Source organism: Chelonoidis abingdonii, chromosome 3 (assembly GCF_003597395.2).
Source record: "Chelonoidis abingdonii isolate Lonesome George chromosome 3, CheloAbing_2.0, whole genome shotgun sequence".
In the NCBI taxonomy this organism is placed as follows: Eukaryota; Metazoa; Chordata; order Testudines; family Testudinidae; genus Chelonoidis; species Chelonoidis abingdonii.
This window is the reverse complement of record NC_133771.1, coordinates 148,581,812-148,725,990: the sequence shown is the minus strand read 5'-3', so window position 1 is coordinate 148,725,990 and position 144,179 is coordinate 148,581,812. Positions and strand designations below refer to the sequence as shown.

Here is a 144,179-nt window from a genome sequence, read left to right as displayed (position 1 = left end):
AGTTATGTCTGCCCTACCTGCACTTATGAGCACATCCAGTTACTGTGACTAACTTATTTAGTGATTTGGAGTCTCTCTTCTGCTCCAGGCTTATATTTATTAACTTTTGGGACATACAGATCAATTATCCTCAGATGGCTAAATGTGAAGCACCTCAACAATGGAGTTAAGGGAACACTTATCCCAAATTGATCTCAAGGAAGTGAATTGACTGTGGAAAAGATTTATTTAAATAATGTATTAGCAATATAAAGTGCCTTTGCTCCTGCACTTGTGCTGGGGAATTAAGGAAACATCCCTAAATGAACAGATCAACATGAACTATTTGTTTGTTATTATACAAGGCCTATCATAAAGATCACCAGGGTGCAGTGCAGCTCCCTGTTTCTCTGTAGCAATTTGAGGGCTGGAATTGATGACAGTGGGACCCCCTGCTGTGTCATCACGCTTTACTGCCAGGGTCCTTATAGTCTGGCACCTTGGCATCTCTTGTGCTGGAAGTGTGAGAGGCAGCTCCCCTCCCTGAAGTCATCATGGAAAACTGCACAGAAGCTAAGCTAGTTGTACCCCGTGTGGACTAAGGGAACAGAAAACATCAACATGGGTTGCTGACCTACATGGACAGTGATTTCTGCTCTCCCTATCACCTCCTTCTTCCTCCCTCTTCCCCCGTTCATGCTCCCTGCTTTCCACATTTCCCCAGCCTTTCTCTCCCCTCATGCCTTCCCTCCTTTCCCCCTACTTCCCCAATCTTTTCCTTCTTATTGCCCCCCTGAATCCCTCCCTGAACTTATTCAGACCCTTCCCCCACCCTAACACCTTCTACAAACTCAAACCCCGAGTACATGAAGATGAAGTTAATATAAAATGGTCACTTGTTCAACTGAATTGTTGTGTACTTTGATGCAGTCATTTACAATGTGTGGGAGCAGTTAGATTTCTTCTGTGTTAGCTATATGTTTATTTAATATGGGAAAGGACAATTGAATATTTGGTTGCAAACAAAAAGGGCAATGGGGTATGTGACCCTGAGAAAGTAATCCCCAAAATATACATCTCACTCAGTACACCAAGCTGTATTACCAATACTCTGTTTTTTCCATTTGGAAAACTGAAAAGATTACAAATTATGGGATAATTCATAGATGTATCCCTGACATACCAGTTCAAGAAATATTCCATTTGTGGAATGTGTGTTTCCTTTCATCTCCTTATAATGTAGTTAGTATGTTGTGGTATGGGAAAAATAGGAGGGCTGTTAAAAATAATAAGAATAATTTAAATAATGTATATTGGCAGAGCTCCTGGGCTGTATGGTGTGTCTTCCCGGCCTGCAACCTCTGGAACTTATGATTGGATTTAGTGTTGTTCATAGTGTTATGTGTTTGATAATTGTTGCCTTTTCATTACGGTCTCCTACGCTTCATAATAAGTTAAGTTGTTAGATGTATGTTATGTGTTTTTGCTTTAATGTGTCTTGGTCTCTCTCCTTCTCCTTTTTGAAGCCCTCGCCTCCCTATTCCCTGGAAGTCTGGCAAGTGGCAAGCATCTGGCAAGGTAATCCAAAAGCTGTGAAATAAACGTCTGAGACATTTCAGCCATAGAAAGAACAGAAGTATTTGTGGCATCTTAGTCTCTAAGTACAGGTACTTCTCTTCTTTTTGCGGATACAGACTAACACAGCTGCTATTCTGAATTCAGCCATAGGCCTGCTCTACACTACGCATTTAAACCGATTTTAGCAGCGTTAAACCGAGTTAACGCTGTACCGTCCACACTACGAGGCCCTTTATATCGATATAAAGGGCTCTTTAAATCGGTTTCTGTACTCCTCCCCACCAAGAGGAGTAGCGCTAAAATCGGTATTACCATATCGGATTAGGGTTAGTGTGTCCACAAATTGACGGTATTGGCCTCCAGGCGGTATCCCACAGTGCACCACTGTGACCGCTGTGGACAGCAGTCTGAACTCGGATGCTGTGGCCAGGTAAACAGGAAAAGCCCCACGAAATTTAATTTTCATTTCCTGTTTGCCCAGCGTGGAACTCTGATCAGCACGGGTGGCAATGCAGTCCCAAATCCAAAAAGAGCTCCAGCATGGACCGTACGGGAAGGGAGATACTGGAACTGATCGCTGTATGAGGAGACAAATCTGTTCTATCAAAGCTCTGTTACAGAAGATGAAATGCCAAAGCGTTTGAAAAAAAACTCTCCAGGCTACACAGTGCTGCGTGACAAGCGTAATGGGAAGCCAGAGACTCAAATGGACGCTCATGGAGGGAGGGAGGGGAGCGGGGGACTGAGGACTCCAGCTATCCACAGTCCACAGCAGTCTCCGAAAAGTATTGCATTCTTGGCTGACGCTCACCAATGCCTATAGGTCAAACACATTGTCCGGCGTGGTTCAGGAATAGCTCGTCAATTTACTCCCTGCCGCCGCACGTGAAAGAAAAGGGAAAGAAGTTTCTTGACTTCTTTCAGTGTCACCCATGTCTACTGATGCTGCTGGTAGACGCGATGCTGCAGCAGTGAAGAGCAGTATCCGGCTCCTCCCCTCCCCGGTGACAGACGGTGCAATATGACTGATATCTGTAGTCACCATCAGCCCGTGAGTGCTCCTGGCTGCCTCAGGTGAGGCTGGCGGGGCGCCTGGGTAAAAATAGAATGACTCCCGGTCATTCCCAGTAGATGGTACAGAACGGCCGGTAACCGTCTTCATCATAGCAACTGGGGGCTGAGCTCCATCAGCCCCCTCCCTTTCCTGTGTAAGAAAAGATTCTGTATTGCGTGGACTATCGTAGCAGCAGCATGCTGGGCTCCTCTCCCCTGCACCGCTTAATGTTCTGCCTGGACTTCATAGCCCCGGAAGCGCCTCCCCCTCATTTTATCTCACAACAAGTCTCTGTTTCTTATTCCGCATTCTTTATAACTTCATGACACAAATGGGGGGACACTGCCACGGTAGCCAGGAGGTTGGGGGAGAGGAAGCAACGGGTGGGGTTGTTGCAGGGCCCCTGTTAATGGCATGTAGCTCTCAAATTTCTGCAGGATCTGACAGGAACAGCTATGCTCTCTGATACACTGGTCTCTAGTACACTTGCCCATATTCTAGGCAGGACTGACTCTATTTTTAGAAACCATAAAGGAGGAATGACTCGAGGAGTCATTCCCAGTTTTGCTTTTGCGCCCCGGCCGATCTGCAGCCAGGGGCACCCATGATAGCAGCAGACAGTACAGAGGGACAGATAACTGTCATCTCATTGACTTTACCCCGGCAGCAGTGGTACAAAATGACTGGTAATCTCTCTGCTATCATGCAAAAGCAAATGAATGCAGCTGTGTAGTGCTGGAGTATCGCCTCTGTCTGCGGCATCCAGTACATATACGGTGACTGTAAAAAAAAACCGTGAACAGCTCCATGGTTGCCATACTGTGGCATCTGCCAGGGAAATCCAGGGAAAAAGGGCGCAAAATGATTTGTCTGCCGTTGCTTTCCGAGGAAGGAATGACTGACAACATTTACCCAGCAACCGCAACAATGATTTTTGCCCATCAGCCACTGGGCTACTGGGCTCTCAACCCAGAATTCTAAGGGGCAGGGGAGACTGCAGGAACTATGGGATAGCTATGGAATAGCTACCCACAGTGCAACGCTCTGGAAATCGACGCTAGCATCGGACCATGGACGCACACCGCCAAATTAATGTGCATAGTGTGGCCGCGTGCACTCGACTTTATACAAACTGTTTTATAAAACTGGTTTATGTAAAAGCGGAATAATCCCATAGTGTAGACGTACCCTATATAGACTCACCCTGCCTCACCTTCTGATGGGTTTCTACATGGAGAGTAGGATGGGAACAGAGAATAGAGAAAATGACACAACCATTCTGTCACCTACACAACCAAAAATAATTCTTAACACAGCCAAAAGGTCTTGAATGTAAAGGTTCTCAAGACTCCAATTGAAAGAAAAAGTGTAGTCATTAGTAAAGAAAGCAAAGACAGACACAGTGCTTTTGCCGGAAACACGCTTGGCTGCGGATGAGGTTCTTCAAATAACCACAGACTTGGGTGAGAAACAGTCATGCAGATGGAGATTTAATTCTTCTCTTCCATTAGCTCTGCATTTCAAAATTTTTATTGAAAAAGAGATAGGCCTGTTCCTGGATCCAAACAAACCCTCAACATCTTTTTGCAGGACAAGGATTCTCAACCTTTTTCTTTCTGAGACACCCCTGACCCTGCAACATGCTATAAAAATTCCATGGCCCACCTGTACCACCACAACTAGTTTTCTGTATATAAATGCCAGGGATGGCGTTAGGGGGTAACAAGCAGGGCAATTGCCTGGGGCCCCACGCCACAGTGGGCCCTGCAAAGCTAAGTTGCTCAGGCTTCAACTTCAGCCCTGGGTGGCAGAGCTCAGGGCCCTGGGCTTCAGCTCTGCACAGCAGAGCTTTGGCTTTCTGCACTGGGCTCCAGTGAATCTAACTCTGACCCTGCTTGATGGACCCCCTGAAACCTGCTCGCAGCCCCCCAGGGGGCCCCTGATCTCTGGTTGAGAACTGCTGGTGCAGGAGACACTCAAGGCTTGTTTAAGAGTAGAATGATGAGTTTCATGGCAAAAAGAAGGAACACAGAGAAAATCTGATAACCCTTGAGAAAAAAGTAAAAGAGATCTATTTGTCTTATATCACAGCCCCATCTCAAGATTTGCTGCAATCCCTGATTAACTGCAGATATGAACTCAATAAGCTCCACTTGGCGCAGGCTGAATTTTCTCTATTTCAACTCAAGACAGGGCTTCTGAGAATCAGGTAAAAAGCTGGCAAGTGGCTGGCGTAGCACTTAAGACCAAAAACCTCTGCATGTAGAATAATAACCATCTTGATAAACATGGTAAATTATATAAATCAGCATCAGTTCTTTAATTTCTATAAAAAATCTTACAAATTGGACACAACCCCCACACAGATGCTTTGGATCATTTTTTTTTAAATATTACAGCAAATTACAGCAGCCCAGTATAGAAACCTTGATGTGCCCCTAATGTAGGATGAATCAATTGAGATTATTAAACACATGACTGTGAATTTGAAGAAATTTGGACACTGTTACTTGTTACATCTGGATAAAGAATGCTGAGATAGCTCAGCTAATGCCAGACTTCCTTTCCACCTGACCTCTCTGCTTTTTCTCTCTGTTTCCCTCATCCCATCCTTTCCTTTTTCACCTATTGGTGTATGTCATTTATTTATTTATTGTGACCCCACCCTAAAAGGTTATCTTTAATATAATATTTTCTGATTTTTTTTTTTGCACTGTCTGGTCTTGCCACTTTGACAAGTTGTAAAGATGCATAATTTTATTGGCTAGCCTTTGAAATGTGTTTTATTTGGTATTTTTGTGGATTTTATTTGTTTATTAAATTTAATAAAAAAGTTAATAGGGTGAGTTTAAGGGCTCTAGAACGTGTATTATTTTCAATTAAAGTCTCTAGGACTTTTCTGTAAGGGTTTGAGGTGGTATCTTCACTATGCAGTTGTGGGCAGAGCAGAGTCATACTGCCCCCCAGTGAGCACTTCTGGTAGAGAAGGATGGTCCAGTGGGCAGCCTGGGACTTGGGAGATATGGCTTCAGTTCCCTGCTCCACTATACACTTCCAATAGTGTCTAGATACCTTTGAGAATCTGGGTATTGGTCCCTCTGTTCCCCACCTGTAAAACAGGGATAACGAATTCCCTATTTCAAAGGACTGTTGTGAGGCTAAGTACATCAAAGACACATCAAATACTACAGTAATGGGGATTATGTAAATAGCGTAGATAATGCTGTACTTCCTATGTGCCTTGCCTGATCCACCTCCCAGACGCTATTCTCCAGCAGTACTCCATATATGACTGAGTGGTTTTGCAGTAATTAGAGGTGGAGGTTGGTGCATGGTGTCATCAACGTTAGCCTTACAAAGAAAGATATCTTGCTACTTTAATTATGGATTCACTCCGCTGGCAACAGAATCTGCTGATATTTTTCTTCTGTTCCTGGGCAAGCTTAAAATTGTCTATAAAAGACAGGGGAATCCACCCCCAGAAACTCTGTATAGTGTCAACTCCACAATTGAATTAAAAATAAATTAAATGTCCCTAGCATTTGAGTAAGTCAATATATGACAATTTTGGGTGAGTCCTGTCCCACACAGGCCTCAGACAATGGCAATGGTCTGGTTCCTCTGAATTGGCGCAAAAGAAGTGCATGCTGAAGGCATGAATCCCTGAATGCTACTGCACAGATGGGGTGGTACTAGACAATCTGTTACTACACAGACTCACTGGCAACTGTGACCCATTCAGTAAGAACTCAGAAGGGATGGGAGCTGCTGCAATGAAGCCATAGCCAGACACACCAGTTCTGATTCAAAACTGCCTTGTAGTCCGCTTAGACTGGCAATAGCAGCTCAAAAGGACACCAAAACAGCCATGTGGGCCCCTAGAGAATGCCCCCTAGGAGCCATAGCATCTGTTGTGCAGTTTCCACCACTATAGGAGGCCTGAAGAAGACAGAAAGAATTCTGTGGTAGGAGAGGAGTGAGCAGGGGGCCTGGCAGGCATGGAGGAGGAGAGGAGTGGACTGGACATTTTAAGTTCCACCAACGGCAGGGGTGCAAGTTAGGGTATCTCTAGCCTGTGCCAGGGGCTGAGCCAGTCTCTGAACAGGGGCCCAAAGTTTCCCAAGGTTAGATATCTGAGGTGGAAGGGAATGCAGCCCATGCGCCCAGAGGGGCCAACTGAATGCTGTGTTGCTAACGCTCATGATTTTATCAGCAGTGTCACAATATTTCTCAAAACATAGCTCCTGGGGCCTTGTGAATATGGGAGAATCTCAGCTTTAATTAAAAAAAAAAAAGTTTCTAGCTATCATGCTTGTGGAAATGCTACTTGAATATAACCAAATGGTTAAAAAAAGCAGAAGGCGAAAAAAAGACCCCCTCCCAATGTATTATTTCTTTAAAATCTTATTATATTTAAGCCAATCTCTTGACTTGGGGTTGGGGTGGGAGGTCTGATGCATGATTTTGGATGCTTGGAATGGGAATACTGTGAATGGCTCTTTTCAGCCATAAAAATCAGCATTTGTCTGGTAGTAGCCTTCAGAGACCTAAATTAATACGTGCAGGATTGTTATCTCCAGCGCCAAAAGATTTAGATCTAGAGGGGGAGGCAGATGGTGTGGGTTCTATTCCTGGCTCTACTAGTGATTCACTGTGTGAGTGACTTAACCTCTCAGTTCAGCTGTAAAAAAAAAAAAAAAAGAGGTGGGAAGGGGGGTAGTATACCCACCACAGCAGAGTGTTTTAAGGGTAAAATCAGTGTTTAAAAAGTCCATTGAGATCCTTGGCTCTGCTATATAAGTGCAAAGTATTATAAAGCACTGCCAGAGTGACTATAGAATAGATAAATTCTCTTTAACAGGGACTATTCTAAATATATAGTAGATAGCACTTTATAGAAATAAAAATATGTCACAGAAAGATCTCTGAAAAGCTCCATGCATAATCCAAGAGCTCCTCTTGCGCCTGAAAGGAGCATCTATTCTTTTTTCCTTTTCCCTTTTCTTGTCTTCGATTTATCTATGTGTATTTGCTTGGGGAAATAGACTTGTCCATGACAAGTGATCAGTCACAGAATTAGTTGGAAAATGGTGGAAAAATTCATGAAAATGATGTAATCACCCCCTCCTCATATACACATTTTTTTTTCTTTTAAAAATGGAAAATGCAACAAAACATTTCTTCAACATGTATAAATTTGAAAAAAATTCAACCAGTTCCCTATTGGGTGGTACCCAGTTATCATTTCCATCACTCAAGAAAAAGATTAAGAAAGAAATGCTGATTTTGTGCCTTGTACTTCTCCTGCATGTGTGAGAGATTATTGCAGCATTTGTCTTCGCTTAGATTATTGCAGCAATGTTCTAGCACAGGGGTTTTCAAAGGGGGGGGGGCGGTCAGGACTCCTCAGGGGGTCATAAGGTTATTACATGGGGAGGTTGAGAGCTGTCAGCCTCCACCTAAAACCCTGCTTTGCCTCCAGCATTCATAAAGGTGTTAAATCTATAAACAAGTGTTTTTAAGATATAAGGAGGGTCGCACTCAGAGGCTTGCTATGTGAAAGTACAAAAGTTTGAGAACCTCCAGCACAAGCTGATCTTGGGTGTACAAATTAACAGCTAATTAACCCCCATGCCATGCCAGTTTGGGGGCTTGTCTGGGCTAAAAAGTGTTAAATTAGTGTCTCCCCACAGAACACCCTTTCTCACAGGTGTGGCTCAATTCCTAGCAATGAAAAGTGTGTTGTGAGAGTGGTTTGTTTTGCTTCTTTGAAATTGTTTTCAACTGTTTTTCTTACATGCTTTTGGAAATGCTGGCAATGAGAGTAAAGTTCTCTTATTTCTTTGTCTTTATAATAAAATTACCAGCCACAGACATACAAGCTTTTACCCTGAGAAACTAGCAGGACGCAGAAGGGAAACTAACCCAACAGGTGCTGATTTGCACTCTGATAAAAGATTCTGTAATTACTGAAATGGTAGTTATAGCCTGGCTCCTTTAAGGGATTCAAATGACAGATCAAAGTCCTGTGGGGTCTTTGGTGCTTTAAGATGCTAGGTTTGAAGTTAGAGGAAATAATTTTTTCACCTGCAACATTGGGTATTTCACAAATTTCAGACCTTATTAGTCATTGCTGGCAAATCCAATTCATTTTGCACTCAAATCCAACAAATGTAATGTCCATTTATTAGCTGACTGGCTACCACATCTCCACTACCTATGGGATCAGTGGTAATATGATGACCAGATGTTAAGGGGAAAATATCAGGACCGCTGCGGGAGGGCTTTTTTTTTTTTTTTTACAGTCATCCATCTGGGAGTTCGGTGGCAATTTAGCGGAGAGCCCTTCAGTCGCAGACAGTCTTCAGCAGTATTTCGGCGGCGGGCAATAAACCTTGCCGCCAAAGACAGAAGCACCCGCCACCGAAATACCATGACTGAAGGACTCTGCTGAATTGCCGCCGAAGACCAGGAAACAAAACATCAAGAAAAATGGCTTCCCGACTGTACTCTGGTTGGGATGCGGGACAATCTCCTCAAAATCGGGACAGTCCCGATTTTATCGAGCTGTCTGGTCACCCTAAGTGGGAAGCAGTAGGAAGAATAGGCTAAAGCTGCAGCATTAAATGACGAAGTGTATCAGTCCTTTCTGGCCTCTCCCAGACAGACGATTCTATTGTTTGCCTGAGTAGGAACTAATTTTAATTTGATACCCACTATTTCAAACAGCTAGATGGGGCAAATCAAAGAATCAAGGGGACGAGACTGACTCCCTTCACTTATAAAAAAGTCAACTTGCTCAGGAAAATCAAAGACTAGAAAAGGTCTCAGGAGAATGTGAGACAGTTTATTTAAGGAAAGTCACAGAGCGTGAACAGACTGAAGAAAAAACTGCAGAAAACTCAGGAAAAACAGAATGACTGTAAACTGCTCACTGTCAGTTGATAGCAGAAAAAGACAGGGTTGTTGAGTTGTGAACGATACTAGATCCCATGTTGTTTAATACATTTATTGATGATTTGCAAAGAAGGATCATTAGTGAGATAGCAAAATCTGCAGATGACATGTACTTATTTAGATTAGTAGGAACTAGGGCTGGACCTTCAGAGATGCCTCAGCAAGATAGGTGAATGGGCAAGATAATGGCAATTGAAATTCAGGGTTGATAAATGCAAAGAAATGCAGATTTGAGACTAACAATTAAACTACTTTTACATTTTGCAGAGATCTTAAATAACTGTTACTCAACAACTTAATGGGACAAAATCGGAGGGCCCAGATAATTTTCATCCTAGAATATTAAAGGAATTGGCACATGAAATTGCAAGCCCATTTGCAAGAATTTTTAATGAATCAGTAAACTCAGGGGCTGTACCGTACGACTGCAGAATTGCTAACATGGTTCCTATTTTTAAGAAAGGGAAAAAACGTGATCTGAGTAACTATAGGCCTGTTAGTTTAACATCTGTAGTATACAAGGTCTTGGAAAAATTTTTGAAGGAGAAAGTAGTTAAGGACATTGAGGTCAATGGTAATTGGGACAAAACACAACATGGTTTTACAAAAGGTAGATCGTGCCAAAACAACCTGATCTCCTTGTTTGAAAGGGTAACAGATTTTTTAGACAAAGGAAATGCACTGGATCTAATTTACCTCGATTTTAGTAAGGCATTTGATATGGTTCCCCATGGGGAACTATTAGTTAAACTGGAAAAGACGGGGATCAATATGAAAATTGAAAGGTGGATAAGGAATTGGTTAAAGGGGAGACTGCAACGGGTCATACTGAAAGGTGAACTGTCAGGCTGGAAGGAGGTTACTAGTGGAGTTCCTCAAGGATCGATTTTGGGACCAATCTTACCTAATCTTTTTATTACTGACCTTGGCACAAAAAGTGCTAATAAAGTTTGCGAATGACACAAAGCTGGGAGGTATTGCTAACACAGAGAAGGACCGGATATCATACAGGAAGATTGGATGCCTTGTAAACTGGAATAATAGTAATAAGATGAAATTTAATAGTGAAAAATGCAGGTCATGCATTTAGGGATTAATAACAAGAATTTTGGTTACAAATTGGGGACGCATCAGTGGAAGTACAGAGGAGGAGAGGACCTTGGAGTATTGATTGATCACAGGATGACTTTGAGCTGCCAGTATAATATGGCCGTTGAAAAAGCTAATGCGGTTTTAGGATGCATTAGGCAAGGTATTCCAGTAAAGATAAGGAGGTGTTAGTACCATTATACAAGGCATTGGTGAGACCTCATCTGGAATACTGTGTGCAGTTCTGGTCTCCCATGTTTAAGAAGGATGAATTCAAACTGGAACAGGTAAAAAAAGGGCTACTAGGATGATCCAAGGAATGGAAAACCTGTCTTATGAAAGGAGATGAAAGAGCTTGGCTTGTTTAGCCTAACCAAAGAAGGCTGAGGGGAGATATGATTGCTCTTTATAAATATATCAGAGGGATAAATATCAGAGAGGAGAGGAACTATTTAAGCTTAGTATCAATGTGGACACAGAACAAATGGATATAAACTGGATACTAGGAAGTTTAGACTTGAAATTAGACGAAGGTTTCTAACCATTAGAGGAGTGAAGTTCTGGAACAGCCTTCTAAGGGAGTAGTGGGGCAAAAGACATATCTGGCTTTAACTAAGCTGATAAGTTTAGGAGGGATGGTATGATGGGATGCCTAATTTGGCAATTAATTGATCTTGGTTATTAGCAGGTAAATAGGCCCAATGGTCTGTATGGGATGTTAGATGGTGGGATCTTAGTTACTACAGAGAATTCTTTCTGGGTGGCTGGTGTGAGTCTTGCCCCATTCCAGGGTTTAACTGATTGCCATATTTGGGATCCGGAAGGAATTTTCCTCCAGGGCAGACTGGCAGAGGTCCTGGAGGTTTTTCACCTTCCTCTGCAGCGTGGGGCATAGGTCACTTGCTGGAGGATTCTCTGCAGCTTGAGGTCTTTAAACCACAATTTGAGGACTTCAATAATTCAGACATAGGTTAGGGGTTTGTTACAGGATTGGGTGGGTGAGATTCTGTGGCCTGCATTGTGCAGGAGGTCAGACTAGATGACCATAGTGGTCCCTTCTGACCTTAGTCTATGAATCTATAAACCCAAGAAAGGGATCTGGATATCACTGTAAGCAGCTCATTGAAGACCTCTGCTCAATATACAGCTGTGGTCAAAAAAGTAAACAATATATTAGGTTGCATGAGGAATGGAATGGTAAACACTGTGGAGAATATTACAATGCCTTTACATAAATCAATAGTGCAGCCTTCTCTAGAATATTTTGTGCAGCACTGGACACCCCATCTGAAAAGGAATATTACTGAACCAGAGGGGATTCAGAAAAAAGAGACGGGAATGATCACAAGCCTGGAAAAGCTCTTATGAGGAGAGATTGAAAAGACCAAGACCATTACCTTCGAAAGGATATGAATAAGAGGAAATATGACAAAACTATATAACCTAAAGCAGAGGTTGTCAAATTGTGGTCCATGGACCACCAGTGGTCCGCAAGCTCCATTCACGTGGTCCCTCTAAGGTGTGCGCCTGAGCAGCCGCACACGAGAACGAAGGGCTGCCCACCTAATTAGTGGAGCAGTGCAGGCGTGGCTCCGTTAATTAGGTGCCTGGATCCTGGAGAGGATGCACATGTAAGGTGAGGTGGTGGCCTTGGGGAGTATAGGGGGTAGGTGGGAGGGGGCAGTGGGGTAAGGTGGGGGAAATAGGAGATGGGGGGGCAGTTGGGTGAGAAGAGGAGGTGAGGGGAATTTGGGATGTGCAGGGCTGCAGCGGCCAGAGAAAGAGGCAACTTTCCCCAGCTCCAGGGCTGCAGCTGCTGGGAAGACACCCGACCCCCCTCCTTCCCAGCCCCAGCTCAGGCTGCAGTGGCTGGGAAGACAGGGAGAGACACCTGCCTCTCCCCAGCTTGGTAGCTGCTGCTGCTGCTTCTGCGGAGAGACAGCTCTCCCCAAACTTCTGCTAAAACTTAATGGAAATCACTTGTCCAGACAAGTGGTTTCCATTACGTTTGGGGAAAGGTCTGGAAACCATTAAGGCCAGATCTTTGTTATCTGGTACAGTTCTGGCTCTTCAAAGTACTCCCATTGACTGTTAAGTGACAAGCAGCACTAGGTTTGGTGTGGGGTGCTGCTAGGTGTTTCGTAGGATAAAGACCTTATTTACAAGCTCTTTGAAGCAGGGATCTGTCTGCAAACTCCAAGCCATGTGTTAATGTGCCCAGGGCTTGTAAAAACTCAATGAGTCAACTGTGAGTTTTTGAGTTGGTGACACATACAATGTGAAACCAGGAGAACTTTGCGTGTTTCTACAGAGCTGTGTTGCATTTGCACAGGGTGGATCCTAAACACTCATTTAAAATATCCATATGAACTGCTTGATGTTTTACTTCCTTCCATATTTTCAGTGTTGTCATTTGTTCGTGGTTTTGTTTTGCTGTTTGTTTCACTTTATTACTTATTTCTGCTGCTCTATGTGTGTGAAGTATTAATCAAATTAACAGTTGACATTTCAGAGAACTTGCATAAGCCTGAGTGAATGCTTTTTACTCTCCTTTCCAGTATCAGAAAATATTGTATTAATATTTGCAATGAGAGCTTCACTATTTCTAGTTGACTCATAGATTTGTTTAGCATCTTAAAGCTGAGCTATGTGTGCAGATAATATTCATGCAAGAGGGATAGTTAATTATTATTAAGGGTTATTTTATATAGTGCTTTCATCAAAAGCACTTTACAAATAGTTAGCTAACAGTACAAACAACATTTGGAAAGATCATTAAATGGTCCACCAAGACCCTCAGCGATTTTCAAGTGATCCGTGAAAAAAAAGTTTGAGAACCACTGACCAAAAGAATGGTCTCAAGACGGCGCTTCTGTTCTCCCTATCTCATTATAGATGAACAAGGGGATATTCAATTCAATTAAAAGGTGGCAAGTTTGAAACTGACAAAAAATAAATACTTTTTCACACCATGTGTAACTAGACAGTGGAACTCACTGCCACAAGACGTCATTGAGATCAAGAACTTAACAAGATTCCAAAAAGGATTGGCTTTTTGTATGGATAACAAGAATATCCAGAGGAGTTATAACAAAAAATTTGGAAGGGATATTAAACTTTGTGCTTCCACACTTAAGACAAGATCTAACTATTACAGACCAGGATGAGACCTAATGTGGGGGACAGATTATCCCATCTCTGCCTACTGAGGGGTCCTTACACCTTCCTCTTAATCATCTGGTAGTAGTCACTGTCAGAGATGTGATACCAGACTAGATGGGCCTTTGTTCAGATCCAATATGGAAATTCCTAAACAAAGAAATAAGAAGGTTGATCAGAGAGCTGGATGAGATACCATGGCTGTAACGAAAGCACAGTTTGATTAAAACAACTGAGACTGAAGTGTTGGTACAATGACTTGATAGAACAAAGCTGTTCAAGCCCTGGGTCAATGGATCTTACACCCATACTTAAAGATAAACATGGCCTTAAATTCTTTACTGAATAGGGATGATATTAGTCATGTGCTTAAAGTTAAGCCCCTAGAAGTGGTTTGGTGGATTCGGAACAAAGGGAAGGAATAGTGTTACCAATACTATTTTTGTGCCAGCTACTCCATCTGTTTGTAATTTGAACAAGGAAATTTGGCAGATAAATCACACTATAGAAAGGTTTGATCCAAAGCAGAAAGACAAGGATATAGATCAATATCTGATCTGGCATATGGAGGCAATTAATACTGGAAAAACATCACTGGTATGAAAGCAGGATGAATGTCATGGGGATAGAGATTGATCCAGATGGATTAAAGCCACATACTAAAAGGGTTCAAATTATTCATGACTTCAAAGCACCCAGGAATTATACAGAACTGCAAAGTTTTCTAGAATTTTCAATTATTCTGGACAATGTATTTCAGGCTATCCTGTAATAGCAATGCCACTGAATACACTGCCTGGATCTTGCTTGGTGCATCTATGTGATTCCGTAATACAAATTAATAATATCAATCGAACCCACATTACAATAGCTGTGATGAGTGCTGAGCAGATACCAGGGGAGGAACTGTTCCCCCTTACACCCTGCTGCTACGCAAAATCTTCTTTATTCTCCATGTCTCTACTCTCTCAAGGTAGTAGGTCTGACAGAAATTCCATGGAGCAGAGGATCCTGTGGCTCTGTAGTAAGGTCGTATGGCTCCCCTCCACCCCGGGGGAGGAAGAGCCCAGCTGGAGGGCAGAATGGGCAGAGCTAGGGAGCTCTGAGCCCGCCCCTCATAGGGTCAGGCTGCGACCCGGAACTATAAAGGCTGGCCTTCAGAGCTCAGTAGGAGCCCAGCCACCGGAGGGAGCAGACGTCCCTAGGGGAGCTTGAGACTGGGAAGCTCCTGCAGCCCAAGGCAGCCACCCAGACTGGCCAGAGCTACCCCACGCCCACTACCCGGAGGAGTTGCCGGACTTGCCAACCAACCCCTGCCGCGATGAGCCCAAGCTCCTGGACCCTGCAGAGGCCGATGCCAGAACCCAGGTAGGACCCGAAGGGGACTGTGGAAGTGGCCCAGGGGCAGCTGACCCCCATCTGGCTGCAGCATTACCAGAGCCAATGTCAGTGTGTTGCGGCCAGGATCCCCACTGACTAAGCAGCGGATCTTCAGCTGCTGCTAGAGCCCCGGGCTGGGATGCAGTGGAGTGGGAGGGCCTGCGTCCCCCCTGCCGGGGTGGCAGACTCCCCCTCTCCCTGGCCTGAGGAGGCCGAAGCCTATTATTACTGCTCAGCCCTGCCTGAGGGCCTGAGCACCCCGACTCAGTGTTTGTTGCCCCGCCCTGACCTAGGGCTGGGGGTCATACTGTTGTTACGGCTCAGCCCTGCCTGAGGGCCTGAGCCTCCTGACCCAGCAGTTGTTGCCACGCCGGAGCTGGGGCCAGACGTAACCATCATGCAGCCGACTACCACAAGGGCTACCGAGGGAGACCCCCGGCTGGACTATTTCCCTGGACCCATCAGTGTGTAGTGAGCCGGTGTGGCTCCCCTCTGCCCCGGAGAGGATCGAGCCCTGGTGAACTCTTGTACAGGCTCCATCCATGAATGTTTCTGCCCTGTGACTGGCTCATCTGTGTGGCTGCTGAACAGACACTACAAACTCTATCCCATGCTTGAAGTGCAGTGGTTTCACTGCCAGTAGGGTCTCTGCAGCCAGAGAGAGGCAGGGCTTGCCCCTAACGGGAAAACTCCTCTCTTCTTACACAAAGCGCCAGTTTAGTTTTGAAACAAAACATCCCAAAAGAGACAATTCTGATCCTGATGAGAAATAAATGACCTTTGCAGAGAGGCAAAACACATTTTGTAAAACAAGCAAATGCCTATTTATAAAACAACAATGTTCCGCCTGCAATAGAGGGACAACTCATGTTACTTATTTTTTTTAAAAAGTGCTATACTTTCCATAACAGCAACTGTGTTTTCCCTACATAGAAGAAGGAATCTCATAGTTTAATGTAAAATCATACTTTTGTCTGTTTATTTAAGGAAGGCAATTCATGATTTTTCAAGGCAAACAGGACTCCTATATTATATTATGGGAAAGGTGGTAATGAAATCCATTTTATGAATTATTGAGGTAGAAGTACTTGATATGAAACTCTCCATAGAAAGCCTTAAACATACAGGGCCTGATTCAGAAATCAGTGGGATTACTCAGGGAGTAAGCTACTACCCAGCATAAGGATGGCATAATTGGGCTCAGGGCTTTGATCAATGGCCGTCACAAGGACTGGCTGTAGAAACTGGACTGGGACAATTATGAAGGGACTTGTGTGAATTAAGCCCTCTGTTAGCTAGATGAAGACTTGCTGCTCCATTGCACTATAGTGGTAGCTGCCTCAGTCTGAGGAGCTCCTTTGTGTTGCAATGCCATATGGACTGAAAGAAGGGCCATTTTCCAGAACTCACATGAGCTATTCCATGCTTAGTACAGAGGATGCCATGTTGTCATACCATTTGACTTTGAACTAAGGGATATCCCAGGCAGGTGACAGACAGGACATAGGAACAGACACTATGTTGAGGGCAGAACAGAGAGACCAAAGGCTAGGGAGTGGTTTTCTACCTAAAGGTAAACACAAGGCAAATCTGAAATAACTCATCAACAATATGTGAAAGTCTTAAGAGAAAACTAAAGCATGTTTATGAGTTGGCAAGAAAAGAATTGTAGAAAAGTCAGAATGCTAACAAGAGGAGGTGGGATGCAAAAGTTAGGCTTTCACACATATCTGAGGGTGACAGGGTCCAAGTTCACAATCTCAATTTAAGAGGGAGACACAAGTTAGCATGCAGATGGGAACCCCAGATATATGTTATGGCCTGACAACTGCAGGATGACCCTCTTGTTTACATAGTGAAACCAGAAGATAGTATTACACCTGAAAGAATGCTACATCATGATTTATTGAGGCCACATGGTTTTATTTTGACTTCAGAAAAAGATGAGCTTCAACATGATAACAGTTCTGAAAATAACTTACTGGGAGTGAGCTGATTTGACTCTCAAAGAGATAATCTCTTTGGATCAGAGGAAGCTGAAACAACTTTTGAATTGAATACTGAAGCATCAGAATTTACACGGGAAGATTCTCCTTTTTCATATGCAGTTGATACATGGCAACCAGATCCCCAAAGCACATTATTAATTAACTCAGATGACACTGTACTGTATAAGAAAGAGGATAAATTGCCAAATGTATCCATAGAGCTCCCTTTGTACAATCAAGATGCTATTCTTCCACATACACCTGATGAAGAGCCTGATGTTTCTATCAAATTTCAAGTAAAAGAAGCATATACAGAATAAGATGTAACACAGAACTCAGACATATCACCTAAGGAAGTTGTAGCTGAGAATTTGCTTCACAGGGAACAGAGACAAAGCCATTGAAATTTCAAGACTATATGCATAGCCACTCCTGCACCATACTTAGAATCATGGAAGATTAGGCTTGGAAGAGACCTCAGCAGATCATCTAGTCCAACACCTTGCTCAAAGCAGGACCAACCCCAACTAAATCATCCCAGCCAAGGCTTTGTCAAGCCGGGCCTTAAAAATCTCTAAGAATGGAAATTCCACCACCACCCTAGGTAACCTATTCCAGTGCTTCACCACTCTCCTAGTGAAATAGTTTTCATAATATCGAACTGAGACCTCCCCTACTGCAACTTGAGACCATTGCTTCTTGTTCTGTCATCTGCCACTACTGAGAACAGCCTAGCTCCATCTTCTTTGGAACCTCCCTTCAGGTAGCTGAAGGCTGTTATCAAATCCCCCCTCACTCTTCTCTTTTTTGCAAACTAAATGAGGCCAGTTCCCTCAGCCTTTCCTCATAAGTCATGTGCCCCAGTCCCCTAATCATTTTTGTTGCCCTCTGCTGGACTCTCTCTAATTTGTCCACATCCTTTCTGTAGTGGGGGCCCCAAAACTGGACACAATACTCCAGATATGGCCTCACCAGTGCTAAATAGAGGAAAATAATCACTTCCCTCGATCTGCTGGCAATGTTCCTACTAATACAGCCCAATATGCTGTTATCTGTCTTGGCAACAAGGGCATACTGTTGACTCATATCCAGCTTCTCATCCACTGTAAGCCCCAGGTCCTTTTCTGCAGAACTGCCACTTAGCCTGTAACGGTGCATGGGATTCTTCCTTCCTAAGTGCAGGACTCTGCATTTGTCCTTGTTGAACCTCATCAGATTTCTTTTAGCACAATCCTCCAATTTGTCTAGGTCACTCTGGACCCTATCCCTACCCTCCAGTGTCATCCATGAACTTGCTGAGCGTGCAATCCATCCCATCATCTAGATCATTAATGAAGATGTTCAACAAAACCGGCCCCAGGACCAACCCCTGGGGCACTACCCTTGATACCAGCTGCCAACTAGATATTGAGTCGTTGATCACTACTCATTGAGCCTGATGATCTAGCCAGCTTTATAATCCATTCATCCAGCCCATACTTCTTTAACTTGCTGGCAAGAATACTGTGGGAGACCTTATCAAAAGCTTTGCTAAAGTCAAGGCATATCATGTCCACCACTTTCTCTATATTCAAAGAGACAGTTATCTCATCATAGAAAGCAATCGGGTTGGTCAGGCATGACTTGCCTTTGGTGAATCCGTGTTGACTGTTCCTGATCACCTTCCTCTCCTCAAAGTGCTTCAAAATGGATTCCTTGAGGACCTGCTCCATGATTTTTCTGGGGCAGAGGTGAGGCTGACCGGTCTGTAGTTCCCCAGGTTCTCCTTCTTCCCCTTTTTAAAGATGGGCACTATATTTGCCTTTTTCCAATCATCTGGGACCTCCCCCGATTGATTTCAAAGATAATGGCTCTGCAATCCCATCAGCCAACTCCCTCAGCACCCTTGGATGCATTGCACCTGGCCTCATGGACTTGTGCATGTCCAGATTTTCTAAATAGCCCTTTACCTGTTCTTTCACCACTGAGGGCTTCTCACCTCCTCCCCATACTGTGCTGCCCAGTGCAGTAGTCTGGGAGCTGACCTTGTCTATGAAGACTAAGGCAAAAAAAACATTGAGTACTTCATCTGTCACTAGGTTGTCTCCCCCTTCAGTAAGGGTCCCACACTTTCCATGACCTTCTTGTTGTTGCTAACATACCTGTAGAAACTCATCTTGTTTCTATATCCCTTGCTAGCTGTAACTGCATTTGTGCTTTGGCCTTCCTGATTACACCTCTGGTGCTTGAGCAATATTTTTATGCTCTTCCCTACTCATCTGTCCATGTTTCCACTTCTTCCACACTTCCCTTTTGTGTTTAAGCTCACCGAAGATTTCTCTGTTAAGCCAAGCTGGTCACCTGCCATGTTTGCTATTCCTTCTGCACATCGGGATAGTTTGTTCCTGTGCCCTCAATAAGGCTTCCTTAAAATACAGAGAGCTTTCCTGGACTCCTTGCCCCTTCATATTAGCCTCCCGCAGGATCCTGCCCATTAGTTCCCTGAGGGAGTCAGTCTGCTTTTCTGAAGTCCAGGGTCTGTCTTCTGCTACTCTCCTTTCTTCCTTTTTTCAGGATCCTGAACTTGTACTTATGGCACAATATGGGCACAAATAGTGGATTCATTAGCATTACAACATATAGAGTATTCGCTGACACAGTAGGACCTAACACGATTGGTAAACGTTTTAGGTCTTATTGTGTCAGTGAATACTGATAGCTGTCCACTGACTCCAGCTGTCCACTAGCCTACCCTAGCAGGTAAAAAAGGGGGGAAAAAGGTCATGAACCATTGGAGCACGCTCATTAGGTCATTCCTAGGGGTGGAGGGGGGGGGGCAATTCAACACCCAAGTATAAAGAAAAAAAGATACCAAACTCTTCAGTTAGTTCAGCCAGAGCCAGAGGGAGACAACCATACTGGAGGGGATGTACAGCAATAAGATAACAACATGGAGAAGGATACCAGCCTATGCAAAGAACTGTGTGCTTGCTGCTTGTTCAGCTCCGGACAGTCTGGTGACATTAATGACAAGTCAGTGGTGCATGATTTAAATGAATAGGATTTGTGCCCTGTGCAGCTTTTTGGAACTGAAGAAATCTGTATGTTTGATACTATTATTTTTTTTGTTTGCATAGTATTTGCTGTATTGCTGTCATGATAAGATTGTGTTTAGACTGAATAGTAATTAAACCTCAAATTGTCTTCTTATAAACTTAAAGATCTTTTTAATGTGAAAAGCTTTACTACATTGTGATGTCTTTATTCCAAACTGGAGCAACTCAGGGTACAGGCATCCACAGCTGTCCAAATCTGCATATTTATTTTGTGTTATTATCCACAGGTGGGTGTTCTGCTGTCAAACAAGACTGAACCCACTCACTATCCCTGCAGAAAAATTGAATTACTTGTGTAATCAAAATTTTGTCTCTTAAACGTACATTTTATGAATACAAATAGACTATGGAAAAATGTGTTGAGTTTGTGGTTTATTTTGCTTCCAGTGAGTTCACTGCAAAGCCATGAATCTGTTCCAGCTGCGCAAAGGTGCAATGCTGGCACCAGAGTGGGATAAAATTTCCAAAGAGAGAAACTGATCTGGTATCAGGGGCGGCAAGTCATATTGGCCCATGGTGCCTGTGCTCCAGGAATATTCAGAGCACAGGGGCCCAGCTCCAACAATGTTTGCTGCCGGGTATCTCCCCCAGCCCTGCCTGCTGCCCCCACGCACCTCCCCTAGAGTGTCTCCTCACCCTGCCTGCTGCCCCCAGGTGATTTAAAAGAGCCTGGGGGCCCCCATCACCACCACCAGCATTGCAGAAGAGTAACATGGCTTCCTGCTCACCCTCGCTCCGCATGGCGCACCATTCCCAGAAGCAGCCAACACATCCCTGTGGTCTCTGCCGGGGGTGTGTGTCTCCACACACTGCCCCAGCCCCAAGTGCCAGCTCTACCATTGGAACTGCGGCCAATGAGAGCTGCAGGGGCGGTGCCTGCAGGCAGTGGCGCACGGAGACCCCCTGCCTAGGAGCCACTGCCAGAGGGGTGTGCAGGTCACTTTCAGGAGCCACCCAAGGTAAGCGCTGCACCCCTCACCCCCTCCCACACCCCAGCCCTGCCTCAGCCCAGAGCCCGCACCCAAACTCCCTCCCAGAGCCTGATCCCTCACCCCTCCTGCACTCAAACTCCCTCCCAGAGCCTGTACCCCCTACTCACTACCCCACCACTGTCTGTGGACACCTGCAAGGGGGGAGTCTCACGCAACAGGGATGAGGATTTTGTGAAGGAGGAGGAGAATGTGCAGCAGGCAAGCAGTGAATCCGTTTTCCCTGGAAGTCAGGACCTTTTCATCACCCTGGAGCCAATACCCTCCCAAGGCAGGATCCCCGACCCTGAAGCTGGAGAAGGCAGCTCTGATGAGTGCACATTTGTAACTACAGTACAGGGTTTAAAAGCATTAGTGTTTAATGTCTGATTTGCCCGGAAGACTTGGGATGCATTCGCGGCCAGTACAGCTACTGGAAAAGTATGTTAATGTGTCTGGGGATGGAGCAGGAATCCTCCAGGGACATCTCCATGAAGTTCTCCTGGAGGTACTCTGAAAGGCTTTGCAGAAGTTTCTGGGGAGGGCTGCCTTATTTCGTCCTCCATGGCAGTACACTTTACCACACCAAGCCAGTAGCAACTATTCTGGAATCATTGCAGCACAAAGAATGGCAGCGAATGGTCCTGGGTTTTGGTCGCATTCAAAAAACATTCAGTCTATATCTTTCTGTGTTAGCCTCAGGAGAGTGATATCATTCATGGTCACCCGGTTGAAATAGGGGAATTTTTGTACGAGAACAGTAAAAGGACCCTGTTCATGTACTTGGCTAAAAGGGATCATCCCAGAGAGTAGCCATGCAGTGGGATGGGGAGAGGTGTGTGCGGCACATCCACCTGAAAACCGCAGCTCCTCCTTTCAAATGTGAAACCCAACCCATTGCTTGCTATGGAAAAGGAGGGTGCTGCAGTTTGAAACCATTCCCACATGTGATGAAGGTGTAAGAAGCCAACCCCGCGTACCTTTTGGCTTACCATGGCTGCCTGGAAACTGAATTCTGTTGCCCAGCCATGTCTGATGTGTCACCATACTGGCAGGCACTCAATATAAAAGGCAAAATGTAACCTTGTACCTAAAGCACATGTGCTGTCTGCTGTGAATTGTTTGATTCACTGTGAAAGTCTCGCTTTTGTTCTCAGAAATGTATCATCTTAGATTTTACTCTCTCTTTTTATCTCCTCCCAGGTGCAAATGTTTCTATGCTCCCTCATCATCTGCATCCCTGAGGTTATCGCAGATTAGAAGGCAAAAAAAATGCACTCGCAATGACATGTTTTTTGAGCTCATGCAGTCCTCCCGCACTGATAGAGCACAGCTTAATGCATGGAGGCATTCAGTGGAAGAGGCCAGGAAAGCATTAAGTGAGCGTGAAGAGCAGAGGCAGAAGATGATGCTGAGGCTAATGGGGGAGCAAACAGACATGATCAAGAGTCTGTTGGAGCTGCAAGAAAGCCAACAAGAGCACAGACTCCTACTGCATCCACTGTACAGCCGCCTGCCCTCCTCCTCAAGTTCCATATCCTCCTCACCCAGACGCCCAAGAACACGGCCAGGGGGAGGCTCCGGGCACCCAGACACTCCACTCCAGAGGATGGCCCAAGCAACAGAAGGCTGTCATTTAAACAGTTTTGATTTGTAGTGTGGCTGCAATAAGCAATGTGGCCTTGTCCTTCCCTCCTCCCCCACCCCACCCCACCCGGGCTACCTAGTCAGTCATCTCACTTTTTTTTTTAATTAAGAAAGAAAGAATGCATGGTTTCAAAACAATAGTTACTTTATTTCAAAGGGGGGAGGTGGTTGGCTCACAGGGAATTGAAATCAACAAAGGAGCAGTTTGCATCAAGGAGAAACACTCACAACTGTCACACCATAGCCTGGCCAGTCATGAAACTGGTTTTCAAAGCCTCTCTGATGTGCAGCGCGCCTAGTTGTGCTCTTCTAACAGCCCTGGTGTCTGGCTGCTCAAAATAGGCCACCAGGTGATTTGTCTCAACCTCCTACTCTGCAATAAACGTCTCCCCCTTACTCTCACAGATATTATGGAGCACACAGCAAGCAGCAATAACAATGGGAATGTCGGTTGCGCTGAGGTCTAACCTAGTCAGCAAACAGCACCAGCAAGCTTTTAAACATCCAAAGGCACATTCTACCACCATTCTGCACTTGCTCAACCTATAGTTGAACTGTTCCTTACTACTGTCCAGGCTGCCTGTGTACGGCTTCATAAGCCATGGGAGCAAGGGGTAGGCTGGGTCCCCAAGGATAACTATTGGCATTTCAACATCCCCAACAGTAATTTTCTTGTCCAGAAAGTAAGTCTCTTCTTGCAGCTGCTCAAACAGCCCGGAGTTCCTAAAGATGCGAGCGTCATGCACCTTTCCTGGCCATCCCACGTTGATGTTGGTGAAACGTCCCTTGTGATCCACCAGTGCTTGGAGCACCATTGAGAAGTACCCCTTGCGGTTTATGTACTGGTTGGCAAGGTGGTCCATTGTCAAGATAGGGATATGCGTTCTGTCTGTTGCCCCACCACAGTTAGGGAACCTCATTGCAGCAAAGCCATCCAGTAGGACCTGCACATTTCCCAGAGTCACTACCCTTGATAACAGAACCTCAGTGATTGCATTGGCTACTTTGACCACAGCAGCCCCCACAGTAGATTTGTCCACTCCAAATTGATTCCCGACTGACCAGTAGAAGTCAGGTGTTGCAAGCTTCCACCAGGGCTATCACCACTTGCTTCTCATCTGTCAGAGCAGCTCTCATCTTGGTATTCCTGCACTTCAGGGCGGAGGAAAGCAACTCACAGAGTTCCAGGAAATTGGCTTACGCATGCGAAAGTTTTGCAGCCACTGAGAATCATCCCATAACTGCAACACTATGTGGTCCCACCAGTCTGTGCTTGTTTGCCAGGCCCAGAATCTGTGTTCCACTGTTATTAACCCGCCCCATTGCCACCATGATGTCCCAATTGCCACAGCCCATGCTTTCTGGAATATCTGTGTCCATGTCCTCATCAAAATCCTCCTCGTTCTCGTATCCCTTAGCCCGGTTCTGCACATACTCCAGGAAAATGCACGAGGTGTTTACAATGCTCACAACAGCAGCGGTGCACTGAGTGGGCTCCATACTTGCCATGCTATGGCATCTGCATAGGTAACCCAGAAAAAAAGGCATGAAACAATTGTCTGCCATTGCTTTCACGAAGGGAAGGGGCAACTGACGACATGTACCCAGAACCACCCACAACAATGTTTTTGTCCCATCAGGCATTGGAGCTTAACCCAGAATTCCAATGGGCAGCAGAGACTGTGGGAATTGTGGGATAGCTACCCACAATGCACTGCTCTGTAAGTCGATGCTAGCCACGGTAGTGAGGATGCACTCCGCTGACTTAATGCGCTTAGTGGGGACATATGCAATCGACTGAATAAAATCGAATCCTAAAAACTGACTTCTATAAAATTGACCTATTTTCATAGTGTATACATACCCTAAGTAAGTTAGTCACAGTGACTGTAAAAGTTTATAAGTGCAGATAGGGCAGATAAAACAACTGGGAAGTAAACTTGGTATAAAAGAAAGCAAATACTCAATTTAAAAAAACTATTCTGCTTTTTGTGGCTTTTCGAAGAGATGCATTTCTTTACCAACCTTGGTGTGAAATTCAGCTGGAAACCTTATAAAATATTTGAGCCCTCGCTGCTTGGCAAGTTCCCTTGCTCTTCTAAAGGCTGATCTCTGTTCAAGCACATCTTTTGCAAAACCTTGAAAAATCATTATCTTATTTTGTGGCATCCCTCATTAAGTTCTTTATTTTTTCTTCCACAAGCTAGCTGAAACATTTTTTCTTTTACAGTAAATCTAAGAACTCTGGCATTTGAGGTGGTCTTAGGAGCCAGGAACCTATGTGCTCTCTCTAAATCAAATTTAAAATCAACCAGCAGGCTGAGCACTTCTGAAAGGAGTTGGGGAACAAATTCTAAGGCAGGGGCAGGCAACCTATGGTATGTGTGTCGAAGGTGGCACGTGAGCTGATTTTCAGTGGCATGCACACTGCCCAGATCCTGGCCACCAGTCTGGGGGGCTCTGCATTTTAATTTAATTTTAAGTGAAGCTTCTTAAACCTTTTAAAAACCTTATTTGCTTTACATACAACAACAGTTTAGTTATATATAGACTTTTAGAAGGAGATATTCTAAAACATTAAAATGTATTACTGGCATGTGAAACCTTAAATTAGAGTGAACAAATGAAGATTCGGCACACCACTTCTGAAAGGTTGCTGACCCTGTTCTAAGGTGTTGTCGTTCTCTGCTTCTTCAGGGACTCCTATAATTCTCAAAGCATTACAGTGAGACCTGCACTGAGGTCTGCCACTTTAGATTTAAGAGAAGATAAGTCTGTGAGGCTTCTCTGCAGCCAGGCAGAGAGTCCTTGTATGTGATCTTCCACAGTTCACATTCTCCCTTCTGCTTTGTTCATCCATCCTGTCACAGATTGCAGAGAGGAGTTAATCATGGTCATGGTCAGATGTATTGTGGCCATTTTGGTCTTGATATCTATTGTGTCTACAACAACTTTATCCTGCAGGGTCATCATAGACACGGTGTCCTCGGCAGCTGCCATCTTGTTTAGGGTGTGGGGAGCCTCCATTCTCCTTGTATTCATCTACATGTAGAGCTCCCAGCAGACAAATCTTTGCTGGCTGACATCCCAGCGATCTGGGGGTACCCGTTCCTTTATCACAAGGGTTGTTCAGTGGCCCGACATAAAAATTGATACTAGCAGATGCCTCTGGAACTCAAGAGATTTGCTCCTTCATGCTGCACTGCACCTCCCAGAGTACCTTCTGCTCTCCTATTTAAAAATAGCAGCTGGCCACACATTTAGAGAACGAAGCAAGTGACTTTTAATTATTATTTTTTGATTATTTTTACGTACTGCACTGAAATACAATTAGAGAATTAATTATTTGGCATGCATATATAGTTGCCACTTCTCAACTATTACATATTAGGAAATGTATTAAAAAAGTTTAATGTAGCAGTCTGAATTACACAATTCACAACAGATCACTGTCCTTACTGGGACCAAGATGGGGAAAAAAAGGTAAAGGTGGCAGAGTTCATTTTCCCTTTGTTTGGCTTGTTGTGCTTAGCATAGGAGCCAGAATACTCATCATGCACTTTGTGTATCTGTACAGGTCTGTCCTTTTCATTCTCTTGAACAATGTCAATGAAACTTTTAAGGAGATAGTGTTCAACCCCCTCGCAAATATTTCTAGGGATGATGGCCTTGTTACTTCCCCCATTATAGGAGACATTCCCACATCCCTCTGTTTTGAGTTCTGCTGGGATCATTGCAACAAACAGGCTAGCAGCAGACAGTCCATGGTGGCTTCAGGATATCAGTAGCAGCTGCATTCTCTGGGCTTTTGTCACCCTCAGGAGTAAGATATCAGTCAAAACCACCACTGCCTGTGAAAATAATAGCAACATTCACTGCACTTTTCCTTTACTCAATTACAGGCCAGTAAGCCTGACCTCAGTACTGGGCAAAGTGGTTGAAACTATAGTAAAGAACAGAATTGTCAGATGTCAAAGTTAGACTCAGGACTCACAGTTTGTCAGACCACTCTGTTTTATTAGCACAGCGTTCTGCTAATACACCCAGATAAATGTGAGCACCATACAAGACACAAAACTATCTTATTTATACAGATGAAAGGGCAGGAGTTTAGACAAAGGGACAAAGAAAGCAACAGACAGGAAAAACCACCTGTGACACAGCATGCATATTCCACGTCCTTACTGATTGGTATCAATCTAAGGCTAATACTTTTCCAATTGCCCTTAAACGGTTGCAAATTGTGTCTATGCTAATGTTGATTGTCCTGACACCGATGCCAACATATCCAACCAAATTTTGCTTAAAGGTCAGACAATATTTTCTTTAATCATTCTTATATTTTACCAATATAATTTATTCTACTTTCACGAGACATATAGATGAATATAATTTGTTGGGGAAGTCAACATGGTTTTCGTAAAAAGAAATCATGCCTTGCCAATTCTACTGATCTTTTGAAGGGTCAACATGTTTTATATCCACTTATCTTTTATATTAAGGGATGGGGCCAATAAAAACCAGCAGGATCTTATTTAAGGGGATAGATATTGTCACATTTATAAAACATAAGGAACAGTAAACAATCGTGTTGGTTGCTACTTATTCCTATGTACTCTTACTTATTTCTTATACACACACACACACACACACACATTATATGTATAATATATAATATTAAATTTCCCTCTCACCCTATGGATGTATGTGCTCTTCCGCACCTTCGCGTCCTCTACCAGAGAGCCTGGAGTTGAGGTTTTCGCAGTAATCTTTAGCTGTCCTGCACTGGAGCCTCCGCGAGATCTCACTCATGGAGAGTACTGAGTGGTTAGGTCCTGGAGATCGTCGAGCTCAATCTGTCAAGACCCAGAGGCTTAGGGAGTCAAATAGCCCGAGTGCTCTCACCCACTGGACACTTGGCCTTTCACTTCCACCATCCTCTCTAGTCCCTTCAAGGCCTTGGTTACTTCTCCAGCTTCTCATATTCCTTCTCCTGATGTTCTGCTGTCACTTGGCACTCCTATATAGTCATCACACCCACATGTTCTTCTAGGTGTTCTATTTACACGATTGTCTGGTTGATTGGCCGTACCTGCCTGTCCGTCTGGATCATGGAAGATCTGCCCAAAGAATTTGTAGCCCTGAATTTCTCCACGAACCTCTTTGGAATCTCCCCTGGTCTTGGGAGGTCAGCCATACGCGTGTGCAGATGTTCCTGTACACATGCCAGCCACTTGGTTGTGCACGTTCAGTGTATGCTTTCCTGCCTGAGTCTTACTCCTGCCACTATGTGTTGGACTGTCTCTGAGGCCTCTCTGCACAGTCTGCACCTTGGGTCCTCTCTAGTGTGGTAGACCCCTGCTTCAATGGATCTGGTGCTCATGCCTGTCCTGTGCTGCTATGATCAGTGCCTCAGTGCGTTCTTTTAGTCCAGCCCTTTTCCAGCCACTGGTAGGATTTCCCAGTGTCAGCCACCTCAGCTATCTGTTGATGGTACATCCCATGCAGGGTCTTGCTTGCCATGGCACTTCTTCTGCTTGGTCTTCCTCCCATGTTTGCTTGCTGCCTCAGGCATTCTCCTCAGCAGCTCATCTTTGGGGGCCATCTTTACTGATGTACTCCTGGATTTCCGGGTTTCTCAGGACAGTGGCTTTGATGCTCACCAGCCCTGCCCAGCTTCTTTCCGGCTGGTATACAGTCTTTGGGTTGGGCTTGGGGTGGAAACCTCCATGCATTGTGAGAAGCTTCCGGTCTTCACATCGGCAGCCTCCATGTCTCCTTTGGCCAGCTCACTTACTGGCAGGTATCTGATGACCAGCAGGGCGTATCTTGTTGATGGCGTGGATCTTGTTCTTCCCATTGAGCTGGCTTTCAGGACCTGTCTATTTCCTTTTGTGATACTCGGATGTTGCTGTCTTCCTTGCCTCCTCATCGTGGTTTCCATGTGACTGTGGGACGCCAAACTACTTGTAGCTGGTCTGTATGTCTGCTATGTGGCCCGCTGGTATATATATATATATACTCATTCACACAATCATTCATACAAGTTCTGTATAGATGTTATAGTTACCAGCCCAAACATTGCTTGTGACGAATACTGGCCAGGAATCCTGTATATAAGAGTGGAACCGAGTCCAGGTGCAGGTGCGCACCTGATGCTCCTGGAGGGTCGTAGCAGAACCAGAGACTCAAAGACTTTATTCTTCAGAGTCCAGTTTATAGGCATTTATCCCTATTAGTCCATGAGAGTTGCTTCATTCTGCTGTTGTTAAATCAATCAGCAGGTGGCTGGCTCCATTGTCAATGTTTGTTTTTCCTTCCTTGAGGGTGGTGGTGGATTCCAGTTTGCCCTCCGGGTCATCTGCTTGATCCCACTTGACACCTTCTTCGGAGGACACTGAATTCTCAAGCTGGTAACTCCCTAACCATTCATTCATTATTTAAACTAGGCACTCATTCACATACATTCTCTATCTTAATCCATCTTATTTCACTGTCTCTTTACCTTTCGGGTGTTACCAATTTGTTAGACTCCCTGTTTTTTCATTCAAAATAAAGTAGGATGAAACTTACAGAGGGTGGGGGGCTCTATCTATGTACTATAACAGCTACTGTTTTGGCTCACAGTGCCATTACAAAGTAAAGTAGCGACTACAAAGTGTCACTTAGAGGAATAGCACTTAGAGTCAATTAACGTTTAACAAGTTTTATACAAAGTATTTCTTTGAGCAGGCTTCACACAGACACAGCTGGTGGCTTGCAGGTTAGAGGCTAAATCTCGGGAATCACATTTATTTCTAATATAAACCTTTAGTTATAAAGTATCAATTAACAATAAATCATTTTTAACAATAAATCTTTTTTATATAATCCATGTTTAATATAAACCTTCTTTAATATCCTTACAAACAAAGGTGTGGACAAGGGGGATCCAGTGGATATAGTGTGCTTATGCTTTGAAAAAGGAGTAAACAGTGAGGTGGCAAAATTTGCAGATGATACAAAACTACTCAAGATAGTTAAGTCCAAAGGAGATTGTGAAAAGCTTCGAAGGGATCTCACAAAACTGGGTGACTGGGCAACAAAATGGCAGATGAAATTCAATGCTGATAAACGCAAAGTAATGCACATTGGAAAACAAATGCAACTACACACGTAAAATGATGACGTCTAAATTAGCTGTTACCACTCAAAAGGAAGATCTTGGAGTCATTCTGGATAGTTCTCTGAAAGCTTCCCCTCAATGTGCAGCAGCAGTCAGAAAAGCTAACAGAATGTTAGGAATCATTCGGAAAGGGATAGATAATAAGACAGAAATATATATTGCCTCTATAGAAATCCATGGTACACCCACATCTTGAATACTGCATGCAGATGTGGTTGCCTCATCTCAAAAAGATATATTGGAATTGGAAAAGGTTCAGAAAAGGGCAACAAAAATTATTAGGGGTATGGAACGGCTTCTGAATGAGGAGAGATTAATAAGATTGGGACTTTACAGCTTGGAAAAGAGACGTCTAAGGTGGGATAAAATAGAGGTCTATAAAATGATGATTGGCATGGAGAAAATAAATAAGGAAATGATATTTATTCCTTCTCATAACTAGGGCTGTCGATTAATAGCAGTTAACTCATGCGATTAACTCAAAAAATTAACTGCGATAAAAAAATTAATTGTGATTAATCGCACTGTTAAACAATAGAATACCAATTGAAATGTATTAAATATCTTGGGAATATTTTTCTACATTTTCAAATACACCTCTACCCTGATATAATGTGGTCCAATATAATGCAAATTCAGATATAGTGCAGTAAAGCAGCGCTCTAGGGGACAGGGCTGCTTTACCTCATTATATCCAAATTCCTGTTACCACAAGTGGTTCCTCTGTGCCCGCCTGTTACTTGCTGCAGCCCTCTCCGGGCCACCCTTGCCCCAGCTCACCTCTACTCCGCCTCCTCCCATGCGCATGCTGCAGCTCCGCTTCTCCTCCCTCCCAGACTTGCCACGCAAATCAGCTCTTTGGTGTGGCAAGTCTGGGAGGGAGGAGAAGCAGAGCTGCAGATCGCTTATGGGAGGAGGCGGAGGCAGAGTGGAGGTGAGCTAGGGTGGCGGGGGTGCAGCAAGTAAGGAGGGGCGCAGAGGAACTGCTCTCCACCACAGCTCACCTCCGCTCTGCCTCCTCCTCCTCCTTCCATGAGCACACTGCTCAGCTCCACTTCTCCTCCCTCCCAAGCTTGCCACACCAAACAGCTGATTGGTGCGACAAGCTGGGGGGGGAGGGAAGCAAAGTTGCAGTGCACTTATCGGAGGAGGTGGAACGGAGGTGAGCTAGGGTGGAGGGGCCCCAGGGAGGGCCACAGCTAGTAACGGGGGGTGCAGAGGAAAGCTCCCCGCTCTAGCTCATCTCCATCTCCTCCCCTGAGCAGCAGCTGCCACTCCACTTCTCCCCTCCTCCCCTTCCAGGCTTGCCAGGCCAAACAGCTGATTGGTGTAGCAAGCCTGGAAGGGAAGAAGGGAGAAGCGGAGCGGCGGCAGCGTGCTCAGGGAGGAGGTGGAAGCAAAGCGGAGGTGACCTGGGGCAGGGAGCGGTTCCTCTCCCTACCCCAATATAACGCAGTCTCACCTATAACACGGTGAGATTTTTTGGCTCCTGAGAACTGCGCTATATCGGGGTAGAAGTGTAATTGATTTATATTACCACACAAAATACAAAGTGCACAGTGCTTACTTTATATTATCTTTAGTACAAATATTTTCACTGTAAAAATGATAAACAAAAGAAACTGTATTTTTCAATTCACCTCATACAAGTACTGAAGTGCAATCTCTTTATTGTGAAAGTGTAACTTACAAATGTAGATTTTTTTTGTTACATAGCTGCACTCAAAAACAAAACAATGTGAAACTTTAGAGCCTACAAGTCCACTCAGTCCTACTTCTTGTTCAGCCAATTGCTAAGACAAACAATTTTGTTTACATTTATAGGAGATACTGCTGACTGCTTCTTATTTACAATGTCACCTGAAAGTGAGAACAGACGTTCGCATGATACTTTTGTAGCCAGCGTTGCCAGGTATTTACATGCCAGCTATGCTAAACATTCATATGCCCGTTCATGCTTCGGCCACCATTCCAGAGGACATGCTTCCATGCTGATGATCCTTGTTAAAAAAAAATGTGTTGATTAAACCTGTGACTGAACTCCTTGGGGGAGAATTGTGCAATCTCTTGTGTCTCCTGTTCTGTTTTACCCGCATTCTGCCATATATTTCATGTTATAGCAGTCTTGGATGATGACCCAACACATTAGTTTTAAGAACACTTTCACAGCAGAGTTGACAAAACGCAAAGAAAGTACTGATGTGAGATTTCTAAGAATAGATACAGCACTCGACCCAAAGTTTAAGAATCTGAAGTGCCTTCCAAACTCTGAGAGGGATGAGGTGTGGAGAATGCTTGCAGATGTCTAAAAAGAGCAACACTCCAATGTGTAAACTACAGAACCCGAACCACCAAAAATGAAAATCAACCTTCTACTGGTGGCATCTGACTCAGATGATGAAAATGAACATGCATTGGTCTGCTCTGCTTTGGATCGTTATCGAGCAGAACCCATCAGCAGCATGGATGCATGTATTCTGGAATGGTAGTTGAAACATGAAAAGACATATGAATCTTTAGCGTATCTGGCACATAAATTTCTTGCGATGCCAGCTACAACAGTGCCATGTGAACACCTGTTCTCACTTTCAGGTGAAATTGTAAACTAGACGTGGGCAGCATTATCTCCTGCAAATTGTAACCAAACTTGTTTTGTCTGAGAGATTGGCTGAAGTAGGACTGAGTGGACTTGTAGGNCCTTTGCAGCAGAGTGACCCCTTGGCATCCTGCCGATAGCTGCCAGGCCCTGGGAGCTTAGAACAGGAAATCCACTTGGAGAAGCCCTGAATGGATTTAGTGCCAACAGGTGCCAGGTTGAGCTCTGCAGATGGATAGCCTCTATGCACAGAGCAGGGGACTTGCTGTAGTGTTTCTCATCCCTGCTCTGCAGGGACCCTCTCTAGACAAGAGCTCCATCTTAGTGGTTCCTTGGCCTCTGCTGAAACTGCCAGCAAATGGGCCAATAAGTGCCAACAGTAATGGTGGGTTTTGTGCCATGGACACATGTCCACCAGAAACTGGGCTGAGAACCCACCAACTCACTTCACATGTGAGCCCTCGAACATCTGTCAGAAGGAGATAACTCAATCACTGCTGACTGCAACTATAACTGGAATCAGCAGTAGCTTAGAGCAGAGATAGGCAACCTATGGCACGCCTGCTGAAGGTGGCATGCAAGCTGATTTTCAGTGGCACTCACACTGCCTGGGTCCTGGCCACCACTCCGGGGGGCTCTGCATTTTAATTTAATTTTAAATGAAGCTTCTTAAACATTTTAAAAATGTTATTTACTTTACATAAAACAATAGTTTAGTTATATATTATATACTTATAGAAAGAGACCGTCTAAAAATGTTAAAATGTATTATTGGTACTCAAAACTTTAAATTAGAGTGAATAAATGAAGACTTGGACACCATTTCTGAAAGGTTGCCGACCCCTGGTATAAGTCCATCAATGGCTGTTAGCCAGGATGAGCAGGGATCGTGTCCCTAGTCTCTGTTTGCCAGAAGCTGGGAATTGGCGCCGGGATGGATCACTTGATGATTTCCTGTTCTGTTCATTCTCGCTGGCACACCTGGTATTGGCCACTGTCGGTAGACAGGATACTGGGCTTGATGGACTTTTAGTCTGACCCAGTATGGCTGTACTTATGTTACTCATACCCAGGGGCATTTAGAATCTAAACCACTCAGCAAGACACCCGCTCCATACTCACCATGGCTTGAGCTGCACAGTGATGCTGTAACAAGCCATTCCAAAGCTAAATGGCCACTTTGCATTTTTCACTAAAGATCTTTACTGGAAAAATGTAAGGGAGTTTGGATATTTGTCTTTCCCATTCCACTGCAACTGGTAATCTAATGATGTATGTGCCTGTTTTATTCAGCATCCCCTGCTGGGATATCTTTGAGAGGTGCCCCCTCCACACCTCCTGAATGTCTGACCCATATTGGGTGAAGAAAGGGACTGGAGAGGATATGCTCTCTGAGCTTTCTCCAGTCCTCTGCAGCTGCTGATCATGAACACAATGTTTGGAGGGGCCAAATGACCAAGACCAAGATGATGGACCAGGAATGGAGCATTCAGATGCTGGGGGAGAGCCAAAGGGACTGAGAGGTGCATCATACCGAGACTTTATGGCTGTGCTCATGCAAAAAATCCAGATGTTGCAGACCATTATTGAGCTAAATACCCAGTCCTTGGTTGCTGTTCCATATATCTCCCAGCATAACAGACAGCAGCATGGCATGCACCCCTTACCCCTACCATGCCATGCCAGGGAGAACCATGATTACACCTGTAACGGAATGTTAAGCCGTGTTATACTTCTCAGACACTAGGTGATGCCATGCGTAACATACCTTATCTGAGCTAGTCATAGCTGGATCCAGGCAATGCACTAAAGATGTCCTAAGGAGAACACATCATCTTGTATCTCTCTGAAGGTGGAAGCTCTGTAACGAGTCTATATCTGGTACACAACATGGTGTCATAAGTAAAGGCAGTCTAATTGGGGACAGAGGAGAACAGAAATTGAGGGAAAGCAGCAATAAAGGTTGTAAACAGAAGAAGAAGAAAGCAACAAAGGTTGTAAGATCTCATCCACATGCCTTGCTTCAATGCTCCAGAGAACTTCAGCTTTGATAGACCTTCAGAATAGAAAGATTGGAAGCAACATTTTCCAAGATTTTACATTGCTACAAAACTCCACAAGGAGATTGAAGATGTTTAAGTATCATCTTTAATTTATGCTATGGGAAACAGACAAAGCATATGTTTAAATATTTTACCTTTACTGAAGACAGTCACAAAGATGACTCTGAAAGAGTTTTGGCTGTGTTTGATGCACACTTTATAACTCAGAGAAATGTGGTTTATGAAAAAGCACATTTTCACCAGAGAATGCAGGAACCAAGAGAAAATGATGAATTTTTTATAAGAGGTTTGCATGCATTGTCAGAAAATTGTGATTTTTGGAAATCCAAAACATCAAAATATCAGAGATAGGATAAGAAGAGGTCCTGCAGACACGAACTTTTCACAACAACTATAGCTGTAGACAGACACAGCTATCCAAAGATCAGTGTAGTCTGAACTTGTGAAACAGCAAAACAAACTTGGCAATCCTGAAAAACAAGAAACTAATGTAGAAGCTTTAAACAAATGCAGCATGAGTGTTAAAAGTAATTATCACATGACCCCTGAAGCGAAAAGGAACAAATTCCAGATAAGATACAAAAGTCTTTCCGATTAAATATATAAAATGTGTAAAAATTCAGAACCCAACAGATATATGCCCCCCAAAATATGGACATTTTGCAGCTGTTTACAGCATAAAAGCAGTCAGAGAGTTGACTAATATTGCAGACAACCAAGAGCCACTATTTCTGGGATCTATCATATGTGATGACACAGAGCCTGCCTGGAGGGTGAAACTGAATATTCATGGGAAGACTATTGATTTTAAAATTGACTCAGGAGTAGAAATGACAGTCGTCTTAGAAAGGATTTACAATCACCTCCACTCCTCCCAGAGCTGAAATCACGTGACATACCCTGACTAACCCTGGAGGTATTGTGAACTGCAGGGGCCAGTTCACCACAGAAACAACTTACAAAAACAAAAACTTTTCCAGGTATACATGATCAAAGGATCAAAGCTCAACAACCTTCTCAGCTTCAGCATGGCAGCCATGATGGGCCTAGTGAGAAAAGTGAAAGAACTTGGAGTATTTGGTGATACTGGACTTTTGGAAGGAGACCTAATACAAATAACCTTAAGAGACAATGCTGAACCATATAGTGTACATACACTGCGTAAGATTCCTATCCCATTGCTTCATAAAGTGGAAACTGAGTTAAAGAGAATGGAACAGAGTGGTATAATTAAAAAAATCTCTGAGACAACAGCATGGTGTGTCCCAGTGGTACCAGTTATAAAGAAAAATGGAAAAATATGAATCTGTGTGGCTCTTAAATGACTTAATGAAGCAGTTGTGAGAGCAAAATATATCCTCCCCAACACTGGGTGACGTCCTCCTCAAAGTGAAAGGAGCGACAATATTCTCAAAGCTGGATGCCTGGAGTGCCAGCTCACGCTAAGGCCTGAGGCCTCACTGAACACTGACAAATGCATAACCGAAAACAAGTCTGGCTTACCTGTGTGTTAGTGCTGTTAAAATAGGTATTAGAGTTATAAGGCAGCATTTAGTGTTTTGACTTTATGGAATGCTTGTAGGATGCTGCATGTATTTATCCTACTTATAATATCTGTGTCCATGTTATAAGTGTGACGCTGGTGAACAAGGTGCCAGCACTTGCCAAGGCTGTAGGTGTCAGCTGAACACTGACAAATTCATAGATGGAAACCTGGCCAGCTCTCCTCTATGTTAATATTGTTCAAGACAGGTGTTAGACATCTAAAGATGTGTTTAGTGTTTAGACTCTATAAAATACATGTAAGTTGCTGCATGCATTAATGTCTGTGTCCCAGACTATAAGGTAATATGTAAGTGTTACTTTATAACTATAAAAATGCCTGCTTTGAATTTGTGAACTCAGGCAGGAGGAGTGGTTCCCCTGCCCATTCAAGGAGGACTATCAAAACTAAGTGGGCCATTGTGATGCATCATGATTAGGACTCTACCAAATTCATGGTCCATTTTGGTCAATTTCATGGTCATAGGATTTTAAAAATCATAAATTTCATGATTTAAGCTATTTAAATCATAGGGAGCTTAACATAGGGAAATAGATTCAATTAGTGTAATGACCCAACCATTCCCAGTCTCTGTTTAAACCTAAGTTAATTGTATCAAATTTGCATATTAATTCGAGTTCAGCAGTCTCTCTTTGGAGTCTGTTTTTGAAGTTTAATTGAATCTATTTCCCTATGTTAAGCTCTCTTCACACCTCCTATGGGTCAGCTCAATTATCACTTCAAAGGTTTTTTTTCTCCTGCTGGATAGCTCATCTCAACTGATTGGACTCTTCCAGGTGGTATGCATATTTCCACCTTTTCATGTTCTCTGTATGTATAAATATCTCCTATCTGTGTGTTCCATTCTCTTCATCTGAAGTGAGCTGTAGCCCACGAAAGCTTATGCTGAAATAAATTTGTTAGTCTCTAAGGTGCCACAAGTACTCCTGTTCTTTTTTTAGTAAAAGAACAGTTATACTTACAAATTAATAATAATTAATAAATGAAGGCAAGCTACAATGTGTATAGGAACAGTTTGGTTTCAGAAACCAAACTTAAATTTGGTGAGGAAACATTTTGTTTCTTCCCCAAAAATGAAAGAATGTTTGATTGCTGATGCTTCCTTTTCTACAAATTAAAAGTAAATTATGTAAAGTTGTAAAAAATAAATGTCATACATTTTTAATGGTTGGCAGATGTATTCTGTCAATTCACACATACAGTAGCACTGGCTTGTTGCAGCTTTTTACAGGCCACCATTTCTGCGACTGATCAGCTGCTGAGCATAACCAATGGTAGATATTTAAGGTTCGGGGCACATCAGCTGTGTTGGTCGTGCAGCCAGGATTTGTTATCACAGGAGAGTAGGATGAGTTAAAGCTTTATTTCTTACATAAGAAGTGAGTAAATGCCTTATTCCCCAAATGAGAAGTGGGTAAACTCCAGTTACTGGTGTTCACCCTCAACTACGCTACTGGCACTTGGCACAGAAATGGATGCCCTATGTCAGAGCATGGTTCTGCTCTGTATAGGGAGCCAACCATCAGCACATGTAAGGAGGATTAGCAGGAGAGAGAGAGAGGGCAGGATGAACTCTGACCAGCCTGTAACTCTGAAAAACCACAGAAATTACAGAAGTGTTGAGCTCAGACTTGGGGAAGGTGTGTTTCATGACTTGTTCTGTCATTTTCAAAAATCATTAGCTGTTGAGGGCTTTAAGAATAAAGTGTCAGTGGCTAAGAAACTCCTTGGCTAAGGCTATGTTCCTTATTTTCCTACCATGTTGTCCCCAAAGGGTTAAACTAGAATCTCAGGGCGACCACAGCCCAGGCGGAGTTCTGGGGGACCATGTGTAAGTGACTAGAAGGCTCAGATTCAAACAGTTCTGAAAGTGGTATGACTCAAAAGTCATATAGATTTGCAGAGATTTTGTAACAGGCTCCTCCATATTCACATAGCTGCTGCTGCTTCATATTCCTAGTTGATTTTTTTCTGTACTAAGGTGTGAGATGAACCCAAATCACATGTCCTCTTACAACAGCTCCTACATGTCAAGTATTACAGAAACACAGCCCTGGTTGATGTCATTGTTAACCAACATATATTTCTAGAAGGTTCTGTACTTATGCTAAATTGTATAACTATGAACTCTAGTATGCCTCGTACTCATGCTAAGCTTTATAGTGGAATTTACTAGTAGGCAAACTTTACATATAATCTCTGTTCTTTTTACATTTAGAATCTGTCAGAAACAAGATCTATGTTCAGTTGAGGCTTGCCAAATATGAAGAGTGGGGTAGATACAGCTGGTACAGAGTACTAGGGACAGTTGACACAGATGTCTTTGTACCCAGAAAAATAGGTATGAAACTAGATAAGTAAACATGAGTAAGGTCTGTAATAATTAAGTGGAATTTGTGGAATTTTCTGTCTGTTTTAAACAAGGGGAATATAAATATGAGCAGAATTAAGCCCACACTTTAGAATAGATTGAAACTACTGCAGGACTATTCTCCAAATTGGTAATGTATGAACGTCTCTGTTTGCACTGATTTATTTATGTTTAATAAACTGATTGAGCCAAGTTATCTGATGTCTCATTAACTGATAATTTAAAGTGAACAACTAACATCATGTTCCAGTTGATAAAATCATAGCTCCTCCCAAGTTGCTATGCCTTCATAAGCTTACCAACCCTTATAGTCTTTGCCTGAGGACTGGACAATCAGATACTACTAGGAGAAGCACTAGTAGATTAGGACCAGATTTACAAAGGTATTTAAGGTTCGGGGGCATATCAAAGAGCAATCACCCATCCTTCTGAATATCCTCACTTATACAATACCACAATGTCTCAATCCTATTGCCTCTCTTATTGACTATGCAAGTGAAACTACTACGGAGCATCACGTGGCACCATAGATTGCACAACATGCTGTACACATCCACCTCTATGTCATTTTCTTGGTATGTGTGGCTGGTAGTCTCCTAAATACCCCAGGCCTAAATTCTGAATTATGTGCAGCCCTTGAGGTAAGGAGCTTCCCCACAGGATGTAAGGGCAGCTGAATGGACTTGTACTGCTCCCACTTGCAACCTCCAGTGTAAGAGCATCTTGGAAGTGTGGTCAGAGGAAGAGTGGACATTTCAGGGGACACCATAATAATTTTCAAGATCACTTACTCTGACCCCTACTTCAGCTATCTTTCTAGCTCCAAAAATTTCTTTTTGCTGCTGTCAAATCTCTTTTCACTCATGTCATTGGTTCTCACACACTCCTATAAGTGGAAATACCCTCCCTTGCATTCTTCCTGTTAAGACCTAGTGTAAAAAAGCTGCTAGTGCATAATATTGATCCCACAGAACCCAGGAATTAAGGTACATATTCTTGAGTACCATCTACTGGCACTTTATCTTATTAAATAACTATTTACATTGAGAGAGCTATAGAGCACTCCGATGACACTTCTTTGACCCTCTTGGCACATTTCTTGTCCTGGTACTCAGGAGAAGAAGAGGTACTCAGAAAGGAAGAAGAGGTACTCATTGTTTAGGGCACTAGCCAAGGATTTAGGAGAGTTAGGTTGAAGCCCCTGCTTCACCACAGACCTCCTATGTGACTTAGGCGCTCAGTTCCCATCTGTAAAATGGGGATAATGGTGAGGCTAAACACATTAAAGATTGTGAGGTGGTAATATACTGAGGTAATGGGGACCATATAAGTACCATAGGGAGGATTCTCTTTATCTGGCTCACAAATGATGGAGTGCATATTTTGCCTACAGCATCTTTCACCCAAAGATCTACAAGTGGTTTACAAATATTAATGAATTAATCCTTACAACAGCCCTGTGAGTCAGGGAATAAAGAACCGTTATCCCATTGCAGAGACAGAGCCAAAACAAAACAAAAACCCCTCTTGTATAGTGGTTAAGCGACTTGCTCGCAGTTACACAGGTAATATGCGAAAGAGCCAACCAGGAACAGACTACAGACCTCCTGTCATGAGCTCTGTCCCCCGAACCATCCTTCCTCCTGTCACTTCTTCCACTTAGGTCCTTGCCTTTCAACTGGTGGATGAGCTTCTGTGTTTCCTTAACCTCTTCTCGGTCAGTTCGTTTTCTAATACCACCCTGTTAAAGAGTAGGTTGGTCCTGTGCTGCGAAGGTGCTTTGTGATTGTGAAGTAAGTTTTTCTTTTTGAAATTCCTATTTCTCCGCCCTTTATTGCTATAGACTAACAGACATTTTAGTATTAACCCTGGCATGAAGCACAGCGCTAAATATCCCTACTGAGCTTCTGACCCCTTTATATACTTTCTCATCTCCAGTGGTAACCGGGGTTTTGGTCCAAAGATTGTCTAGGGAAAAGAAAACACGCTGGTATAGGTAGCCTGATCCAAAGCCCACTGAAATCAATGGGAATCTTCCCAGTGACTTCAATGGGCTGCGCAGCAAGCCCTATCCAGTGGCCCAGAGAGGGAGCAAATGGTCGGATGCAGGTAAGGGCAGAGCCGTCCTTATCCGTGCCGCAAAGGTGCCCTGCTGCTCCAGCCCCTGCCCCGGGTCTTCCCCATGGGCCCCAACCCCTGGTCCGCCCCCCCACTCCGAGGAACTGCTCCCCCCCCCCCGCGGGGTCCCCAGAATAGCTAGGGACAGCCTGGGTGAGGGGCCAGTCTAGCAGGGCCGCCCCTCCCTGCCCCAGCTCCCCCTCCCTCTAGGAGGGGCTCCGCAGTCCAGTCAGCCCAAGTGGAAGCAGCTCGGCTGGGCGGGGTGACCGCTGCTCTATTAATGCAGGGGCTGGCGGTGGCTTGGGCTGTCCTGTCCCCATCCCTAGCATGCAGTGCTCCCCGAGCCTGGTGCTCGCCCTCAGCATCCTCCTGGGCGCCCTGGGCTTCCTGCTGCTCTGCCTCAACCTCCGCGCCCCGGCCAGGTACGGGAAACACCAGGAGAAGCCGGGCAAGCCCTGGGCCAGGCTGCCTGCCCGCTGCGCCTGGTTCCTGCAGGAGCTCCCCTCCTTCTTGGTGCCCGCGCTGCTGCTGGCGCTGCGCAGCCCGCCCCGCCTGGAGCCCCTGGGCTGCCGGCTGCTCTGCGGCATGTTCTGCGGGCACTACTTCCACAGGTAACGCGAGCGCGGGCTCGCTGCGGGGCCAAGGGGCTCGCTAGGGGAGAGCGGGCTCGCGGGGAGCGGGCGGTGCAGAGAGGGTGGCGCCGACCCCAGTGGAAGGGGCTGGGTGCCGGCTTTCTACCTTGGCTCCCTCCTGCTCCTGCGACCGGCGAGGTGACGCTCCTGGCCCTGTTCACTGAACGACGGGGCTCGGGTTAAGAGGCTGAAGTCGGATCTTTACTCCCGGTCCCTTCTTAAGTGCTACCTTATTCAAAGGCCAAACTTATTTCAAATGGCCACGTCCCGCTTTGAGAAATCCCGACCATGGAACGTGGTCACAATTTTTAATTTCTGAATAGTCTGTCAGTGGCTCAGTAATTATGGATTGATTTAAATAATCCAGAGGCTGGGTCACGTCCGGCTGGCTGTGAGAAAATGAGGCTCAGGTTACCGAGCCCTCCGCAGATTGTTCTGAAGGTGCTCGGAGGTTCCACTCGCTTTGCTCCTGTGTAATGTGTAATGTAAGATGTGAGGTCCCCACCTAGGGTGACTAGACAGCAAGTGCGAAAAATCAGGACGGGGGTGGGGGGTAATAGGAGACTATATCAGAAAAAGACCCCAAAATCAGGATTATTATAATAGGAGACTATATCAGAAAAAGACCCAAAAATCAGGATTATACAATCAGGACATCTGGTCACCCTATCCCCACCACAGTTGCCAACTTTCACGTGATAAATAAGCACCCTGACTCTCACAATAAGCCAAAAATCAAGCAAATCTCGTTTCAAAACAAGCCAATCCCTAAGAACCCCAACTCTCTATGTGACTAGACCCCCCTAGCATGCAGTCTGGGACTGTGGTGGACCCCCTGTGGACCCCGACTCTGTCTCCCTCCCCTTACTCCTGCTTGCTGGGAGCCCATCAAAAAAACAGAAGCAACAAGCTACAAGCAACAAGCCAAACAAGCAACAAGATACAAGGCAAAAACTAGTGAACATGCAACTCACAAGCCAATTAAACCAAAAACATGCCCAATTTCTGTGGTTTTTTTCCGCGGGTTTGGCATGTCTGGGCCTGACCCCGCTTCCATGTTATAAATGGTGCATTAATAAGGAGCTGCATTTTGCCTGGCTACAAAAATGTCTCAGTCAGCTCAAATGACACATCCCTGTGACCGTCCTACGGTTCTGAAGGAGCTGGGACATGCCACTCTCTGACCTGAAGCTTTGTTTTTGTGCAATATGCTGCCCCATGTCAGCCTCACCCCTCTTCCATATTCTGCAGGGCTTGAATAGGGAACTGGGTTTTGACTGACAAATTGTGTCTTCAGTCAATCCCCACAAGGGTCAAACTGTTCTGAAGCAGCTGGGACATGTCACTCCCTGACCCACAGGTTTGTTCTTGAGCATTATGGTGTGAGATGTGATTCCCCCTGGCCCCCTGCCCCAATTTCATTTTGTACATGGAGTTTGAATAGGAGCTGGGGTTTGACTGGCTGTACTTGATAAAATCGGTATTGGGTCATCCCAAGTGACTCGTCCCTGTGACTTTCTTTCATTATGTCGAGATAAAGATATTTCTGGTCTGACAAATTTATTACCCCAATTTTAAATATGTGCTTTCTTTGTTAGTAAACATACAATATGCATGTAAAAATCAACAAAAAGTATTTAGCCAAGTTGTTGCAAATCCAGCTGTAATGTTTTAACAAATTATGCGATAGTTACAAATGAAGAAGTCTATAGGAACTTTATTTTGTTGTTAGATTAATTAAAAACAGGGAAAATGGCTACAGTTACCAAAAATTGTTTGTTATAGATATAGAAACATTTATGTTTAGTGTTATCTTTTCCTTGTTACACAACAAAAATAATATGAAGACGCTACTCTCAAATAGTCTTTTTTATTAGCTGTATGCAGATTTACAAGAACTCACTTAATACACAGTTCTGCTCTGAGTGGTTTCTGGTGGCTTCTAAAACAATGAAAACAGTGAGCACCACTATAGACTCAAAAACTACGTAAAGGAATACTATCCAATATCTTTCTTTGAAGGAGCTAGCATCGGTAGCGTTGCTGTGAAACTCATATAATAGTAATGTGGCTTGGTACAGTTTAATGGAATCTGGAGAACTCTTTGTGTGTGGCTGGAATATCTCCACCTTAATTCCTTTTTAATTCCAAAATTCCATCATGAAGTCCTCAGTTTTACCAAATTTATGGATACATACAAAACGGTTCCCAGTGTTACCTTATCTCAACAACTTTGTACTTATAATGACAACACCTTGTTTTTAATAAATTCTACTGTTAATACAAATAATTTTGATCATTTTTATTGAACTAATCAATATTTGGGAAAAATATTTTAAATAGTAATGCTTTTTTTAAATTACATGGAAAAGAGCTATAGAGAGGGCTGATGAAGTATTTTTCTGGGGTAGGAACATTTCATTTTTGTCTGCATAGTCAGCAAATGGTATTTGAAAATATGCAGGCCACTACTTTGAGATGCATCCATGAAATACATCTTGTTTTCTTTTAGCTTGCTATCATGCACAGAAATATCTGATGGAAATAGCAGAAAATCAAATTCTTGAATCTTTCTGTGATCAGACTTAATTGTGAGTGTAATGATAAGCTGAATGGTTCACCATTAATGAAATGATACGTACTTAGTTGAGGTAATCCAATTGCCCTTGTTCACTTTGACTCTGAAATTGTAAAAGAAGTAAAATGTTGCTATTTATTATGATAAAAATATTTTAATTAATTGAATAATTGTTGTTGTTAGTGCTGATCACTGGTTACACCTATATTTGAGCATTCCTGATGATTTGTATTAAAAGGTCCTGTTTTGCATAAAGAGAATTTTCTTCATGAATTTCTGCATAAAATTGCTGCATAATTTAGTGCTATCTGCCCCTCCCTAAGGAGGTATTTATGGTCTGTAATCCTGACACCACCATTGACTTCTCCAAACATCCACATGGAGGGGGAAACTGATAAAGGTTTGGGTGCAGAGGGGCTAGTAAAAGAGTTTAATAGATTCAGACATTTTCTGGCCAGAGGAGACCATTAGGTCATTAGTCTGCATCTGACCTCCTGTATATTACCGTAGAATTTCACCCAGTTTCTCCTGTATTGAGCTTGGTGTGACATTGTACCCCATAATGCTTTATAGAAATATGCTTATGAATGTAAATATGACATAATTGGCATATGTTTTATGCTAGATATGCCATGTAACACATCTCTGCAAAGGTTATGATCTGCTGGATATATTCATCCTATTTACATGCATGTATCATTTTTGTATTCAAAGTTATGAATATTGGCTATGTACTTGTTTGATTTTAAGTAGCCTCAGTGAAGCAGTTGGTCAGCTTCTTGAGAATAGACTATTCTCAGTAAGTGCCCAATCAAGAAACACTTAACCTAACAACGAGCTTTGAGAGATGCCAATCCACATCTGAGCTTTCTTGGGACTATAGCTCAGCCTGTAAAGTTCTGAGTCATACATGGACATATGACTTGCCCATGTGACTCCAAAACTCCATTTTGGAGCTGGATTCTGCATAGGAGAGGGGAAGGGGTTTCCACCCACAAGAGAGAGTGTATTTAAGCCCTTGTGAACCCCTCCATTTTGTCTTCAGCTGGCTCAAAAGGTAGCCTCTCCATCCGCAAAGGATACCCAAAAGAAATTGGAACAAAGAACAGTAACCACAGGAGTGTGAGTGATTGTTGGACCCAGACTAGAAGGAGGTTAGTCTGTAAAAGAAGCTTACTAGAACATCTCAGGGTGCGATTTCATCTGTAATCACTTTCTTACTGTATTAGGCTTAGAATTGCGTATTTTATTTTATTTTGCTTGGTAATTCACTTTGTTCTGTCTGTTATTACTTGGAACCACTTAAATCCTACTTTTTGTATTTAATAAAATCACTTTTTACTTATTAATTAACCCAGAGTATGTATTAATACGGGGGGGGGGCAAACAGCTGTGAATATCTCTCTTATCAGTGTTATAGAGGGTGAACAATTTACGAGTTTACCCTTTATAAGCTTTACACAGGGTAAAATGGATTTATTTGGGATTTGGACCCTATTGAGAATTGGGTATCAGAGTGCTGGAGACAGGAGCACTTCTTAAGCTGTTTTCAGTTAAGCCTGCAGCTTTTGGGGGACATGGTTCAGATTTGGGTCTGGGTTTGTAGCAGGCTAGCATGTCTGGCACAACCAGGCAGGGCACTGAAGTCCCAAGCTGCCAGGGAAAACAGGCTTAGAGGTAGTCTCAGCACATTAAGTGGCAGTCCCAAGGGGTTTCTGTGATCCAACCTGTCACACCTGGTAACTATTCTTTTTTAATTATTGTTTTTATTGATTTTCATAAAGAAAGGGGCAATGAAAAATACAAGAAGGTAAATAACTTACAATTTGATATTTTTTTCAGATATCAGGTTTGGGACCCACAGCTGAACCCAGACCAAGCTCATTGCTCTCAGCTGACTCAGATAATGAACCAGGCCTCCTGATTGGCTGAAGACACCATCAGTCACAATCTTAAACACTGCAGCAGGCCTGGGTTTCTGGCTGCTCAACAGCATTCCATGCCCACAGCTGTATTTCTATTCCTGCTCTCAGCTACCTTCATGTTCCTTGCCCTTGCTCTGGCACCTGCTTCTGTATCATGCTCCCTGACCCTGGTTCCACTACTGGTTTCCTGTTCCTGGCCCTTGCTCCTGTCCTCACTATGGCTGATAGTCTGGCTCCAACCCCTGGCTCTCAGCTCTGGCTTGTTCCCCAGACTTGGCATTCAGTTTCTGGCCACTGCTCTGACAGCTGATGCTTGGTCTCTGGCCGTCAGCTCTGGCTCACTCCCCAGACTTGATAACTCAGCTCCTGACTTGGCCACTAGGCCTGACTACCTCTGTTCCAAGCAGTAGGCGAGGCAGCTGCAGCGCAGTCATTATACCAAATCACATGCTTCACTGGATCTACAGTATAAATAAGCAATTATGCAGTTTTGTAACTCATTAAAGTTGCAGACAACACTACATAGACATAACATGTTAAGGAGGGCTAACAGTAATCCTATAGAAGACATATATGAATAGGGAGAAGAAACAAAGAGGAGATAGAGGAGGGGAAAGAAAGAGGAGAGGTTAGGTAGACTGGAGGTTTGGCATTCTTTGAGCCATTTCAACATTTTTTATCCAAATGTATCTAGAAAGAGGATCCAAATTTCTTCAAAAATCATATCATTGCTCTATATGGCAATACTAATAATCTGTGTTTGACTAACATGTATCTTCTAGAATGGCATCCACTCTTGATTTGAAGACATCAAGAGATGATGAATCAACCAATTCCCTTGGTAGTTTATTCATTGGTTGATCGCCCTCACTTTTAAAAGTTTGAACATAAACTTCTAATTTGATTTTGTTTGCCTTTAACTTCCAGTCATTGGTTCTTGTTCTGCATTTCTCAGATTAAAAAGCCCTTTATTACCCATATAATCTAGACATGTCTCAGTCTTCTTTTTGATAAACTAAACAAATTGATCTTTTTAAATCTCTCACTGTATGGCATTTTCTCCAGCCTTGAATAGTTTTTTTTTGGCTCTTTTCTGTGCTTTTTCCAGGTTTGTCAACATCCTTTTAAAAATGTGGACACCAGAATTGGGTGCAGCATTGTAATATGAGTCTCACAATACCATAAACAGAGGTAAAATCAGTTTCCTACTCATATATCCAGGGATTACATTTGCTCTTTTTACCACATCATTGCACTGGGATCTCATGTTCAGTTTCTTGTCCACTTCATTAATGACTTGGATAATGGAGCGGAGACTATGCTTGTAAAATTTGTGGATGATGCCAAGCTTGGAGGGATTGCAAGGATTTTGGATGACAGGGTTAGAATTCAAAATGACCTTGACAAGTAGGACAATTGGTCTGAAATTAACAAAATGTCAGTAAAGACCAGTTCCTGAAAGTATTTCTTTGAAGGAAAAGTCAAATAGACAGCTACAAAGTGGGCAATAGCTGGCTACACAATACTTCAGAAAAGGATCAGGGATTATAGTTAGGGTGACCAGATGTCCTGATTTTATAGGGAGATTCCTGATGTTTAGGGCTTTTTCTTATATAAACCCCTATCGCCCCCTCCATCCCCTGTCCTGATTTTGCACATTTGCTATCTGGTCACCCTAGTTATAGTGGATCACAAATCAAATATGAGCCAACAATGTGATGCTGTGATGAAAAAGGAGTATTGTTGTGTGTAAGACACTGGAGGTAATTGTCCCTCTCTATATGGCACTAGTGAGGCCTCAATTGGAGTATTGTCCAATTCTGGGTGCCATACTTTAGGAATGACGTGGAGAAACTGAAGAGTGTCTAGAAGATAGCTACAAAAATCATAAAGGGCTTAGAAAACCTGACAAATGAGGAAAGTTTTTAAAAAACTGGGCATGTTTAATCTGGAGAAAGAAGACTGAGTGGGGACTTGATAGCCCTTAACATATTTTAAGAATGTTAGTACAAACAAGACGGTTATCAATTGTTCTCTGTGTCCATTGAATGTAGGACAAGAAGTAATAGGCTTAATCTGCAGCAAGGGAGACTTTAGGAAAAACTTTCTAATTGTATGGATAGTTAAACTCTGGAACAGACTTCCAAGGGAGGCTGTGGAATCCCCATCACTGGATGATTTTAAAAACAGTTTGTACAAACACCTGCCAAGGATGGTCTGGGCATACTTCGTCCTGGCTCTGTGTGGGGAGATGGACTTTATGACTTTTGAGGTCCCTTCCAGCTCTATGATGCTATGACCCCTAAATACTTTTCAGAATCACTGCTTTCAAGGACACAATCCTTCCCCCCGCCTCCGTTTGGTAGTTAATGGCCTGCATTCCTTGTTCCTACATGTATTAAAACATATTTTGTTTGAATCCGATTGCTCTGTCCTCTTCATTATTTACCACTCTGCTAATCTTTGTGTCATCTACAAACTTCAACAGCAGTGATTTTATATTTACTTCCAGTTGTTGATGAAAATGTTGAATAGTATTGATCCCTCCAGAAACACCCACATTCTGTGATGATTCTCTACCTTTGTGTATTCTTTGAGTCCTACCAATTAGCTATTTTGTAATCCATTTAAAGTATGCTTTATTGGTATTGTATAGTGCTAACTTTTTAATCAGAATGATACAGTACTAAGTATAATGTATCTTTTCTATGGTGACCCTTATACTGCAGTGATGAGCGTGGTATCAATGCGCTGCTGGAAGGTGCTCAAAGCAATGTGACTACACATCTGTTGTATGATGGTTTTTCTCCCATCCTATCCCAGGGATAGGAACATGTGCAGGGAAGTATATTTGGCAGGGTTTTAGCTTTTTTGTTTGTTTTGTTTTGTTTTTGTTATTTAAATATGTGTTGCTTTATGTTTGTTAGAGAAGGCAAGATCAAAAAAACGTGCCTTGCAGTTGGAGCAGAAGGTGGTGAGGTTTGTGATGGGTCCTGAGGGAGTTCATTCCACAGTTCAAGACTGACCCCGAGAAAGTTCATATCTACTGCACAGACAAGCTTTACCCTATTGCAGAGAGTTCCATTGTGACTGAGGAGTGGAGTTGTTGACCATACTGTGTGTCCCTGGAGCTTAGGAAATCTTTTGGATATCCTGGGCCCAGGCCATCGTGCACCTTAAAGATAAAGAATGAGACCTTGAACTTGATTCAAAATCCAATAGGAAGCCACTGTAAGGAGGGAGGACAGGTATATGATGTGTGCATGATAGCCTCTGTTGCTGAGGAGTGCCTTGCAGTGTTCTGTATTAGTTGGCTTTTCCTAAATGCTAACAGCTTTATGCCCAAGTATATCACATTGCTGTAATCCAGCTGAAAGGTGAGAAAGGCATGAATAACTGAGGCCAGGTCATTGTCTTCTAGAATGGGATGGAGTCCCCTACTCGGTCAGAGATGGCAGAAAGTATATCTCGCGCTGCAGCATGGCTACAAATATTTTACCTTTATCAACCAAACTAGAAATGCCATCAAAAAAGAAATATCAGCTTTGTTTGACAAGACCTATTTTCCATGAAACCATGTTGACTGGAATTAATTGTATTCCTATTCTTTAATTCTTTAGCAATTGAATCCTGTATTAGCTTTTCCATTGTTTTGCCCAAGACTGATGTCAAACTAACCTGCCTACAGTTACCCAGGGCATATTGCTTGCACTTTTTGAATATTGCACAATATTAGTACTCTTTCAGCCTTCTGGAATTTCCCTGGTATTCTAACTTTTATTTAAAATTAAATTAATGGTCCAGAGATCTTCCTAACTCACTTTTTATAACTCTTGGGTACAAGTTATTAGGACATTCTGATGGTCTGGAAAGTAGTTCATCAGTCTCATGTGATACAAATACATCATCTTGTTTCTTTTTAAATACAGACCAGAAATATTTATTGAACACTTTCTGCATCATTATTAACAATTTTACCAACTCTGTCCATAGATGCTCAACCCCACTCTGCCCCCCGCCCTGCCCCATCTCCATCCCTGCCCTGCGCCTCCTGCCCCTCCCATGCTCCCATTCCATCCCCTTCCCCAAAGTCTCCGCCCCCTCCCTGCCCCTATTCTGACTCCTTCCTCAAATCCACCCCCCCAGCCACACGTCTTCCCGTCCTCCTCCCCTGATTATGCCATGTTTCTGCTCCTCCCTCCTGGAGCTTGCTACAGCTGTTTGACGGCAGCAAGCGCTGGGAGGTACGCAAAGGAGCAGGGATGCGGCACGCTCAGGGGAGAAGGCGGAGGAGGAGGTGAGGTGGGGCAGGGAGGGGATCTTGGCTGCCAGTGGGTGCAGAGCACCCACTAATTTTTCCCCGTGGGTGCTCCAGGCTTGGAGCACCCACAGAGTTGGTACCTATGACTTTAACTAGTAATATGTTTATACCCCTATAGCATTGCTGGGATTTCCTTAGTTACTAATATTCTCTAAAAACTCCTTCTTATTGTAATGAGCCCTGCCAGCCATGGATTTTTCCCTGATGTCTTTAACTTCCCATATCAACTTTCTATACTTTTAAACTTTTAATTTATATATATGATTTCTTATTGGTGCCTCCACTTTCTTCATTGTGGAACCATGGCTTTTTGTTCATCTAATAAACTCTCCTTTAAGAATTCACAACTTTCATTCATGTTTTCTTATCTATTTTTTTCCAATCAATTTTACTCATAATTTTCCTCAGCTTTGAGAGATTAACCCTCTTGCAGCACCAAGTTTATATATTACTTGTTCGGACTGTCCTCTGTTTGCCTATATTTAACGTAATCAGGTTATGATCACAGGTCCCTAGGAAACCACCAACATCCAGTCCAGTGATTGATTCTTCTTTATCTGTCCTAATGAGGACCAAAATAGAGCTACCTTTATTGGGTGCAGCACCTTATGTGCTATGTGATACAGCATGGCCAGAGGGCAGCATGAGAGTGTTAGCATGGGGCCTTATTCCCTGCCAAGGGAGGAAGGTTTGCTTTAGATTAACTAGAGCACCTGACTTCAGTCATGTGATAAAAACCCCCTGCTTCAGTCAGACAGTGTGGGAGTTGAAGGAGGAAGGTTTGATTGGAGCAGAGTGCAGGTTGGAGAAGAGAAGAGTTTGATAAGAGAAAAATAGAAAGTTTGGAGGAGTGCTGCGGTGGATTGTGAAGTCCAGAAGAAACCCTAGGTAAGGGGCACCAGGCTTGTGTAGAAGGGAGGCAAGAAGCCCTTCACAAGCTGAAGGGTAGGAGAGGGAAGTAACCCAGGGGAAGGAACTGCTAGTTCAAGTGGTTCACCACAACCCTCAGGGCCCCTGGGTTGGGACCTGGAGTAGAGGGCGGGCCCAGGTCCCTCCCTCTCCACTCCCCTCCTCCAAGGATACTAGTGGAGTAATTAAGAACCAGGTCAGAGGCAAGCAATAGCACCCTGAACCTACCCCAGAGAAGAGAAAGCGTGAGACCCAGCAGAACAGTACCGGCAATTTGCCACAGCTAGGAAATTATTATCTGTAATTTTGAATTACTGGAATGATGTTTTATTACTGGCTGCATGAGTTCTCCAGTATATGTCTCCCAAATTGAACTCCTGCATAATAGCATTGTTTCTGTCAACACATTAAGCACCTGTCCATAAAGAGTAACTCATCCTGCTCTCTGGTTAGAGTCAATGACCTGTAATAGATCCCCACCAGACCCCAAATTGGGCTTTGTTAGTTAGCACATTGATCCATATGCATTCAAAATTCTGTGGTTCTGAGTTACTGATAAATCTAAAACTGGTAAGATATCTTTAATATCATGTGTCACCCCTCATCCTCTTACCCATTCTCTTCTTCCTAAACAGTGTCGCCAGTCATGTGACTTGTCCCACCAACTTTTAATAGTGCCAGTTATATAATTTTTCTTCATCAATAAGAAGTGCTACCTAATTGTTAGTTGTTACCCAGACTCCTACCATTGATGCATAAACAATTGAAAAATTTCTTTTCTCATTCTTTGCCACATTGGTGCCATTTGTTCATGACATCCTGAGTTTGAGTTTTGTACTGCATTTGCCTCCTTAGCACCCTGCCCTTGTATTGGTAGTTTAATGCCCTCCTAGCTGCTCCAGCTAGTCTCTCCAACAAAGCTGTACCAATATGTGCCAAAATAATCAGTGAATTCTTGAATCTTTGTGTGAGTCAGAATCCCCAAAGAGATTTTAACAGACCAGAAAATCAATTTATCCTCCTGTATGATGTGGGAAGTCTGCAGCTTTTTGAAGGTGAAGACCCTTTGGATATCTGCATACCACCCTCAGACTGATGGGCTGGTTGAGTGGTTTAATCAGACATTAAAGAAAATGCTCCTGAAGTATTTGCTCAGGACCTTCAACGCTGGAATTAGCTACTCACAGCATTACTGTTTGCTATTTGGGAAATACTACAGACCTCAAAGGGGTCACCTGCAATGTCATTACACCATAGTGACATTGTGGGGATCACCACGATGGGTAAGAAATCCTGTCATCACCTGCCCTGTAACCCTAGGGGCCTTTATGTTGTGCAGCATTGATTCAATTTCCTGACAAGTACCAGGGCTCCCCATGGCTTCTATTACCCTAGTTACCTTTTTGCAGGATGACACCAACAGCCCTTCCAGTCCCGAGTCTCCCCAAATCCATTCTCTCTGTGATCTTAAATACCAGGCACTCGGACTGCTCCCCTATGGTTCGTCAACCCCCAAGGTGTGGCACCAGTGCCCCCCCCATTAACAATTTGCTTGACACACACAAGATTTGCACACCAGATACTATCTTGGGATGAAAATAAACAAAAGGTTTATTTAATAGAAAAACCACAGATTCAAAGATGAAATAGTAAGGGAGAGCAAACATATACTAGTTACATAGAAAATAAACAATGACACAACTTCAGGCTTTATACTTCCATATTAGATAAAGTCCTTTTTCTAATGCAAGTTACCTAATTCCTTTGAACAGTTTCCCAGCATACCTCTTACCTGTGGCGGTAGGGGTGGGAATTCAGCACTTCTATGACCGCTTCCTGCTTAGAGGCTGTCCCTCAGTTTCTGGATGAAAACTTCAATTTCAAGCCTTCTTTTAAAAAGGCTCCTCCTTCCCCCAGCCCCCCAGTAACTCATGGTTATTCAGAATGGGGAAAATTCCCTCTTGACTTGGTACCTGGGATGTATCAATTTTTTTCCATTAACTCTAATACTCCATCATTGTCTTTTCATGGGCTGGACAATGGATGGTTACTTGGAGCTGGTTTTGTGTAAACATCTGGCTTGGGGGGATGGCCCTCCCTGCTATGAGATGTAGCTGAAGTTATGAATACAGTTTTCTATATACACAAATGCACATATTCATGATGACTATCAAGTTCAGAACATTACTAGCTTTCAGAAAAGACCTTACTCAATACACTTATAATACAATGATACAGTGTGCAATCCGTTGGCTCAATTGCTCATTTGGGGGAGTTTAAACCTTCTGTTTTCCTCTGGAGGTGGCTAGACCCCACTTGTCACAGTAAGAAATTTGTTTCTGTGAGAAAAAGCATATTCTGTTGTCTAGGTCAAGGGCTGACTCAGGCTGCTCAAACTAGGACTATGTACAAGATAGCATCCATCACTGCTGACACCACCTTAAAGAGGAAATGCTCTCAGCCCCTCTCAAGGATTTGCAGATTTTTCCATGGCAGCTTAGATCACAAGAGCTTGGTACTTTTGCCTAGGATTGGGCTCAGGGTTTCATTTACAAATCATGAGGCTCAAGTTGCAGTATTTTGTGTATTTTAACTTAAATCATCAAAACTCAAAATTATGCTGTTTTTTAAAAAGTATTAGTATTCTAAACCAATTAATTTTACAGCCAAACAACTTCAGGGGGCTGGACATGTTTTTGCTGAATTCAGGCTGAAGTGGCACAGTTAATTTCTTTTTCTTAAATCATATCTGCAAGGTGGACAATTTGGGCAAAATTCACCCCAGCCTAATTGCATTGTAGCAGATTCTGACCTCAGCTACACTGGATTAAATCTGGAGTTACACCAGTGACTCCAAAAGGAGTTACTCAAAACTTAAACCAGTGTAGTTGAGATTATTGGGGGAAAGAGTCTCTTATGGTTAAAACATAGAACTGTAGACCACTACATCTGGATTCTATTCCCAGTTCTAAAATAAAGCATGCAAAGATTGCTGGCTGTGGCTGCTTTTTACTCCACTGCTGAAAAGAGGGCTGTGGCAGGAAGGAGTGCTGCTGCTGAAGGGGCCAAAGAAAGACTGGATGCTGAAGGTTGCTGTCATAAACAGATAGTAGGAGTTAATAGAACAGAAGTACTTTATATCTCTTTTGACTGTAAAGGGTTAACAAGTTCAGTAAGCCTGGCTGTCACCTGACCAGAGGACCAATCAGGAGACAGGATACTTTCAAATCTTGAGAGAGGGAAGTTCTTGTGTTGTTGCTGTTTTTTGGTGTTCTCCTCTTGGTTTAGACGGACCAGACATGCAACCAGTTTCTCCTCCATATCCAGCGTCTTACTATTTAGAACAGTAGTACTAGGTAGAAGGCGAGATTAGGCATATGTTGTTTCTTTATTTGCAAATGTGCATTTGGCTGGAAGAGAGTTCATTTGTGTTGTTAAAATACTTAGGCTGGAGGGTATTCCAGTGATCTCATAGCTGAAAGACCCATTACCCTATTCCATTTTAAATTTACAAAGATAATTTTTACTGTTTTCTCTCTTTAATTAAAGTTTCTTTGTTTTAAGAACTGACTGTTTTTTTATTCTGGGGTAGACCCAGGGGACAGGTCTGGATTCCACCGGAATTGTGGAGACGGAAGGAGGGAAGGGGAGAGAGAGCTAATTCTCTCTGTGTTGAGGATTACTGTCTTCTCAGGGAGATCTGGAAGTGTGGGAGAGAAAGAAGACGGGGGTAAAGGTGCAATTTCCTACTCTGTTTAAGATTCAAGAGTTTGAATCAGTGATCTTCCAGGGGTAACCCATGGGAGTGTTGGTAAGTCTGGAGTTAGGCACGTGGAGGTGAAAAGGTGTTACTTTCCTTTTTAAGATCCAGAGGTCTGGGGTCTTAGGGGAGGCGGGTGTCCCCGGGCAGGTTTTGGGGACCAGAGTGTACCAGGCACTGGAATTCCTGGTTGGTGGCAGCGCTACAGGTTCTAAGCTGGTAATTAAGCTTAGAGGAATTCATGCTGGTACCCCATCTTTTGGACACTAAGGTTCAGAGTGGGGAATTATACCATGACAGTTGCCTAGCGGGTGTGACTGTTGCTGTTGAAAGGTGGTTGCTGAGATCATGGAGCCTAAAATAAACCCAGGAAGGCTACAGAGAAGCTCAGGAGAAAGGCAGAAGACTTGTTGGACTTTAATACCCCAGACAGAGTTGGCAGTTTTGGTTGGACGTGTTCCTGGAGATTTCATCATGTGACATAATCTTTAATTAAAGATTAATCTTTAATTCTTGGAGACTCCAGGACAATCCTAGAGGATTAACAATCCTAACCCTGGAAGAGGTAGACTCATGAGTTTTTTTCTAACTTTTGTGCTTGACTTTACAATCTTAATGTTAACATGTTTTTTATGTAAAGTTATATATAGACGCACTTTTTGGGGGCAAAGGAAGGTTAATATGAGCTATTAGAAATCAGCCCAAGGCTGCGCTCTTTACCTTCTTTAGAAAATAGATTAGTTTTTAAATCTATTATATTTTTAATGGAAGTACACACTTGGCATCTAAACTCATTATTTCAAATTATACTCTCCTTTACACCTATGTAACCCTACCTGCATTTCACTGCAGTTGCACTACTGCCTTTCAAATGTACGTCAGATGATTTAGCAAAGACATAAAAACGGGTTAATAAGGATTTAGAAATCTAACTTAATTTTTGCATCTAAATATTTAGGAGCTTAACTTTATTCACCCATTTTTTGAACAGGTCCTTGAATTATTAAAGGAGAAGGACCCCTCAAATAAAGTTGGAGAGGCCAATTTTTGAATGGCAGTATTGTTAACTTTTCCCCTTATTGTTTTTACAGAATCCATCTTGCTATTGTGCTTATCACACAGTCCCAAACTGCTTCCCATTTTTGGGGAGGGAATACTTTACTGATGGTATTATTCATTTTCAGGTATAATTAATAAAAACAATCAGAATTTTAAAAAGTTAAATGAATCTGATACAGCTGACTGGAAATTCTGCAACAAAGTTCCACCAAATCTCAGGAATGTTGCCATAAAATGTAGATCAAGCCTTCTGCAAAATATACAGGGCCCTGATTATAGGCAGCAGAGGAGCAGTCCCAGTGTGGTGGGATCTGTATGAATAAGCAGCATCTGTGTGCATGCAATAAACCAAATCAGGGAAGAGATGAGGCTCAATGAAATGATCCACTAGAGAAGGAAGAGAGACCGATATTAAGATGGAAAGAACCATAATGAAGAACTGTGAGGTAAGGAGGACTAAGAAGAGAAAGAGGCAAAGAAACGCGGGCAAAGGAAAGGGCAATTAATGAAGAGCAAAGCACAACAGGAGCAAGAGTGAGAGGTTAGGGATGAAGGAGATCATAAGAGATGAAAAGTAGGACAGAGTGGAGGAGGCAAGACCAGGGGATTTTAAGGACCATCAGATCTCCTGTCAAGCCCCTTCCACCCCAACCCACTCCCTGCAGGAACTTTCTCAGTATTTGTAAGGTATAGCATAAGCCAACATGGGTACAATCTGACTAAGGTTTGACATTGTGCAGGAGAGTTTAATATCTTTGCTCTCCTTGTGCCATTACATGGCCTCATGTGGGTCACTTATTGAAAGTAATTGCGCTTTCTCTGATAAATGGAATTTTCAGAATAAATACCTGCTTGTCCTTGGAATTTGTACCATTTTTAATGTAGAGGAGGGTGCTTTTGTTCTGTTCTCACTTTGATCCCTCATGAACTCTTTAAACTCTCTGCTCCAATGGAGCAACTAGTTTTTTGAAGTTTATAGCTCTGTGTCTTTTTCATATTTTTGTTAGACACACATTTTTAGCAATAGGAACAAAGTGATCTGTCTCCATAAATATCATGTGGTTATTTTTGGAGAAGAATAATGTGGGATATATTGTTGAAATATACACTTGTGTCTCCAGGCTGACCATGCCTTTGATGTACTGCTATTTACATAAAGCAATGATCTTGTAATAGTTGGCTAGCGAGCATGGCTGCACTTCAGATACAGCAAACAGGAGGTAGCAAGGGCAGGCATGAAGCATTGTGGTATCAGTGGGTATGTCTTCACTGCAGAAGTAACTTGGGCTCTTGGGTAAAGGCCTCTAACTCTTTTCCCATCCACATACAAAAATCTCTGACTCTAGTTGTGTGGCGCTTTCAATCCAGAGTTGCTAGGGAACCCTGGAGTATAAACTAAAGCCTGAGTGGGGCTTTCACACAGGCTGGTAACCCCTCCCTCTACCCCCCCCCCCCATTTTGTGATGGGCACATGGGCTAAACAATTTGAATACTGATAGTCTAATATCATCCCACAATTTTTCCCCTCCTCCCCTCATGTGCCAGAAGAACAGAAAAATTCTTCCACAATTCACTAGGAAACAATCATAGAGCAGCTGAGTTTACTGCAGCTGTGCCCCCAGAACAAGCAACACACATGGGTGAGTGTAACACCAATGAGGCTCCAGAAACTCAGCTATGGCTTTGCAGTATGGCTGTACACACCTGGGCTAGTGCTCAGGCTTGTGTGCCAATCTCCTGTGTTAACCCTGGAGTGAAGACTTACCCAGTAAAGCTCTGCAAGTTTGAGGGAAGATCAAAAAACACTCCTCTTATTTGCAAAAAGCTGGAAGACTGTGAGCATGTAAAAGAGAGATTAGAGGAAAACTCTGTCTAACTCTCCACAACAACAAAGGTTACTGGAGATGAGAAGGCAGCATTTCTCTCCCCTCACAAAACAAGGAACCTTCCTAACTCCCGCGCCCCCCCCGCCCCCCCCGGACCATTTATGAATTGATGAGTATCAGAAGGTCAGTAGATGGTGGCTGTATAAAAATGGAGATTTCTACAGGCCTAAGCCAGATCTATTTGAGATCAGTGCTATTTTTAGCATTAACTTCATATGTAGGATTGGGCCATAATCAAATAGGTTACTCATGATGGAAGAATATGTCCAGGCATATATCAGTGTATTAAAAACAAAGACACCTTCAAAATAATTTTGACTTCCACTTTGAAAAGACCATACTGTTAACAAATTGTGATGGGGTATGTAAGTTCCCACTGGTCAACCGTGGTTAACAGGAGCCTGGAGCGGTATTAGACATAACTGATGATCAACGCCATCTGGGATGGTTCTGGGTCTTTATGGAGGAGTAGTAGGGAAAAGGCTAGGGAGGAGACAGGTAATCAGGTGTGTCTGCTCTTAGCTAAAAGCAGAGAGAAGCCTGGGAGGCAGATGTGGAACTAGAACCAGAGGATCCTGAGCTAACAGGAAGCCTGGGGCAGAAGTGGGTTGAACCTGGAGGTAGTGAAGCGCAAGAGGGAATGATCATATAGCCTAAAAGGAATCTGGACTGATGTTTGAGGGTCTGCAGGGAGAGAGTGAAGAAGTCTACAGTCTCTTTTATGATAGTAGAGAGTGGATGGATCTGTGGGAAACATGCTTGTGCAGAGCAAAGAGGAATCCTGAGGCGGTCCAAAGTTTATTTAATTTTGTACTTTTCATTGGGGATTCTTGTTGAGGGATTTCATTGGACAGCTCTGTGAGTCCTAGCTCTGGACAAAGGATGCATCTAGGGAGGTTGTGGAGAGAAGGCCTGTAGAAAAGCTGTAGTCGGAAGAAGTCGTTGAAGGCAGTATCAAGAAGTCTGATAGAGCAGACATTGGCTGCTGGTTATAGGGTCCCTGAGCTGTAAAACTAATTGTAATGGGAGAGCTTGGGTTCCCCTGCTGGCTACTGGGAAAGATGGGGTGGAACTAAAATGTGACCCAGTTGGAGACAGTCTGAGTCATGAAAGGAGGCAGACTACTGCTGGACCAAAGCAACCCTCAGCAGGGCCACCAGACTGGAAAAAGCTGCTGTGCCATATCCGGGTGTGTCTGTAGTGAGTGCAAATCTACACAATAAAAATATGTATTATAGTTTTCCATTAAACGGTCATATACTTTTTTCCACAGATATTTGCTGATCGCAGAGGAATGATGAGATTTGAACCTTGGGATCCAGTCCAGGCTCTGAAAGGGACAGTGCTCAAGGGGGACAGATTCCTCTGCCCATTCCTTCAAAGTTTGACCCCGTCTGCTTCATCCCTTCCAACCTGTCTCTGTCAGTTCTTTTTTCCCTGGCTTTTCATTCAAATCTCCTCACCTAGTCTTCACTCCTCAGGTATTTCCTCTGTTTCCTGGCTCAGCAAGTTCTAGTGACGCCCCTCTGGACTCCATTCACCATTTTCCAGTTTTCTTCCAGTGCTTGCCTCCTGGGTCCTCAATTGATCTCTCTTTGCCACCCTGGCCTCCAATGTCCATATGCCCCATCCTCACTGGCTGGCAGTACTAGTCTCCCTCCTTGGGCTCCTTGTCCAATCTCAGTGTTTGTCCCCTTCTTCCACACATGCTTGTCCCAGATTCTTTGTCCCTCCCCCACCCCTGGTTTGTGTATCAATCTGCTTCCTGTTCCAGGTCCATCTCTTGTCCCTTATTCATTTGAATCTGGCAGCTTCCTCCTCCATGTTGCCTGGACCTAGACAGGGGACATTAAGAGCATAGGAGGCACAGTCTCCCTGCTCTCAGTTCCACTGCCCAGCACTGATTCAGCCCACAGCATCCCAGCTCTGCAATTGCAGGAAAAATCCTGCTTTTCTCTGGGCTGCATCATGCTCAGTATGGATGGAATCTTCAGGGAATCTAGCTCCAAAGCTGTCTACTGAGCATGTGTGAACAGTGATTTCTTCTCCCTCCCCCAGCTTATAACTTGACTAAATTTGGGTGGATTTTCATAGGAACACCAAAAGGCACATGCCAAATTCTGAATCTCCAGTCCAAAAGCATGGGGTGCCCTAGAGCTTCTCAGAGAAAAGGTCACATGGGCAAAACATATTTTTCCCTAGCCTTGTTCTTGGAAACACTGAACCAATTTGGTTTAATTTTTTTCAATGGTTAAAGTATGGCAAAGTTGTAAACAACTGAAAATAGGGTTGATTTATGGGAAGTGTCAGGCAGCCTTAGAAATAAGTGGTGCTACCAGTGTCATCTCTAGTGTGCATCATAGATGTAAATGCCTCCAGTAATGAAGCCAGTTTCCTGATAAATATCACAAAGCTAAAGATAGAAAAGATATATTGTACTTGCAAAAGAGGAGGATGTAGCAAATATTAAAGGGGGGTTGGCCTTCCAAACATCTTGGTTACAGCTGGCAGAGGTCACAAGGAGCGCTTAGAGTTTATGGGAATCCCCTGGTCAAGCATATACATAAGTCACTAAAAGGTGCCATGTAAAGTTGAAACAAACAGGCCTCCTGGGTGTGGTGCTCTGTCCAATCTAGTGGCACTTAAAGATTAATGAGTCTGCTACAGTCTTAGCTAAGAGCTATGTGGCTTTTAGCTCATGCAGTAGAGACTCATGCATTTAGCTCCAGAGGTCCCAGTGATCCTGCCCACTGACAGCAAGGTCTGTCAGTGGTTATAAAGTCTCTACCAAGAGCCAATGGCAAATCATAATCATGGCAAAATGTATGTTTGGATAATGTTTAAGGAACTGTACATCAGTAATGAAAATGATGTCCTTAAGGTATGTGAGTTAAGGAAGTGCAACAGAAGGTGATAAAGGTGCTCCTGTCCAGCAGGCAGGAAGAGATGCTTATCTTTCTCTGGCTGCTTGTGTGTATTTAGCATTGCCAACCGGCTCCAGGAATGAAAGCTCAATCTTTAATTAAAGATTATGTCAGACGATGAAACCTCCAGGAATACGTCCAACCAAAATTGGCAACTTTATGTGTTTTGTCCACTTCACAAAGGCCTATCTACAGACTGACCCAAATACTAAACAGGAAATTGACAAGAAAGCAGTTCAGGGGAAAAAAAAACAACCAGCAGGGGATGTCTTGCTTACCAGTACAGAGAATGGATTGGGGGTATAACTGGGGGTGCAAGAGGGCACCATGAATCTTTTCCACTGAGGAGGCAAGCTGACAGCGTGACCTGTCTTATGCACAAAAGATCATCGCCAAGCCTGCCTGTAATACGCTGAAAAGATTGTGGGGGTCTTGCCCTATAAGACATAAAAGTAACTGGTTAAGTAAACCTAGGTTTTAGAATCATGTTATGTTTGTTTTACATGTATATTTGTTTCCAGTACTTCCACTTGCTATCATTTCAATCTATCCTCTTTGTTACTTAAACTTTTGCTTGTTTTCACTACAAACTGTGACAAAGTTCCTCCTCTACCTTGGTGGGTCCTGCACTTATTGGCGGATTTTTTCACCTCAGTGTCTTTCCCCTTTGCAGACCCACAGTTTTGGCTCAGCTCCTCCTGTGTTGATCAGAGTTGGGAGGTTTGGGGGAACCCAGGCCACCCCCTCTACTCCGGTTCCAGCCAGGTCCCGTGGATCACAGCTGTCTATAGTGCCTCCTGTAACTGCTGCATGAACAGCTACAATTCCCTGGGCTACTTCCCCATGGCCTCCTCCAAACACCCTCTTTATCCTCACCACAGGACTTCCTCCTGGTGTCTGTAACACTTCTCCTCCTCAATCCTCCAGCAGTACACTCTCTCACTCTCAGCTTCTTGCCCCTCACACACACTCCTTCTCCTCTGACTCCCTTCCTGCCGACTGGGTGAGCTCCTTTTTAAGCCCAGGTGCCCTGATTAGCCGCCTTGATGGCTGCAGGTGTTCTATTAAAGTAGCTTATCTCTGCTTCTAGAAAGTCTTAATGCTCCAAGTCCTGAGTTAACCGGAGCAAACTGCCATTTGTTGCCATGGCCTAGGATTTGTTTAGCCTGGGCCTAACATACCTGTGAGGGAACAGAGCCTGCTTCTCCTGGGCCAGGAGTAGCTCCTCTCCCTTTGACCGCTCTGCTGTGGAGGAAAGAGGGAGAGGGCTGCTGCTGCGCTGACTGCTGCTGTCCGGTGCTGGACGCTGGGCCCTCGCTGCTGCTGTTGTTGCTGCTGTTCCTGCTTTCTGCTGTTCCTGCTTCTGTCGCTCCCCTGCTGGGTTAGACGCCACCACCCACCCCTCTCCCTGCTTATCAGCTTCGCTGGCTAGTAGATCCCCCCCCCCCCAGTTCCTGCGGTTACTCCACCTACGGCCCTTGAGGGGAGGGTGGCTGCTGCCTGCTTCCCAGAAGGGGTGTGAGGGACCCCAGCTCTTTGTTGCTGAGACACCTTCTGAAGTGGGTCCCTCCTGCCTGGACACCAGACCACCACCTGCTGGGGCTGCTGTGGCAGTTGCTGCGAGCGTTTGAGCCCGGAGGAGTGAAGGAGGAGGAGAGACCGCCGCTGTTGGAACCACGTGCAGACCACTGTGGAGGGGGTATTCTGGACTGAGTCCTTTTCAACCTGTGTCTTGTGTGCGGGTTTGACTGAGTCTGCTGGACACCGGGGGTGTGGCGGGATGCGGCGCCCCACATCCATCTGTGTTCCCTTTCGCCGCCCACCACCCATCAGTTGCCCCCTCCAACCGCCCCTGCTGCTCCTTCGCCTTTGGACTCCTGCCTCTGGGACTGAGCTGCTCGCCTGACCCACCACGCCCACTTCCATCATTTGGGCCTGCAGCAGCAGCAGCCTAATTAATTGACTTTTTCACAAGTGCCTGTGGGCGCACCACCTTCCCCCCCCCTGAACTGGCCCCTTTCCTTTTTTGTCCGCCCCACCTATTTCCCTCTGTGGCCCTGCTAGTTTTGCCCCAGCCCTGCAGCTATCCCCGTGGTCCTCTGCCCCATTCCCAGCTAGCCCTTCTCCCCCCCCCTGTGCTCCCCTGCCCTGATTGGTCCTCCCCTCGTGCGCCCACGCCCCCCCCACGCGCTTGTGCCCTTCCCCCATTTGAGTTTTCCCCTTTTCACTGCACCCCCGCCCATCTGCCATTGTCCCCCCTGATCCCCCAGTGCAACTGGAGGAGCCGGAACTCCCCTCTGCGTCGGTGTCCTGTCACCCTTCCACCCCTAGGTCCTTGGTTGCTCCCCGCGCCCCTTTAGCCTTCCCTTTCTGGCACCCTCCTCCCCTGCCTGCAGCCTAGCGGGGAGGGGTGGTCGCCTCCTCTCCTTCCCCTCCCCTCGCTGTTTGTCCCCTCCCCGCTCTCGTTATGGCGGGGGACGCGGCGGGGGAGGCCCCACGCGATGCTCCCACTGCCCCTCCTCCACCTGCCCCCATGTCCACTGCCCTAGCCTCCACCTCAACCGCCGCTGCCGCTCCACCTACCACCGCCCCTGCTGGGGCACTGGCAGCGGCGAGTACCGGGGAGACCTCCGCTGCTGCCACGTCCCTCCCCCCCTTCCGATTCGGGGGGAGCTCCCCCAGCCGGTGGGAAGGGTCGGGGTGGGAAGAGAAGGGTAAGGGCCCCCGCTAAAAAGGCCAGGCCCTCCATGGCGGAACCTGCCCCCACTGCCGCAGCCCCGCTCCCGGCTGCGGCATCCCTCCCCGCTATTCCCTCCACCAGCTCTGCGGGTGTCCTCCCCCGCCCCCAAGGCATACGCCCAGGTGGCGGCGGCCCCCCCGCCTGCCACCGCTCCTCCGACCACCGCTTCCACCACCATCTACAGCGGCCGGGGACCCTTCCCACCTTGACCAGGAAGCACGGCGTCCGTTGCCTCCTGGTGCCCGCCTCGCCCCACGTGGAGACCTACGTGCGGGCGTTGGCGAGGGTGGTGGGGCCCACGGCCATCGTGGCGGCCTCCAAAATGTACGGGAAGGTGGTCTTCTTCCTCGCATCGGAGGCCGCCGCCCAGGAGGCGGTAGAGAGGGCCTAGCGGTAGGGGGCGTGTTCGTCCCCTGGAGCCGTTGGAAGACCTGGGGGTCCGCTTGGTCCTGACCTCCGTCCCTCCTTTCCTGCCCAATGCCGCCCTGTTGCCCGCCCTTCTCCCTGGGGCGCCCCATCTCCGTCATCAGCCCTCTCCCCTTGGGCTGCAAGGACCCCGCCCTCCGTCACGTCCTCTCGTTTCCGCCGGCAAGTGCAGCTTCAACTGCCGCCGGCGGCGCGTGGCGGGGGCGCTCGAGGGGTCCTTTCTGGTCCCCTACCAGGGGGCCCACTACCGGGTGCACTATTCGACGGGGAGGCCCGGTGCTACCTCTGCCGGGCGATGGGGCACATCCGGAGGGATTGCCCCTTGGCCCAGCACGGAGGAGCGTCCGGGACCCCTGAGCCCCGGCACGGTGCCGGCCCTGTCATCGCCGGCACCCCTGGCCGCCAGGCACCCGAAGCTGCCCCTCCTCCTCCTTCTCGGTCCATCGCTGTAGAGGAGGGTGCAGCAGCGGGGATACCGCCGGGCGTGGGAGAGGGCTTGTCCCAGGGGGAATCTTCCCTCACTTCTGCCGTCCCACCACTGCCTCCTGGAGTCCCTGAGCCATTGCCCTTGCCCCCCGATCCGACCCCTGTTAGCCAGCCCCCGGATGATGCCATGGAGGGCTGGTCCTTAGTGCAGGGGAAGCGGGGCAAGCGGAAGGCTCGAGTCTCGTTAAACCCTGCAGATTCGGAGGCCCCCGGAAGAGCAGGAAGGGGGGCGCCGATGACGAGCCTTCCGCCTTGCCCCCTGATGACTCCCACTTTGTGGTGCCGGCTGGGGACATCGTGGCAGCACCGGAGAGGTAACGCCGCCCCTCCTCCGGGGTCCCTTCCCGGAAGCCCCCAAGGGAGCCTCTCTCACCCCCCTCCCACTCAACGTCTCTGCGAGTGCCGAGGTGGGTGTCACCTCGGGTGCTAGCGAGGAGGGCCCTGGGGTGGTGGAGGGCGATCTCCCTTCCATCTTTGAGGAGATCGAGGCCCTGGGTCTGACCCCAGTCACGCAGGGGGAGGACGACCCTCTGCCAGCGGGCCTCGATCTGGGCGACCTCACCCCGGTCCCCCTGTCCCCGAGTTCCTTTCCCCTTACCGCTACTTCTGCTCCCACCTCTGAGGGGTCCCCTGGATTCCTCCATCGACCCGGCTGCGGGTGGCCCTCTGTTGCTGGCCGCCGAGCCCATTAAGGCGACGGCCAGTGCCCCCCGCTGCCGGGACCCGGTTCCCAGGGGGTATCCTTCTTGGGTGTGGAGAACCCGCCCTCTTTCCTAGGCGGGGACCCCATTGACAAAACATCTATCTCCAGATGCCGAGGCTGCCCCACGTGCCACTCTGGCTGCGCCCGGCATCATTAGGGGTCCCCTTCCCACTTCCCAGATCCCTGAGCCTGACCAGAAGGAGCCACCGTCCAGTGGCTCACCTATTGGGGGCTCAGGATCCCGTCTCTGCCCCCTTCCCAGATTCTCTCCCTGATCCCCGCCCTACTCCTGTTAGCCCTGTCCTTGTCCCCCCACCTCCTGTGATGCCAGTGCCGCCCCTGGGAATGCCCCCCAGGGTGCGGCTCCGCTAGTTTTTTTCTTTCCCGACCCACCAGGGGCTGCTGTTCTCCTTCCGCCACCCCTTGTTGAACCGGGGAGCGGGGCGGGTCGCGTGGCGTCGGCCCATCGGACGCCACGTCGGGGGTCTGCCCCCTGCCTGCCCGCCTCGGTGGGCCACGGGGCTGTGACGGGGGCCCCACTGGGGGACAGTCATCGGTCGGTGACCCCGCCCCCCCCATGCGCTGAGGGAGGAGCTGCGGGAGTTCCTCGACGACGTCCGTGGCTCCCGTAACAAAGTCCATCTTGCGCTCCAGCGCTGGGGGGATTTCCATCAGGTCCTCCGGGCCGCGAGGGCCCTCATGGGGGAGGGTAAGAGGACCGGGAAGCAGGCCGCCGCGGCCTACCAGCGGGGTCCGCCTCTTCCGTGACTCGTTAGTCACCTATGGGGTAGGTCACGGATTGCTGCGCGGCCTGCCGGGCTGTGGGCGTGTCTGCTGGCGAGGATCCCCCCAGCCCTCCTCATGGCACCGATCATCTTTGCAACATTAAACACCGGGGCTGTAGGATGGGTCTCCGCAGGAACCAGGTGCTCTCTCCTACCTTCGGGAGGGGGGTTACTCTGTGATTTTCCTGCAGGAGACCCATACGGATCCGGCCGCTGAAGCTAGCTGGCGGCTGGAGTGGGGGAACGAGGCCTACTTTAGCCACTTCTCGTTTGCGCGGCCGGGGTGGCGACCTTGTTCTCCCCCGACCTACGGCCCGAGGTGCTGGGGGTCGCTGAGGCTGTGCCTGGCCGCCTGCTGCACCTCCGGGTCCGCATGGAGGGGCTTGTGGTTAATCTCGTCGTCAATGTTATGCCCCGACATCGGGCCCGGAGAGGTTGCATTTTTTTCAGCAGGCGTCCGCCTTCCTCGGCTCCCTGGATCCTCGTGAGTGCCTGGTCCTGGGAGGGGATTTTAATACCACCCTTGAGGAACGGGACCGCTCGGGGACCGAGCAGTGCCCGGCCGCCGCGGACGTCCTCCGGGAGATTGTCGAACGCCACTCCCTGGTGGACGTCTGGCGCGACCACCACCCGGACGACGTTTCGACGTTCACCTTCGTCCGGGTGGAGGCCCATCGGTCGTGCCACTCCCGGCTGGACCGCATTTATCTATCACGTTTCCACCTTTTCCGGGCCCACTCCTCCGGCGTTCGGCCGGCCCCCTTTTCGGATCACCATCTTGCCACCGTGACAGCCTCTCTCTGCGCGGAGAGGCCGGGGCCGGCCTATTGGCACTTTAATAATAGTTTGCTGGAGGATGCGGGCTTCGTGGCGTCCTTCCGGGAGTTCTGGCTGGCCTGGCGAGGGCAGCGGCGCGCCTTTTCCTCGGCGCGGCGGTGGTGGGATCTGGGGAAGGTGCGCGCCCGGCTCTTCTGCCGTGACTACACCCGGGGCGCCAGCCGGCGGAGGGATGCGGCCATAGAGCAGCTGGAGCGGGAGGTCTTGGAGCTGGAGAGGCGTCTGGCCGCCAGCCCCGAGGATCCATCCCTCTGCGGAGCGTGCCGGGAGAAGCGGGAGGAGCTTCGAGCCCTCGAGGACCATCGGGCCCGGGGAGCTTTTGTTCGATCCCGCATCCGCCTCCTTCGGGAGATGGACCGCGGCTCCCGCTTCTTCTACGCCCTGGAGAAAAGGAGGGGGGCCAAGAAACACGTCACCTGCCTCCTGGCGGAGGACGGCCCCCCTCACGGACCCGGCGGAGATGTGCGGGAGGGCCAGGGCCTTCTACGCGGCCCTTTTCTCCCCGGATCCGACCGATCCTAACGCTTGCAGAGTACTCTGGGACGGGCTCCCGACGGTCGGCACACGGGCGACCGGGACCGCACGCCAGCGCGGCTGGACTCCTCTCACTCTGCCGAGTCCATCGGAAGCCGTCCGCGCTGCCACCAATAAATCTCCGGCGCATGGACGGGCTACCGGGAGTTCTAAACAGCGTGTTCTGGGACGTTCCGGCCCAAGACCTGTAACGTCTGGGCCGATCTTTGCAGAGCGGGTCCTCCGCTCTCTCGTGCAGCGCAGCCGTGCTCGCTTATTCCGAAGAGGGGGGACTCGGATTTACGGAAATTGGCGTCCATCTCGTCACTCAGTTCAACGGACTACAAAATCATTGCAAAGGGCACTCGCTACGTCTAGGGTCCGTGCTGCGACGTGGTCAGACCAAGACCCAGGCGCCAAACCGTCCGCGGCCGCACAATTTTGATAACCTTGTATCTGGTCCGGGACTTCTGGAATTAAGGGTGTAGGATGTCCTTTGTCGTTCGCCCTCCTTGTCCCTGGATCAGGAGAAGCGGTCGACCGGATGGATCACGGTATCCTCTGGTATCTGCGAGCGTCGTCTTCGGACCCCGTTTTCGTGGGCTTTTCTTCCAGGTGCTGTCGCTTCTGGGAGTGTCTGGTCAGCGCTCCAACTGGACCCTGACGCGAGCCGGTCAGCTTCCGGAGGGGAGTGCGGCAGGGGTGCCCCCTCTCGCCAGCTGTAAACGCGGCGATCGAGCCCTTCCTCTGTCCTCCTCCGCGAGAGTTGCGGGGTTGGGTTGTCCGGGAGCCGGCTGCGGCTGGTCCTTCGGTACAGCTACACTATGCTCCTCAGTCGTCCAGGACTGCCGGGCGATCTGGCGCGGGTGGAGGGCTGGCCAGGTGTGTACGGCGGCCTCCCGCCGGTTAACTCGGGTCAAGAAGTCTGGCTGGTGGTCAGGGAGGGTGGCAGGCGGGAGCTCCGCTCCCACCCGCGAGCTTCAGGGCAGTCACGCTGGTGGCGGGTTCCGCGTGCTACTATTCGGCGTTTACCTCTCTGACACGCAATCCGTCTCGCCGGACGAACTGCGCACCGGTTTGGAGGGCGAGGGTGGCGGGGACGTGTCCGGGAAATGGACGGGAGCTACCTCCGTGCCCTCCCTTCGGGGGAGGGACTGGTGCTTAATTCAACTGGTCCTGTCCATGCCTGGCCATACGAGGGCTCAACACCTGGTCCCGGCCCGGGTTTCCTGACCAAACCTCGATGAAGGATTCTGGAGTTCGTTACTGCCAGGGACGGCACTGGGTCTCTGCAGGGGTCCTCCACCTGCCCCTGAGGAAGGGGGGCAGGGCCTGAAGATCGCTTCGCACTCAGGTCCGTGTCTTCCGCTCCAGGCCCGCAGAGGCTCCTGTATGGTGCGGGTAGTCGCGTGGAGCGTACTTGGCGCACGCCTTCTCGCCGCTTCGAGGGCTCGATCCGACCCGCAGCTCTTTTACCTCCATCAGTAAGGTGCCCGGTAGAGCCTCTGGTCTGTCTGCTACAAGACCTCCTCGGAATGAAGCTCATTTCGCGACAGGCTCCGTGGCAGCCACCGTGGGGGCCGACCTCGCCTCGCGGAGCCCCTGCTACACAATCCCAGCTTCGTGTGCGGTGGCTGGAGTCCCCGCGGTGCGCTCGTGAGGCTGGTCTTGGGCGGTAGGTATGGCAAGACCTCTGCTGGACTACAGCCGGAGACGAGTTGTGCTTGGATCCCTAGCATGCCAGCGGCGGCATGGGCTACGCAGACTAATACTCACCAGGCGCGTACTTCAAGGAGGTGAAGGGCTTATGCTCCGGCGCTTACACTCAGACGCGGGTTCCTACGAGAGGCGCAACGCCCAAGCACCTACCGAGGGACCGCGCTGTTAGTATAGAGAGCACCGATGGCGTCGACGTCGAGGACAATCGCACTCTGTAAGCAGCTGCAGCGAATAGTGCAAGAGAAAGTAAATCTGTTTAGACATCCGCTAGCACGGAAACGATCTATACCGCTGTTCCACAGCCCTACACTCCTCACCAGCGCTACTGGTACTTATAGGGCCCGCCACTCGCGACTCACTTCGCTGAGGCACAAGCCGTGTGCAGCAGTTCAGACCGCCGAATCAACCGTCGCACGAACCTTCACTGCCCGAGAGAGCTGAGAGATGCGCTCCGACTCTGGGGTGAGGCCAGTGCAGCTTGTACGCTGCCGGTCCCAGCGGCCGGCTGGGGATGTCAGTTGGCCGGCTCTTCATAGGGCCGTGGAGCACGGTTGGGTACTTGGCGGGTTCACCATGTCCCCGACACTGCCTTTGTGGCGTGAAGGGACTTGGCGCACTTACGTGGAGTGCGGCCAGGTTCAGCCCTGTCCGGCTCTCTGAATCTTTACGTTTCTGGTTGCACTTTTCCCCTACCTTTTCTGATCTTGACATCCCCATCGTGGCCACGAAGTCGCGGGATCTCCTTCTCAACCTCCTCTGTGCCTGGCCAACTAGCCATCTACAACGAACGGGGAGACGGAGGTTGGCCGACGAGGGCACTTCCGACACTGTAGGGCTTATATTCCGTTCCTCCGTTCTTTTCACTAGCCGATCCCGGGGGAGTTCGCTCTGGGGGCGTCCGCTGGTCCCTTGAAACGCCTTTGGAGACGTGGGCCGTTGTCCGGGGTTCTTGCTCGGTTTCCACCATCGGTTCCCGTGTCGTTTAGCCCCTGACCTCACTCTGCTAATCCATGTTTTTTTTCATTCGTTGCCCCCGGAATCACTTGGTGTCTCCTAGCCCTGATGGATCCTCCCCTTAGGCGGGGGAGGTCCTTTAGAAGTGGGCGGGCTTTGGGGCTTTGCCCGCCCACCCCTGGGATGCCAATAGGCTAACATACCTGTTTCTCAGTACTTTACTGTAGCCATCTGGCCTTGCCCCATCACAAAACATATCTGGGTGTTAAGTGGTGCAGTGATCTGAGGTGTAACTGGTAAACTGGGTTGTATTACTCCTTTGGGAGCAGTGAATCTGTGACTACAGCAAGTGTCCAGTGGAACAGGGGCTGGACACTCCCGAGGGACTTTCAGAGGGTACGGGAGCTGGAGTGTATCTATCACTAACCTGAAGATGGACAGTGGAGCCTGCACAGGCTGAGAATGGAGTGCATGTGTTGCCTGTAGCCGGTGGAATCAGGAAGTAGACACAGACAAGACTTCCTCATGCTCAGGAGAGGTGGTAACAAGGTGCCTCACAACCCTGGGTACTCCTGGGAAGCATGTCAATGATATTCCCATTGTAGAATCTTAAGATCCAGTCCTACAATATGCAGTGTGTGGGGGCTACACAGAACCATGTTGACTGCAGTGGGGGTCTGCAGAGAAGTGGGGATCTTGCTTACTATACATTGCAGGGCCATGGCCTTTAAATTTCATATAGCCTCAATTTATTATCACTGGCTGTTAAGGACCAAAATATCTTGGGCACAAATCCTAATCTTTTTGAGAAAGTTCTCTTCCCAGTTCAGTTCACCAGTTTGGCAAGGACTGGTGAGAAAGAGATTAAACAGCCTGTTCTGATATCATATGTTTATTTTTTTAATTATGGGCATTCAGTCCCATTGTTCCTAACTTTTTTTTTGTCATCAGATTTCATCCAAAACTTTTTTCCAGATTAAGAACAAGGGGTAAGACACTAAAAGTTATCTAACATAATGAGAGTAGAGTCTTAAGGGTAAGGGGATTTAAAACCTATATGGTGGTTGTGCCCTAACATGGTAAAATTTTGGAAACAAATATTCAGATAGACTTATTACCGATCATAGTTTACTGATTAACCCACTGATTCTATTGTTGGTTTCCCTCTGGATAATCAATATTTGCATTATAGGGCATAATCCTGCACCCAGTGAAGTTGGTAGCAAAGCTCCCATTGAGTCAGTTGTGCAAGCCAATAAAGCATTAATAGCACACTTATTGGTTGCAGCTAGGTATCCTGCTGGAAGACACTGGAAGACAATATATGGTAGTTTCAATTGACTGTTTGAGAAACACAGGAGTGGATGGGGGGAATCACTGACACCACAATTTTGGAAAGTATTTTTAAATTTGGCTGTTACTCTAATGAATTTCCAGGATCTAAAATGGGTCGTCAACCTCTGGGCATACGGCTCGCCAGGGTAAGCACCCTGGCGGGCCGGGCCAGTTCGTTTACCTGCCACATCCGCAGGTTCAGCCGATCGCGGCTCCCATTGGCCGCGGCTCCAGGCCAATAGGGGCAGTGAAAAGCCACAACCAGCACATCCCTCGGCCTCCGTCTTTTCCCTCAGTCCCCATTGGCCTGAAACAGCGAACTGCGGCCAGTGGGAGCCGCGATCAGCCGAACCTGCAGACGCGGTAGGTAAACAAACTGGCCTGGCCCCCCAGGTGCTTACCTTGGAGAGCTGTGGGCCAGAGGTTGCCGACCCCTGATCTAAAATAACTATCTAGGAACTGAGTCCACACAGCTGTAGTACTCTTTTGTATAGTGATTAATAACTATCCATTATTGGATCTTGTTGAGTGAATTTCTCTTTTATTGTTTTCAGTTGTTGTATTTGTTTTTATTGATACAGAAAAGCTAATAACATTGATATAGATGTTTTGCCAAAACTTTTCATGCCAAACTTTATTTGCCCTCCTTATTTTCCTAACAGCTTCCATAAAAATTGTAGTAATCACAATAAACAATAACAAGGGAAATCATGGCAATTTTGGGGCTCCCCCTCCCCCGCAGCTAAGATAAGATCATTAGTACCTGCTCTGTCCATTGTCCTCCTGTTCAATTTGTATGTAAGGCAATTATGAGAGATGTGAAACTTTTGGAACAAAGGAGTTTCTAAACTGGATCAGACTAGAGGTTTGTCTAGTCCAGTATTCTGTGTCTGACAGTAACTAGTACCAGATGTTTCAGAAGAGAGTGCAGTAAACCCTGAGATTACCATAGAAGTGGTTGCTTCTTAAATCCATCTGTTAGAGGGACGGCTTATCCCCTGAAGTGTTAGGATTTATGTACATTCCAAATGATTAGATATTCTTCTTTATTAATGTAATTCTGGATGTTCTCATTATTTATAAAAAAGTCTAATCCTTTTTTCAATCCTGCTAAACTCATGGCTGCGATGATATCTTGTAAAAATGAGTGCCATGGGCTAACTGCATGTTGTGATAAAAAGTGTTTTTTCTTCTTCGTATTAAGCTTGCTACCTTCAGATTTATGGAACATTCCCTTTTTGTGTTACAAGAAAGCAGGTGAATAGCAGTGCCCAATATTTTCTCAATACCATTTATTTTCAATGCCTTCATTACACCCCTTCATCTTAGTCTCCTTTCTAAATTAAACAGTCCCAGCCTTTTCAATCTTTTTTCATATGGTAGTCTCTCCAGGCCTCTGCTCATTTTTTCATCCATCTCTGAACCCCCTCTATTTCTTTCAGTCCAGAAATGATCTGAGTATTCCAGGTGTGCCAGTGTTTTATATAGCTGCTTTATAATTTCTTCAGTATTGTTTTCCTTCCCATGCATAAAGTTAAAATGACCAGAGGCTTATTCAAATGCATTTTGAGGAGTGCTGTAGGAGGGAGGTTTCCATGTAACTGTGAAAGGAGAGTTGATTCAAACTTTGTGTTAGGAATAATTGATCTAGCTATGGAGCTAATAAAATAATAAAGGATGTGTTCCTACTCCCACCAAAATCATTAGTCAAATTCCTATCTTACTTCAATAGGAGTTTGCAAGATTGAGCGGTAAAACAGCAAGTTACTACAGGCAATTCATAAGTTTGCACCGTTCCAGTGGTGGGGGTGTTCATTGAAATAGAAATGCAGGATGGCTTGCAATCCAGAAGGGGGAGGCAGCGACGTGTTTTTTAGATCATATCTTAGAAATGTTAACTTGTCATCCTATAGGCAGACACCACCAGATAGTGCCCCAAACATTCCTATTCCCTGTAGAGCTTATGTTGCTTGCAGTTAAAGACCTCATCAGCATACACAAGCATCGCCCTCACCAGTAGTTACTGTACAACTGCAGCATTATAAGTAAGGCCCTGCTTGAACAGCAGAATGATTGTCAAATGATTGCATCTGAGTTGTGGATAAGACATGTGTTGTCAAGAGGTGTTGTTGTCAGATGCTACCGGTGTGGTGCTCTGCTTTCTCCTTGTTGGTATCACTCGGCTGCATGCGTGTGTTCCCTCTGTGTGCTGCCCCAGCTCTGCGCAGTAGGCTGACACAGCAGACCGAAGAGAACCCCCAAAGACCACAGAGTCTAGTAAGGTACGAAGGCACGTCGGCCAGGTTATTGCCGTATTGGATACAGTAGTAGTTCTCCGCATACTTACTCTACCGAGCATACTACAATAATGTACCCACGTCAATGGACTCGGCTCAGTTAGTGGCGGACTTTCCACTGCCCCCTCGGCCGGACAAAGACATCGCCCAGGGATACACTCTTATACACAGGTACAACAATTACATCACTCCTGACGTATTGAGGTGCAACCCCTCTACGTAGCAAGGTAACAACCCTCACGTAGCAAGTGCCGCCTCTCACCTTGTACATGTTGGTTTGAAAAACAACTCTATCCATCATATTACCTTTTTGCCCCTGTCATTGGGATGGGTGGCCTGTTCCTTGTTATCTGTGTGGAATTGTGCAGTATGTGAATGTTCTGATCTCTAGCGTTCAGTACTTTTAGGTACGTATCTTTTTGCAATTCTCTTTTTTTTTTTTGCCAGCTTCTGTGAGCAGGGCCTGCCTCATAATGCATGGACTAGAGTAACCAATGAGCTAAATACATGTTATGTGGGTTATCTTATTTTACCATCCATAACACTTATGCCCCATCTGTCTTTTTAGTCTGCACATTCACCACATACAACCTGATAGGGCAGATTTTATTATCAATTATTTTTTAGTCCTTTATGGTGGGCCTGGAATGTTAGGCCAGGACTATGACAGAGGAATTATATTTGATTGATCCTTAGAGCACCTCCCAAATAATTATATATTGATTATATTGGATATGGCCCATATTGTGTAGTCTGTATGGCATATATGTATATATGTATGTGTACATATGACCATCTTAATCCAAGTATAAACCATGTTTTTTCCAGGCTGCTGGCTGTACTTTGGCCCTTTTACTGGTGACACAGATAAGAAACACACTGTCATTTTAGGGCAATTCCATTTCACCTGTTCTCATCATTTTAGTAGTAGCGTTGAGGGTTTTGAAATACTGAGATAGGGATTTGTAGGTGTGTTCCCAGCAGTGTATATGGATAAGTTAAGACAGAAATTTGGAGTGTGACACTACCACTGAGGGCCTTATATATATAAAATATATTGTAATTAGATTTACTACACAGTACTGTCCATTCCTGTTATAGGTTACCTTTGCTGTGGTTGGTCACCCCTTGGGTCAGCTATGTGCAGGAACAAGTGGTAGCTTCTTCTGTTCATGGTGATGTAGATTCAGTTGTTTCTTTGGTGCTGTCCCCCCCACCTGATGGACAGTAACTAATTTATCACATGTCTCGCCTGCCTGTAGGATTTAATATTGGTTACCAGACACTGTAAAAAGATGTTTTGAAACGTGTGCTCATTTTAGGATGCAGTGTCACTGGACCCAAATATATGAACTTGGCTAAGGGAATTTGTTTACCCAATTTAAGTTCTAGTAACTTAATTTCTTTACCACTTTGTTTTTTCCTTGCCTTCACGGTGTTGGCTTCCCTTGTTTGTATTTCTTTACCTGTGTGTTGGTAAACAGTTTAGCAAGTTATACACATTGTACATCAATAATACATACAGCGTAATACGCGGTACAATGATAATACATTTTTTTTTACCGTAACCTGTTGAAATTAAAATGACGTTTCTGAATCCAGCTAGTGGTTTTTAGTGATTGTTTTAACTTAATGTAATCCATATATGGTGATTAAGGGGTATATTTGCCAGTGTGGCTATTTATAAAGCATATTTTCTGCTATGCTTGGAGTTTCTTCACTGTTACTGATTTAGTGCGATGTGTGATTTTACGGGTGTGTATTGTTCTTGGGGCCATCTTTCTGTTGCTGTTGCCGTGCACTTAACGACAACAGTGGATGTTAGATTAACGTATTTTCTTTGTGTTCTTGTATGGTGTATGGTTGGTTTTCCAGTAACCCACTTAAACCCAATACGTGTTGTTCTATCGTGTAATTAGACGAACAATAATGAGGCTCGATTCCTAGCCTCATTTATTTTGCAGAATTTATTTATCAGCCAAAGCATGTAACATCTTTCCCTTTGAAGTAGTGAACATAAACTAAGTTCTTAACTTCTTTTTTAAAGAAGCTGCTAATCTTTCCATAATGTTAACATAAACTCACTAACAATGGGGCTGTCTGTCCCCCTCAGTGCTTGTTCACAAAGAGAGATGTGTGTGTTCTGCAACAGCCTTTGCAGTATGGACCCTGAATTCTTCAGCCAGGGCAGTCAAAGCTGTTGCTTTTAATCCAGAGGTGCAGGGGTGTCATATTTTACCCTAACCAAAGGTCCAGTGAGACCTGGCAAGGACCTATTGGGCTGAGTCGGATTGGATTTACTTGATCTCTGTGACACCAAGGAAGAAGATCAGTGACCAAGAGGAGAGGTACACATCATTTCTCACTCTCCCATAAGTCCCACAGGAATCTGGCAGAAGTAATGCAGGCCTCAAGCCTACGCTAACCCAAGTTTAAGGAATGGTATCATCTTGGGAATGCCTCCAACTTCACTGGATCTGTGCTGCCCTAGCTCATTTCAAGAAGATTAGAGCACCCAAAATAAGGCAGCACTGGCTTCTAGGGAATTGGTGATGTTGGGGGAAAAAACTTCCCCCTATTCTGGAGTTAGGATACTGAAAACACATGCTCCAGATGGAACAATTAACAGAGGACTTTGTAGAGGATGGTAAGAATCCTCTCCCAGGAAGACTCCTTCCCCTCTCCTTCTCTTCCCCCTCCCCCCCGCCCAGATATTTCTGTGATAGTAATTGATCTGGTCCAGAGTAATGCTTTTAACTTTTATGATACTTGAGCTATATTTTGTTGATCCAGATAAAAGTTATACAGACAGATCTCAATTCCTGGTCACATTTCTGTACTTACATTTGCAGGTGTAAAACTGTGGCATAACTTGTGTCTAAGAGTTAAGAGCATACAACGTCTAAAGGTTGCTGCTAGAAATACGTATATGGCCTATAAGTAAACATTTAACATGCCCATCCCAGGCTCTAAATACTATACACCATCAGTTTAAAAATGCAAAAAGTTTTTCAAAAAAGCAATGTATTCCCCTCTACCAACATGCCAACAACCAGTCTGCAGACATATCACACAGCAAGTAGAATCTCTATACCTTTTTACTCCTTCCCCCAAATTTCCAGCCCAAGTGCCTCTCCTTCCCCAAATGTCTGTTCAAGCAAACAGGCTTTGTGTATACCCATGAGATCAAAATTGGGAGTATTTTTGAAACCACCAGGTAGCAAGTACATATTATTAACTGTTTTGCATTTAGTACCTAGAGTCCCTTAACGCTACACATGAACACACACACACACTCATACAGTCTCTGCCTCTAAGAGCTGGAATAAAAATTGAGCTGTAATTTAGGGTGACCAGACAGCAAGTGCGAAAAATCAGGATGGGTGTAATAGCCTATATATAAGAAAAAGACCCAAAAATCAGGACTGTGCCTATAAAATCGGGATTCTGTCACCCTAGCTGTATAATATTGTTGTCCAGACAAAACACCAAAATACTAAGGCTCTAGTCCTGCTTGCAGGACTGAATGAACAGGGCTAGTCATGGATGGTCCTAGAACATACTTCATTGGCAGTGTGTAAGTAGACAGAACAGAAGGCAGCCTGGCCATTTCATTTATTACCTTATAATTAATGCCCTACTAATTTGTGATATTGTGGAAATTGTGGATTACGCAATATTAGGCTCCACCGCAATTTTGTCACCCATCAGGAGCTGACGGCAGGAGCCCTGGCTGGCGGCTGGGACCCAACTGTCAGCCCCACATATTAATGACTGTAATTATAGTTTCAGCAAAATGTCTGATTATCAAAAAAAAATTAGCAGGCATAACGTATTATTTGACTGCTTATATTGTTCCAGCAATTTTCTTGAACAAATAGGTCTTCTCTGGTTTCCAATATCTACCTACATTAATAAAGCTCCATTATTCTTTTCCAATTTTCCATGTTGTAGTAAGTGAAGGCCCTGATAAAGGCTCAGTATGAGGCCTGAGGCCCGAACTAAAAGTAATGGTTAAGACTTTGCTAACATAAAGCAAAGTGAAGCTGTGAGCCAGAGGCAGGCTCTGCTCACAGAAGCTGGCAAGGAAAGGGCTGATGCTGCAAAAAGATACGTACCTAAAAGTACTGAACGCTAGAGATCAGAACATTCACATACTGCACATTCCACACAGATAACAAGGAACAGGCCAACCCATCCCAATGACAGGGGCAAAAAGGTAATATGATGGATAGAGTTTTTTGTTCAAACCAACGTACAAGGTGAGAGGCGGCACCTGCTACATGGAGGGGTTGTACCTTGCTACGTAGAGGGTTGCACCTCAATACGTCAGGAGTGATGTGTAACTTGTTTGTACCTGTGTATAAGAGTGTATCCCTGGGCGATGTCTTTGTCCGGCCGAGGGGCAGTGGAAAGTCCCGCCACTAACTGAGCCGAGTCCATTGACCGTGGGTACATATTTGTAGTATGCTCGGTAGACTAAGTATCTGCGGAGAACTACTACTGTATCCAATACGGCAATAACCTGGCCGACGTGCCTTCGTACCTTACTAGACTCTGGGTCTTTGGGGGTTCTCTTCGGTCTGCTGTGTCAGCTAGCTGCGCAGAGCTGGGGCAGCACACAGAGGGAACACACGCACGCAGCCGAGTGATACCAACAAGGAGAAAGCAGAGCACCACACCGTAGCATCTGACGAACAACACACCTTATAAACACTGGTGACCCCCGGCAATCCGCTGATCTAGACTGGATAAGCATCGTCCGCTGTAGATCACGATCTAACATGGTTAGAAAACCTCGAGCTAGGAACCCCCTGATCCCCTCTCTTTTGACCCCACGGACGTATTGATAACCCTGGACCCGCTGGATTGCCAGTAAGGACGGGTCCATATAGAATTTAAAAAAGAGAGTGGGGAAACATGGACTGGCATATGCAGAGCAAAGGTAGAATCTGAGGCTCTAAAAAATAGCAATCAGATTAAAAGAGCAAGATTTTACAACTACTGTCTATGGCAGTGAGATGGCTTAGACAGCATGCTGACCCAAACAAGTAATAGAAAAAGGCAGGGCAAGTAACAGGAACAAAGAAACAGTTAAAAAAGTCAAAAAGTCTACACAGCCCTGGAATGCTCCCACCGCCCTTGCAGAGGCAGCAGCCCAGAGACAACCAGTACACGAACAAAGTGAAACACTGGAAACAGTTGTAAGAAACCTACAAAAATACATGTGCCGTCCCTGTTATAAATATTGATGGTAAACAGCAGGCTTCAGTAGCTACCCTGTGCCTGAAGAATGGGACAGAAGCAGAAAGAGGTGGTCCTAGTAAAAGTAAAAGATGAAACTGGGTCCACTGCATTGCAACCATCACCTATGATAAAAGCCAGGTTCCAGTTAAACTTAAATCAACGACCAGATACCGAGCAGTGACCTCGATCATTCTTTTGCTGCGCGAGAGAGATCATACCCAACCTACGATATATCTCGATTTAAGTTTAACTGGAAACCCTTCCATATCATAAGGTGATGGTTGCAATCCAGTAGACCCGTTTCATCTATCTTCCGCATAACCTCGCTTCGAGTCGTCGTGTCCTGCATTCCCCACACTATCAGGCACAGGTGCTACCTGAAGCCTGCTGTTACCATCAATATTATAACAGGGGACGGCACATGTATTTTTGTAGGTTCCCTTACAACTTTCCATGTTTCCACTTTGTTCGTTACTGGTGTCTCCTGGGGCTGCTTGCCACCTGTGCAAATGCTCGACAGTCATCACATTCCAGGGCTGGTAGCTCTTTTGACTGTTTTAACTGTTTCTTTTTCCGTACTTGCCCTCTTTATTCTGATACTTGTTGGTGAGTCAAGCATGGTCTTACAGTGCCATCTCACTGCCATAGACAGTATTGAAAATCTTGCTCTTTTAAACTGATTGCTATTTTTAGAGCGCAGATTTAACCTTTGCTTTCTGCATATGCCAGTCCATGTTTCCCACTTCTTTTTTAATTCTATGGACCCCCCTTACTGCACCATCCAGCGGTCCAGGAGTGATCAAACTCCGGTGGGTATATAATGAGGGATCAGGGGTCCTACTCGAGATCCGGTTTCCCTTACCATGTCTTGTGCAATCTCTCATGGTCGAATCGTCCTACTAGGCTGTGGACAAGCTCGCTTACTCACCAATCAGCGGTTGGCGGCACCAGTGTTATCAAGGGTGTTGTTTCAGATGCTCCGGTGTGGGGCTCTCTTTCTCCTTGTTCTTATCAGCGCGGCTGCGGGCGTGTGTTCCCTCTGTGTCTGCCCAGCTCTGCCAAGCTAGCTACACAGCAACCCCGAAGAGAACCCCCAAAACCACAGAGTCTAGTAAGTACGAAAGGCCGCGGCCCAGGTTTATTCCGTATTGCATACATAGTGTTCTCCGCAGATACTTAGTCACCAGCATACTACAAATATGTACCCACTTCAATGGACTCGGCTTCAGTTTAGTGCGGGACTTTCCACTGCCCCCTCGGCCGGAACAAAAGACATCGCCCCAGGGATACACTCTAACACAGTACAAAACAAGTACACAATTCACTCCTGACGATTGAGGTCAACCCCTCTACGTAGCAAGGTACAACCCCTCCATGTAGCAAGGTGCCGCTCTCACCTTTACCATGTTGGTTTGAAACAAAACAACCTATCCATCATATTACCCTTTGCCCCGTCATTGGGATGTGTTGGCCTGTTCCTTGGTTAGCTTTTGGAATGTGGCAAGTATTGTGAATGTTCTATCTCTAGCGGTTCATACCTTTAGGTTACGTATCGTTTGCAGCATCAGCCCTTTCCTTGCCAGCTTCTGTGAGCAGAGCCTGCCTCTGGCTCACAGCTTCACTTTGCTTTATGTTAGCAAAGTCTTAACCATTACTTTAGTTCTGGCCTCAGGCCTCATACTGAGCCTTTATCAGGGCCTTCACTTACTACAACATGGAAAATCATGGAAAAGTAATAATGGAGCTTTATTAATTGTGGTAATTTGGAAAAGCCAGAGAAGACCTATTTGTTCAAGAAAAAATTGCTGGAACAATATAAGCAGTCAAATAATACGTTATGCCTGCTAATTTTTTTTGATAATCAGACATTTTGCTGAAACTATATTACAGTCATTAATATGTGGGGCTGACAGTTGGGTCCCCAGCCGCCAGCCAGGGCTCCTGCCGTCAGCTCCTGATGGGTGACAAAATTGCGGTGGAAGCCTAATATTGCGTAATCCACAATTTCCACAATATCACAAATTAAGTAGGGCATTAATTATAAGGTAATAAATGAAATGGCCTGCCTTCTGTTCTGGGTCTACTTTACACACTGCCAATGATGTATTGTTCTAGGACCATCCATGACTAGCCCTGTTCATTTCAGTCCTGCAAGCAGGACTAGAGCCTTAGTATTTTGTGTTTTGTCTGGACCACAATATTTATACAGCTAGGGTGACCAGAAGTCCCGATTTTATAGGCACAGTCCTGATTTTTGGGTCTTTTTCTTATATAGGCTCCTATTACACCCATCCTGATTTTTCGCACTTGCTGTCTGGTCACCCTAAATACAGCTCAATTTTTATTCCAAGCTCTTAGAGGCAGAGACTGTATGAGTGTGTGTGTGTGTTCATGTGTAGCGTTAAGGGACTCTAGGTACTAACAGTGCAAACAGTTAATAATAATGTACTTGCTACCCTGGTGGTTCAAAATACTCCCAATTTGTTGATCTCATGGGTATACCACAAAGCCTGTTTGCTTGAACAGACATTTGGGGAAGGCAGAGGCACTTGGGGCTGGAAATTTGGGGGAAGGAGTAAAAAAGGTATAGAGATTCTAACTTGCTGTGTGATATGTTCTTGCAGACTGGTTGTTGGCATGTTGGTAGAGGGGAATACATTGCTGTTTTGAAATAACTTTTTGCATTTTTAAACTGATGGTGATAGTATTTAGAGCCTGGGATGGGCATGTTAAATGTTTACTTATAGCCATATACGTATTTCTAGCAGCAACCTTTAGACGTTGTATGCTCTTAACTCTTAGACACCAAGTTATGCCCACAGTTTTACACCTGCAGAATGTAAGTACAGAAATGTAGACCCAGGAATTGAGATGCTGTCTGTATAACTTTTATCTGGAATCAACAAAATATAGCTCAAGTATCATAAAAGTTAAAAGCATTAACTCTGGACCAGATCAATTACTATCACAGAAATATCTGGGTGGGGGGGGGAGGGGGAAGAGAAGGAGAGGGGGAAGGAGTCTCCTGGGAGAGGATTCTTAACCAGATCCTCTAACAAAGTCCTCTGTTAATTGTTCCATCTGGAGCATGTGTTTTCAGTATCCCTAACTCCCAGAATAGGGGGAAGTTTTTTTCCCCCAAACATCACCAATTCCCTAGAAGCCAGTGCTGCTATTTTGGGTGCTCTATATCTTGAAATGAGCTAGAGGCAGCACAGATCCAGTGAAGTTGGAGGCATTCCCAAGATGATAACCATTCCTTAAACTTGGGTTAGCGTAGGCTGAGGCTGCATTACTTTCCTGCCAGATTCCCTGTGGGACTTATGGGAGGAGTGAGAAATGATGTGTACTCTCCCCCTCTTTGGTCACTGATCTTCTTCCCTGTGGTGTCACAGAGATCAAGTAAAATCCAATCCGACTCAAGCCCAAATAGGTCCTTGCAGGTCTCACTGGACCTTTGGTTAGGGTAAAATATGACACCCCTGCACCTCTGGATCTAAAAGCAACAGCTTTGACTGCCCTGGCTGAAGAATTCAGGGTCCATACTGCAAAGGCTGTTGCAGACACACACATCTCTCTTTGTGAACAAGCACTGGAGGGGGACAGACAGCCCCATTGTTAGTGAGTTATGTTAACATTATGGAAAGATTAGCAGCTTCTTTAAAAAAGAAGTTAAGAACTTAGTTTATTGTTCACTACTTCAAAAGGGAAAGATGTTACATAGCTTTGGCTGATAAAGATAATTAAGTGGTGACAGGTTAGTCATCCATACCAAACAGAAAGGAAAACAGGTTAGGTCAAATTCATCGCTGATATAATTCCATAAAGCCAAATTTTTTTGTTATATCGAATCAAAGTCTTAACTGGGTTGTTCAGATGTAGCGAGAGCAGAATTTGGCCTTGTGGAATTACACCCAGGGTGAATTTGCACCACACAGTATAGAAATCTTAATAAAAACACAATATGGATTTGAATTCACAGCCCTCTAAATCTATAGAAGATGCTAGCGGCAGATTCTGTTCTGTTACATGTATGCATCCTTGCTAGCTGTGTCATCCTCCACAACCTTACTACATGGGTATCCAGCAGACTGCCTCAGAGAAGTAACTCCATAGGTAGGATACGTGGGTGAAATCCTGGCTCTATTCACCTTAATGGCAGAATTCCCGTTGACTTCAGTGGAGCCAGGATTGCACCACAGAACAGGACCTGCCTCTGGCTCAGTTCAGATAGAACCTGGGAGCAGAGTACAAGAACAGTCTGGCTGACCTCCATTGCCTGGAAGGATATAAGGAGCAAGTTAGAATAGCTTTATGTACTGTAGGCCTGCTTTCTCCCTCCTTTCCTTATAAGGACTCCTGGTAAGTCTATTTCAAGGGACATGCAGCCTGGGTGCCCCCCATTTCTACAGCAGTGAATTCAGGAAGTGTTCTGGTTGCTCTGTTGCTTAATTCTGGGTCTAGAGGAACTACTTTGCATTCTGGAGATAATTGGGAATCTGGGAAAGGGAAACCTCTGTTCACACACATGGCAAAGGGTTACTTAAGCCTAGTCTACACTACACGTTTATACTGAATTTAGCAGCTTTAAACTGATTTAACCCTGCACCCATCCACACAACGAAGCCTTTTATATCGCTATAAAGGGCTCTTAAAACCAATTTCTGTACTCCTCCCTGACGAGGGGAGTAGCGCTGAAATCAGTATTGCCATGTTGGATTAGGGTTAGTGTGGCCACAATTTGATGGTATTGGCCTCCGGGCAGTATCCCACAGTGCACCAGTGTGACCGCTCTGGAAAGCAATCTGAACTCGGATGCACTGGCCAGGTAGACAGGAAAAGCCCCGTGAACTTTTGAATTTAATTTCCTGCTTGCGTGGAGCACTGATCAGCACAGGTGGCCATGCAATCCCAAATCGAAAAAGAGCTCCAGCATGGATCATACGGGAGATACTGGATCTGATCACTGTATGGGGAGACAAATCTGTTCTATCAGAGCTCCGTTACAGAAGGCGAAATGCCAAAGCATTTGAAAAAATCTCTAGGCTATGATACAGAGTCCACAGCACAGTGCTGCATGACAAACGTAACGGAAAGCCAATGAATCAAATGGAGGGAGGGAGGGGGTACAGAGGACTCCAGCTATCCCGCAGTCCCCAGCAGCCTCTGAAAAGTATTTGCATTTTTGGCTGAGCTCCCAATGCCTGTAGGGTCAAACACATTGTCCAGGGTGGTTCAGGGTATATCTCGTCAATTTACCCCCACTCCTCCCCCATGAAAGAAAAGGGGAAAAAATTGTTTCTTGACTTTTTTTTCAGTGTCACCCTATGTCTACTGCATGCTGCTGGTAGATGAGGTGCTGCGCGCTAACAGCAAGCATCCTCTCCCATCCCCTCGCCCCGTGGCAGACGGTACAGTTGCAATATAATGATAGCTGTCCTCGCATCATCCTGTGGTGCTCCTGCTTGCTCGTGAGGTCGGCCGAGGGTGCCTGGGCAAAAATGGGAATGACTGCCCGGTCATTCCGTTCTTTAAGCTTGTTGTTCCCTTGAGATCAGTTCCGGCAGATGGTGCCAATAGGGCTGGTAACCGTCCTATCATAGCAGCTGGAGCTGAGCTCTCTCTCCTCTTCCCTTTGATTAATGGAGATTTCTGGACTATCAAAAGCAGCGGAGGCTGTTGCTCCTTCTCCCCCACCACCCTTTAATGAGTAATGGAGATGTCCTGCTGAAATATCAAAGGCAGCTGGAGGCTGCCGTCCCTCTCATTTATCTCACTAAAAAGTCAGTGTTTCTTATTCCTGCATTCTTTATTACTTCATCACACAAATGGGGGGATAACTGCCACGGTAGCCCAGGAAGGGTGTGGGAGGAGGGAAGCAACGGGTGGAGTTGTTGCAGGGGCACCTCCTAGAATGGCATGTAGCTCATCATTTCTGCGGGATCTCTGGGGCTCTGACCCGGAGCGGCTGTCCTCTCTGGTTCTCTAGTAGACTTGCCCCATATTCTAGGCAGGACTGACTCTATTGTTAGACAAAACATAAAGAAGGGAATGACCTGGGAAATCATTCCCATTTTTGTCCATGAGCCCCTGGCTGACCTCAGCGAGGCCAGCCAGGAGCGCCCATGACAGCAGCAGACGGTACAATGTGACTGATAACCATCATCGCCAGTTTCCAAAGCAGCAGATGGTGTAATAGGGCTGGTAACTGTCTCTGCTACCTTGCAAAGGCAAATGAGTGCTGCTGTGTAGCACTGCAGTACCGCGTCTGTCAGCAGCGTCCAGTACACATACGGTGACGGTGAAAAAAGGCTTAACGGGCTCCATGGTTACCATGCTATGGCGTCTGCCAGGGCAATCCAGAGAAAAAGGGTGCGAAATGATTGTCTGCTGTTGCTTTCACGGAGGACGGATTGAGTAACGACATTTACCCAGAATCACCCGCGACACTGTTTTTGCTCCATCATGCATTGTGATCTCAACCCAGAATTCTAATGGGCAGGGGAGACTGCGGGAACTATGGGATAGCTATGGGATAGCTACCCACAATGCAACACTCTAGAAATAGACGCTAGCCTCAGTACATGGACGCACACTGTCGAATTAATGTGCTTAGTGTGACCGCGTGCACTCGACTTTATACAATCTGTTTTAAAAAACCAGTTTATGTAAAATCAGTATAATCTCATAGTGTGGACATACCCTGATGCTAGAACTCCAGTTGTGTACTAGAAGGTTTGAGTCAATGTAGCTACAGTCTGTGTTGTGCGAGTCCCCTTTGTAATAAACCTTTATTTAGAAACCTTTGTAATAAACCTTTATAAACTGTTATAAAATTTAACATCTGCTGGTTCTACACAGTTGTGCTTTTCCCCAGATTGTGTGGTGCAAGTTTCTCTAACATGGGCAGGTTAGTTTGCCATTGGAGATCTCCCCCGGTCATATCTCCAACACCACATTTCTGAGGTGGATAGGACTTTTTTTTAAAAAAACAGAGTAGTTGGTGATACAAATCCAAGGAGTATCACCCTCCACTGGATATTAAAGATGGTGATTTTTATGCTGTTGCCTAGTAAATCTTTTCAATAGTTCTAAGCTTTTGCTGTTATTTTTGGAAGGAGTATCACCCTCCACTGGATATTAAAGATGGTGATTTTTATGCTGTTGCCTAGTAAATCTTTTCAATAGTTCTAAGCTTTTGCTGTTATTTTTGGAAGTATTCAGGACTTTTTTTTGCACCCTTAATCTTTGTCATAATTGCTGGAAACTTGGCTTTCATCACTGAGGTTCATAAAGGAATTAACACAATAACAGGGCTGGTTGTAGTTACAAGATAAGATTCAAGCTAAACTTATAGCTTTAGGACTGCATACATTTTTTGTCTTAACTTTTATTTTTTATCAAACTGGTTTCTTTAAGGGAGATTATCTATTAGTAGTGCTCATATACTACAGCAATAAATGGCATAGAGAGCCCAAAGTCAACAATAGAGAATGCTAGGAACAATTGTTAAGTGTTAAATCCCATTTCCTTTTCCATAAAAGTTCACCTGCTGAATAGGAAAAGTAATTTGTAACACACCATGGAGTTGTCTGAACAGTGTCTCCACCACTACACTATTTCATTCATGATGTGGGGCTTGCAACTTCTGGGCACAGGAGCCAACTCTGAGCATGCTAGGGGGCTCTGACTTGCCCAGCTGCTATCCCAGAAGCCAAGCCTGGGCGGAAGCAGCCCGTTGCTGCTGCAGCCCGGCATTCTCCCAGTCAGCTGCTGTGCTGCACCAGGGAGCGTCCGGGAGTGGCTCTGTCCCACTCCCTGCCCAGCTCTGGCTGCCAAGAAGAGTAGCCAAACATGCCAGAGAGGGAACCAGTGCAGCAGGAGGACAGAGCCGCCCCCCCCCCTCCCCAGGTAACATAGTGTTGGGAGGAGGGTGAGGAGAGCACGAGGACCCTAGGCTGGGGGTGAGGTGGGGAGGAGACACATGAGGAGGTCACGTGTCCTCCCCTTCAGCTGGTGCCCTGGCATCTTCCATGCTCCTCAGGGCAGGCTTGCAAATGTGAGATTCTCATATACAGAGGCACCAGCTTCTTTAGTCACCACACTTCTCTCCCAAACCAAGGGGCTTCTGCTGCTCACCCTTCCCCAGGAGACTCCTACCGCTCTTGCTCTTTCATCCTCATTATAAAAAGCCCCACCTTGCTCTGCCATCATCCCAGCCTCAGAAATCTGTCCATGAAGGTTGTTCTGCAGGTAAGAGGCACCCTGTGTAGCCACACTGCACCAGTGCCTAGGTCTTGTCCTGGCCCTGGAAGGATGATCTGGTGGCTAGGGCACAAGCCTGGCATTCAAGCTTCCTGGATTCAATTCCCTGCTCTACCAGACTTGATTTGTGACCATGGGCAAGTCATTTAGTCTCTTGGTGCCGCAGTTCCCCATCTGTAAAATGGGGATAATAGTGCTTCCCTGCCTCACAAATACAAAAAGAGTATGAAGCGTTCAGCTACTATGGGAATGGGAGCTATATAAGCACCATAGATAAATGTCATTCCCTGCCCCCAACAATCTTTGTTCCTTCTGGTCATATAAGTGGATGGACATGAAGTGGAGACATCCATTTCTTAGTTAGGAAACAGTCTTACGTCGATTTTGCTTAGGGCTTTAAAACTCATTGATGCTGACTCATCCCCCTGCTTTACACAAGTACTGTCTAGAAGAGATTTTCAATCCATCCCTGCATCCCCTCTCCCTCCTGCTGCTCTGACAATGGCCACACTAATCACAGGATTCACTAGTGCCCTAGGATTCAAGAAAACCCATTGTGCCATAGTGCAAAATAGTATCTAAGGTGTCCACCTTGGACCCTCCCCCACCTCCCACATCAATACGTTGGCTGGCTAACAAAGATAAAATCAATTGGGAGAGAATCAGAGAAAATAGCTGAGGGATGTGATACTCCCTGGGAGTATTCAGAGTTGTGAAGTACCTTGTTACTACCTGCCCTTATCATGAAGCAGCCTCATTTGTGCCTGCCTGGGATCAACTCCCTAATGCCACTGGCAACATAAGCATTTCCCTCCAGACCTACTCAGGCCTCGCTCTCTCTTTACTGGTTAGTGATAGGCACACTCCAACCCCGAGTCCTCCAAGCATCCCATGTAATGTCTAACTCACTGCACTGAACACTCACAGAATTACTAGGCCCACAGTTCCCATAGGAATAAAACACCATAGCTCGCTAATTACACCTCAGAGTACATCTTTGCTTGACACGCACCACTTAGATTTGTTTCTAGAGGAAACAAGTCTAAGGGCTTGGCTACACTTCAGGGCTGCCCAGAGGAGTGGGCAAGTGGGGCAATTTGCCCCTGGCTCTGCGGCGGCTGCCATGAGAGTGGCTGAGGCTCCCTCCCCGGCCCGATCCCACCTCCGCCCCTCTCCCAGAGCCTCAGCGCATCCAGAAGTGTCGCTGGACAGCGCTGCAGTGTGGCTCCGCCGGGCCTGAGCTCCTCCCTGCTCAGAGCCGTGTGGTAGGGGGGCGGGGCTGCGAGCTCCAGGCCGAGTGGAGGGAGCTCAGGCCCCATTGGAGCTCACAGCCCCTCCCCCTTACCACGTGGCTCTGAGGGGGAGGAGCTCAGGCCCTGCTGGAGCCACATCACAGCGCTGTTCAGGGACGCTCCTGGATGCAGCGCGCTGAGGCTCCGAGTGAGGGAGGAGCCGGGGGCAAGGGGCTGGGCCCAGGGGGGGTTGGATAAGGGGCAGGAAGTCCCAGGGACAGGGAGGGGGTAGAGGTGGGGAGTCAGTCAGGGGACAGGGAACGGGGGGGAGGTTGGATCGTGGGGCTTTCTGGGGGTCTGTCAAGACTCGGGGAAGGGGTAGATAGGGGTCAGGGCAGTCAGGGGACAGGGAGCAGGGGTGGGGTCCCTGGGTGTTGGTTGGGGGGGTCTCTGGGGGACGGTGAGGGGACAAGGAGCAGGATGGGTCAGGGATTCTGAGGGGGGCGGGCAGTCAGGGGACAGGAAGTGGGTGCGGGTCGGATAGGGGGCAGGGCCAGCCTGTTTGGGAGGCGTAGCCTTCTCTACCCTAAAGCTCATTCAGCAGTTTGAGGCTTGCAGAAGAGCCAAACTGTTAGCTTTTCCATTAGGGCTACCATCCCTTTCACTTTTCAAATGCCAAATTAAAGTCTATATTTAATTTCAGTGCCATAGGGAGATTGATGTCAGGGGAGGGTAGCTTCATATAAAATTACCCACTGGGGGAGGGATCACATGAGAAGAACAATATCCTACACCACCTATCTCCTTCCCAACCCTACCAAGGGAGACCCCCCTCTCCTGCATTCCCTGAGGTTCAGAGGGGTTAATTCAGTGGTTCTCAAACTTTTGTACTGGTGACTCCTTTCACATGGCAAACCTCTAAGTGCAACCTCCCCTTATAAATTAAAAACACTTTTTTATATATTTAACACTATTATAAATGCTGGAGGCAAAGTGGAGTTTGAGGTGGAGGCTACAGCTCGTGACCCCCAGTAATAACCTTGTGACCCCCTCAGGGGTCCCGACCCCCAGTTTGAGAACCCTAGGTTAATTTAATTTTACCACCCTGTGTCCATTCACATGCATGTGCTATTTTGAGCATTTCAGTTTTCACAACAGAGGCTCATCCCAGATTCTGGAACAAGCTCAAATGCTCAGTTCGTGGAGTATGTACATAAGCTATACTAAAGACAAACCCACTGTAACTGTCTCCAGTTTGTGAGTGACCCCATGGAGCCAGTCTCTAGGAAACAACAGATAAAGGCATGGAGGTTAAGTCCATTAATGGCTATTTCCATTAATGGCTATTAGCCAGGCTGGGTAAGGAATGGTGTCCCTAGTCTCTGTTTGTCAGAGGGTGGAGATGGATGGCAGGAGAGAGATCACTTGATCATTACCTGTTAGGTTCACTCCCTGTAGGGCACTTGGCATTGGCCACCGTCGGTAGACAGATACTGGGCTGGATGGACCTTTGGTCTGACCTAGTACGGCTGTTCTTATGTTCTAGCCTAAATGAATCCAAAGTTATGGAGACAGATATGCGTCAAGGTAGCCAGCAGAGTATCAGAAACCTGGAAAAATCTCTTGACTAGATGGACTCAGGCGTTTGGTCACAAGCTGAGGTGGTTCAAAAGTTTTGGATTTTTTTTAAAAGCAGAATTTTTTTTTATTGTTTCTTTAAACAATCAAACACAGCAAGCAGCAAATATTGGCCACACACTTCTGAAACCCCAAATCATGTTCAGGTTTTGGCAGACTAATTTCAGCTTTTCAGTTAAAAAAACAAATTTTGAAGGAAAGCAGACATTGTCCGTGATTTTTTTCTGCTTTTTAAAAACCCTTAGTTTTTGATCCAAAAAAAGTTTTGATGGAAAATATTTGTCCAACTCTTTTAATGAGCTTTAGTGACTTTTAGCACTAGCTGATGCTGAGAACCAGTGGTACCTTGTAAAGAAGTTTTCTCAAAACTGGGTTTGTGCCGAGATGCGGAAGGTTTATTTTTCCCAGGGCCGCCCGTGGGGGGAAGCAAGTGGGGCAATTTGCGCCGGGCCCCACAGGGACCCCCAAAAGAATATAGTATTGTATAGTATTGCAATTTTTTTTATGGAAGGGTCCCCCGAAATTGCTTTGCCCCAGGCCCCCTGAATCCTCTGGGTGGCCCTGCTACACTTGCGAGTTAGAGCTCATTAAAGCAGCTCTGGGCGCCCTGCCTCACTACCCATCCACATTGACAAGGCACGTAGAGTGCTCCGACTCTGCAGCTAGAACACTCCTGGTACTCCACCTCAGCAAGTGAAATAACGTTTGATGTGCCGCCGCTGGAGTGCTGCGGTGCCAGTGTGGACAGCCTGATCTATTAGTGCGCTCTGATTGGCCTCCAAAAGTGTCCAACAATGCCTGTTCTAGCCACTCTGGTCATCACTTTGAACTCTACTGCCGTTCCCTTTGGTCACCAACCATCAGACCCGTCCTTTAAATTCTCTGGGAATTTTGAAAATCCCCTTCCTGTTTGCTCAGCCAGGTGTGGAGTGCTATCAGTGAATCTTTCCAGGTGACCATGCCTCGACGCACCAGGCGATCCCCAGTATGGCGCAATGACGAGGTGCTGGACCTCATCAGTGTTTGTGGGAAGGAAGCCATCCAGTCCCAACTGTGCTCCAGCCATAGGAATTACGATACTTTCGGGCAGATATCAAGGGACATGATGGAAAGGGGCTATGACCGGGATGCACTGCAGTGCAGGATTAAAGGGAAGGAGCTGTGGAATGCCTATTGCAAAGCCCATGAGGCAAACAGCCGCTCTGGTGCTGCCCCTGTGACCTTCCGTTTCTACAAAAAGCTGGATGCGATACTTAGGGGTGACCCCACCTCCATTCTGAAGACCATCGTGGACACTTCAGAGCTCATTGCAACAAGGCAGGAGGAAGAGCAAAGTGGGAGTGAGGGTGCTGAGGCAGAGGAAAATACCCTGGAATCCCTAGATGCATGCATCCAGGAGCTGTTCTTAAGCCAGAAGGAAGGTAGCCAGTCGCGGCAGCTGGTGCTTGGGGAAGGACAAACACCAGAGAAGGTTCCTGGTAAGAGGCTTTTATTTTGGAAAGGAAGTTATTCGGTGCAGGCTCTTGGGGTGAGGAGGGTTAGGGCTGTATGCATGCTTAGATGTGGAATAGGGCGTTGATGCGCTCTCTTACATCGTGGTAATCGGCCTCAGTGATCTCTTCAAAGCTCTCTGCCAGAACTTGGGCAATGCGCTTGTGCAGGTTTCTAGGGAAAGCCACTGTGGTCCTTGTTCCTGTAAAGCTAACTTGTCTGCACCACTGTGCTGTGAGGGGCGGGGGGACCATAGCTGCACACAGGCAAGCTGCATATGGACCAGGGTGGAAGCCACATTGTAATAGAAGACCCTCCCTTGCTTTCCAGCTCACCCTCAGCAGCGAATATCTTCCAGGATGAACTCCTGTGGAAAATTTGGGCATAGTGTTCAGTATAGTGGTTATCTAGGGTGCCAGGATTTGGGAGGGTGGCATTTTGCGGCCCTTGGCGGCAATTTGGCGGCGGAGGGTCCTTCCGCGCTCCAGGTCTTCAGCGGCAATTCTGCGGCGGGTCCTTCACTCGCTCCGGGACCCACCGCTGAAGTGCCCCGAAGACCGGGAGCGTGGAAGGACCCCCGCCTAGGGCGCCAAAAACCCTGGTGCCGCTCCTGCTCCTACCACTGTTGGCTCTCCCCAAGGCACAGAAACCCAGAGGACAGTACAGCTGTGAAACAATCAGTCACCCTTGACCCTGTGCTTATTCTCCATTTTGGAACTCCCACGAATTATATGCTCTTGCTTTGGGACGGGCAAATTATTCTATTGTGTAGACTGTGCTTGTCTTTAAGTACAGAGGAATCATTGCTCTGTCTCGTGAGAACAATATTGCCTCTGTTAAGTGTTGCATTTTGCCTTTACAGATGCAACCTTGAGATCTCACCCATCTGTGTTATCACTGGCTGAAAGACTCCAAAAAATCAGGAAGAGGCCACGTAGAAGCAAGGAAGACATGTTACATGAAGTAATGCAAATCAAAAAGTGAAGGAGAGTGAAAGGAGGATCCGCTAGCAGAATGAGGCGCGCCGGCACAAAAGCGCGGTGCTCCAGCAGCAAAGCATGGATCAAGTGGTAAACATAATGGAGCGCCAAGCAAACTTTATCCAGGTGCTCGTAGCCATGCAGGCGGGACACTACCATGCCCACCCTCCCCACCCCTCCACAGCGCTTGTCCAAAAACTCTTTCCCTTGTGTCAGCATGTCACCTCCAACCCACTTTCCCCAACATCCAGGTTCTTACCACCACCAGCAGCCTCCAACACCTGTAGCTTCACCACCTAACAGGGCCACCCAGAGGATTCCAGGAGCCTGGGGCCATCGGTGGCAGGTGGCTCCGGTGGACCTCCCGCAGGCTTGCCTGCGGAGTGTCTGCTGGTCCCGCGGCTCCGGTGGAGCATCTGCAGCCACGCCTGCAGGAGGTCCACCGGAGCCGCGGGATCGGCAAGTGGCAGGGCGCCCCCCCGTGCGGCTAAATGTCTAGAGCCAGCCCTGTTCGGCAGCGGGGGGCCCTTCTGTTCCGGGACCCGCCGCTGAAGTGCCCCAAAGACCCGCGGTGGGACCCCCTGCCGGCGAATTACCACCGAAGCGGGACCTGCTGCCGAAGTGCAGCCTGCTCTTTGGCGGTAATTCGGTGGCAGGGGGTCCCCACCACGGGTCTTCGGGGCACTTCGGCGGCGGGTCCCGGAATGGAAGGGCCCCCTGCCACCGAATTACCGCCGAAGACCGGGTTGCACTTCAGCGGCAGGTCCTGCTTCGGCAGTAATTCTCTGGCGGGGGGTCCTTCCGCCCCAGAGCAGAAGGACCCCCCCCGCCGGCGAAGACTGGGAGTGGAAGAAGCTCCAGGGCCTGGCCCCGCAAGAGTTTCCCGGGACCCCCAGAGCAAGTGAAGGACCCCACTCCAGGGGCCCCAAAAAACTCTCGTGGGGGCCCCTGCGGAGCCCGGAGCCTGGGGCAAATTGCCCCCTTGCCCCCCGCTCTGGGCGGCCCTGCCACCCAACCCTGAAAACTATGACCCTTACCCACTGCACTCAACCCCCATCACCATGCAGTATAGCCATCCTGAAGTGCAGCACTCATTGCACAGCACTCCAGACAGGAAGGCTGAGTATGATAACAGGACATACGCAAATATGTTATTGTACTATTCCGCACTGCATTTCCTTGCCCTTTCTGGTTCCCATGCAGTTGTGTTTCTCTTTAATACATGAGTTTTCTTTTCAATAAATGGATTTTTTGGCTTTGAAAACAGTCTTTATTATTGCATAAAGTAAAAGATACCTTAGCCCAGAAAAGAAACAGGCACTGCAAGTAAGCATAGCAAACACAGATTCCTACTAACATTGGAACCACTGCACTTCACTCTCGTGCAGGGCACCAGACATTACTGGTGGCTTTCAGCCTCAACTTGCTCCCTCAAGGCATCTCTAAATCCTTGCAGTCCCACACTGGGCCCCTCTAATAGCCCTGCTCTCTGGCTGTTCAAATTCAGCCTCCAGATGTTGAATTTCCACGTTCCATGCCTGAGTGAATCTTTCACCTTTCCCTTTGCAAATGTTATGGAGGGTACAGCACGCGGATATAACCGCAGGGATGCTGTTATTGGCCAGGTCCAGCTTCCCATACAGAGAGCACCAGCAGCCCTTTAAATGGCCAAAAGCACACTCCACAGTCATTCAGCACCAGCTCAGCCTGTTGTTGAACCGCTCCTTGCTACTGTCAAGGCTCCCTGTGCAGGGTTTCATGAGCCATGGCATTAAAGGGTAAGCAGGGTCTCCAAGGATCACAATGGGCATTTTGACTTCCCCTACGGTGATCAACTGGTCTGGGAAAACAGTCCCGTCATGCAGCTTCCTGAACAGGCCACTGTTCCAAAAGATGCATGTGTTATGCACCTTTCTGGGCCAGCCTGCGTTAATGTCAATGAAACGCTCACAGTGAGCCACAAGTGCCTGGAGAACCATAGAGAAATACCCCTTCCGATTAATGTACTTGGAGGCTAGGTGGGCTGGTGCCAGAATTGGAATATGCATCCCATCTATTGCCCCTCCGCAGTTAAGGAAACCCATTTGTGCAAAGCCATCCAGAATGTCATGCACGCTACCCAGAGTCACGGTTCTTCTGAGCCGGATGCAATTAATGGCCCTGCAAACTTGCATCAACACAATTCCAACAGTCGACTTTCCCACTCCAAACTGGTTAGCAACCAATCGGTAGCTGTCTGGAGTTGCCAGTTTCCAGATTGCAATAGCCGCCTATTTATCCACTGTCAGGGCAGCTCTCAATCTCATGTCCTCGCGCCGCAGGGTGTGGGCAAGCTCCTCACACATCCCATGAAAGTGGCTTTTCTCATCTGAAAGTTCTGGAGCAACTGCTTGTCATCCCAGACTTGTATGATGATGTGATCCCACCACTCAGTGCTTGTTTCCCGAGCCCCAAAATGGCGTTCCACGATGGTGAGCATGTCTGTGAATACCACAAGCAAACTCGTGTTGTATGCATTACTCGAGTTGATATCATCGTCGGAGCTCTCACTGTCACTTTGGATCATAAAGAATAACTCAACTGCCAAACGTGACGTGCTGGCGAGATTCGTCAGACTTGTCAGCATATTCCTCACCAGCTCGGACTCCATTCCCACAGACCGAAAGGGAAGACAGAGTGCGCAGTACAAAAAAACATTGAAAGATGGTGCCAAATGTGGATGGAAGCACAGGGATTGCTGGGATGCAAACTGATGCATCACGGGGCATTGGGACAGGACCCAGAATCCCCTCCCCCCATAAGTCATAGCGCCAGAATGGGAAGAGGTGCTCTGTGGGATAGCTGCCCATAATGCACAGCTGTCAATGCCACTGCAAGTGCAGCAAATGTGGCCATGCCAGTGTGGACAGACTGCAGCACTTTCCCTACTGCACTCTCCAAGGGCTGGTTTAACTCAAAGCGCTCTACATCTGCAAGTGTAGCCATGCCCCAAGTTTATTTAACAAAGAGATTTGTATGGTAGTAAACAAAAATATTGGATACAAAGGGTTACCTAGAAAAGAAAAACAAAAGCTTTCTATGGCCCAAACTTAGCTAAAACTTTATTCTTCTGTCTAAAAAAGTTTATCTCATCCAAAGTTCTTCCTAGGGTTTTCAGCCAAGTCTGGTGAGGTCCATTTTTCATTATGCAAGCCCACTGTCAGTTTACTTTCTCAGGAAAGGATAGCTGGGGATCCCTCTGCACCCCAGATATAGTTTCAAAAGTTCCTTGTCTGTACTTGTAAATAGGATATCCCAGCTGGTTTTGTTTTTGAGCTGCAGGACTCACAATCTATTGATTAGCATTTTGCTTGGACTGTAAAGGGGCATCCGTTGTGAACTGTAGTGGTATTAGGCATCCTTTAGCCTCGAGAGACCATGGGTATCCGCCTCTGAGTGGTAAAGAATTTGAATTTATTCAGCTGGTTTTATGGCAACCACGAACATGGCTGAAGAGACCCACTCAAGAGAGGCAACCTGCCTCATCTGTCACATTTAAAGGTGATGTTTCAACCTTTTGGGCTCTGCCTTCTGCAAGCTCTTTTCTCCTCTGTGAAGCTGAACTGCTTCCTCTCATAACTCCGGAGACCTTTGTAAAGCTCTTGGTTCCAAAAGCTGCGGTCTTGAGTGTGATCTTCCCACTTGTCCACATCCATGTCCATTTCTTCTCACTAGCACATATCCTTGAAATGCAATTTTGGGCACCCTTTGGGTCTTTTTCCAAATGCCAAATGACCTAGACGATGTCCTTTGGGATGCACCCATCGTTCATTTGGCACACATGCCTAAGCCAGTGGAGGCTTCTCTGTTTGAGGAGTGTTTGCATACTGGGTATGCTGGCCACTTGAGCATCTTGGTGTTGGTGACTCTGTCCCTCCAGGAGATTCCAAAGATTTGATGAAGGCAATGCATATGAAGGCTGAGCCTCTTTTCATGGTGAGTATAAGGTCCATGTCTTGCTCCCATACAAACGTGTGCTGATAACACACGCATGATACATGCAGATCTTTGTGTGTTCTGTCAGTTTGTTGTTTTGCCATACAACAGGCCAGTCTAGACATTGTTGTGGTGGCTTTTCCAATGCTGATGTTGAGTTCCATTTCAAGTGAAAGGTTGACTACAATAGTGGATGTGAACTCATTCACCACTTCAAGTTCATAATTATTGATCTTGATGGAGGGTGCTTCCTCACCTGCTTGGCATATTATGTTAGTCTTTTTTAGGCTTATAGTAAGCCCGAAGTCTTGGCAGGCTTTGGAAAAACTGTCCTTTAGGCTTTGAAGATGAGCTTCTATGTGGGTTGTCACTTCTGTGTCACCAGCGAAGAGGAGGTGTTGGATAAGGGCATCCCAAGTCTTGGTTTTAGATCTGAGTCTTGCAAGATTGAACCGCTTTCCATCTTGTGTGCAAGTAGATCCCCTCAGGAACCAAAAGCTTGTTTCAGTAGCAGGAAGAAGAAGATCCCAAGTAGAGTTGGGTCAAATATTCAACCTTGCTTAACTCCACTACGAATCTGGAAGGCCTCAGACACTGAGCCGTCATATTGGACTGTGACGTATCATGCTTAAGAGCTTGTAGGGGGCATCCAATCTTTTCTAGAAGTGCAAATAGTCCACTTCTACTGACAAAGTCAAAAGCCTTTGTGAGATCGATGAAGGCTATGTAGAGGGGGTTTTTGTGTTCTCTGCATTTCTCTTGTTGTTGTCTCAGCGAGAAGGTCATGTCGATGGTAGACCTTTCAGCTCTGAAGCCGCACTGTGATTCAGGATAGACTCTGTCTGCAAGGATCTGAAGTCTGTTCCGGACAACTCAGGCAAAGGCTTTTCCCATAATACTAAGAAGGGAAATGTCACAGTAGTTGTTACAATTGTTCCTATCATACTTATTTTTATAGAGCAAGGGTAGGCAACCTATGGCATATATGCCAAAGGCGGCACAAGAACTGATTTTCAGGGGCACTCTCACTGCCTGGGTCCTGGCCACCGGTCCAGGAGGGCTCTGCATTTTAATTTAATTTTAAATGAAGCTTCTTAAACATTTAAAAAACCTTATTTACTGTACATACAACAATAGTTTAGTTATATATTATAGACTTATAGAAACAGACCTTTTAAAAATGTTAAAATGTATTACTGGCACACAAAACCTTAAATTAGAGTGAATAAATGAAGACTCGGCACACCACTTCTGAAAGACTGACAACACCTGTTATAGAATGATGATGTTGGCATCTCTCATTTCTTGTGGTACTTCGCCTTCTTTCCAGCATAGGAAGAGCAACTCATGAAGATGTTGCAGTAGAACAGGTTTTCTGCATTTTATGACCTTGGACAGTATGCAGTCTTTTCCAGGGGCCTTTCCATTGTGAGCTATATAATACCCAATTTGCACATGGCCAGGCAAGGAGAGAGAAGCATCTCTTAGCCCCTGCCTGGCAGTACAGGTGCCAGAACAGGGGGAGCCAGGAGGCCAGGCCCATCCACTTTTCACCACCCTTGCCCCTCCTCTTTCCCCTGAGGCCCCGTCCCCGAGAGCCAGGTCAGGATAAGAGCCACAGAAGCAGTTGTGCAGAGCTGCGGACCCTCCACCTGCTATGGGCAGGAACACAGGCCAGGGGGTGCTGTCATGCCCCCTTACCCTGAGCAGGTGGAGGGACCTGGGCTCCCTGGCCTCGCTCCAGCTTCAGGTACTTAGGATAACTTTTTAAACCCTCTCTGATTCTTACATGTACCTCTGCTTATTAGGAACTTGGGGGGGAACTTGGGGGAAGAGAAGGGGCAGGGGTGGGGCCACAGAAGGGGCAAGGGCCCCTGGCCCCCTCGCTTTTGGGAAGGCTCCTCTGCCCCTGCCTGGCAGGTTTATGTGGCCTGCCTTAACTCATAGACCTACAGAATATAATTTTCAGCATATATACATAACTCCACCTATTTCCCATACATACATCTTGCAATGATTGTGACTACTAATGTGGTACAGGCTTTCATTAAAAACCTTACCTTACATGACATTCTTTGTATGCAGCATTGTAGTAGCCATATTCTTCCCAGGATACTAGACACACAAGGTGGGTGAGGTAATAGTTTTACTGAACTAACTTCTGTTGGTGAGAGAGAAAAGCTTTTGAGCTTGCACAAAGAGATATGAGAGAGCTGCAGGAATGAAAGTAGACATAGGGACTTACTAGTATGGGGCTGGGTTGGGGCTGGCTCTGACCCCCAGAAGGGGTGGGGCCTCAGGTGGAAGGGGTGGGGATGGGGGGTCAGAGCCAGCTCCGGCCCACCCTGTACCAGTAAGTGCTCTCCCTCTCCCCCGCCGGGTAGCAGCAGCAGCTGGGGGCTCCGTCAGCAGTTTAAAGGGCCCAGGGCTTGGCCACTACTACAGCCCCGGTCCTTTAAACCGCTGCTGCTGCTACCCCAGGGCTCTGGCAGCAGGGCTCCAGAGGCTATTTAAAGGGCCCAAGGGTCCCCTGCCTCTACTGCCCCAGGCCCTTTAAATAGCCGTTGGAGCCTGCCAGAGCAACGGTCAGACTCAGGCAGCAAGGCTCCCGCTCCTGGGGCTGTAGAGGCAGTGCGAGCCCCAGGCTCTTTAAATAGCTGCCGGAGCCCCACCATTACTCCAGACCTCGGGGGGCTATTTAAAAGGCCCAGGACTCCCCTGCTTCTACCACCTCGGCTCTTTAAATAGCCGAGGGCAGTAGAGGCAGTGGGAGCCCCAGCCCTTTAAATAACCCCCGGAGCCCCGCTGCCACTACCCCAGGCTCAGTGGGGAAGCCGGGCCACCCCGGTACACCATACCAGGGTGTACCAGCTTACATTCACCTCTGGATAGCTGGATATAATGTCAGTTACAATGACTTGTATGTTGTGGACACCTACCTATCTATCTCAAATTCTTACGTGGAGCCCATTGCTATTGTATCTGAGTTCTTCACAATCTTTCATGGATTTATCCTTACCACAGGCCTGAAAGGTAGGAAAGTAGTATCATTTCCACCTGCCCCCTAGGAACTAGATGGAGATGGCTAATTTATTTCACAAAGGGCATCTATACAGCCTGTAACAAAGTTAAAGTTACTACCGACTTGTGTCTGATAACCTAGAGGTTAAATATTCTGTATCTCATTACCAATCTGCAGAGCCACACAGACTTCTGCCCAGTAATTTTCTAAGGAATTAAGTATTTTAAGGCAGTTTACATGGAATCCTGTTAATGGGAAACAGCACGTTTCTCTTTCAGTGGTCTTTCAGGTCTTTTGTACTGCAGACAGATTTGTTCTGCCTCTAGCAGCCAGGCCACTGTTGTTCTGGCAGGATCCCTGGTCTCTTGGTCTGGGGACTGATTTATTTTGTCTTTGATGGACTGCCAAGTTGTTTTCCTTGCTGCTTATGCTCTTTCCTCCTCTGCAATTTAAGTTGTTAACTTGGCAGTATGTAGGACTGTGATATTGGCTTGGTGCCATCCTTCTCTTAATTCATTCTAAGCAGCTATTGATGCCACACTTACAGAGTTTTTTGCTGTGTTTGCATACTGCTTACCCCCTTTTTGGTTCATAGGTTTTCCATTTTTTTAAAGATATCGTTGCCAAAAAGGCCCTGAGACTTGAGACCAGTTCATGTGAGTATAAACCCTTAAATGAAGTGTCTATTGCTCCTGCTGATCCCACTGGAGGATTGAGGCCATAAACTGCTTGAGTTTCCAGTGGTATAGATATTTACCCTACTGCTCACATGGGGTTTGATTACACTGGAGTAGCACAGTTGTATTTACTGATCATTGCCAACCCCAAGCATTCAAAAACCATAAATCAAGTTCCCAAAATCATGAGATTGGCTTAAAATTCATGAGATTTTTTTTAAAAAAATTGGTTTATTTTACTGCCTTCTGGTTTCTGAGCTCTTAGCATTCACTTGATTCATGTTTTCAAGGTTTCTTCCACAACCATGAGGACTAGAAACTTTTGTATTGTTTGTACAGTGCCTAGCGCAGGGGTCGGCAACCTACGGCACACATGCCAAAGGTGGCAGACCACCGCCGCTCAGGGGTTCTGGCTGCTGCCCCATTGCCAGCCGGGGTCCCGGCTGCTGGCCCCACTCAGCGCCCACTGCTGGCCTGGGGTTCCATTCTCTCAGCCGGTGGCAGGCTGAGCGGGGCTGGTGGCAGGCTGAGTGGCTCAGTCCGCTGCCAGTCTCGGGTGCCAGCAGCACTCAGCCTGCTGCTGGTCTGGGATTCTGGCTGCCGGCCCCACTGAGCCTCTTGCCAGCCTGGTGAGCAGAACCCCAGGCTGGTAGCAGGCTGAGGGGGGCCGGCGGCCAGGATCCCAGCTGGCAGCAGCTGACGGAAGGAACCCCGGAGCGGCAGCGGGTCTGGGGTCCCGGCCACTGGCCCCACTCAGCCCAGACCGGCAGCGGGCTGAGCAGGGCCTGGAATCCTTGTCTGGGGTTCCAGCCACCAGCCCTGCTCAGTCCGCTGCCGGTCTGCGGTCCAGCTGCTGGCACTGCTCAGCCCGCTGCCGGTCTGAGGTTCCATTCACTTGGCCAACAGCGGGCTGAGCAGGGCCGGCAGGGGGCTGAGCAGCTCAGTCTGCTGCCGGTCTGAGGTCCCGGCCACTGGCACCACTCAGCCCGCTGCCAGCCTGGGGTTCCGGCCGCCAGCTCCTGCCAGCCAGGATCCCAGCCGCTGGCCCCCCTCAGCCTGCTACCAGCCTGGGGTTCTCCTTACCCAGGCCAACAGGAGGCTGAGGGGACCGGTGGCTGGGACCCGAATGGCAAAGGGCCAACAGCCAGAACTCGAGACTGGCAGAAGGCTAACTGCTGCCAGCACTCCAGACTGGCAGCAGACTGAGCTACTCAGCCCCCCGCCGGCCCCGCTCAGCCTGATATCGTCCTGGTCAGCCCACTGCTGGCTGAGTGAATGGAACCCCAGACCAGCACAGGCTGAGCAGGGCCAGTGGCTGGACCCCAGACCAGCAGCGGGTTGAGCAGGGCCAGCGGCTGGACCCAGGCCAGCAGCCAGCTAAGCAGGGCTGGTGGCTGGAACCCCAGACAAGGATCCCAGGCGAGGATCACACTAAATTGATACGATCTGCATTTTAATTTTATTTTAAATGAAGCTTCTTAAATATTTTAAAAACCTTATTTACTTTAAATACAATAGTTTATTTATATAGTATTGACGTAGAGAGAGACCTTCTACAAACATTAACATGTATTACTGGCACGCGAAACCTTAAATTACAGTGAACTTGGGACACCACTTCTGAAAGGTTGCCGACCCCTGGCCTAGCACAATGGGGTCCGGGTCTATGACTGGGGCTCCTGGTAATAGTACTAAATAAATCAATGAAAGTTGGCATTCTGGAGCCAGGGGCTTATGTGAGAAGCAGGGGCTTCAAGAAGAACATCAAATACAATGAGATTTGTAATAAAAGTGTGAGAATTGGCTCTTTACTGTGTTCATATTATTTTGATTTAGAAATTGTTACCTGACTAAGGCACTTATTTCCCACTATTTCTATGCTGTATCTATGCTCTGGTTAGAATGCAGACTGTGGAATGAAGTTTATATTATTACAAGGTTTGCTCTACTATGCTTTGTAAAAAAACAACAGAAATATTAAATGGTTTTTGTTTCCCAAGAAATGTGCTGGCTGGAGGGGGGCGGGGGTAGAAAGGATATTCTTGTGGTTAAGCCATTGGATTGATAGAGATGAGCCTCTCCCACTTCTTTTAGATTAGATTCACTTCAGTGTTGTTCCCTGCCAGTTATTAGGGTTCTCCTCCCCACCCCAATATCATCTACATCTAAGCCTTGCATACTTTGCAAATTGTGCAGGTCGTAACATGCTCTTTACAAAGCCTGCAGCAAACTGATGTGTGTAATATATCAAACTGAAATCTGCATTAAATACACTTTTAAACAATACACTAGTATATTTAGGAATATGTCGCATTGTGGTAGTACCGTGGGGTCCCTTTGTATAAAGGACAGTACAAACACATGACAAAAAGATGCTCCCAGTCCCAAAGATCTGTATAATACAGTTTAAAATATGTTTATTATATATGTGTTTTTTAAAAAGTGGTTAAGTCTTTAGTTTTGGGTACTTATGATAACTTTTTAAATCCTCTCTGATTCTTATATGTATCTCTACTTATTAGGAACTTTTTGAGAAGTGATGTTTGCTTACAAGAATCTATTTTGCAGATATGACAAACCAGAAAATTGTTAGCAATGTTTTTGAAAAGTTCTCATAAAAGTTTCTATACATTTTCTAGTGACTTGTCCACTTCCCATATCTCAAACTCCTTGTGTAATATGGCCCAAACATTCCAGATAAATCCTGACTGGATTGACTGATTTCTAGTGAAGCTGAAAGGATGATGGGTTAGCTGAAAATTGGTCTTATTTCTAGCTAGCTTTACCTTTAACTGTGGAAGGATTGGATCCCTTAACAATATTAGCTTTCTCCGTTACATAAATTCAATAATAGTGGGAGTCTTGTTACTTTCTTCTATTTTATTAAAAATATATATGGCTTAAACATTTGGGAAAACCCTGTTGAAGTCATTTTCGTTACAATGGTGCAGTGAAGACAGGATCTTAAAAGTACAGATAAATTCTGATAACTTCCATAAAAGCAAATAAGTGTGTTATAGCTAGGGTGACTATATTTCCCAAAGAGAAAATGGAACACTGCATGGAGCTAGCCTGAGCCACTCACCCAAGCCCCCTTCCCCATGCAGGGCTGGTGTCGCTGCTCACCCGAGCCCTGCGTGCCCCCCTGCATGGGGCTGGCATTGTCACTTCCCTCCCTACCCCCCACATTTTATTTCATACCCCACATTTTTTTTTACAAAAGTGGGCATTTGTCCCATTTGCTCTTGCCAACTGCTCAAGTTTGCAAGAGCAAATGGACAAATGACCACTTTTGCCAAAAAAAGTCAGGATGGCCAGGACAGGGCTTAAAAAAGGAATGTACGGTCACCCTAATTATAGCCCATAAAATTGTAACAAGTGGTTTGTGAGTGTGTGGCTCATCAAAGTGAATTGTTTAGCAGTTCTCAAATTTCACTGCTTCTCAACCTCCTTCTGACAACAAAAATTACTATCAATCCTGAGAAGAGAGACCAAAGCCGGAGCCCAAGCCCACTGCCTTTCATTCCCGGATGTGTGTGTGTGTGTGGTGGGGGGCAAAGCCTGAGCTCAGCCACCCAGGGCTGAAGCCTTTGGTCTTTGGGTTCAGTCCCGGGTGGTGAGGCTCAGGCTTCAGTTTCAGCCCAGGGCCTGAGCAAGTCTGACGCCAGCCCTGGCGACCCCATTAAAATGGGTTTGCAACCCACTTTGGGGTCCTGACCCACAGTCTGAGAACTGCTTAACCCAGGGGTTGGCAACCTTTCAGAAGTGGTGTGCCGAGTCTTCATTTATTCACTCTAATTTAAGGTTTTGTGTGCCAGTAATACATTTTAACATTTGTAGAAGGTCTCCATCTATAAGTCTATATTATATAACTAAACTATTGTTGTATGTAAAGTAAATAAGGTTTTTAAAATGTTTAAGAAGCTTCATTTAAAATTAAATTAAAATGCAGAGCTACCCGGATTGGTGGCCAGGATCCGGGCAGTGTGAGTGCCACTGAAAATCAACTCACATGCCGTCTTTGGCACACGTGCTATAGGTTGCCTACCCCTGTCTTAACCTAATCCAGCAAGTAAAGGGTTTAAAACAAATGGTAAAGTGGCATTAATCGCCCCAACTCCTATATACAATGTATAGTTTAAAGAAAAAAATAAACAGAGGGGTGAGGACACAAGTGAATACATGGAGAATAAACTTCCCCTTCACTGATGCAGAGTTTCTCTATAATCCATAACAGCACAAGTAAATTGTCTGTAGTGAATAAATCAGTCTAAGGCATGAGTGAAAGGTTTTAATTACATGAATTTTGCAAAAAAAATAATCAGACTAGGAGTCTTTCCAGGGCTCTAAATATTATTTGTATCCTAGCATAAAGATTTCTCCCCACAAATAAATAGTTCTGCACAAGAATTATGTCAAGGCACAGATACCACATATTTAAGGTAGTCTTGAATCCCAGAACAAGGGTACTGTCACAACAATAATTGGAATAAAACTATTTCCTATGCAGATGGTTCTGTGGGTGTTTAAAAGAAAGCTTTCTGTTGTAGGTAGGAGACCTTGGGAAGTGGCTTTGGGGCATTTTTTTAGCAGTACTTTGATGTACTGTATGTATGTAGATGCTTGGCTTTTGAGGAAGACCCTACAGATATGGCTAGATCAGACCTCAGAGGGTGCCATCCAAATGGGTAATAATGAGGACATAAAACTATCATAAGCTGATCCTTTCTAGTGGAAGAAGATAATACTGCTGTGACAAGCATCCATCAGGTGCTACTGTTACAGTCTCCCACATAATTTTTCATAGTTTGTGAGTACGTTTTTGGTCTTGGAAGAAATGTTTATGGTAGTTTTTTAGTTTACAAGGTTCTGTGTAGATTAGAAAGTGCTGTGTGAACAACAGGGGAGTTTGGTCTCTGCCTTGGTTTCTGACTAGAGTCAACTCTTGAGGCAGAGTTGCTCCCTGTGTGCTGTTTAACCATCTGGTTTCAGGACTTTGTAAATTAAGCAAGTTGTGTGCAGAATATGCTCAGATTCTGTGCCACTCATTTTTCATCCACTGAGGTGCCAACTTGCAAGGCCCTGAAATTCTGCTACTGCTTGGGAGAGAGGGGACACTGACACTGGTGTCAGAATGGGACACTAGTGTCAGAAGTCAATAATGCTTAGCATTCATATAGTGCACTATAAACACTAATCAATTTTCAAACCACTTCTATGAGGGCGGATAGAAAGCATGGTCTCCATTTTATAAAGACAGAAACCAAGGCAGAGAGGTCAATTGACTTTCTCAAGACCACAATGTGGATAAATGAGGTGCTCCTAGCTCCCAGTCCTCTGCTCAGACAACTAGAGAATGTTCCATTTTATAGATGAGTATACATTTCTGTAATGCTACCTGTTCTCATTAGTAGTTATTTGTTTTACTTATGCTAATGTAGTCTTACTTATTTTGATCATCCAGTACATTTAGTAAAGTTTGTTTCTCTACAATACAGAAACTATTAGTAGACATGTCATGAATAGTGTAAAGATGCTCACACTGTAACACGGTAACATCCTGTTAAATAGAGAGATCCATTGATTATATCACTGTATAGTGTTTCTCTAAACAAAAGCTCACTGTTGAAATGATCATTGTATTGTCACTAATATTTACATGGTTAGGATTTGTAAACCTGTTATAAACTTCCTAAACAAAGACATAGTGAAAAAAAAAACAGTAAAAGAATTATGTTAGTGTAGTGTCAGCCCACGTAAGCTGAAAATGTTGTTGTTATTTTTTTAAACCCAGCATTTTACCAAGATGTATTTATGTATGTGTTTGTATGTGGTGTTTACTTCTGGTTTGACTGTGTTTTTTATCTATCTTAGGACGTTTATTTACTCATTCTTCATGAGAGGCAGACCTTTCCCACTGCAGATACTTCTCTTTGGCATGCTATTCTGTATCTATAATGGTTTCCTTCAAGGGTACTACATGATTTACTGCGCTCAATACCCAAAAGATTGGTTCACTGACTTCAGATTTACATCAGGTAATTACAGACTACAGGATTTCCAGTATCTACTCTCTAAGCAGTTTGGAAGTATTTTGAATTGTGTTCTAAACTTTATTGCAGCTGTGAGTCAAAGTCAGTGGTGATGGGAATCAGCACTACACCTGCTTGCTGGACTCGGTGTTCCGGGGCTGAAGCACCCACAGGGAAAAAATGGTGGGTGCTGCTAAGCACCCACCGGCAGTCCCCCATTAGCTCCCCCTACCCCTCCATTGCCTCCTGTCCACCAGCAGGCTCCGCGGATCAGTGCCTCTCCATGCCTCCTGCCTGCCACAATCAGCTGTTCTGCGGCGTGCAGGCACAAGGCAGGGGGAGGGGGAGGAGCAAGGACGCAGGGCACTCAGAGGAGGGGGTGGAACTGGGCGGGAAGAGGCGGGGCAGGGGTGGAGTGGGATGCGAAGAGGTGGGGCATAAGTGGGGGATGGGGGAAGGGGTGGAGTGGAGGCAGGGCTTGGGGCAGAGCCAGAAGTCTAGCACCCCACGGCACTTTGAAAAACTGGCGCCGGTTCGTGCTGTCCCAGATGTAAAGACTAAAAAGAACCATTTTTACAATGAAAATAGAGGAGTTAAATGTAGTAGCTTTTTCCCCGAGCAGCCACCTTTGAAAACACCACCTATTAAAGCACAGACTCAGATCATTAGCCTTGCTATAGCCTTTTTGGCACCACATTAGACCACTGCTTTGTTAAGGCCTGAGGAGTTGCAAATTCCAAATGAACTTCTCAGGCCTTGTCTACACTAGGGATTCCCCCTAATTCCAGCAGTCGATGGCCATTCACCAATGGAGTTGCACTGCTGCAGACAACACAAAGCCACAAGCTCTGCCTGTGCAAATTGTGGCTTTCCTTGCCCATGTGAGGGGCTTGCACTCATGCAGCTATACTGATGGCTGGTGACTGATGGATGAAGTCTGGGCAAATCCCCTGTGTAAACAAGGCCTCATAGACTAACTTCCTTCTCCACCTGAAGCACAGGCAAAGTCTAAAGAACAAATTTGGTCCTGGTGTAAGTAGGTTCAACTCCACTGACTTCAGTGATGTAATATGCAGGCTGAATTTGGCTCTGGAAATTCACTGAGAGTGCGTTATTGAGCAAGGGAAGCCAGTTGATGTGCTCAGTTCAAGGGAAATTTTTTAAAAACGTGAATAAAAGAAATGATGATAAATGGGCGGGGGGAACCTTCTTTTGGGCTTTTTTTTGCCTTATGTAAAATGCCCTTACCTGTAACTAGAGCCCTATATATTCTGCAACGTGCTTCGGGTCCGTGTTCTGCAGAAAGATCTCATGACTTACTGTTTGAATTGCAGTAATGCCTGGAGGCTTCAACTGAGGTCAGAGTCCCATTGTGCTAGACCAGGGGTCGGCAACCTTTGAGAAGTGGTGTGCCAAGTCTTCATTTATTAACTCTAATTTAAGTTTTTGCACGCCAGTCGTACATTTTAACGTTTTTAGAAGGTCTCTCTCTCTCTATAAGTCTATATTATATAACTAAACTATTGTTGTATGTGAAGTAAACAAGGTTTTTTAAATGTTTAAGAAGCTTCATTTAAAATTAAATTAAAATGCAGATCTTATCAGTTTAGTGCAGTTGTTCTTAACCTGAGGTGCATGCACCTCTTGGGGTGTGAAATGCCCTTTCTGGGGGTGCGAGACATGCGAGATTTTTTTAGAAGGTAAATCATAGAAAACACAAATTAAGCCCAGGCACATAAGTACTTTGTTTCATCAAACCTATGTATTTATTAACATTATACATGTTTTAACAATTACTGTAATATACAAACAAAGTTTTTAAGTTTTCAAATTTTTAAGCTAATTGTAGTGTAATTTTTTATAAGGGCTGCGGAGCACTGGGACCAAGCCAGAAGCAGAGCCCTGGGCTGGCTACTGGTACCCTAGACTGGCAGGATGGCCGGCGGACAGAACTCCAGACCATCAGCAGGCTGAGCAGAGCCAGTGGACAGAACCCCAGACCGGCAGCAGGCTGACTGGCTCCTTCCAGCTGGGGTCCCGGCCACTGTCCCCACTCAGCTGCTGCCGGCTGGGAGTTCCGTTCACGCAGGCTGGCAGCGGGTTGAGCAGGGCCGGCGACTGAAACCCCGGCTGGCAGCAGCATGCCTGTAAAAATCAGCACACGTGCCACCTTTGCCAACCCCTGTGCTAGACACTCAGAACAAACCTAGCAAAAGTTTGCCCCTGCTTACAGTCTAAACAGACAAGACAGAGTGGAGAGGCCAGAGAGGTGAAAAGACTTGCCCAGGGTCACACCAGAAGTCATCAGCAGAGCCAGCACAGAGCGAGGTCAGGGTGGATTATATACAGTTAGTATTACATTCCACTTTCTTGCACCTCAGCTTAACCCTTTCCTAAAAGCAAGGCCAGAGTTCTGTCTTTTCAGAAAGTATTACACAGCATAAAACCCCTGAATTTTGATGTAACAGCTTCCAGTCACTTTCAGAAAAAGAAAATACCATGCAATTTGCCTGATAAACAAATATTTATATATATGCAAACAAAGAAAACCAGTGTAAAGAGTAGTTAAAGTATTAGACTCATAGACTCGTAGGTCAGAAGGGACCAATATGATCATCTAGTCTGACCTCCTGCACAAAGCAGGCCACAGAACCCTACCCATCCACTTTTATAACAACCCCTAACCCATGACAAAAGAGAGAGATGGCTCTCGCATTAGTGGACAGACATTTTAATTTTGGTGTTTGGCGTCAAGTGACCATTCTTTACCCCGTTGTGCACAGCTATTCTACACCAGGCATCACCTGTTAGTCTAGTTTCTACACTGCTTTCTCCTGGGGTCAATTCTTCGGTCCACAAGCGTATCCCTCTCACTTTGTTTACTTCCTCTCCAGGTTAAATTCTGGCGTGGAGATCTCCTGGATATCTCCCAACCATCTCCCCCAACTTCCTAGTTTAAAGCTTCTCTTAATGAGGTCAGCGAGCCTCCATCCCTAGAAGTCTATTCCCTCCTTACTTAGGTGAAGTCCATCCTGAGAGAACAGTCGTCTGTCCGTAAATGCTTCCCAATGACCGTACATCCAAAGCCTCCTTATAGGCACCACTGCCTGAGCCATCTGTTAATTGTCATAATCTTATCTCCTTCCGTCGCCCTTCTCTAGGACCGGCAGAATCCCACTGAGATCACCTGAGCCTGATTTCTTGAGCGTCTTCCCCAGTCTGGCATAGTCCTCCTTGATACAGTCACGAGTAACTAGCCATATCATTCGTTCCCACATGAAGGACAATCAACAGATTCTTTCCCGCTCCGCTAGGATCTTTTCAGCTCAGGTCCACATCCTGTATCTAGCACCGGCAGACAGCACACCCTTCTGTTCTCCATCAGCTCTAGTTACAGGCCTGTCTATTCTTCTCAGTAAGGAGTCTCCAATCACGTAGACCTGCCTTTTTCTGGTGACAGTGTGATTCTCCGGTCTATCCCTGCACCTGCTGGCCGCAAGTCCTCTCGATTCGTATTCACCCTTGCATCCTCCTGGGGCTCATACTTGTGTTGCCTCCATTGACTCCTCCCTCCTTCTGCAGGACTACTGCTGTCTCTTTTCCTTGACCTCTCTCCTCAGCGAGCACCGCTGCTGTGCTCCATCTTCATTTTCCAACTCAGCCAAACCTGTTCCTGAGTTCTGTTTCTCCGTCGCTGGCCCATCTTTTCTCTGCCTGGTTCTCCTAGTCACATGCTTCCACCGTCCCTTTTCCTCACCCGCAGTCCCTTCTCAGAATTCTTGGTCCTTCTCATCTGCAACGTCTGACTTATCCCGTGCTCTCATCAGTGTCTGTGTGTCCATCATCTGTTCACCCCTTCTAATACTAGACCAGCAGAGTTCCACTGCATCTCCATCCTCTTATCTTTTCTTCCAGCAGCTCTATCAGTGGCATTTCATGCAGACAAACTCTTTCAGGTGCCCTCCAGGACCATGTACATGCCACAGCTTCCACACCGTCACTCCTGGCGTCTCTCATGCTGCCCTTCTGTCTCACTCATGGCCTTCCACTCTGTGCTGCAGTCTGCGCCACAACGCCGCACCACAGGCCCCACGAGCACTGGGCTGCTGGCAGACCCCTGCCCCTCCCTTATTTCGCTGTTGTTTCTCCGCCTTAGTATCCCTGCATCTCCCCTGGAAACTCCCACTGAAACTCTCCTGTTAGCAGCTCTGTTTGCTGGCTCCTGTACCGCTGCTGAGTGCTGCTCTTATATAGGACCCCTAATCATGGTAAGCCCGCCCCACTCAGGCGTCAGCCTTCTCCCAGCACCGGCCCCTAGCACCCTTCAGGTGCGTGCTGTCCGTAAATGCTTCCCAATGACCGTACATCCAAAGCCCTCCTATATAACCACTGCCTGAGCCATCTGTTAATTGTCATAATCTTATACTCCTTCGTCGCCCTTCTCTAGGAACCGGCAGAATCCCACTGAGATCACCTGCCTCGATTTCTTGAGCGTCTTCCCCAGTCTGGCATAGTCCTCCTTGATAGTCGCAGCGAGTAACTAGCCATATCATTCGTTCCCACATGAAGGACAATCAACAGATTCTTTCCCGCTCCGCTAGGATCCTTTTCAGCCTCAGGTCCACATCCGTATCTTAGCACCGGCAGACAGCACACCCTTCTGTTCTCCCAATCAGCTCTAGTTACAGGCCTGTCTATTCTTCTCAGTAAGAGTCTCCAATCACGTAGAACCTGCCTTTTTCTGGTGACAGTGTGATTCTCCGGTCTATCCCCTGCACCTGCTGCGGCCGAAGTCCTCTCGATTCGTATATCACCTTGCATCCTCCTGGGGCTCATACTTGTGTTGCCTCCATGACTCCTCCCTCCTTCTGCAGGACTAGCTGCTCGTCTCTTTTCCTTGACCTCTCTCCTTCAGCGAGCACCTGCTGTGTCCCATCTTCATTTTCCAATCAGCCAAACCTGTTCCTGAGTTCTGTTTCTCCGTCGCTGGCCATCTTTCCTCTGCCTGGTTCTCCTAGTCACATGCTTCCACCGTCACTTTCCTCACCCAGCAGTCCCTTCAGAATTCTTGGTCCTGCTTCATCTGCACGTCTGACTTATCCCCTGTGCCTCATCATGTCTGTGTTCCATCATCTGTTCAACCCCCTTCTAAACTCAGCCAGAAGTTCCACTTGCATCTCCAGTCCTCTTACTTTTCTTCCAGCAGCTCTATCAGTGGCTTTCATGCAGACAAATCCTTTCAGTGCCCTCCAGGACCATGTACATGCCACAGCTTCCACATCCGTCATCCTCCGTGCGTCTCTCATGCTGCCTTCTGTCTCACCATGCCTTCCACTCTGTGCTGCAGTCTGGCGCCACACGCCGCACCACAGGCCCCAACGAGCACTGGGCTCGCTGCAGACCCCTGCCCCTCCCTTATTTTGGCTGTTGGTTTCTCCGCCTTAGTATCCCCTGCAATCTCCCCTGGAAACTCCCACTGAAACTCTCCTGTTAGCAGCTCTGTTTGCTGGCTCCTGTACCGCTGCCTGAGTGCTGTACTTATATAGGACCCCTAATCAGGTAAGCCCGCCCCACTCCGGCTCAGCCTCTCCCAGCACACGGCCCTAGCAGCCTTCACAAACACTCATTCACACACAAACTCCACAATACAATCCACAAACTACAAAAACCTGCTCCTCCAACAGAACTCCCACTGAAACTCCCCTGTTAGCAGTATTAAATACCTTGTAAACAAAAAGCTATTGGCTAATAAATCTGTGTGTGTGTCCTTCCATATAGACTTTCACAAACTTGCTGCTGCTATTAAAAATGCAAGGCTTTAGCATAACACCTACACTCTACTTTCACACACAAATAAACAGTCTTGTTTTCCTCCTGATCACCTTCAGAGATAATTTTCTCAGTCTATAGTGTGGTCCAAAAGGTAGCACATGCCACCTGAATTTGTTGGACCTGGAATGATGCTGCAGAGGCTCTCCATCCCCAAATCAAACAGATATGGTCAATGGATTCTTCTAGCTAGCAGTTCTCAGTACTCTGTTAATAGAAGATTGGCTCTCCTAAGCTTGTGCATCAGATAGGAAGATTGTGTTTATAGCCAAGATGTTAGAGGTGCTCAGGGGCGGCTCTAGGTTTGTGCTGCCCCAAGCAAGGTAGGCAGGCTGCCTTTGGTGGCTTTCCTATGGGAGGTACCCAGTCCCACAGATTCAGTGGCAGACCTGCGGGAGGTCCGCTGAAGCGGCGGGACCAGCGGACCTTCCGCAGGCATTCCGCCAAAGGGAGCCTGCCTGCCACCCTTGCGGCGCCGGCAGAGCGTCCCCCACAGCTTGCCGCCCCAAACACGTGCTTGGCGTGCTGGGGCCTGGAGCATCCCCTGGCTCTGCTGCAGAATGGCAGTAGTGGCACATAGCAGCGGTTGAGCAGGGGTTGATGAGTCAAAACAGGAGTATCTGCTGCTAGGGGAGGTTGGGATTTTAGCCATTTTGCACTGGCTGCTGAGGACTCTGTCTTCCCCCACTCCCTTCTGCTCGATAAGAAGGGCATGAGGGCTCAGTCTATGCACTTCACTCTAGGCTGCTGGGAGCAAGAGGAGAATTCTCTCCTCTTCTCATGACCGTTGGGAAGAGGCTGTCCCTCCCCTCTCCACAATGTCTGAAAAGGGCTCAGGGAGCTTTGGACAGTTTTTGCTGTATCCTGACTTGTGGACACCGAGAATGCGAAGATCTGGTCACTCCTGTTCACCCCATCTGCTCAGGCACTGAGAGGGGAAAAAGGCTAGGGTCACCCAGAAGTGAAAAGAATTGGTCTGAGGGTCTGCTTAGGGACATAGACAAGGACATGATTAGGAAGTGAGGTGCAAGCTACTTCCTGGTTTGAAGGAAATATCACAAAATCAGGTGATCTTATGATATTTCTGACCCCATCTGAAATGGAGCCAGATATTATTTTCTGGGGGTTCGGTTCTGCACTGGGACGAAAATAATAGGCACTAATTTGGATCAGAGTCCTTGAATATGACCTCTCCTTCATCCCATTTCCCACCACCCTATACCTCCCCCTCTCCCAAAAGGCATCTGTGGCAGAGAAGTAGGGGGAGAGAACTAGTTTTGAGGTTCTGGCTTTGACCCATTTCTGTTAATTATTAGAGCTGGTCATCACTTCTCCAGACTCACCTCTGCCACAATGCCTATGAGACATTCACCAAAGGTGTATTGGCAAGGCTGAAGGGCAAGTGGGGAAAGGAAGTATTATTTATATACGTAATTGCTAAATTTGTTGTATAAAAACAAATTAACATGGATACAGATAGTGACTATGTTGATTGTATCCCTCCACTCTTCCACCTACTTCTGGGGATAATTAATTGTCTTATTGTGTAAGCTCTTCAGGGTAGGGAGCTTGTGCTATACAAACCTCTGTTTATACAGCCCCTAGCACGATGGGACTCAAACCAAGATGTAAATGTTTAATAATGAAAGACTGGAATTTTCTAAAGCTACAATTATCAGTTTATAATGTTATCACCATACATTTGTTAGGAAAACCTAAATGCACATTTAATGAAACTGTCACATACTACTGCATTAATAATAAACGCTTTAAAATGTAATGTACGTGTTGATATAAGAGCAGCTAATGGATGTGGAAGAGCTGATAAGCTTTATTGTATCAACTCTTCTTATACTTCTTGGGTCTCATTCTGCTCTCTACCCCAGTAAAACTTAATTGGTCTTACTCCTGGTTTACACAGGTGGGAGAGGGGAATTTGGCCCAAAATACCGAAAAAGTTATCATATTGCACAACACTGAGTTAAATTGACAGATCCAGGAAATTCAAAGATAAGAATATTGGGCCTTAAAATCATCTCTAGCATAAATTTAATAATCAGTAGTTACATCAGGGTTGAATTTGGCCTTCCATTCCGAAGTTGCACTATTTTTCCTCCCCGTGTATTTCTTGCTTCCCCCAGTATTCATGAACAGAGTTGTTAAATATTAGTCACAATAACGGCAACTGTACCATTAGCATTAAAATGTTAGAGAGACAATGTGGGTATGATATTCTGGGATGCAATCCAGACTAGTGAGGGGCTGTGTCACCCCTGCCCTGAAACGCTGGGGTGCCTCAATGCTGTAGCGCCCAACCTGGGCTCCTCACAAACAGCCAGACATCATGCAGGTCACAGCCTGAGTCTCTATGTATAGCCACAGCCCTGGTCCAGCAGTTCTGACCCCAGCAGCCTGTTAGCAAACACCAGCTACTCTCTGGCTTCTAGCAGCCTTGGTTACAATTTGCAAAGTGACTCTGACACACTCCCAGTCATGGACTTCCCTCAAAAAACATGTGTTCTGCACAGGGGCAGCTCTAGAGATTTTGCCACCCCAAGCACGGCAGGTAGGCTGCCTCTGGCGGTTTGCCTGTGGAGGGTCCGCTGGTCCAGTGGACCCTCCTCAGGCAAGCCGCTGGAGGCAGCCTGCCTGCTGCCCTCATGGCGCTGGCAGAGCGCCCCCCCGCCCCCAGCTTGCCACTCAAGCACGTGCTTGGCGTGCTGGGGCCTGGAGCCGCCCCTGGTTCTGCACTGTCCAGCCCTCTGCTGGATAATCCAGATATATTAGGTCAGTTGCCCCTTTAAGGGGATCAAGATACAATAGTCTGCTACCTTAAATGGAGTTACCCAAACAATTCACAAGACTGGATCAGTTTTAATTAAAGAATAAAACAAGTTCATTTACCTGCAAAGTGGTAGATTTTAAGTGTGTACAAGTATAACTCTTTAAAGTCAGAAATAATCTCAAGAAGAAGAAAGATAAAACACTTTCTAGTATCAATCTTAACAAACTAGACTTGGATCAAACTGAAGTCTTTTAACACGTTTAAAGTAACATTGCTGACCAAACTCTCATGCCAGTATTTGCTCCCAAAATCAATGGCTGTTTCTTTTGTCTTAGGTGAAAAAGAAAAAGAGATGGATAGGGAGAGAGAACTTGGGCTGTTTTTGCCCTTCACTTTTATTGTTCAGTCACCCTTTGAAATGAATTTTCCTGACGGTTACCCCTAGATAAAGTTCATTCCCACTGGGAGGTTGAAGTCAAGGAATCTGGGGGTGAAAGAGGTTTCTCGCAGTAAGTGATAGTATATACATAGTCTCAGATGCAGATCTGTTTGTTTCTGCCCCACTTCCTTGACAAAGAATTACTGTTTGATAGGTGATAGCTCATCAGCTTTGATGACACCTGGCTAGAGGTGTGAGCTTGTCGTTTGTCTTTGAGAAACAGATTTACCCACTCCCTAGACTTGTCTGGTAAACACACTTCAGTCATGATTTCAGCTTACGTTCATAACTTGATATATAATTTTACTACACACATTTCATCATGATATTATTCACCAATGAATTATTAGTTTCCAAATGATACCTCACAGGACATATTTTGTACAAAGATAATTACAATAGCATGTAGGATGTGAATACGGGGTGCATTCCATAACAGTGGGTAAAGTAATATCTTTTATTGAACCAACTTCTGTTGGTGAAAGAGACAAGCTTTCAAGCTTACACAGAGCTCTTCTTCAGATCCTGTGTAAGATCAAAAGCTTGTCTCTGTCACAAATGGAAGTTGGTCCAATACAAGATATTAATCACCCACTTTGTCTCTGTAGCATCCTGGACCAACACAGCTACAACAACACTCCATTCAACAATGAATTAATCACAGTCAGTTTGAAATCTATGAGACACGTTCTGTTTTCAGACATGTGTATGCTTGAAAATCAGCAGCCAGGAATGGAAGCTGGTTTGGTTTCTTTCAGATTACCGAGGTTAACAATCTTCTGATGCAGTCTACATTCCAGATTGAGGCTTAGGGTTAGCATATAGTCCATGTGTTTTAGCACATACCCTACTGACCCATCCGTGGACACTATGCCTTCAATCTTGTTCAGATTTCTTCTGCTCCTGGAACACATCATCTATACTAGCAGTTGTGCTGAGGTTACATTATGATCCCATAACTAACACAAAATAATGCTGTTTTGTAATAATTCATTTATATGTATTGGGTCCGATGGTAGAAATCATTTAATTTAGTAGCCTTCTCATTAGGATACCAAAAAGCATAAATTTTGAATTGACAGCATGGCTCCAGCTCAGGCCAGGTATAAAAGGGTGAATTCAATGGAAAGATAAATTTGTCCTAATTAATACACTTAGGATATTAGAGTAGTTGTAATAGAAAATCTAAGGGATAAAGAGAGCTGGCAATTTCTCCAGGAGACAGTATTAAATGCACAACTGCCAACTATTCCAATGTGATGTAAAGACAGTAAGAGGCCAATATGGTTCCATCAGGAGCTTTTAAAGCTGAAAATCAAACAGGAATCCTACAAAAAATGGAAACATGGTCAAATTGATAAGGAGAGCTATGAAAGAAGAGCATGAGCATGTAAGGACAAAATCAGAAGGTCTAACGCAGGGATTCTCAAACTGGGAGTTGGGACCCCTCAGGGGGTCGCGAGGTTATTACATGGGGGTCATGAGCTGTCAGCCTCCACCCCAAACTCCACTTTGCCTCCAGCATTTATAATAGTGTTAAATATATTAAAAGGTGGTTTTAATTTATAAGGGGAGGACACACTCAGAGGCTTGCTATGTGAAAGGGGTCACCAGTACAAAAGTTTGAGAACCACTGATCTAAGGTACAAAATGAATTATACCTAGCAAGGAGCATAAAAGGCAATACGAGGTTCTTTAAATACACCAGGAGCAAGAGAAAGATGAAGGAAAGTGTAGATCCTCTACTTAGTGAGGAAGGAGAGCTAATGACTGATGTCATCCAGAAAATTGGGGTGCTTAATACCTATTTTGCTTCAGTCTTCACTAAGAAGCTAAATGGTGATCAGATACTCAGCACAATATTAACAAGGGGGAAGGGAATGCAAGCCAAAATAGGAAAAGAAAAGGTTAAAGAATATTCAGATAAGCTAGATGTGTTCAAGTCATAGAGTTTAAGACCAAAAGGGACAACCAGATCATCTAGTCTGACTTCCAGTATACCACGGGCCACCAGCCTCACCCAGCACCCCCACACTAAGCACAACAACTGAAATTAGACCAAAGTATTACAGTCCGCAGGAGACTGGACTGTTATGTGCCACATGCAGAGAATAGGAGGGATCAAGGTGCACCAGGGCCTGAGGCCCCTGCAATCACAGGGAAATGATTAAGTGAGATATACTCAGATAAGCTTGGCAAGTGACCCACACCCACATTCTTCAGAGGAAGGTGAAAAAGCCCCACGGCCCCCGCCAGTCTGACCTGGGAGGAAATTCCTTTCCTATCCCACTTATGGCAATCAAAGTACCTGCACCCTAAGCTTCCTGAAACTTTGTGAACAGCATCTATTGGGGCTACTCACCTCTGTAGGACCTGATGAAATTCACCCTAGGTTACTTAAGGAACTATCTGAAGCAATCTTTGAGGACTCATGGAGGACGGCAAGGTCCCAGAGGACTGGAGCAGGGCAAACATAGTACCTATTTTAAAAAAGGGAACAAAGAGAACCTAGGGAATTGTGGTCTAGTCATTCTAACTTGGATACCTGGAAAGATACTGAAACAAATTGTTTAACAATCAATTTGCATGCACCTAGAGAATAATAGGGTTATAAACAATAGCCAGTATGGATTTGTCAAGAATAATCATGCCAAACTAACCTAATTTCCTTCTTTGACAGAGTTACTGGCCTAGTGGATAGGTGGAAGATGTGATATACCTTGATTTTAGTAAGGCTTTTTTACACAGTTCCACATGACATTCTCACAAGCAAATTAGGGAAGTGTGGTCTAGATGAAATTACTGTATATTGGTTGCACAAATGGTTGAAGAACCATATCCAAAGAGTAGTTATCAATCGTTCACTGTCAAATTGGTAGGACATATCTAGTAGGGCCCCACAGGGGTCAGTCCTGGGTCCAGTACTATTCTATATTTTCATTAGTGACTTTGATAATAGAGTGGAGTGCATGCTTATAAAATTTGAAGATGACTTCAAGCTAAGAGGGCTTGTAAACACTTGGAGGACAAAGTTAGAATTCAAAATGACCTTGACAAATTGGGGAAATTGGTCTGAAATTGACAAGATGAATCTCAACAGAGATAAGGGCAAAGTAGTGCCTTTAGGAAGGAAAACTCAAATGCACAACTACAAAATGGGGAATAACTGGGTAGGCAGTGGTACTGTAGAAGAGAATCTGGGGGCTGTAGAGGAGCACAAATTGGCTATGATGCAGCTGTGGAAAAGGTTAATATCATTCTGGGATGTATTAACAGGAGTGTCCTGTGTAAGCATGGGAGGTAATTGTCTTGCTCTGCTTGGCACTGGTGAGACCTCAGTTAGAGTACTCTTTAGGAAAGATGTGGGTAAATTGCAGAGTCCAACAGAGAGCACAAAAATGATAAAAAGTTTAGATAACCTATTAAGGAAGGTTTAGAAACTGGACATGTTTAATCTTCAGAAAAGAAAACTGAGGGAGGACTTGATAACAGACTTCAAATATGTTCAAGATTGTTTTAAAGAGGACAGCGATCAATTGCTCTCCACATCAACTGAAGGTAGGACAAGAAGTAATGGACTTAATCTGCAGCAAGGAAGATTTAGGTTAGATAGCAGGAAAACTTTCTAAGGGTATTTAAAGCCAGGAATAGGCTTCCAAGGGAGGTTGTGGACTCCTCATCATTGAAGGATTTTAAAAAAGGTTGGACAAACACCTGACAGGGATGGTCTAGCTCTACTTAGTGTGATGAATGTTCTGAGCCTGATGAGTCATCTGAAGTAATTTCCTGCGAATAGTAAGGCTCCAGCCAATCCACAAGCAAGGGTCTAACCAAGTGACCCCAAAGCAGAAATATAGACTCCCAATGAAAGCACTCTGCTCAATGTCACTATCTTGTCAGGGTTACTTCCAGCAGCATAGTGGTTCTGAAAGACTGCTCCTACTCCAGCCTGTTCCTGCTCCAAACAAGGCTGGTTGCCCAGCTGACCTGACACTTGGTCCAGCTTCAGTTTAGAGGGCTGGACTTGTTGACCCCCTGAGGTCCCTTCTAGTTGTACATTTCTATGATTCTATAATTAGCCAAACCAGGAGCTATCACACCAATCAATATGTCATTTTCATTCTGTAGGTGTTCTGTTGTTTTTGTTTGGCATGGGAATCAATATTCACAGTGACATCCTGCTACGCCAGCTAAGGAAACCTGGAGACCATACTTACAAGATTCCACAAGGTACGTTCTCCTTATGCCCGTCACCCAAAAAGAGTAGCACCACTGGATAAATAGTAGGGGGGAGGGGTCTAGCAAAAGTAAAATATACATCAAAACACAAAGCTCTTAAAGTTATTTGGAGCCATTAGTTTCACATGGATACTTGGCCCAGATGTTCCCCCCTACAGCATGAATTAATTGCAGGGGCATAGTAATCATACATCTTTGGCCTGAATTTTGCAGATGACGGGGAGAGTTCAGCAGGCCACTCCTACCTTCTGAGCCCTGAAGAACACTTTCTATGTGAAGTTTGCACAACTTGGGTTTTTGGGGAGTGCCCAGCTGCGAGATAGGAAGTGTCGTAGGCTATACCTCTCTAGCACCCCCTTAAGGGGAGGGCAGGTGTTGCTCCTGTCTTGGAGTTCAGGGCATCTGCCCCCTGGCAGGGGAGTTAAAGTAGTACAAATAAAAACTCAGTCTGCTTCCACAGCCCATAAAAAGCAGAGTCCTAGGCCTTCAAGAAGCCAAAGAGAAAAGTACCAGCCCTCCTTTCTGAGAGGGCCTGAGCAGCCAAGACTTTCAAGCCTGGGTCAGTAACCTCTGCTTCCAGGAGCTGAGAGTTCTGAGTTGCCATCCTGCTCCTTCAGAGTGCTGCCCTGCATTGAGCAGGGATCCTCCATATCAAGAACTTGACAACTTCCAGGCTTGACAAGTCTCATGAGGTGCACTGTGTCGAGTCTGATTGTGCCCAGAGGATTTGTCCCAACACATACCCAACCCCTTAAGATGGAGATCAGAATCCCATCATCCAAGTCTGAATCCCCCACTTCCCATAAAAGAAGTCTACATTGCTGCGTTTCTTTCCTGCATGATGATGTACTCTAAAAATATTGGGTTCGAGAGACAAGTAGCACAGCATATACTCCTTGGGGAATTCTGCACTACTGTGTGCATGCAGAATTCATGTCCCTCTGCAGAATTTCTATGCTTCCCTGCAGAAAATGATGGGGATGCAATAAGAAGGCACGTGGTGGTGGATGCGGGGTTGGGAGTGCCTATGGGTGTAGTGCCACTGTCCCTGAACATTTCAGCAAGCGTAGATCTGTCCAGCTGAATGAGGATGCAACTTGGCTCCGCTGACTCTGCAGCTGGATGCTGGGCCCTAATGATGTTCATGCTCCCCTTCTGTGTGCTAGAGCCATCCTGTTTTCTGTACAACGAGTGCCTGTGGTGCTAACGGCAATCCCCCAGTTACCTCTTCTGTCTGCAACCTGTATGGCGGTCACATGGATCTTGAACCAGGTGCCAAGACTAGGTCAGAGGTCACAGTCTCCAGTTTTCCTACTTTGTGAATAATTTCCCAAAAATATTGCCTGTCCTGACCAGTAATGACAGGATAGTGCCAGTGTTGAGGAAGGAGCTACCAGGAGGGCATCCATATGCTGACCAACAGTTAACTATAGTCATCTCCTGGGGCAGGCCTTCACATCTCCATGAATGCACTGGAGGAAGATTATCTCACTTGTGACCCCTTCTACCACAGCCAGGGGAGACTGGACCAAGGTGTGGCTACATCTGGAGTCCAACAGACCATGCACTTTTGTCCCATTAATCAATCCAAGTGCTGTTATTTTGGTGGGCTGTTTCTGCCTTGCTCTGCTTTCTGTTGTCCACATCTGGGCATACTCATACTCCATCATGGGGCATTCTCTTCAGATGTGTCCCAGTTGCCTACATGAGAAAAAGATCACCATATTGTGGTCTGAGCCCATCTTCTTGTTCAGCGATGACCCTGCTTGTTGTAGGGGTCTGGCATCTAAGTCTGTAGTAACCCCCACTCATTAGCAGGGCTGTGAATCAACTGTCCAGGTTAGATTTTTGTCTGGGCCCTTCCTGGCCTGTTGCTGTGACTCACTGAGAGACTGAAGACAAGGGTATTTGTCCTGATCAGCATGGGGTGCCTTCACCTGACCAGGCTTCACTTCAGGCTGAGTCAGCTTCTAAGCCCTAGGTTGTCCCCTTCCATCTGTCTCTGGAGGTTCCATAGCAGCCAAAAAGTTTTCCATCAATTGCACCACCGTTGTTAATGCCGTTGGCTGATGCCTCAGTACCCACTCCCATACCTGAGTGAGGAATATTTGTATGAACTGCTTTACAAGTACTAACTTGGCAACTTGAGCTCCAGTTTTCTCCTCCAACTGTAACCACTACCAGCAATGGTCCTTCAGTTTTTGGGCCACCACCTTTGGCTGGACTCCTTGGGTACACATTTGCATACAGAAGTGGTGGAGGGGCACCTCTTTGCTGATATAGAGAAAGTCCAGCATGGCAGACTTAATAACCGTGTAATCCCAAGCCAAAGCCGTCCCTTGGGTGTGGCAAATCGGAGCGACTGCCTCAGGCCCGCACTTTGGTGGGACCCGCAGGAGGTGGGTGGGGAGGTGAGGTGGGAGGCAGGTGGGCGAGCAGGGTGAGAAGGCAAATGGGGAGGTGAGCAGCAGGTGGGCAGTCAGGCAGGGAGGAGTGAGGAGAATCCCACCTATGAGAACCTTCCCCTCCCCCGAGCGCCTCCTGCCCACCTGCAGCCCCGCTGATCAGTGCCTCCCCTTCCCTCCCCCTCTGCCTACTGTGGATCAGATGTTTCGCTGAGTCAGGAGCGGTGGTGGGGAGGGGAGGGAAGCGAGGATGCAGCATGCTAAAGAGAGGGGTGGGGGGGAAAAGGGGCAGGAAGAGGTGGGGTGGGGGTAGGAAGTAACAGGGTGGGGATAGGGCCTTGGGGGAAAGGGTGGAGTGGGGGCAGAGCCTGGGCAGAGCTGGGGGGGACACCCTCTGGCATATTAGAAATTTGGGACCTATGTCCCAGGCTCTGGACCCCACTAGAGACGGCCCTCTCCTAAGCAGCCACAGGGTCAAGCTCTCAGCAAGTTGTCAGTCAGGTAGGGGGTGAGCACAAGAGCCAAGTGCTCTGGAGGCCTGCTCCTGGACCTGCTTGAAAGTGGTCAAGAAAACCTCAGGGTCATATTTTAAAACACAAATCAGATGAAGAATTAAGATTTAAGTCATAATTCTAACATTATAATAAGGTTTTACGTTAAATGTTACTTTAGTGTAAATCTTTTAAAACACAAATCAGGCCCCATCTTAGTCAGCTTTACTGGCCGCTGGATCCCTGGCTGTGTTGGCCACCTGTTGCCCCACAAGTAACGGTTGTACCAGGTTTTGTTTCAGGTCTTTCTGCTGGGTCACCATCTCGAACAGCAGCTGATGCTGTTGGGTTGTCTGGAGCTGTTGTTGAGTGGCCCGTTGCAACGGTTGCTGCTGAAACTCCCATTGCTGGGTTGACTGCTGTGGCTGGCTCCCTGTCAGCCAGCCACTTGCACCATTGCTCTGGATCTATGCTACTTGGGTTCTTCGTTTCTCAGGTGCACAGGATTCAAATCTCCCTCTAATTTACTCTTACGTCAGGGTTGGGACATAAGCATTCTCTACTCCTATACCGCTCTCCCTACACCTAGGCCTTCAGGAAAACATAGAGAACAAAAGAATATAGAAGAAGTACTGACACTCCTTCTTTCTAAGAGGCCCTCGGTAGCCTAGACTCTCAAGCTGTATTCTTGGTCAGAGCCCCCTGCTTCCAAGGCTCAGGGGAACTCTGAGTTGCAGTCAGCACTGAGTAGCAATCAAGCCTCACATGTGTGCTGGGTTGATGCTGAGTGTGCCCAGATGAGTGCTTTAATTCCTTTCTGATTGGCAGGTGGAAATGATCCAACACAGGGCAAAAGAGCTGAAGACTTCTTCTGTGTCATGCTCCCCTGTCTATGGCATGTTCCCTGGATGAATCTATGGCCTGTTGTGTAAAAATTGCCCTGACCAGTATTCTGGATCTATGTTTTGCCATTGCAAAACCTGCTCATCAACCCCTTTCCTGCTCCATCGTCTGTCCCCTTTGGAGAAAAGTGATTTGGGAGTGTCTTGTCCTTGAGAGAGAAATGGTCTGAGCTCACAATGGGGATCTAGGATCTTTCTGGTTCTAATTATGATCTTGACTCTGACTCCTTCTGTTGGCTTGTTGCCTCTGGTAACCTCTTTCTGCATCAGTTACTAATTTACCCTAACATGGGTTTGGTGAGTAGCAAAGGACTCTAGCTCCAAAATATAGATCCAGAATTTGAGCTCCCCAAAGTTCATAGATTGATAGATTTTTAAGGCCAGAAGTGACCATTCAATCATTTAGATTGACCGTCTGCATCACGCAGGCCCTATTCCACCAAGTTTGATCTGTGAAATAGGTTCAGGCCTGTCTTTAGCTGTGAGAATTGATGTTTGTAAAGTAGTTTGAAGTCTGTGGACTTATTTCTCCTCTCACTTGTGCCAGTTTTTAGTATAATTCTACTGGCTTCAATGGAATTATTCATTGATTGACATGGGTTCAGTGGGAGGAAAATCAAGCTTTCTGAATGTGAAAAGTGTGACTTACAAGCTCCACTCTGCTAAGTTTTGTTGTTGATTTGAACTGAGGGTAATTAGTTTTCACTCTTCTTATTTGCACTTGTGACTTTTTTTGAATGCAGGGGGACTGTTCACATATGTATCTGGAGCTAATTTCTTTGGTGAGATAGTGGAATGGTTTGGCTATGCCATAGCAACCTGGTCCATACCAGCCTTTGCATTTGCACTTTTTACACTGTGCTTCATTGGGCCACGTGCTTATCATCATCACAGGTATCAAAACCAAGATTGCTTCATGCTTTCCTACACTTGCATAATCCCAGGGATGGGGGTGGAATTCAGGATAAAGTTGAAATGCTCAGTACTGTATATTGAAGCAGAAATGCCTCACTATTCAATGTAAAGAACATTTAATGTGGGGACATCAGGAAAAAGCATGATGTGGTAGTGTTTACCAAGTGGAGTTTTCAGTTGATTCCCTCATTATATTTTCTAGAGCCTTCATTTTTAAAAGTGACTTAGGGTTTTGGGTACATTGATTTTGGGGGGCCCAACTTGAAATACCTTAATGGGGCCTGATTTTTAGAAAATATTGACCATCCATGCCCTGAAAATCAGACCCCATTAATGTGAATTATAGAGTCAACACTCAAATGGAAGAAAATGTTCCATCAGCAAAGGTAACAGCCTCTATTGCTGAGCATTCCTACAAGCCTCTACAGCTTCCATGAGGCAGCAGTCAAGGAAAGTGCTTTAGTCCAGGCCAATAGCAGTTCTTAGCTACCATTAGTGATCCATACCTGGACATTTTGGGGTGAAATAAACACAGCAGTAAACTGTAACTCCAAAAAAGTCAATGAGCCTGACTGTCATTTACATTAAACCCCTTTACACAGCTCTGGCAGTGTAAAGGGGCTTAAAGTGACTGTAAACTACATTACATCTCCACCCATATTAAAGGCCTCTTTTGACTGCCACAGCAGTGTAAAGGGGCTATAATGTAAATGTGAATCAGATCCTAGCAATTTACTTTGGATTTACATTGGTGTGAGTAAGAGTGGGATTTTGCCCTTAGCGCTACAAAAGATACTGCAAGAATTCAGATTTAAGTCATAACTTTAACATTATATTAAGTTTTGATATTTAACGTTACTTTTCTGTAAATCTTTTAAAACGTCCCTTTTGTACAGTTACTGAAATTGGTTACAAAGTGAGGCATTTTGGGGGGATTGCAGGATGGAGGAAGATTAAGCTTTGTTAAAGCAATAAGTGAAGTTTTCTGGCATACATGCAGTTTCACTCTCATTTATTGTCTTTCAGGTACTATCTCAGGATGTTTACAGACTATCCAAAATCAAGGAAAGCCCTGATTCCTTTCATTTTTTAAAGTCTGCAAATGAGGACTCCTTTGTTTTTTAGGGGGGGTTTACATAGCCTAATTGTAAACTGAGGTTTCACTGTAAAAAACTTGTGTAAAACAATATTGTTGATTTAAATGATCAGTAATGTAATTCTGAACTAATGTTCTTGTGTTTAACTACAGTAGGTACAACAGATAACTTTACTTGGAGACACTGAGGTAGCTGAATGTGCAAAGGGAGCCCTGCCAAACAATGGGCATGATTGTCAAGGGAGTTACACCAATGTAACCCTATTTATGTCATTGGAGTTACATTGGTTTAACACTAATGTATCAGAGTAGAAAATCAGGTACAATATCTGTGTTACCTCTTTAAACAATAACTTTTCTATGGCTAGACTACTACTATTTCACCATCAGGGATCATTATGTTGTTCGTTAAAGCATTCACACCTACCTCAGGATTTTTGTCTTGCAAACCCAAATTCTTTTCAGACATGTAAAAGCTGTCCACCCTCTATTGCCATTCTTACAAAGACCAGAGGTGCTGAAAGTAGGACAAAAATAAAAACCACATAAGACATCTTCTAGTGATTGAAGATGTTCTCTGATGCCAGTACTTAATTTTGTCTGAGCAGAACATTGTCAGATATTCTCCATCTTCTGAACTGACACAGGAATATTGTTGAATTTCCACAGAAGCTCAGCGTGTCTCCTGCTAACAGGGCCAGCTCCAGGCACCAGCCCAACAAGCAGGTGCGTGGGGCGGTCAACGGTGAGGGGCTGCAGGTCTGGCTCTTTGGAGGCAATACGGCGGCAGGTCCCTCACTCCCTGTCAGAGCGAAGGACCAGATGCCGAACTGCCGCCGAAGATTGAAGCGGCAGCGGTAGAGCTGCCGCCGAAGTCCCGCAGATTGCAATGGCGGCTTTTTGTTTGTTTGTTTGTTTGTTTGTTTGTTTGCTGCTTGGGGCACCAAAAACCCTGGAGCCAGCCTTGCCTGCTAATTTCAGAAGGTAGTAAGGAATTTTTCCTAAAGTTTCACCAATTCCAATAGGAACACAGTTCCCAAAAAACCCTGATATTGTTAGTTACTTATTAGAGCATAATATAGATCACAGTAATTATCCCAGTAGATGGGGAAGACAAAGGTCAGACTCCCACAATCTAAACACATTATGTGCCTCTGAAAATTGCCTTTGGATTGATTGTATGCAATTTTATATACAGTACAATAAAGTTTATGGAAAACAGTGAGCTGTCTCAGTCTGTAACTGTTTTTTATAGGAATAGTGTTGGGGGGGCCAAACACAATTTCCAGTTTGCTCTCAGTTTCTTTTCCACGGCAGTCTCCCGTCGTTTTGGTATTATTATTTATTATGTTTACTATGATAGTGCACAGGGCCAACTGAGAATGGGGACCCATTGTGCTAGGCACTATAAAAACATATGAGAGACAGTCCCAGTCCCAAAGAGCTTACAATCTAAATAAACAAAACAGACAGAAGGTTGGACGGTGGGGAATGGGATAGCTACAACACACAAGCAGAGTGATCAATGCAGTGGTGACAAATGTCATACAAGTGCCACAAATTTATTTTTGCTTTTGTTAAATTATTTTAATCCTTTCAATGCAGTTATTTAGGATGTGGTTCGCTAGGTGAACTAGACTCACTATTGATGGGATCCAGTATAATGTTTTATGAATGACAGAGAAATTAGAGATAGAAAAGGCCTATTAGCTCATCTAAACTACCCTTTTCTGCCAGTGCAGGATTATTCCCTTGAGTTTGTTTTCTCTGGCCCTGTCTAGTCAGCTTAAAATGTCTCAGAGCTTCCATGGAGAGACTATTACATGATCTTAGATACCATCAACAGAGATTTATTTGCATCCCAGCATGATAGTAAGCAAGCCTATATTTTACATGTTTTTAGTTTCATTGCATTTTGTCACCTTAGTTATGCCACCACATCCCATGGAAAACAGTTCTAGGTAGATAGATCTTTGTCCATTGCCTCAAAAGTTTTAGGCAACAATATCAGCTGGATTCCTGCTGCTGCCACTGCCATACCTAAGTCTGCTGGTGGGAATTGATTGAGAAAAAAACAGAAGCGGTGAGATGCTACTGGCATTGACCTTTCCCAAGAATGGAAGTTTAATCAGTGGGCAATTCTTGGCCAGACTGTTCTTATCAAGCAATGATGCCCTGAACGAAGGGCACACCACAGCATATTTAAAGTTGACTGGCAGTTCAGGGAAAGAGGACCGGGGTCTGGGGAGGGAATTTGTCTCTATTCTCTCCTCCCTCACCAATGATATTTGGGAATTTCAAGGGCAGGGACACCACTGTCTGTTTCCCTACACCCACACTCAAGCTTCGTCTAATTCTGCTGCTCTGGGCTACTTCCTATATGCTCCTTCAGTTTGGGGAATGGCCCCTTGTGGCAGGGTAGACTAGGTCTGGAGGCTCCCTGCTGGAGGCCTCACAGCCCTGCCTCACCCCGCCCCAGAAAAGAGCAAGGGGAAGTCCTCAAGGCAGCCTAGAGTGGCTGCAAGGGAGTAGCCAATCTGAGGGGTTGCTGGAGTGACCAATCAGGGGCCAGAAGGGAGATATAAAAGAAAGTAGCCATGGAAGAGTAGTCAGTTACTGCCTGGAGCTTGAAGAGGGCTGGGTAGCAGGATTGAGCCCAGGGAAGGCTGCCAAAGAGCAGCAGGACCATGGACAGGTCAATGTGGGCAGACTGAGCCCAGAACCTAGCCAGACCAGATGATGGTACTTTGAGGGCCCCTGCTGGTTGGTTGAAGACTGAGCCCAGAGAGGGCTGCTGAAAGAATGCCATCTGAGGGTGCCAAGATCCACCCCTGTTGGGCTGTTAAAGAAGGTAATGTTTCCAGGAAGGAAGCCTGGGTGGTATGGCCCCATACCAGGGCTGTGAGAAAGAACTAGAGACTGTATACCCAAGAAAGGGGAGGGTAGTGTGTGTGTGACACGGATGGAGGGCTGAGTCACTGAAGACCTGCTGAAAGAACCATCAGCCAGGTCGGAGGAGAGAGGTGCTTGTGAGAGGCAGGTGCCACTCTGTTGTAAGGAAAGGAACTGAAAGGAAAGCAGCTCACACCAACGCAGAAAGGAGGTGCTCGTGAGAGGTGGGTGCTGCCCTGTTAAAAACTGAGTGACTGCAGGCATGTATCAGCCAGAGAGTGGGTGCTCATGAGAGGCAGGAACTGACACTATTACGCCCCTATATCCATAACACTCAATAGCTTCACAAAAAGTCCAAATGTCTAGGGCCTTGGAGGTCCTGCTGGTCCTCAAAGAGGATGGTGGCTTGAGAAGGACCTACCTGTGGGCCTTATCCACTCTGTAGTTTCCGCTCAGGCTCTACGTGCTGTACGCCTTGCCGAAGAAGAAGAATTCTTCTCTCCTGAAACCTGTCCATCACCCCTTGCTTGGGCTTCTGAGCTCCTTTTAACCCACTCCTCCAGCTGGAGCATGCTTGACAGGCCCAGAGGGGCAGGGCTGCCTATTGGAGCTCATTAGTGCCTTTTAACCCCTTTGGACCCAGTGTGGCATTTATATGCATACAGATGTGGTCGCCCATCTCAAAAAAGACACATTTGAATTGGAAAAGGTTCCGAAAAGGGCAAAAAAAAATGATTAGGGGTATGGAACAGCCTCTGTATGAGGAGAGATTAATAAGATTGGAACTTTTCAGCTTGGAAAAGAGAGAACTAAAGAAGGATATGATAGAGGTCTATAAAATCATGATTGGTGTGGAGAAAGTAAATAAGGAAGTGTTATTTACTCCTCATAACACAAGAACTGGAGGTCACCAAATGAAATTAATAGGCAGCACGTTTAAAACAAACAAAAGGAAACATTTCTTCACACAATCAGCCTGTGGAACTCTTTACCAGAGGATGTTGTGAAGGCCAAGATTATAACAAGGTTCAAAAAAGAACTAGATAAATTCATGAAGGATAGGTGCATCAATGGCTATTAGCCAGGATGGGCAGGGATGGTGTCCCTAACCTCTGTTTGCCAGAGGCTGGGAATAGGCAACAGGGAATTGATCACTTGATGATTACCTGTTCTGTTCATTCCCTCTGAGGCACCTAGGATTGGCCACTGTCAGAAGACAGGATATTTGGCTAGATGGACCTTTGGTCTGACCTAGTATGGTCGTTGTTACGTTCTTAACAAGGGCTCCGTGTGAGGAAAAACACGGACGAGCATCTCAGTACCACAACCTCCCCTTCCCTCAAGCTTTTACAGGTGGCATGTGTACATATTACGGTTGCAGACTATCCATAAACAACCATGAAGATTTGAAACCAAATACCCTTCTCTCTTTGTTTTAACACCTTTTGTTCTACCAGCTTTATTTGTAAATAGAACTAACACAAATGTCTTTTTCTAGTAAGCAATTGTAATAATTATTTTGGGGAGCCCATTGTTTTCTTCCTCTTTTTCAATAAATGTTTTTAGGGATCTTCCCAACATTCACATTTTTTGCCTTCATTATCTCTGAGGAACAATTTGGCTTGGATGCTGTTTCTCTATTAGACACTCTGATTCTCCTCTCTGAGCATAGGTCTTCTATTTACCTTCTGTTGAGCTGCTATCCCTCCATCCATCCCCATGTAGAGAAAGAAACCTATCCGGGGAAATTAATCCCTTATCCTAAAGCCCCTTGTTAATTTAATTACTTCTACATTGTTCAAATGGATGTTCTTCAGAATCTGACTTTTCCTACCCCTGAGCTATACTATTTTGGCAATACACAGATAGCTTAGTCATATGTCTGTCAGTTCTCTTTGTAAAACTCACTTGCCAGGTTAGAAGGGGGGCGGGGAGAGAATGCCATGTGCCTGCTTTCTTCTGTACCTTTTGGGGGTAGCTTCTGCCACTGTTGCTGGGTAGGCTGCTCCTGCTGTCCCTTCTTAGGATCTCCCTGGTTGCCTACCCACACATGCAGATGTGCACGCACACAGGTGTCAGGCCTTGGGCCTTTACCTCTTTGTGGGAGGGTGGGATTCTGCAATTTGCCTGCTCTCAGACCTGGACCTGGGCTACAGCCTCCTAGCACCAACTGTTGACTAATTCAGCAAGTGCAGCTGGGATTGTGAGCCTGTGATGGGATGATTTGCCCCCTCAAGGCTAATAATGCCTAGGATGTCAGCCCACCACTGTCATGTTGCATAGCCCCTTTACGGTTTTGGGAGGTCTGACATGCAAAGACCAAGAGATATTGGGTGAGGAAATGGTCCTGGGAATAATTTAGCATTTGGGAGGAATTCTGTTAATGTCCCTTTAAGGGTCGGGTGCCAGGCACCTTGCAGAGTAGGTGGGACAAGGTTCCTATCTCTCTCCAGCCAACTGAAATAAGCTTTAGGAAGGGAATCAGTATATGTGCTACTTTCTCCCTTGTAGTAATGCAGATGTGAAACAGCAGAAGCCTATGCTGTTGATGCTGAGCCTTCTGGGGACTAAGTGGGAAATGGGGTCAGCTAAATGGGAAGGTGGGAGCTAAAGCCCTGCAGCTGGCCCAGGTTACATATTCAGCTTCCAGGAACAGAGCTGGGTCACTCCTATCTGATGGAAAGAATCAGAGGTACTATCTAAAATACAATCCCAGTTCCAGCAGGAGGGCTGGGGTGACTCATCCCTTAAGTAGGGGAAAACCATAAGGGTGGTTTGAAATACAGCCTAGGGAGTGCCAGAAAGGCTGAGGAGTTACTGAGAACAGGGGCCATAGGTGATGCCTGGGGGGGCGGGGCATGTGGGGTCAAGAAAGTGTCCCCCCCAGATTTCTGTCTGGCCTGCTGGGGGAGATGGAGGGGCTCCCTTCTGCTGCACCTGCCCCCAAGCATGTTCAGCGCCTGTCCCTAGAGGCTGGGCCCAGGTGGGAAGCGGAAGGGGCTGGACCAGGCACTTCAGGTCACTGCCCTGTGCAGCGCAGAGGCTGCCTGAGAGAGCACGGCTGGGGCAGGGGCCTGGGCCTGGCTGCCCAGAACAGGGACCAAGCAAGGCAGAAATGTGCTGGTGGAAGATGGGGAGCTCTGGCTCACTGGCCCCTGTCCTGGGTTGGGAGCAGAGTGGGCCGTTGCCCCAGCCAGACTCTCTCTTAGGTGTGCTGCACAGTGTCACTTCAGCCACCATGAGAAGTGGCTCCCTCCCGCTCCCTGCCAGGACCTGGCTGCCTGGGGGAGGTGCAGCTGGAGAAGGACAGAGGCCCCACCCCACCTCCACTGGTAACTGGTGTGGTGGGGGGCAGCATGGCAGCCCTGGGCTGGGCACAGGGCATGGAGGTTACTGGACAGAGGAGACGTGTGATGGTCACGTGTCCTCCCTGTAAGGGACCACGGAAAAGACGGTTACTCACCTTCGTAACTGTTGTTCTTCGAGATGTGTTGCTCATATTCATTCCAAGTAGGTAGGTGTGCGCGCGCCACGTGCACGTTCGTCGGAAGAATTTTCCCCTAGCAACACCCGGCGGGTCGGCAGGCGCCCCCTGGCGTGGCGCCTTTGCGGCACCGTATATATGCCCCTGCCGACCCGGCCGCTCCTCAGTTCCTTCTTGCGAGGAAGGCAATCGAGGACGCTTGCGCTCTCGTGGAATGAGCGGTAACTCGCCCTGGAGAAGTGTGAGCCAAGGCATAGCATGTTTTGATGCAGGCCGTCACCCAGGATGATATTGTTTGCGATGAGACAGGGTGACCCTTCATCCTGTCTGCGACGGCAACGAATAGTTGGGAGGTCTTTCGGAAGGGTCGGGTGCGCGGTCAATGTAAAACGCCAGCGCCCGACGAACATCGAGTGAATGCAAGCTCTGCTCTCTGCGAGACGCATGAGGTTTTGGGTAAAACACTGGAAGGAAAATGTCCTGGTTTAGGTGGAATGGGGAGACCACCTTGGGCAGAAAGGCCGGATGCGGACGGAGTTGCACCTTGTCTTTATGGAATATCGTGTATGGTGCGTCCGCCACCAGAGCGCGAAGCTCTGAGACTCTCCTGGCCGATGTAATGGCCACAAGGAACGCCACCTTCCACGATAGGTACAGGAGAGAGAGGTTGCCAAGGGTTCGAAAGGAGGGCCATTAGTTTCGAGAGAACCAGATTGAGGTCCCAGGAGGGGGCGGGATAGCGGACCTGGGGATACAGGCGCTCCAGGCCCTTGAGGAACCTCGAGACCATAGGGTGAGAGAAGGCGGAGGAAGAGCCTTCTCCTGGATGGAAGGAGGAAATGGCCGCTAGGTGACGCGGAGGGATGAGAGCGCGAGGCCTTGTTGTTAAGGTGCCATAGATATTCCAGTAGCACTTGGATGGGAACCTGAGCTGGTGACAGTCCTCGTGATTGACACCAGCAGGAAAACCTCTTCCATTTTGCCAGGTAGGTAGCCCTGGTTGCAGGTTTCCTACTTCCCAAGAGCACTTGCTGCACTGGGGTGGAACAGCGCAGCTCTGCAGAGCTCAGCCAGCCAGGAGCCACGCAGTCAGGTGGAGGGACCGGAGGTCGGGGTGGAGAAGCCTGCCGTGGTCTTGTGATATCAAGTCCGGATGGACCGGCAGGGGAACCGGACTGGCTATGGACAGGTCCAACAGCGTGGGGTACCAGTGTTGGCGAGGCCACGCTGGGGCGATGAGAATTAGTCGGGCCTTGTCCCTGCGTAGCTTTACGAGGACTTTGTGCACCAAGGGGAACGGCGGGAAGGCATAGAGGAGGTGGGTCGACCAAGGTAGGAGGAACGCGTCCGACAGAGAGCCGCGGTCGAGACCGCGGAAGGAGCAGCAGACAGGGGCACTTCCGGTTGGTGCGGGACGCGAAGAGGTCGATTCGGGGAAATCCCCACCGCCGAAAAGAGAGAATGGACTATGTCCGGACGAAGAGACCACTCGTGGGCTAGAAAGGACCTGCTGAGCGGTCTGCCAACACGTTCTGGACTCCTGGAAGAAAAGAGGCTTCCAGATCGATGCCGTGGGTTACACAAACTTCCCACAGCGTATCGCCTCCTGACAAAGAGGGAGAGAGCGCGTCCCCCCCTGCTTGTTTATATAGTGCATCGCGGTGGTGTTGTCCGTGAGCACTAAGACAGAACGGCCTCGCAGGTGAGGAAGAAAAGCCTGGCAGGCGAGGCGGACGGCTCTCAGCTCCCTGATGTTTATGTGCAGCGACAGCTCCCGAGCGGACCAGAGGCCCTGTGTTCGACGAGACCCCATGTGAGCTCCCCAGCCCAGAGAGGATGCGTCCGTTGTTAAGGAAATGGACGGCTGTCTGGGGTGAAACGGTAACCCCGCACACACCAGGGCGGGATTTCGCCACCATCGGAGGGAGTGTAGGACGCTTTCTGTGAGTGTGACAACGATGTCCATGCTGTCCCTGCGTGGACGGTAAACCGAAGCTAACCATATCTGCAGTGGGCGCAGGCGGAGTTTGGCATACTTGGTTACAAAAGTACACGCCGCCATGTGGCCTAAGAGGCTGAGACAGACCCTGGCCGAGGTCGTGGGGAAGGCTAGCAGGCTGTCTATGATAGTGAGTAGTGCCTGGAAACGGCTGGGTGGAAGTGAGGCTGTCGCGACCATAGAGTCCAAGACGGCCCCGATGAATTCTATCCTCTGGGATGGTACGAGGATGGACTTGTCGAAATTTATCAGGAGCCCTAGAGATTCGAACAGGTCCCTGATGATTGTCATGTGCGCGGCGACCTGAGCCTGGGAGGACGCGCGAACCAGCCAGTCGTCCAGGTAGGGAAGACACATATCCCCTGGCGACGGAGGCAAGCGGCCACTACTGCCATACATTTCGTGAAGACACGTGGGGCAGAGGACAGGCCAAATGGTAGGACCGTGAATTGAAAGTGCCGGTCCCCCGCACCAGAAAGCGGAGAAAGCGTCTGTGAGGCGGGTAGATCGAAACATGAAAGTACGCGTCCTTCATGTCGAGAGCAGCGAACCAGTCTCCCGGATCCAAGGAAGGGATGATGGACCCCAAGGATACCATGCGGAATCGTAACTTCCTTACGAAGGCGTTGAGTCCGCGGAGGTCTAGGATGGGACGGAGACCTCCTTTCGACTTGGGGATTAAAAAATAGCGGGAGTAAAACCCTCGGCCTCTGAGGTCGTGAGGCACCTCTCTTCTATCGCTCCGAGTTCGAGAAGCGTGAGGACCTCCTGCCAGAGGAGATGCTCGTGAGAGGGGTCCCTGAAGAGGGACGGGGAGGGTGGGTGGGAGGGTGGAGGCGAAATAAACTGGAGATGGTAACCAAACTCCACCGTGCGCAAGACCCATTGGTCTGAAGTTATCCGGGTCCACGCCGGGAGGAAGGGAGAAAGGCGGTTGGAAAAAAGAAGAGGAGTCCGGGAAGGGACTGGTGCTGCTCTGCTCTCTGGCGCACCTTCAAAAGTTTTGCTTCGGTCCCCGCCGGTGGTTTGGCGGTACCGTTGTTTTGCCCCCCTTGGGAACCGGACTGGCGTCGTCGGTTCACCCGTCCCCGCCGTCTGTTGAAGTCTTGGCGGGGGCGTGGTGGGGGATAAGGGCGCTGAGGTTGCTGCCGAAAGGACCTCCGCTGGGTCTGCGGTGTGTGCATGCCCAGGGAGCGCATTATTATGCGGTTATCTTTAAGGCTTTGCAGCCTTGGGTCCGTCTTCTCTGAGAAGAGGCCCTGCCCTTCAAAAGGGAGGTCTTGTATGGTATGCTGCAGCTCCGGAGGTAAGCGGACACTTGCAACCAGGAAATCCGTCTCATGGTAACGCCCGACGCGATGGTTCTAGCTGCTGAGTCTGCGGCGTCGAGCGCAGCCTGTAAGGCTGTCCTTGAGATCTTCTTGCCCTCTTCCACGAGACTTTTGAACTCAGGGCGGGAGTCTACCGGGACCAGTTCAGTAAACTTGTCCATGGTCTGCCAGGTATTAAAATCATATCTGCCTAGCAGCGCTTGTTGGTTTGCGACACGTAACTGGAGACCCCCAGCGGAGTAAATCTTACGGCCCAGCAGGTCCATACGTTTAGCCTCACGCGATTTTGGGGGGGGCTGGTTGGCCATGACGCTCCCTCTCATTCACGGATTGGACGACCAGAGAGCATGGAGGAGGATGGGTGTACAGGTAGTCGTACCCTTGGAGGGTACCATGTACTTTCTCTCCACGCCTCTGGCCGTCGGAGGGATCGATGCTGGGGCCTGCCAAATAGACTCCGCTTTGGCCTGAATAGTTCGTATGAAGGGCAAGGCGACCCTCGTTGGTGCATCGGATGAGAGAATGTCCACTACAGGATCCTCAACTTCCGGCACCTCCTCCGCTTGTAGGTTAATGCTCAAAGCCACTCTGCGGAGCAAATCTTGATGAGCGCGAAGGTCAATAGGGGGCGGGCCAGAGGTCGAAGTGCCCGCCACTGCCTCATCTGGGGAGGAGGAGGAGGAAAGACCGGGGACCGGGGGCTCCCTGCAGGTTGTTGATCCAGAGCATGGCTCGGTTCGAGGGGTGCCTCTGGGTCCTGTGACTCGGCAACATCGGTTGCCGGAGGAGGAACGCTGATGGTGGCCTCTGGCACTCGAGCTGCACCAGCAGATCTCGCCGGCGGGAAAGGATCGCCTTGGGCTTGATGGTACGCCCAAGGCGTCCAGAAGGACCACTGCTGGGGCTGGTCCGGATCTTGGCCACATCCCCATAGAGCACGCTGTCTGGTCGCGAGGAGCCGGAAGGGTGTCTGGAAGGCCAAGGCGGGGCAGACAACCCGTAGGACTGGTGCCGAGTGACGGTCGGTGCCGGGGAACGGTGCCGAGAGTCGAACCGGTGCCGAGATCGGGACCGGGACCTACGACCAGCGCGGTGCCGGGAGGTCGACCGGGATCGGGTGCGCCGACGGTATGATGGACTTCGTCGGAAGCGGTGCCGAGAGCCAGAGCGACGTGCTGAGCGTCGGTCTGTAGATCGGGACCTGGACCGGTGCCGCGAGTACGACCGGCGCCGAGAGTAGGATCGGTGCCGGGACTGCGAGCGGCGTCGAGATGGCGAACCGATGGCGTGAGCGGGATCGGTGCCGAGATCTCGATCGGGACCGGCGCCTATCCGGTGCTCCCAGAGATGGAGGTTGGAGCATCGCTGGCTTTCCCATAGAGGGAAGCGCCCGCACCGGCGGTGCCGGGGGCTGAGGCAGGGAAGGCTCAGTGAGCGCTATCAGGTCCCGCGCCGTCGTGAAGGTTTCTGGCGTAGTCGGGATCGTGAGCTCGACCACGGCACGTGCCGGGGAGCTATCAAGCACCGGACTCGACGGCCCTTGCCGGGCCGGAGTCGACGGTACGGGAAGCACCGGTGCCGGGGCAGATAGTGGTGCGTGCCGGCACGGCTTTCCTGGCTCGGACTGCGGTTCCGGAGGCGCGACCGCAGGAGCCTTCGCCTTCTTCGGCCGAGGTGAAAGCGAGCGCCGCCGGGCTGGCTGCTCAGACGAGACTTATGGTGCCGCGGTGCTGTGGCGGTACCGCTCGTCCCCGGTGCCGAAGACGGTGGTTTCGGTGCCGGTGCGGTCGGTGCCGGAACTGCCGGAGTCAGGGCGGCCTCCATAAGGAGCTGCTTTAAACGGGAGTCCCGCTCCTTTTTTGTCCGCGGTTTGAAGGACTTGCAGATGCGGCACTTCTCCGTCAGATGGATTCCCCCAGGCACTTGAGGCAACGATCGTGGGGGTCTCCGTTGGCATCGGCCGACGACAGGCCGAGCACTGCTTGAAGCCGGGAGAGCCGGGCATGAGCCTGGGTCCCGGAGCGGGCGAGGAGGAGTATACCTCAGCCCACTAACTATATACAACTACGTTTAACAACTATACTTATAACTATTAACTATTACAACTACCAAACAACACTAACTAACTAAGAACTATGTAGAACGGGTGAAACGCTAGGGATGTGGAGGTCAGCTAAGCCGCACTCCACGTTCCAACGACCGACACGGGCGGTAAGAAGGAACTGAGGAGGGCCGGGTCGGCAGGGGCATATATACGGTGCCGCAAAGGCGCCACGCCAGGGGGCGCCTGCTGACCCGCCGGGTGTTGCTAGGGGAAAATTCTTCCGACGAACGTGCACGTGGCGCGCGCACACCTACCTACTTGGAATGAATATGAGCAAGCACTCGAAGAAGAAGAGTTTGTTACAGCCTAGATAGGGCTTATCGCCTTCTCAAGGACAGGTTATTAGAGGTTGCAGCACACCAGTGTATTCTGCTTGTAACCGGTTAGAATCGCTTAGCATGGGAAGCCCCTGTGTGTATGGGGGAGTGCAGAAAGCCCCTGGCCATAGGCCAAGGGGGGGCGGCTATGGCTGATGGAAAGCCCTGAATTGCATAAGCATGAGCTGCTTTGCATGATATTAGCATGATGCTATAATTGCTGCGGGGTGTATTGTTGCTTTGGACTCCGTTCCCCGTCTTTGTGACAGCAACGCTTGGAGTTCCCGTTGCGGGTGTGTCACATTACCTTTATTAAAGCCATATAACTCACAGTGTGCGTGGGCCTCATCCTTGCAGAGCACTAGGCACGTAACACTCCCCCTGCTTAGATTGTGCCCCCCAGTATCAGGAGGCATGAGTCATTTAGGATGGTACTGTCAGTAATGGACCAGGGAGAAGCCGCCCAAGAAAGGAGACCCTCTGGAAAAGAGAAACACAGGGTCTGAACCAAGGAACAACCTGCAAGAGGAGCACTGTAGGTACCAAGCCAGAGAAACCGTATGGGGTTGGGAGACATTGGTAAGAGGGTTAGTAAAGGCCTTCAGTAGGGACTCTAGGGGGTGCAGTGCCGCATGGAGGAGCACAGCCCTTGAGCTCAAGAACCATTTGATAGTACCTTTTCCCATCTGCCACCCTGGGTCCCTAACTGCCCCCCGCAGTAAAGGAACAGGTACTCCAAAATCTCTGGAATGTCAGTGGGCAAAGATTTGTCTGCTAGGAGCTGTACAGATAGCTGACAAACAAGAGAATGGAGGCTCCCCACCCCCAGAACAAGATGGCTGATGCTGAGAGCACCGTGTCTATGATGGGCCTGCTGAACATAAGAACGGCCATACTGTGTCAGACCAATGGTCCATCTAGCCCCATGTCTTGATTTCTGACAGTGGCCAGATGCTTCAAAGGGAATGAAAAGAACAGGGTAATTGCTCCATCCATTGCTGTCCAGTCCCAGACTCCCAGCATCTGGCAGTCAGAAGCTTAGGGACACCCAGAGCAGGGGGTTGCATTCCTGACCATCTATCCTTCATGAACTTATCTGGGAAAGTTGCTGCAGACACAGTAGATATCAAGGCCAAAATACAAGTGACTGTTACCTCAATTATCTCTCCTCTACAAGTGCTGAAAGGATGGGTGAAGTGGGTCAGAAGGGAGAATGTCATTGGTGGAAGATCAGATACAACGGTTCTCTGGCCAAGTGCAGAAAAGCCTTAGATTTATCTTTTGAATCTGAAGTGGAAGACCTTGAGGGAAGGTTTCATTGCAATAATTTGAGAATTATAGGAGTATCTGAAGGAGCAGAAAAAGGCAACCCTGTGGAATTTGTTCCCTGGCTCCTTTCAGAAGTACTCCCCTGGGTGGATGATTTTAAATGTGATTTAGAGATAGCATATAGGTTCCTGGCTCCTAAACCAGCCTTGAATACCAAACCTTGTGCGTTGATTATGAAATTCCTCAGATTTGCTTTTCAAAATTAATAATAATAATATTGCAGCTAGCTTGGGGGGGGAATATTTTTCAAGATTTTGCAATAGATGTGGTTGAACAATGAGATCAACCTGTTGGGGATTGGCCCTGCTTTGAGCAGGGGGTTGGACTAGATGACCTCCTGAGGTCCCTTCCAACCCTGACCTTCTATGAACCTTTAGAAGAGCAAGGGTACTTGCCAAGCAGCAAGGGCTCAAATATTTTATAAAGTTTTCAACTCAGTTTCACTTCAAGGTGGGTGAGGTGCATCTGTTCTAAAAACAACAAGAAACAGAATGTTTTTTAAATAGTCTGCAATGAATTGAGTACCTGTTCTGTTTTATATCAAGTTTACTTTCCAGTTATGTCTGCCCTACCTGCACTTATGAGCTTATTCAGTTACGGTACTGTGAGTGACTAATTCTACATATTTGAATTACCTCTTCTGCTCCAAGCTTATACTGTGATATACATGTCTCAAAAGTTAATAATTCTCATCCAACGGCTGAATGTGAAGTGCCCCAGTAGGAGCATTAAGGAAACACCTCATCCCAAACTGATCTCATGGGTGTAAAGGAAAAAGATTTATTTTTGGGCTGTCAAATGATTTTTAAAAATCGCAATTAATCTTGATTAAAAAAAATAATCACTTCATCAGTTTTATTCATCATGCACTGTTAAACAATACTAGAATACTAATTTAAATTTACTATAAATATTTTTGGAAGTCTTTCTACATTTTCAAATATATTTATTTCAATTGCAACACAAAATACAAAGCATATAGTACTCACTTTGTATTTTTGATTACAAGTTTTTGCACTATAAAATGGATAAACAAAAGAAATAATATTTTTCAATTCACTTCATACAAGTACTGTAGTGCAATCTCTTTATCGTGAAAGTGCAACTTACAAATAACATTTTTTTTACATTACTGCACTCAAAACCGAACCAATGTAAAACTGTAGAGCCTACAAGTCCACTCAGTCATATCTTTTTTCAGCCAATCACTAACCCAAATAATCATTGAGTACAATATTTATGGGAGATAATTCTGCCCACTTATTATTTACAGTGTCACCTGAAAGTGAGAATGGGCATTCACATGACACTATTGTAGCTGGCATTGCAAGGTACAGTATTTATGTGCCAGAAATGCTAAACATTCATATGCCCCTTCATGCTTTGAATTGTAGGCTCTAAAGTTTTACATTGTTTTGGTTTTGAGTGCAGTAATGTTTAAAAAAAAAAAACTTACATTTGTAAGTTGCACTTTCACACTAAAGAGATTGCACTACAGTACTTATATGAGGTGAATTGAAAAATTAAATGTGATGTGAGTAGTTCCATTGATTGGGCGGTGGGGGTAGATCCAGAGGTCCTGCATTCAGTCTCCACAGATGACTTAACAAGGGATATCATAACTTCAGTGTGGTTTTTTGTGTTTAAGTACCTTGCTTAATTGGTTCTAAAGGGAAGTAAAGACTCCTCACAGCCACATGAACACCATAGTAAAGTACCAGTCTATACTGCCTAGGAGGTATATTAATAAAAGTTACACAGCTTGCTGTAACAGAAGGATTATCTTTGTATCTGCGTAAAACATGAGAGAGAACAATTAACAGCTTTGACAGTGTTCAGTAAGTTAAATACATATAACAAAGAAGATGTTCACAGCAGGTTTCTAGAGAATTGGAAAGCAGATTTGATTAGAAGGTAGCAAAAGAATGTCACAACAAAGTTGCAGTGTATTAAAAAAACAAAACTCCTATCAAAAGATTAGTTAGAAAAATTAAACTATTAATAGCAACAGGCTAGGGTCTGACCTGAGTTCTTTGTTCTCCCACTCAGGGATTTAGAACTAGGGTTCCTGAAGTAAATTTCTGAAGTGCATATGTCAACACTACAGGTATGTCTATATAGCAACTAAACACCCACAGCTGGCCTGGCTCAATTGACATGAGCTAATGGGCCTCAGGTTGCAAGGCTGTAAAATTGCTGTGTAGATGCTTGAGCTGGAGCCCGAGCTCTGGGACCCCACAAGGCCGAGTCAGCTGACCTAGACCAGGGGTGGGTGTTTAATTGCTGTGTAGACATACCCATAGTGTTGACATACACACTTTATCAGAGGAGTAGCCATGTTAGTCTGTATCCACTAAAACAATGGGGAGTCCGGTGGCACCTTAAAGATTAACATTTATTTGGTCATAAGCTTTCATAGGTAAAAAACCCATTTCTTCAGATGCATGGATGCACCTTTAAGGTGCCACCAGATTCCTCATTGTTTTTATACACACTTTAGAAATGTACTCTGACTGGGACTTCCAGGTTGCCCACATCATATACAGAGGTGAGGAAACCTATAGACTTCTTGTCAGCTTACTTCAATGCCAGAAGGACCCAGTTTCGGAGGGCAGCAGTCTCACTTTCACTGAGGATGGTTGAATCAAGTAGCAAGGGACTCCTTTCCTCTTTGGATTATACTACAGCCTCCCATTCCACTTTCAAAAAATCTCCTAAGATCTGAAGTACTCAAGAAATATTTTATCCATTTATTACAGACAGAGGTGAAAGTAAGCCGGTACAAGGACCAGTAAGAAAAGGAGACTGCCTGAGGGAGGGAGAAGCCTGCCCCCTGCATAACAATAGTTTAAACTCAGCTGTTCCCTAAGTGGTTCAACCCCCTGGGGGTTAGGAGCATTTCTGGCATCCTTGTTAATTTCACGCACAGTACCTGGGGAGAGGGGGGGGAGTGTGTTTGACCATGGCAGGTGCAGTCCTTTTCTGCTTCCGGGATGAGGGGATCTGTCCAACACTAATATACACAACAAATACAAGGATTTAACTCCACAGCTTAAATCCAGAGCTAATAAAAACAGGTGGAAGGGGAAAACTCACTGTCACAATGGTTTCTCTTCTCCTCCCTCCCCCTCCTCCAGCCAGGCTGCAGAAAAGGCTCTCCATTCCTCCCCCCCGACCCCAGCAGGGGTTCTCCTCTAGGCTCTAGCTTACAGTAGGGAGACTGGCTGAAATGCCTTCTGCTGCTGCCTGCATAAGAACAGTTTAAACTCAGCTGTTCCCCTGCGCAGTTCAATCCCCAGGGTTAGGAGCCATTTCTGGCATCCTTGTTAATTTCATTCCCAGTTTTTGAGAGTGGGTGTGAGTGATGACCATGGCAGAGGCAGTTCTTTTCTACCTCTGGGATGAGGGGAATCTCCTCTATACAAAAAACACAATCAAAATCAGGAACCATTTCCAAGTTCAAATCTATCCCATTCCCTCCCCAGCAGAGGATCATGGTTGTGATGTCCAAACTGCTTGCAGATCCTCTTTGAAATGTTACTGAACTGCACAGGGAACAGCTGAGTTTAAACTGTTCTTATGTAGGAGGCAGGCTTCTCCCTCCCTTAGCTTGCAGCAGGGATGCTGGCTAGAGGGAAGCCCCTGCAGCTGCTGAGCGCCAGGCAGGGAGAAAGCACAAAGCCTAGTGTTGGCACCCTGGCTGGAGGAGGAGGGAAGACAAGGAGAAGAATGTGACAGTGAGGTTTCACTTTTTCAGGCTTATTCCAATAGTAAAGTTTTATTACAGACAGTACTGGTGGTAGTAATATTAGCTTTATTTTCTCTATGTCATGCAATGGGAGAGATCCATGAAGTACATAGAAGAGGTGGGCTGCTTGCGATTGGACCATATAGGTAAGAAATGTAAATTACTTTTGCCCCTGCCCAAACCCCAGGGCTCCCAGCCGCCTCTGGAGCTGGCAGCTACGGGGGTGATTTAAAGGGCCCGGCTCCTAGCTTCAGCCAAATCCCGGAGCCCTTTAAATCCTGATTTAAAAGCCCCAGGATTTAAAGGCCCCACCTCTTCCAATAGAGGCCATGCCTCTTCCGGTTGAGGCCCCTCCCTCTCCGCAGGACTCTGGAGTACCGGTACGTCCTTTAAGTTACTTTCACTCCTGGTTACATATCACAACGAGTGCTCTTTCCTGGCCATCTAATAGATTGCTGTGAGGGGAATCCAGACCCCCAGCCACAGCCCTCTGCACCCCAACCCTCTTCCCCAGCCCTGAGCCCCTCATCCCTGGCTCCACCCCAGAGCCCATATCCCCAGTCAGAGTTCTTGCCCCTCACACACCGCAACCCTCTACCTCAGCCCTGAGCCCCCTCCCACACTCTGAACTCCTTGGTCCCATACATCACCTCCATATCGGTGCACATAACAAAATTCATTCTGCACATGGGTGGGAAAAATTAGTGGGAACACTGCCCAGGACTCCTGGTTTCCAGAGGGTGAGACCATTGGGATTATAATTGAACTCCAGGAGGGAGCCCTGGAGGCTCCTGACCTTAGGAGAGAGTACAGTCTGAACTGTGGAACTAGTGACCAGCTGGGTAGAGACATCATGAAGTATTAATGTGTATATGGACTAAATAAACTGGATCCCACTCCAGAAGGGGAATGTTCTTTAATAATACAGACTGAATGAGTTCGTAAGAAGCCTAATGAAAGAGGGAAATTGAGACAGGGTTCTATAGACCTATCGCTTGCCACAAGAGCTGCTTAGGAGCTGGCTGACTCTGTTACACATATATGCAGTTCCCAGATGTATGAAGGGAGCTAACAAGGTCCCAGATAATGTCACTAGATTCTGCCAAGTCACTGGGAATCATTGGCTCTCTCTGCAGCAGGTACTGGAAAATTGTACAAATAACAGCATGGCTCTACAGTCATGTTATGGGACTGACCTTTATAAAGGCTGTTAAACTGGAGATATACAGGAGAAATGCTACACAATGTCCTGTGAACCTCATCACAGATGCATCTATACTTAACGTTCTATGTATGAGCGTAAACTTCCATAAATTTCCCCAGGAGGTGATGTGAGAGATCTGATCCTATACAGCTTATCAAAGCTTGACTGATGGCTGCTTGTAGCTTTTGTGTTTTGATGGTAGTGGAGGAAGTAGAACAGGAAGAAGAAGAACCTGTCCCTGCCCATCACTGTGTAAAAACAATGTGGGAGAGTGCACTGGGTTCATGGACCAATAATGAGAAACTTTTAAAAGGTAATAATTGGAGATATACCAATCTCCTAGAACTGGAAGGGACCTCAAAAGGACCAATTTTTGCCCCAAATCCCTAAGTGGCCCCCTCAAGGATTGAGCTCACAACCCTGGGTTTAGCAGGCCAATGCTCAAACCACTGAGCTATCCCTGATTATTGCTTGCTAATTATTTCCAAAAGAAGCTGGAGACCCCAAAAATCTCCTTATTTCAGGTATACACATTGGGACCCAGTTCTGCA

General features: G+C 46.6%; 1 protein-coding gene across 1 annotated transcript; it reads left to right on the top strand.

Moving 5' to 3' along the window:
* The first annotated feature begins 41,098 nt into the window (after positions 1-41,098).
* Positions 41,099-125,947, top strand: SRD5A2 (steroid 5 alpha-reductase 2). Its single transcript, XM_075063449.1, has 5 exons — positions 41,099-41,382; positions 105,962-106,125; positions 119,301-119,402; positions 123,953-124,103; positions 125,151-125,947. The coding sequence occupies exons 1-5, from the start codon at positions 41,099-41,101 to the stop codon at positions 125,215-125,217; spliced, it is 768 nt and encodes a 255-aa protein (XP_074919550.1). The 3' UTR covers positions 125,218-125,947.
* The last annotated feature ends 18,232 nt before the right edge of the window (positions 125,948-144,179 follow it).

Coding starts and splice junctions, on each gene's coding strand:
- SRD5A2 (XM_075063449.1), top strand. CDS start 41,099: ATGCAGTGCTCCCCGAGCCTGGTGCTCGCCCTCAGCATCCTCCTGGGC. Junction 119,403..123,952: donor TACTTACAAGATTCCACAAG/GTACGTTCTCCT, acceptor TTTTGAATGCAG/GGGGACTGTTCACATATGTA. Junction 124,104..125,150: donor CGTGCTTATCATCATCACAG/GTATCAAAACCA, acceptor ATTGTCTTTCAG/GTACTATCTCAGGATGTTTA.